Source organism: Marmota flaviventris, chromosome 7, assembly GCF_047511675.1.
Source record: "Marmota flaviventris isolate mMarFla1 chromosome 7, mMarFla1.hap1, whole genome shotgun sequence".
NCBI classification, from domain to species: Eukaryota; Metazoa; Chordata; class Mammalia; order Rodentia; family Sciuridae; genus Marmota; species Marmota flaviventris.
The window spans coordinates 43,569,103-43,713,281 of NC_092504.1; the positions used below are offsets into that span (position 1 = coordinate 43,569,103).

The 144,179-nt window shown below is 41.9% G+C and overlaps 2 protein-coding genes, 1 long non-coding RNA gene and 1 pseudogene across 7 annotated transcripts in view; 2 read left to right on the forward strand and 2 right to left on the reverse strand.

Moving 5' to 3' along the window:
• Positions 1-6,882: 6,882 nt before the first annotated feature.
• Positions 6,883-37,466, reverse strand: Hopx (HOP homeobox). Of its 5 annotated transcripts, none has more exons than XM_071614309.1 (3): positions 37,402-37,466; positions 14,910-15,066; positions 6,883-7,659 (listed from the first exon to the last, which is right to left on the reverse strand). In XM_071614309.1, exons 2-3 carry the CDS (start codon positions 15,051-15,053, stop codon positions 7,582-7,584), a joined length of 222 nt encoding a protein of 73 aa, XP_071470410.1. In that variant the 5' UTR covers positions 15,054-15,066; positions 37,402-37,466; the 3' UTR covers positions 6,883-7,581. The 5 variants fall into 5 exon arrangements, with proteins under 5 accessions (XP_071470410.1, XP_027793852.1, XP_027793861.1 ...); XM_027938051.3 differs by lacking the exon at positions 37,402-37,466 and adding an exon at positions 15,335-15,480; XM_027938060.3 differs by lacking the exon at positions 37,402-37,466 and adding an exon at positions 15,280-15,480.
• LOC114094892 (uncharacterized) lies at positions 9,711-88,466 on the forward strand. Its single transcript, XR_003583157.3, has 3 exons — positions 9,711-10,166; positions 81,755-81,873; positions 87,094-88,466. It is a non-coding gene; the product is annotated as an uncharacterized lncRNA (long non-coding RNA).
• Positions 11,679-11,787, forward strand: LOC114100873 (small nucleolar RNA U13; annotated as a pseudogene).
• A 51,189-nt stretch (positions 88,467-139,655) lies between the features above and the next one.
• Positions 139,656-144,179, reverse strand: part of Spink2 (serine peptidase inhibitor Kazal type 2) — a 5,131-nt gene continuing 607 nt past the window's right edge. The window contains exons 2-4 of the mRNA XM_027939400.1: positions 143,964-143,998; positions 141,708-141,817; positions 139,656-139,953 (exon numbers count right to left, since the gene is read on the reverse strand). Coding sequence (XP_027795201.1) covers positions 139,908-139,953; positions 141,708-141,817; positions 143,964-143,998 — 191 coding nt within the window. The 3' untranslated portion in view covers positions 139,656-139,907. The remainder of the gene's footprint in view (positions 139,954-141,707; positions 141,818-143,963; positions 143,999-144,179) is intronic.

Below are 144,179 nucleotides of genomic sequence, written 5' to 3' on the forward strand. Positions count from 1 at the left end.
ATTATTTGTCCTCTCTGGAACTCATGTTGAAATTGGACTGCCATTATGGTGGTGTTGGAGGTGGGGGTCTTTAAGAGGGGATTAGGTTGTTAAGAGGGATTAATAACTTTCTTGTGGGACTGGGGTAATTCTGGTGGGACTGCGTGGGTTGCTGTGTGAGCAGGCAGTTATAAAGCAGGTCAACTCCTCAGGTTTCACTTCTGCACACGCTGGCTTGCCCCTTCTGACTTCCGCCAGGTTGTAAAGCAGCCTTCTCTAGATGTGGCTGCCCAATCTGGGACTTTCCAGTATCCAGAAACGTGAGCCTAAATAAACTTCTTTTCTTTATAAATTACTCCATCTCAGGCATTCTGTACAGCAACACAAAATGGATCAAGACACAGACTAAGCCTGGTGTGGGGTAGGAAGGAACTATGCAAAGCTGTGAATACCAGGAGGCAGAGATCCTTGGGGGCATCTTGGAAGCTGGCTAAAAACCTAATGACAAAGAAAAGTGAAAAAACTTAGTCTTTAGTTGGGTCACCATCTCCCAGATGAAACTCAAGAAGGGGAGAGGGCTAAGGGGACAAACAAAACTCTGCCTCAGCTGTCCCCCATGGCCATGCAAATATACATGTGCATTCTTATAAATCTACCCACGTTCTGTATCCTGACCATATTCTGTGCTTTGGGTTGGTAGTTCTTATGCCCCTGAGGATTCTTATTCTTAGGGTTACTATCTCCAGAAATTTGCATTCTTCACTCCCAGACGATGCCAAATTCCCATTTAGAAAGCTTTTAAAAACAGGAGTGGGAAGAAGAAGAAAGAAAATCCTTCTGTATTGCTAATCTGGAATTCTCAGGATGATTCATACAAACTCTGAGTCAGCTCATCACTGTATTTAAGTAATTGGATGAGTTACCTAAGTTGAGATTCAAACCAACATTTCTTATGTTTTTCTAAGTTTAGGGAGAAAACTCTTATAAGAAGCCACATTGATATTTGTTAACAGGAACACATTCCTCATGAGGGTTTGTAATAGTACAACTGGAATAGTGCAGGGACGTGAAGTTGTAGGAAAAGGACTCTAGGAACCTTGGCTTCCATTCTTATACTTGTGTATAAAGGGCACAACAGCACAGCACCAGCCTACCTACATAAAAAGAACACACACACAAATCTCATTATTTCATACTCCTGCTTTGCCAACATAAGCAGTGGCAGGTGTCCTACGTCCTTGCCTGACTATTGAGTGATACCTTTCAGCAGTGTCATCATGGGAAAAGAATGCACCTTCAAATTATTTTTATTATTATCATTATTGTTAGTCACTTTGGCACTGAGTGTAGGGACACATCTCAAACAGTTGGCATGAGGTTTTTAAATGACAGTAAAATATGTGGGACAAGATTTATATGTGGAAGGCAAGGGTTGAGAGAGTGAGTAGCAAAATGTGCCCAAGAAGATAACAAAAGCTTATCTACCACACATTTGCATCTACTTCAAAACAGAACATAACTTGGATGTCTGCAAATATTCTATTTATCTTTTCCTTTAATATGCAAAAATATTTTTTCTCAATTTCCTTTTGACTAAGAAAAGTCTGCTACTCTGCCCAATTATTTTCAAGATTTGTTGAACTGCTTCTTCTGGGTTCTAAATTATCCTAGTGGCTGATACTCATCTTTCCATGTACTACTCTCTTCCTTTCTTCATCCTGCCATTAGTCAGGACTCCTTTTATGATGCATCACAGATATACACTATGAAGGGAATTCACAAGTTCATAGAGATAGTAAGGCTTAGGTAGACCACGGGGAGAATGATGATCAGAGTTGCAGGACTCTCTCTCTCTCTCTATCACTCTAACTCCCATCTCTGCTAGCTCCATCCTTTCCCATTACAGAGTGGCTGAAAAATGGATTCCTGCAACCAGTCCATCCTCAGAACTTTCCATGTAAGATCAATTGGGAAATCATCTCCAGATCAATTGGGAAAATTCTGGTAAAGGTCTTTTGATCACTTTGATTGCCTTAACTTACATTAGGAGCCTCTACATTGCTTCAGGGCCTGGAATTGTGATTGGCAATACTGGTCATGTGTCCACCTATCATGGGGTGGGTGGGGCATTTAGGACACCGGAATTAAGTGTTCTACCAGGATTGTGTGAAGTGGGAGGAGTTTCTGAAATGTACAGATAGCAGAAGAGGAGAGAAAGGAACAGCATAAAGTTCCTAAGCCAAGCCCACTATCCTCTCAAAGGTCCTCTTCTGGGTCAACTGACATTATATTTTCCTCAGTCTCTTCCTTGTTCAAATGCCAAAAGTTCCTAAATATTCTCCTACCAGAGTTTCCATGGGACAAAGCACTAAATTTACACTTTTTTAAAAAATTGAGCATAGTCACTGAATTTTTTCCCCTCTTCTCCTTCTAGATCTATATTTTGGACAGTCCCCCAAATATATCAAGATCTTTTTCTAAACAAAAAGCCAAGTTTTTTTCCTTAGGGATAATCTTTTCGTTCTCTCAGGGCAATAGTTCAAACTGCAACTAACTTCTAAATATCAAGTATTTTTTTCCTTGATCTCTGATTATGCACAGAAAGTAGTCCTTCCCTTCAATATGGTAGTCCATAATACTAAGATTAACAAGTGGTTACCTCTGGGTGGTGTGATCCTGAGTAATTTTTATGAATTTTGTTTGTTATGTTGTATGTTTCCTTTTTGGATTATTTCTACAGTTAACAAATGAATCTAGTTCAAGTCAAAACAGGAGAAAAGGATAGCAGCCTGCTGTGTTACCTTTTATCAAGAAATGCAAAAATTACACAACCGAGTGTTACTCAGCAATAAAAGAGAATTAAATCATGGCATTTGCAGGTAATGGATGGAGTTGGTGTTATCATGCTAAGCGAAGTAAGCCAATCCCAAAAAACCAAAGGCTGAATGTTTTCTTTGATGAGTGGATGCCAATCCAATCAGGTGGGGCATGGGATGAGTGGAAAACTTTGGATGGGGCAAAGGGGAAGGGGGAAGGGGGCGCATAGGGGTAGGAAAGATGGTGACATGAGATGGGCATCATTACCCTAGGTACACGTATGATTGCATGAATGGTGTGACCCTACTTTGGGTACAATCAGAGAAGTCAAAAATTGTGCTCCATTTGTGTATAATGAATAGAAGAGCATTCTGCTATCATGTATAACTGATTAGAACACATAAATAAATTTTAAAAAAACCCCAGAAATATTATATCTATAAGGAATATGCGTCAACACAATAAAGGCTATATATTACAAACCCACAATAGCCAACATCATGCTGATTGAAGGAAACACTGAAAACCCTTTTTTTCTAACACCAGGAACAACACAAGGGTATAGTGGCAGTTACCAGAGAGTAAGGTTAAGAGGAGTGGGGAAAGATTGATAAGGGGTAGTGAGTTACAGTGAGATAGGAGCAAGACGTTCTGTTGTGTTATTGAACAGTAGTATGACTCTATAGATAACAAAAATGTACTCTACGCTTCAAAAATAAATTACTTTGAAAGTTTTACTATGAAGAAATGATAAATGAGAATATAGATACCTTTACCATGAGTTAAAAATTACACAATGTCTGTATGTATCAAACCATCCTATGGTACCCCTCTTAATATGTACTATATGTAAGTTTTTATGTATCAGAGAAAATAAATTTAATTAAAAATCTCAAAAAAAAAAAAAAAAAAACAAAAATGTGAACTGGAGACTATCATGCTAAGTGAAATAAGCCAATCCAAAAGTTCTTTCCGATATATGGATACTAACACACAATAAGGGTGGGGGAGGAAGCATAGAAGTTCATTAGATTAGGCAAAGGGGAATGAAGAGAAGGGAGGGGGGATGGGAATGGGAAAGACAGTAGAATGAATCAGACCCTACTTTCCTACGCTCATATATGAATACACCACCAGTGTAACTCCACATCAAGTACAACCACAAGAATGGAAAGTTATACTCTATGTATGTGTGATATGTCAAAATATACTCTATTGTCATGTAAATCTAAAAAGAGACAAAAAAAAAAAAAAAGAAATGCAAAAATGCAGCCAAGCATGCCCTGACCCCTGGGTTCAATTCCCAGCATTTCAAAAAATAAAATAAGAAATGCAAAAATGCTCCTTCAAGCCCCACCCCCAGTCTTCAATTTAAGTCTCATTAGGTAGACAGTGTCACATCACCACAACCACTTCAAGAGTGAGTAGAAAAGGGAGTATTTCATTTTTCCAGCTTCTATAGCCTGAATGGCCACAGTGAGGGACTTTGAGGATGATCTGTGCTGTGTCTGCAGTAGTGGAGCTAGGACACAAGGTGAGGAGAGAGAGCTTGGGCAATTTCTCTCAGTCTAGGGTGGATATTATCAGTTAGGGGCCTGACCCTGGGTGTCCAGCAGAGACTCTAGGATAACACTTGGAGCTCTGTTTTCTCATAAAGGCTTATGGATCAAAATAAGCCTGCCCTATGTACTTTAGTACTTTGTAGCAATGGTAATTATTACGTATTTACAAGAGGCTCTTTTTTAATAAAGTGTTACAATCTTTGTTTTATGGTTTAAAAAAAGCAAACTCAAGAATATTAGTCTTGGGAACAAATTCACATCTTAAAGAACACTGAATCCTCCCCTCCTTCCTTCCCACTAGGGCGCTCAAGGACTCTATACTCCCTCAAGGGAAGTGAGACTTCTGCCCACAGGTTAACTCTTCTTGTCCTGGATTGTTCTTGAATCATGGCTCAGATGGGCTGGAAAGACTTCCCCCCTAGGTCTTAGACCTGGTTCAGCTTCTCTCTCTCATTACTATATGAGCAGATCTGTGCTCTGTGTCACTGGCCCACGGTCCTCTCAATGTGTATCCAGTATCTGTGAGAATGCTTAGAAAAGTTTAAAAATGCTCTCTATGATCAAGTGTTAATATATAGACATACTTCCGCCTCATCCCTACAAGGAATATGCCTCAACACAATAAAGGCTGCATATTACAAACCCTGCCTTCACCCTTCTTTTTTTCCAGAAAAAAAGTCAGCATCCAACCCTGTGGCTGGCAGATGCTTAGACCATCACTAATTAGGTTGAGGGGAGGATGCCAAGATGAGGCTATTCTGTTCAAGCCCTGGCTCACTATTTGTTTACAGAAGAAATGTTTTAAGGTGGGGGAGAGGAAGCTTGCCAAGGATGTTTAACAGGATCTTGTAAACAGTTGTATTCAGAACAATCGTTAGTGTTTTTACTCTTGGGCTCTTTATTTTAAAGAACTGGAAAACTGAGCTGGAATTGTAGGTAAGAGTTCAGAAGTGTTCACCAGCATCATTCCTGGCTGCATTGATAGATATTATTAGTGGCCTTTCCAATATCCATCCTTTCCATGTGTGTGTGTGTGTGTGTGTGTGTGTGTGTTTTACTAGGGATCAAATGCTGGTTGCTGGTGCACTTGAATCACTGAGCACATCCCAGCCTTTTTAATTTTTTAATTTTGAGACAGAGTGTTGTTAAGTTGCCCAGCCTTGCCTCAAGTTTGCAATCCTCCTGCTTCAGCCTCCCAAATTGCTGGGATTACAAATGTGTTCCAACATGCCTGGCTCTTTCCTTCTTGCTTTTTTTTTTTTGGTTGGTTGGTTTTTGCAGTGCTGGGGTTAAACCCAGTAGGCAAGCACCCTATCACCCAGCTACACCCTCCAGGCTTTCCTTCTTAGCAACTGTACCCCATGCCCAATCACAAATGGACACTTTCCCAGATTCCCAGATTCACTTAGTGTTGGCCTTGTGACCCATTCTGGCCAGTGAGATGTAGATGAAAGCTGCTAGTGGGGACTTCCAGGCAGTGTGTGTGTGTGTGTGTGTGTGTGTGTGTGTGTGTGACCCCCCCCCCCTTTTTTTTTTTTGTATTTTATTTAGAGACAGGGCCTGAATTGCTTAGTGCCTCTCTTTTGCTGAGGCTGGCTTTGAACTCGTGATCCTCCTGCCTCAGCCTCTTGAGCCGCTGGGATTATAGGCCTACACCACCTTGCCTGGCAAGTGTGCGTAAACCTTTTTTAAAAATATTTTTTCAAGTTGTAGATGGATACAATACCTTTATTTAATATATTTTTTTAAATTATTTTTAGTTGTAGTTGGACACAATACCTTTATTGTATTTATTTATTTTTATGCTGTGAACCCAGCACCTCACATGTGCTAGACAAGAGCTCTACCACTGAGCCACAGCCTCAGCCCCATGTGCAAACCTTTTTAAAAGGAAAGTCTGAGCTGGCATTTGCCTTTGGCTTGAGCACTTGCTCTAGCTGCCTCCCTCCCACCTCCTTTCCCCCACTACCATTGAAATGCAGATTCAGTCCCAGAATTGTCTCCTGTCTCTGGAGCCAAGTGCTAAAGATAGCAAAGTTGAGAATACAGAGGGACCCTAAATCCTTAACAGCATTAGGGAACTACTTGAATAGCCCAGGATTACCCACCTTTGTCTATTTGGTTCATCTGTTACCAAGTTACTATTCCATGCAATCTGACACCATCTTAACTGAGAGACCATTAAGACATTTATGAGCTACCTTAGCAAATGGATGTGAATTGATGTAAACTGACGGGTAGTGTCCTTTGAAACAGTGCTGCTCAAAGTTTCCTATGCATTAAAACCGTTTGGGGACCTCAGTAGGAATGTAGAATCTGATTCCATAGGTCTGGATTGGAGTCTGAGATTCTGGGAGTCTCCCACTACCAGGCTTCACTGCTAATGCTAATGACTGGTCTTGGACCACACTTGGAAAAGCAAGGATTTGGAAAATGACAACTCTCAGTTCCTAGGAAGAACTGTTCTGTTTCTCTTTGATATGTTTCTTATTAGGTTAAAAAAATGTGTAAAGGACTCAATGCATTTTCAACAAAAAGTTAAGGTTTTATTTAGAATACCATTTCGGAGACAAAAAGCAGTTCATTTTATTTAGCAAAATAAATTTAACAAATGCATTAAATAAGGTAAATTCAAGACTTTTTGAATCTCTGGAGTTGCATTTTGGTTGACGTCTCTTCTAATCCATCGGGGTTCTTTCCCAATTAATGCAGCTATATGCCAAGGAACTGTTTTATAAAATCTGAACGACTCAAATACACCTCTGTATTCTCACCCAACCAAAAATGTATCAAAATGAAACATAAGGAGAAAAACTTAGGTAAGGAGATTCAGAAGGAAATGCCTTCCCTGCTCCATCATGTTATCTTTTCAACAGAGGCCTTGCTTGTTTTGAAATGGATGGTAAAAGCAAATTGTCATTGGGAGGTGAGGGTCCAAAGCAAACTTAGATGGCTTTCACACCATCTGTCATTCCAACCCAGAGGGAAACCAAGCCACACTGAGTTCCCAGCCAAGCCACTGCTTTATATGGAAGTTGAGGTTAGCTTCCGGTTGTTATTTTCTAGTTATATACAGCTAAAAAAAACCACAACACTGTGTTAAATCCAGGACAGCTAACAATGGAACATACATCATTACACTGAAAAGTTGAATCGGCGTGGTGAAGTTGAGGAGAATCAGCAGATGGACCTCACGGAGGGGAGCTGCTGGTGCGGGGCCTCCTTAGTCTGTGACAGATCTGCACTCTGAGGGCAGGCCTTCCGACTGCCGCCACTGGGCCAGGCGCTGTTTAAACCATTTCTGGAAGAGAGAAGTGGGCAAGATTATCTGTCACATACTGAGAAACTGAAATGCCTGTTTACTTTCTAAAACATAGCCTCTGTGGCCCAGTTGGGAAGGAGGGAAGCAAGGGATGGGTTCATGGTGAAACGTTTCTCACATTTCACCCAACTTTTCTGTCTCAGGACATTTGCACAGTCATTTCCTATGCTTAGAATGGGCTATATTCTTTATCTGAGGGTCTTTCTGTGATCTACAGTTTTCAGCTTGAATAGAACCGTCTTGATGAAGTCTTCCTGACCACTCTTATCAAAAGTAGGTTCTCCTTATAGCTTTTAGTACCTTGTTGCCTTCTTAGAACTTTTAATATATTTAAAAAAATTATTTGCTTATGCATTCACTTTTCTTTTTGTTTTGTTTTTGGTACTCAGGAGTGAACCAGTGGAGTATTCTACCATTGAATTACATCCCCAGCTCTTTTTATTTTTATTTTGAGACAGGGTTCTCACAAGTTGCTGAAGCTGACTTTGAACTTGCCATCCTCCTGCCTTGGCCTCCTGAGTCACTGAGATTATGATTGTATGCCACAGTTCCTGGACTATTCACTTTTTAAAAAATCTATCCATCCTTCTAGAAACAGAAACTGTTTTCATATCATCACCATTGCATCAAGAGTTAGAGATTAATCAATATTTGTTGAATGAATAAAAGGAATTAAAGACATTGCTTGATGCTCAGATAGATCTCTATGGCTGATCTACTGTGGGCTTTGCTCATTGACAGCTAATTAGTAAGAATTTGATGAATAAAATGAATGGTAACTGAGCACTAGACAACCTGGCAGCACTCAGGGATCTGTGGAGTGGGCCAGCCCCCTCTCTCCTGCTCCAGGGCCACTGAGCAGTGAGAGAAGATGGAGAGGACCTAAGTTTATTAGAATCTTCCAGCTCTGTATGACTCACATAGTCACATCTCATAGTGATCATGTGCCGGGCGAGGTGGCACAGATCTGCAACCCAGCAGCTCAGGAGGCCAAGGCAGGAGGATTGTGAGTTCAAAGCCAGCCTCAGCAAAAGCGAGGCACTAAGCAACTCAGTGTCTCTAAAGAAAATACAAAATAGGGCTGGGGATGTGGCTCAGTGATTGAGTGCCCCTGAGTTCAATCCCCAGTACTGCCCCAAAAAAAGAAGTGGCCATAATTTGGGGAATCTCCCGGATGGCATGCTTCTAGACCTGGTACCATAGGAAGACTAAAACATTTTGATGTGTTGTGATAATGCAGTATGTTACTCTCCTAGTCCCTGGCTGTCTTTGTTATGCTATGGAGTGGGTGAGAGTTCAGGAGAAGCATGCTGGGAATAGGGCTGGGGTCTGGACCAGGTTGATCAGGATTTAAGAAGTTGGGATTTAAGAAAACAAATTGGTAGGGTGTGGTGGTTCATGTCTGTAATCCCAGATACTCAGGGCTGACGCAGGAGGATTGTAAGTTTGAGGCCAGCCTCAAATTTAGTGAGATCCTATCTCAAATAAAAAGTAAAAAGGGTTGGGAGTATAGCTCAGTGGTAGAGCCCTTGCCTAGCATGCATGAATCCCTGGGTTCCATCCCTAGTACTGCCAAGGAACCCCCCCCCCAACAAAACAAACAAACAAAAAACCCCAAACAAAACCCCCAAACAAACAAAACTTTGAAGAGGGAGTAGTGAGGAAACAGAGCAGCAAGCTTGATCCCCACCAGAGAACAGGTTAGCTTGACAAGGAAGTCGGGATCCCCAAGCTCTGTCCACCTCTGTGCTTCCCAGCGGCTCACATGTCCTGGTACACATTGGGAATGATGGTAGTGCCTGTCACTCAGTGTAAACAGGCAAGCTGCTTGGGGAGGTGGCCCAGGGCTCTGCAGCACTGGGCCCTTCCACCAGAAAGCTATATTGTAACTATTAGTTATGAAAACTTGAAAAAAAGTCCCTAAAAATAGAGCATCACTCAGCTCTTCTATAAATGAAGTAAGCTTGGTGGTGGGGGATGTTTCTACTCTCCCTTCTGAGCTTTCTGAAACTCACTCCTTCTAGGGGCAAGGGAATGAGGGGACAGAAAGGAAACAACAGAAACAGCCCAGCTCTGAGACACCAGACCTGGGATGTGCTGATGGAGGCGGTGCAGAGGGAAGCATCTAGAGTGGCTCCATGCTTAGCATGACCTGATGGCTGCTCAGATGCAGTTTCAACCTCAGAATAGTGGGCCAGGCTCTAGGGCCATACTGGGGAAGATCTCATCTCTGTAGAGATCTAGAGATCTGAAAGGGAGTTTTAGTGTCAGCTCAAGATCAGAAGAAAGTGGGAAAAGCACAGGAGCAGAAGTGCCTGTAAGGACAAGTGCTGGAGGACAGGCTGTGGCGCTAGAAAGGGTGTGAGGCTCGAGGATGGCTTGGGGCTCCGTGTCAGTGCTAGGCTGGATGAACATCACAGGGCCACACCACAACGCCCTGATTGGTACAGCAGAGGTGTACCTCACGGCCACACACAGCTGTCAAGGTCAGTTGTCTATCCTCCTTTATACTGGGGGGTGGCAGCAGAGAAAAGGAATCTAAAGCCAGAGCAGAGGCCAGCAAGATGGGAAGGGAAGCCCTTTCTTTGGGGGTTGCTCTCTGGATGCCATATTTTACTCCTGGGGATCACTAATCTTTGAGAAGAGAAAGCTCCCATAACTTTGGTGGCTTCAACCCAAGTTCTGTGAAAGTTGGGCACATTTTCTTCTAGAATCCATATGTGTGTTCAGCTAACTCTGGGTTCTGGCCTGAGCACAGCGTGACACCAGCTTCCTTAATGAGGTAGCCCTGTGGGGGTTTCGAGGCCTCAAGTGCTGATTAAATAGGATTTCCAGTGACCAGAGCCCAATAAATGACAGCATTTTAAAGACTGACTAATTAAAACCTAGAGGAGGAAAATCTCACTTTCTATCAGAACTCATTTAAGACAAAATGGTTGAGCTGGCCCCATTCAAAAGAACCACCCACATCTTTACACTATGGAGTGAGGTAGAATATTGATGGCATTACCGAAAATTGCTTCAGCCTGGAACACGTTTGCGAATTTGCAAGTTGGCATCCAAATGTTTAACCAGTTGAGTTCTAGCACTGGGGGATGGGAGTAGGTGCCAGAAAAGCTCAACTTTTTTCCAAATATATATATATATATATATATATTTTTTTTTTTTTAAATCAAATACATACATAATAATTTAACAAACCAGTTGCTATCCAACAAAAACCATTAAATCCCTCACTTGCGCCACCCCCCAACACAGTGGAATCTTATATGTCTCAGTTACATCTATGCTGATTTTCCACCTGGCTTTGTCCTTCCCTCCGTTTGTTTCTGTCATCCCCTGGGAAAGATATTCATCCCTAGCTTGCTTATAAATGCGTGCCCTCATTACCCTCACCCTCTGATGGAGATTTATTTACTCTGATTGAACAGATGATAATGAGACACTGGGATGGGAGGAGTTAGTGCAAAATAACATTGTTCGTATCCTTTTCTCTAGCAACTAACATTTCATTCTTTTCACGGGGAGACCTTTAGAGGTCTTTATTCCACAGATAAAACATCCAACAACTAAAAACCACTGGGTTCTGGGAACAAGCCCAAAACATCAAGAGGAGATAAAAAAAAAAATACTGGAAACTTCTCCAAGAACCAATGCCAACTACACTGCACTTCAATTGTGTGTGTGTGTGTGTGTGTGTTTGTAAAATAGAGAACACTAGATCATCCTAGGCTCCCAAAGGGCTGATGAAAGAGCTTTCCCAGCCCCTTCTAACACTGACTTCAAAATGATAAAAAGAAGCATTCTAAATGGGTTCAACTAACTTAAATGTAGGTGATGTTTAGGTTACTATCTAGAGAGGGAAAAATCATTCTAGGACCCTAATACAACTTAAAAAAATTAGAACATCCTTCATGTCACTCTGAATATCTGCCTGCCCACCCCCCCATAGCAGAGAGTTTTGTCCTACAGTGGGATAGCTATAAAGAGAGCTGCAGATTCTTTTGTGGTTGGTTCATAAGTGTAATGACTAGGTTTTTTCACGCCATCATGAGAGATGTGTCTTCCTCAAACTTGTTAGGATGTCAGTACATTACTCAACTGATGTAAGGAGGGTTGGAGGAAAAAAAAGAGGTCCACAACCCCCACCCCCCAGTCAGAGAATGTGTCTACCTTTTGGCTCCTCTTGCCCCTGTCAAATCATCAGTAGTGAGTCGTTGCAGGAACTGCCTCATATGAATACCTCATGCTTATTTTTCTTGTTGTAAAGTATTATTTGTTGTAGGAAAATTAAGTGTGATGCTATCTGGAGGTGGCTGGTGTTAGGGTAGGGTGAAGATTCGGGTCTATGTGATGAATATTATTTTGGCTTTGAACCTTGCTGTGTGAAAAGAGCCACACTGGTGAAGAACAGAGACAGGGATGTGTTGATACAGATCCTGCTTATATGTGGGCCCAGCGGGCCTTGGCCCCCATGGAGCTATTCCAAGGTCCCCAAAAGAACTGCTACAAATAAAAATGATTTCATGAATGCTTGAAAGTTCATCATTGGACACTATATCTCCAAAAGATGCTTTTCTTTTTTGTAGAAGACACTTTTTAAAAAAATGTATAAGTTGTTTGAAGAGATTAGAGAACCATTCCCATCTCCTAGTACAGATGAAGATGGCAGGAGTGGGGGGCAGAAAGATTGGGGAGATGAGACCCAGTCTAGTAAGAAGTGACCAAGGACAGGCTGTCCGAGGAACCTAGGGGTCTTCTTTCCTGAAACTTGCTAAGCTGTTTCTCTTTGAAGCTCTGTGTTCCAGATGCCTCCCTGCAGGTCTAGGCAGGAAGACAGAGGCAGGCTGAGCTGTGGTAGCCGCAGGGAGGAAGAAGGTGTTGGCCCCATGGCAGGAAGAGGAAGCCAAGGGGCCCCTGCTATGAGGCTGACTCACCCACACCCACTGCTGTCAGGGCTGGGTCTACCATTTGTTTATTTGAGGATGGCAGAAGAGAGGGAATGGAGGGAGGGCTGCCTGAGAGGGGCAGGTGGATCTGATGTGTAGGTGTCTGTGCTGCAGACCTCAACCACAGAAAGAAGCAGGTGCCTTTCTTTCTGTGCCTACCCCAATTTAGTTTTAATTCTCTAATATCAGGTAGCTCTCGAGGAACGGTTGACTATGGCCTGGAGTGATCATTGTTTAATGCATGGAATTTTTTTTTTTTCAGAACGAAATATGAGTTTTCAGTCCTTTCCTCCTACCCACCCCGTTGTTTCCGTCCTTCCTCTATCCTATAGAGGTCAAGAGTCTGGAATGTGAAACCAAACTTCCCAGGTTCAAGTCCTAGCTTGGCTGCCCCCTAACTGTGATCTTGGGCAAGTTACTTAACCTTTCTAAGCCTCAGTCTCTTATCTAGACAATTGGGCTAATGCCGCAGTCGGCGGGTAATGCATCTTGACTTGTTTACAGACCCTAACAGGCTAACAGTACCTACCCTCATGCTATGGTGGCAAATAAATAACAATACTTAGAGGATTCCTTGAACAACACATGGCATGTATTATCCATTCCAAAGATCCACACAGGGCTGGGGGTGTAGTTCAGTGGTAGAATAGAGTGTAAGTTTAACATGCTTGAGGGCTTGGGTTTGATGCCTAGCATCCATCTAACTTTCTCTTTTTCTCTCTCTCATACACACACAATATACACAGACACAAAACAGTGAACAACAAATATCAACATAATTACTCGGCTTTACAAGTAAAGGGATTAATGCTAACTTGCCATGGGACAATCAGACACTGAGAAGGGGTTACCATCCCTTGTTGGTACTGTCCCTACAGTATCCTACAGCCTTAAAATGATGAGCTGTCTCTATAATCATTCCTCTTTCCTAAATATAGCATGGGGTTTAAAATGCTCAAACTTCAGTAGGCTGCCTCCTCAGGGGGTTCCAATAAACATGAGCTGTTAGACTTGGGTTACAATAAATCACCTCCCGTTTAGTTCTGGTTCTGGTTAATCAGACAGTTGTTCCATTTCCTAGAAACAGATATGTTTGCCTTTCTACTTGATCTGTGAAGAAGAAGATTATCCATGGGCAGGTTTTCCAAAATGCCTCTGGCTTAATTAGCAGAAATTATTTTGGGTTTGGGTCCAGGGTCTTGGTTCTAGGATCCTAGGGAGTATGGATTACAAGGTTTTAAGCTTCAAATGAGCATGGTGAGGAGAGGACAGAGTCCCTGGTGCTCTAGAAAATGGGAATAGTAACAATGTCCTTTGCTTTAGCTTTGAGATTAGAGGTGTGAAGTGCTTTGGGTTCCCACAAGAAATGCTAGTTCAGTTCCAAGTAGTTTATCACTGATAACAAATTGTCTTTTCATGATGGAAGGAAAAACAGAAGCCAGAGTTTGGACAGGGTTTATTAAAAAAAAAAAAAAAAAGTCAGCTAAAGACTCCAACATTGCACATAGGCAAGTGCTGCATTCTCTAAGCAATGTGGGGGATTAATAAGAGAGTTCTTAAAAAAAATCAGAGCACTTAAGGGGTATGTGCTGCCAATTCCCCTCCAGCTGTGATGTCAAATGTCTTCATTGTTGAAAAACTCCAGAAAAAGACTCTAAACCTTAAAACTAGGGAATTAAAAAAAAAAAAAAAATCTGAGCCAAATTGGCCTGGCTAGGTACAATTTCAGTTTTGCAGCTAAGAGGGGCATGCTGTGGTGAAGAAAACACCCTTAAGGACCCTTGCCATCCTAACAACTCCCTCCCTCTGGGCCTTAGTTGCCTCATTTGCCAAATCTGAGGACTGAATTTGTTGCTAAATTCTAAGGTCCCTTCCAACTGTGACATCCCCTTTGAGAATAGATGCTCCTGAAGGTCTCCCGCCACAGCCCGGAGGGGATACCAAGCTGCCAGGGAAATCGAAACAAGAGCAGGCGACCGACGCGGCTCCCAGACCAGAGGGAGGACAGAATTTATCCCAGGCTGTGAGAGAGAGAGAGTGGAAAAGCGGGGGACATAAAGGTGACCATGGTGCCTTCGCAGATCCTGGGGCAACCACCGCAGGCTGAGGGTAGAGGGCAGACGGGGCGCCCTTGGGAACCAGGGAGCTGGGCTTGCGGGGGTGGCAGCGATACAGGGTCCGGGCTCTAAACCGCCGGCGATCAGGCGAGGGCGCGAGGCGGGAGGCGACCGGGACTCCTCCGCCCTAGCAGGTCCGGCCCCGGGCACGTGCGGCACTCACCTGGGTCTCCTCCTCCGAAAGGCCGGCCTCGGCCGCGATGAGGCACAGCGTGGTGGGGTCCGGGTGCTTGTTGACCTTGTTGAAGTTGTACTCCAGGATCTCCACCTGGTCCTCCGTGGGGCCGCTCGCCGTCTCCGCTGACATGGTCCTGGCGCGGCTGCAGGGAAGCGAGAAGCGGCTGCCGTGAGCGAGGCCGCGGGCGGGGAGCACCGGAGGGACCCAACTTCTTCGGGACGCGGCTGGACCACTGTGCTCGGCTGTCCCCTCCCGCTGCCCAGCTGCGCGAGTCCCCGGTGGCCGCAGGCAGCGGCGGGAGCTCGCGAGCGCCCTCCCCGGGGCCGACCTTCCCGGGTTGCACAAGGGGTCGCACAGCGGAGCGGCGCGTCCTCCTGCCTCGCAGGACTGGTCCCCGCGACTTCCCCGACCTAGTCTAGGCTGGTGCAGAGGAAGATGGCACCGCGCCCTCGCCTCCCGCCCTCTCCGAGAGGTGCTTTTGAAAACTCGACTTAAAAGCTATCTCCCCGGACCGGGAGCTCCCAGGGTGAGGACGACAGATGGGAGGGTGGGTTCCCTGAAGTCCGCTGCGGCCACGCCTCCCCCGCGCGTTCTTGGCAGCCTGCGCCAGGGAGGGCTGAGCACCCACACTTCCTCCGGAAAAACTTCCCACCAGGGCAGGCTACCTCTGAAAGTTGGAGAAGTGGTGATGCGCTTTTAAGATCTTTCTGTTTTACAGAGATGAAGACAGGTTTACAGAGCATAGGGGATTTAGGATGGGAGACTGAGTCACCTGCAGGGCTTGCGTGGGCCACTCTGCACCCTGTAACCTCCTCCTCCAACTGTCCTGCCTACTCTCTCTAATGCAATCCCTGAGTCCTCAAGACTGCAGCCTCTGGGCCAGTATTTCACAGTAAATGGTAAAGAGCCCACTTCATTAAGTGCCCCCCCCCAAAGTAATCACTTCCAAGATGAAGCCCACACTCAGGAGGATCAAAGTCAACTGTCATTTAAAACCTCAGACTTCCCCTGTGATGGTAGTATAGACTTCCTATAAAGTCACGTCCACCATAAATGACATTAATCCTTTCTTTTAGAGCCAAACATTGCCCAGATTTGGGACAACATGACTGCCTGCTACTCCGTCTTTCCATACCTAGGCAGCCTTCAAATTGGGGCAAAAAAAAAATTGGCAGATGTGCCCCCTCTCCCAATTTAAGTTGTATCCAGGTGTAGAAAGTGAGCCTACAAGATATTCTTGACTGTGGATTTGGTACAGACCTGTCAGGACTTGACTGTTACTGACAGTAAAATAAAAAACAAGTGTAGGAATTATGAAATCACATTGGTTTGTTGTTTTAACAAACAATTGCAAAATCATCCAGCACAATCCTGAGTAGGTTTTGATGTGGTTTGTGCCTGGGGATGAGCCACACTCCCCTAATCTCCCTGTATCATGTACCCAATGCTGTTACAACCTTTTCTTCTGTGACCTGAATCGTCTTCTCCCTAAATAAATGTCTTTGCCTTTCTACTAGGTCACCTTAAGGAACTTCAGGCAAGACAAGAAGCTGCAATACTGTGAGCCAGTCATGTTCAAATCGCTTGCCAGCTGTGAAATCATGTGTTTTGAGGGAACTGTGCTTCCCCACCACCATCACCTAAAAATCAGTAGCAACAATTCCTGTCTCAACACTGAGGCAGGAGGGGGGTCAAGCCACCTCTGAAACAGCTCCTCCCCTGTTTGCACCCATGTCTCAGCTGTCTTTGACACACAACTCCAGAGTTGGAAAGAGCCTTCCAAATTACCTCCTGCAGTCTCTTCTGTCACAGTCCAGGGAAATGGCTAACTTTCCCAATGCTTCCCAGTTAGTGACCAGCATCCTAGAATGGAAAGCCTTAGCTTTGGATTCAGCCCGTGTTTGGCTTACCCCTTCTCAGCAGGCCAGTCTGTCTTCAGTTCAGTAGTGGGGAGGGAAATAAAGAGACCAACAGTCTAAATGCAGGTGGGGGCTTGTCATTTTGAATGGGCACGAACTATCCTAGTGGTGACACCACTTCAGGCCACAGCTGCCCACTGAAACCACCTACCACTACTTATTTTGCCTAGAAGAGACCAGGACAGGGAGACTACTGCTTCTAATTTTATTTCTTGCTCTAGAAAGTTTTCGTCTAATTCCACTTGATACTGTCGTGCTGGCTATGCCTTGAGGATCTCTGCTGCTGCTTTGTAGAATCCTCAGTCCTTCAGAAATGTTAGATTTCTAAACTAGATTCAAGATTGAAAGGCTGTTCTGTATATATTTCTTCCTTTCTTTTTGTTACCACTGTTATATAACTCAAGGGCTGCTTATGTTCTTACGTGGGTCAGGTGCGTTCTATTTTATTAGATTTCTGTGGCTTACTGTTAGAGGACTTTGTTTGAGGTTTCATAGGGAGGTTGACTTTAAAGTACTCCTTGGATTAGTTGGCAGAAAGCCATTGGTTTTGGTTGGCAGTTAAGAAGATCTGTGGGAGGGCCATTTGACAGCACCTACTTCTCCAAGGTACACCCAAATAAACTTGCTTGGTTTCTAGAAACATAGGCAAAAGATCTCTACTGTCAGATATATTTGTTATTTCTCTACAAAGCTCAATCTCTGTTATTTCAGCCCTTGGTGGTTGACAAATGTTTGCTGTTGCTTCGTTTCTTCTCTCTTTCCCTCTTACTGTATAAACCAAACTGCCCTGCTAACCTTGGCCTTAGAAAGCGTCTCAACAGTTTCTAATAAGGAAATGATTAAGAAGTTTCTCTGAAGGTAGTCTAAACAATTTCAGATAAAGAGAACTAAAAATATTTTAAAGCTACTTAAACTTTAATCTTAGCACAGGTTTTGTTTTTGTGGTTATTCACATCTTATGAAACATTCAAAGAGTAATGTGTCCTGTGATTGTATTTTTCTTTCATGGTTTGGTCAAGTCATTGCATAAATATTTTCAAGAGGTTAAGTGAACACTGGGCAAAGTAGTGTACGCCTGTAATCTCAGTGACTTGGGAGATTGAAGCAGGAGGATGGTGAGTTCAAAGCCAGCCTTAGCAATTTAGCGAGGCCCTAAGAAACTCAGCAAGACCCTGTCTCTAAATTAAACAAAAAAAGGGCGGGGCTAGGGATGAGGCTCAGTGGTAAAGCACCTCTGGGTTGAATCCCTAGTACCAACAACAACAACAAAAAAAGAGGTTAAGTAAAAACTGCTGGTTTTTCCTAAATTAATTCTAATGACAGAGTAGACAGTTGTGTCAATCTGACAACTTTACTTCTACCTTTATAAACTAGCTCACGGAAAGTGCTACCAACTGGTAATCTGTAGTTACCGTTTTTTTGGCATCTTTTCCTTCCTCTCCCAGCTAATCTGACCTCTTTGTAATGCCACCAATATGAAACCAAGAAACAGAGATTATCAACAGCAGATCCTCTCCCAAACTGGCCAAAAGGGAAACAAGCAGGTGGATGTTTCTTTAGGACCTTCTTTATATTCAGAACAACAAAACTCTGGCCCAGCCTTTGCACTGGCCTGGAGAGGCAGATCAATATTCCACCCCTTTTTGTAAAGAATTTTTTCTTTTCTTTCACCTATGTTTCTTTTATGTCTCTGTGAACTTCCTGTGAACAATGGGCTCTTGAAACATATTATATTTTGCTAAGTGAGAAAATTGATGTGTGGCTACTTCCCTAGTCAAATGGTGGGAAAAGCACTTCCCACTCATCACTGATTGAGCTGATCTGGAGCAACTAGGAGGGGGCTCACCCAGGCTGTCGGTGTCTCTCAGAAATTGATAAAAAGAAGGACTGGGGCTGCAGCTCAGTGATAGAACCTTGCCCAGCATGCTACACCTTGTGTTCCATCCCCAGCCCTGCCAAAAAAGGAAAGAAAAAAAAATTGACAAAAAGGGGTGGAATATTGATCTGCCTCTCCAGGCCAGTGCAAAGGGTTGGGACAGAGTTTTGTTGTTTTGAATATAAAACTGGTGGTTAGTGTCCTTAAGGTACTAAGAGCAGGAGATGTCCAGCCTGGTTAGGCTTCAGAATCACCTGCAGAAATGTCCAAGCCCACCAAAGACCTTCTGAATCAGAACCACACTTTAGGAACCCAGCATGGGAGAGATGAAAAGTATTCCAGTTCTTACAAGATTTTGCAATTTAATCATTAAAATCAACTATGAATGTTTAGAAATTCTTATGCCTGATACCTGGCTCTGATGTTGCATATATCATTAATATATGAGTAGATGTTGAGGTATTTTTAAAGGAATTTTTTTTTTGAGAGAGAGAGAGAGAGAGAGAATTTTTTTAATATTTATTTTTTTGGTTTTTGGTGGACACAACATCTTTATTTTATTTTTATGCGGTGCTGAGGATTGAATCCAGCACCCCGTGCATCCCAGGTGAGCACGCTACCGCTTGAGCCACATCCCCAGCCCAGGAATAAATTTTTAAAGTACATATAAGAATGAACAATTTAATCTTTTGTATATATGGTAAGAAATGGGAAAAGGCCTTTAAACTTATGTTAGCCAGAGAGATGCTGAGCTTTCAAAAATTCAGAAATAACATGTAACAACAAATCCCATCATTAGGTACAGCTGTAATGTACCAATAAAAATGTAGAAAAAAAAGAAAACAATTTCAAAAATAAAACAAGTCTTTAAAAAATATTATATTGAGATCAGAGGTTTTAAAAGCATATCATCAAAAGAAAAACCCTGTCCCATCACATTTATTTATTCTAATTGACTTAGAAGCTAAATATTACATAGAAAATATTTGGCAACCTTTGGTTTGATTGTCCTCTTTTAATTCCTTAAAATTTCCAGTGAGGAAATGCTAAAATTTAAGTTATACTTTATGTAGATAATATAGTTAATATAACTTAAAACTGAACATTCGACTCAAGATGCTTTATGTACATATAAGCATCATTGCTGCCTTCAGGGAAGCAAGATTCCAAATCTAAGCAGGAAAATATATTTTGAATTGTTCTATTGAAGATAGGAGTAGTGACGTTTGCCTGTAATTACAGCAACTTGTGAGGCTGAGGCAGGAGAATAGCAAGTTTGAGGCCAGCCTGGGTAACTTACTGGGACCCTGTCTCAAAATAATAATAATAATAATAATAATAATAATAATAATAATAATAGAGATGTATCTTAGTGGGAGAGTGTTCGCTAACACGTGTGAGGACCTGAGCTCAATCCCTAGTACTAAAAAAAATTTTTAAAAAATGCTATATTGATTCCATCTTTTTACATATGAAAAAAAGAGGAAAATACAATAAATGTTAACAATGGTTATATTGTACAACTATGAATGGCCCAAAGAGTTTTCTTCTTTATGCTTTTCTGCTTTTCCAAACTTTGTATAATAAGCTCTCATCACTTTAAAATTTAAAAAATAGTTTTATTCTTTAAAAAACAAAACATTCTTGATTAGACCAGAGACCTACCTTGCGCTGAGTTTTATTATTGGTACAAAGTTACATTTCCAGAAAGAATGTGGGAATTGTTTCTCAAATCTAGTTAGAGATATAGACATTTTCATTTTCCACTCAAACATTATTAGTATTCAAAAGGACATATGTTGCCGGGCACAGTGGTATACACTTCTAATCCTAGCTTCTCAGGAGGCTGAGGTAGGAGGATACAAGTTTGAGGCGAACCTAAGCAACTTAGAATATATCTCAAAAAATAAAATAGGTTTGGGGGTGTTTTTTGGTGGTAGAGCACCCCTAGGTTCAACCTCCTGTACCACAAAAAAAAAAGATAGTATATATATATTATGCACATAAAAATTATGAAACATAAATTAAGAAAACACTAGTTTTATGAACCCCACCTGGTTTAAGAATTAAAGCATCACTGAACTTCTGGAAGCTACCTGTATTTCTCCCTCAACTCCCTTTTGTTGGCCTGTCCCCAGAGGAAACCATGATTCTTAATTTTGTGTTACTTATTGTTTTGTTTTTAAGATTAGTTCTAGCACATGTGTATGGATCTCTAAATTTTTTTTAAGTTTTATATGTTATTAAATTGTATAAAAATCGTATTATACCTTTTATTTATTTCTCTTGCCCAATTGCTCTAAAATTTCTAGAATTATATTGAATAAAATTGGTGAGAGAAAAGAAAAAAGAGTGGTGAGAATGGACACACTTGTCTTGTGCCTTTGCTTAGAAGAAACCCTTTTTTAGTTTTTCCTCATCTAATATGATGTTGGCTATAGGTTTGTCATATATAGCCTTTATGATATTGAGGTATGATCCTTCCATATCTTATTTATTCAGGGCTTTTATCATGAAGGGTGTTTAATTTTATCAAACTTTTTCTTTTCATCTATTGAGATGATCATGTGATTTTTATCCTTGATTTTATTTATGTGATATATTCTGTTTATTAATTTGTGTATATTAAACTATCCTTGCATCCTTGATTGAAACTAACTTGATCATGGTATGTGATATTTTTAATGTGCTATTGAATTTGATTTGCAAGTATTTTGTTGAGGATTAATTTGTATAATTAATATGCATTTAGAATTATAATTAAAATAGTATCATAATATATATAATTCTTTGGGAAATTACTTCTTTCACCCAGCATTTTTTTCAAGATCCATCCATATTTCTGCATTTAGAGAAGTTCATTCATGTTCACTGTTGATTCCATTGTATAAATATATTTTGACTGATTGACATCTCCTCATACGTGGGTTGTTTCTTGTTTTGCTGTTATCAACACTGTGTCCCTGAATAATTTTTTTTGAAATGTTGGAGCTCAAACCCAGAGCCTCCCACATGCTAATCAAGCACTCTACCATGGAGCTATATCTCCAGTCCTTTTAAATTTTATTTCGAGGCAGAGTGTAAGTTGCCCAGGCAACTTACAAAACTCCTGCCTCAGTCTCCAGAGTCTTCTGGAATTACAGGTATGTGCTACTGTGCCTGACTCCTTGAACATTCTTCTCTTTTCCCCACCATTAGGAGTTCTCTGGAATCTTGCCAGGTCTGGAACTGCAGGCTTACATTAAGTGGGGTGTGACTATTTAACTTTACAACATATTATAAACTTATTTTCCAAAGTTGTTGAACAAAACTACCCTTTTACCTGCAGTATATAGCATTTCCTTTTCTCCACATCCTCATCAATAATTGTATTGTCAATCTTAGTTTTTGCCAAAGTTGATGTGTATTCTTTTTATACACGAACACTATCTAAACCTTGTTGAAGCTATTTATGTTTTCAGCTTGCATGACCGCTTGGGGTTAAAAGGTTCCATATGTTTACTATTTACTCTGCAAAAGTATTTCCTGTTCCAGGCCAGAAGGGGATTTGAGGTTTGTTTTTTTTGTTTTTTGAGAGTCAGGACTTGGTCTCCAGGCTAGCTCAGTTATTTCCATTGGTGACCATGAACAATACCAAAATAATAATAATAATAATAATAATAATAATAATAATAATAATAATGGAAAACTAATTACTAAGACTTTTCATCTGGATCAGGATAGAAGTGTTACTCATTTTGCTGGGCATGGTAGTGTATGCCTGTAAATTCTAGCAACCCAGGAGGTTGAGGCAGGAGGATCACAAGTTCAAGGCCAGCCTCAGAAATTTAATGAGGCCCTAGGCTACCTAGAGAGACCCTGTATCAAAATTTAAAAAAAAAAAAAAAGAGTGCTGGGGATGTGGTTCAGTGGTTAAGTGCCTCTGGGTTCAATCCCTGGTACCAAAAGTGTTACTGGTTTTGCTTCCATAGAGCTCAGGGAGTCAGGACTTGATTATGTACTTTAAAAATGTGTTAACCTATTAGTTCCCCCCAAAGTAAATATCAAAGTCATCAAGTGAAAATCACAGAGATAGGTTTAAAATGACTGAGTAAAGAAGAAATGATACGAGATGGACAGACAGTGCAAAAAAGAGACATGATTAGGCTATGAGTTTAAAATAGCGTGTCCATGTGCACTCAGCGTGCTCAAATGTTTGAATGCAGTGCACAGAGCTCCAGGCCACCAGCAGGTTGATATTAGTCATTTCAGTTTCTCTCACATTCTTCTCTTAGAAATGAAAATGAAATTAGTCCTGTTTTGCAGTCAAGAGAGGTTAACTAACTTTTCTACATATCAGGGGGAGACTAAGGATTCTACCTTTTTTTCTGGCTATGGCAATAATGTAAATCAAGGCTTTGTTATCATCAGAATTTATTTACGCCCCCACAGACATTCTCTGTATGCTCTACTGATGTCAGAAATCCTAAGCTATCGCTGAATCTATTGGGATCTTTGAGCTTTAACATGGTCATCCTCTATCATTTTATTATTAGTAGTAGTAGTAGTAGTACTGGGGGTTAAACTCAGGGACATTTAACCACTGAGCTACATCCCCAATTCTTTTTATTTTTTATTTTGAGGGAAGGTCTCACTAAATTGCTAAGGCTGGTCTTGAACTTGTGATCCTCCTGCCTTAACCTCTGGAGTTGCTGGGATTACAGGTGACCACCACTTCATCCAGCTTCCTCTGTCATTTTAGTAAAGAATTGGATGCAGGTGGTGCCAGTGTGGGTGGGGCAGTTGCTGGCTGGCTGTGGCCTCTCCAGCCTCTCTCTCCAGCTTCTCAGCAAGCAGTCTTGCCGACTTCCACGCATCTCTTGACATCAGACAACTGAGGTCATGGAATCTCCCTCTCAAGGTTTGTTCTTACTCCATTTTATGGATGAGGAAATGGAGGTACAGATAACTTGGGGAGATTGTTCAAGTTTGTCCTGGAGTGTCCGTACTCTTAACTTTAAGCCTGTGAAGCGGGTACAGGCACAGGCAGAACCATGAGAATTCCGAAGTGGAGCATCTGTCCTCCTGGGACATTCTGGGCTTGACCATGAGGCAGGAAGACTGAAATGCTTGCTAAAATTCAAACCTCTCCAATGGGTCACCAGTGACCAGACCCTCCCAAGTACCTTATTCCTGCAAGGTTTGTCAGGCAAGGGTAGTTTTAGCCCTGCTGTGGATTGTATATTTTAGTTGTTAATTCATATCTTAAAAACATAAAGTACTGCCTTTTAAAAATTTTTCACTTCTGCATTTATGATGCTTTTTTTAATATTTATTTTTTAGTTGTAGTTGGACACAATACCTCTATTTTATTTATTTTTATGTGATGCTGAGGATTGAACCCAGGGCCTCGAACATGCTAAGCAGGTGCTCTACCGCTGAGCCACAACCCCAGCCCTCTGATGCTTTTTTAAATGTGTCCTGCAGAGTTGTTAATTATTCACCTTGCTATTTTCCTGTCCTCCTCCTCTTTAAGTTAGCTTTCCTCTTGCCTTGGAGACCCCCTGGCTCTAAGAAACATAGTAGAATTAAGAACAACATGAAATGTGAGTTAATATAGTATTTTTACCATACTGACCTTTTAGTTGAATATTTAGAAGAACCAAGTACTAATCACTTGAAATATCATTTGTGAGCTCCCATTTCTCTCAAGTAAAGAAGGGCTATAATAACACACACCTTTGCCCAGCTTACAACTTTGTTGTAGAGTTCACATAGTATTACAGGGGCATTTCTGTAAAGTGTAAAGCGCTTGCTTATGGAATAGATTATTGTCCCCTGCACCCCTCAGGACCAAGGACAGAACTCAGGGCCTTGCATGTGCTAGGCAAGTGCCCTGCCACTGAGCTAAATCCCCAACCCCAGATTATTACTCTTTAAATGGCTGTGAGCTACTGTCAAATGAAGCATCTCCAGGTTGGGAAACTGGTAAGAACTGTTTCTAAATTTCACTTATGATATCTTTTTTTAATCTTTCCAGAATGGTAAAGTACAATGATTGAAATTAGAACCTGTTTTTAAAAAAACCAAATGCTGCATATGTTGCTTCCTTATAAAATGCATGCCTGGAGGAAGATCTCCAGACTGAGGTGGGTGCGGGGGACTCAGCATCTCTTCTCTGCGTGGTGCACTGGTTGTATTTCATTATTGTTGGCATTTTCACTGAAATAGTGATTTCTTTGCCTATTCTTCACCACCACTTCATAATTTCTCCATTTATTTAATCTATTAACAAGGAAGTATTACTAAGACAGGAGTAGTAAAAAAAGATAATAATAATAAGAGGGAACAAATATTCTATGAATTAGTGAGTTGAGAAGTTTTTTGAAGTTCTCTTGGCCTTTGAGAATAATGACCACACTGAAATTGTTTAGAAATAACTTGTTCATGGGCCTGTTTTCCCCACCAAATTTTATACTCTTCTGTGGAGGCTGTGTTCACTTTTATACATTTGTGTCTCCTCAACATTCATGAGTATCTGGCGGGGCATGGTGGTACATACCTATAATTCCAGCCACTCAGGAGGCTGAAACAGAAGGATTGTGAGTTCAAAGTCAGCCTCAGCAATTTAGGGAGGCCCTTAGCAACATAGTGAGACCCTGTCTCTAAGTAAAATACAAAAAAGGGCTGGTGATATGACTCAGTGGTTAAGTGCCCCTGGGTTCAATCTCTGGTACAAAAAAAAAAAGTATATTTGGCATTTAATAGGTGCTCTTTTGGTGTCTGCTGAACAGAGCTTAAACAATGGCATCTGATGTGACTTGGATGGTATATAACTTAGGAAAAGACTGCTCTGTGTTTTTAACAATCAAGACTAGCCAAAGGATAAACATAGAAAGAACTTTATAGTTTTTGATATCTTTCCATCCTCAGTACCCCCAACAACATAGAGTTGATTCCTGTTGTTTAATTACATACAGAAATATCACCCGTCTTAATAGCAATAGTATTATTTAATAGCAAAAGTTATTCATTACCATGTGCTAGGCACTGTCCCAAGTGCCTTCGCTGAACTAATTCATTTAATCATCAGAGGAATGGCAACTCTGTGACAGGCATGCCCCTCTGCATCTCACACCCGTGAAAACTGGCACAGATGGAAATTATACACCTTAGCCAAGGAGATGGATACAACTTCCCCCAAATCACAAATCTCATAAGTGAAAAATGGAGATTCAAACTCAGTCTGACTTCTGCATCTACTTTCTTAAACACTATACTGTATTTCCTCTTTGTACTGAGCAGCTATGTAGATGAAGATCCTTGTTGGGTGGTTGTGGTTAGAGGGACAGCAGAGCTGGGTGGTGCCACCAGGGTCAGGAGCAGGGCAGTGCCCTGGCTCTCATGGGAGCCACACTTCCTTTCTGTGGCATATTTCTCAATTTTGGTGACCCAGCTCAAAGGCTCAGCTAGTAATTTCCATTAATATCACCAGCACCACCTGCTTGGCTGGCTTTCCTTCCCCTCACACTCTTCTTTCAGTGGTATAGACAGAGTTGAAAGAGGACATTAGTAAATAATGTATAAATGAGAAAAAGTTACAGCAGCCACTGGAATGGAATAGAAAGGTTAATAACTTCCACCGCACCACAGTAGGAGCTTAGTGACCATTGCTACCCCTTAATACTTAGATGGGCAGAATTTTATTGAATTAAGGATCCTCCTAAAACAAAATTCTCAGTGATATAGACTTTCTAGATCCCTTCAGAAAATAAGAAGATACTATTAAAAAAAAAAAGAAGTTATTGGAGGGGAGGGCATCTGTGAATGACTTCCAACCATGAATCATTGATTAACTGTGGATTCCTTGCATACACACTGAGTTCTTCTCACTGAGAACCCAACTCCTGTTTTAATCTTGTATGTGACAACATGAGAAAATGGTGACAGAGAGTAACAAAGTTTTAGTTTCTTCTTTGAGCATGTTGTGAAATAAGTGGAGACTCTAGCCTACCTTTTTAGAAATAAATGGGCGCATGAAGGAGGGCAATGCCGTTTCCATAATTCCCTTGGAGGAGGATCTCCGTTTTGAAAACTGGCTGCTTTTTCCAAAGTCCATGAATTCAGAAAAAGTTTTCTTTGTAAAGAACATTTTAAATGTAGATAGAATTCCAGGGTAACACCCACAGAGACCAGAGATGGGGGTTACTACGTATTTGTAACTATAAAAGAAAATAATCCTATCAAAATATCCTAGTGACATTGAATAAGAAGTTATTTATTTGGAAGATGCTTATGAAAAAGCTGTTTTAGTTGAAACCTGTCTTAGGGAAAGGAGGTTTGGATGCAGGTATGGACGGGACTTTCAGGGGATTTTTGAAGATACTAGACTCTTGCAGCACAATTCTGTTGTGTGTCAAGTTTCCACAAGAGTCCATCAAACATAGATTACTAAGTACTTATTGAATTCATGCTGATTAGAGCTTATTTTCACTTCAAGAAGTAGGTTTTTCTTTATCTTGATAATATAAAAGCATAATAATTAGAGCTGTGCTTGTGTCAGAGAGGGAAGGATGAGGGAGAGACAGGACAGTGATCGGGACTGTGGAGTGTTGATGTGAGACTTCCATTGTCTAAGATCTGATTAATGATGCTCACTGTGGGCAATAAAGAAAACACCAGTTACTTTGCATTTTGTCCTGCTGCTCATTCTTCCATTCAAAATGCCTCAAGGAAGAGAATAGGAAAGATTTTGTGGGTCACGTTCCCTGAGCCAGACACCAAGGGGCACTGTCACACGAGGACAGTTTAGTTGCTGACCACAGCTCAAGGCAGCTGGCAATTAGGGGCTTTTGGGTATGTGGCACTAGTCACAGAGGGGGTGTTTGTGTGTCTGCAATGGATAGTTTCACAGGAATAGCAGGGGATACTTTTTAAATTCTCTCTAGTGAGTGAGACCGTTAAACTGTGGGAGGAATGGGGGCACTGGGTGAGGACTCAGCTGAGTTTCAATTTTAACTCCTCTACTTAGTCATCACACGACCTTGGCTGTGTCATTTGGCTTATTTAAACATAGTTCTCCAGTCTGTAAAATGTGGCTAGGAATTTCCTTTCTTGCCTGTTTACTCCAGTAGTGATCCAGTGGTGGATGCTCATGAAACACAAATCAGAAAAGTGTACAATGACGTACACATTTCTATAAGTGTTATAATCACTTTTTTTTTTTTTTGTATCAGGGTTTGAGTTCTTTTTATTCTTTATTTAGAGACAGGATCTCACTAAGTTGCTTAGGGCCTTGCTAAGTTGCTGAGGATGGCTTTGAACCTGTGATCCTCCTGCATCAGCCTCCCACATTTCTGGTAACACAAATGTGTGCAACAGTGTCCAGCAATTTACTTAATACAGAGAAGCAATGGTGTTGGGCAATGTGACAGTGATATCATTCCTCTCCTAAAATTCTGAGGATTGGTGTGGCCTGGGTTCTAAATTATCATGTTCTTCCTTATCAACAGTTTACCGATGTCATTGACCTGAGAAAGGGAGTAGACAGGCCTATTCTGAGCTCTGTCCTTGGTATGCTGAACACTTTGTGCCCAGTTCCTTCTTCAAAGGACAACTGAGAAGACTGAAAAATTTGGAACCCCTGTGCTTTTTAATATTCAGCCTGTCTGTTAAATTAAGGTGGCCGTATAATTTGTCATCTAACCCAGAACATTTAAGAATAAATGGAATGTTCTGAATACATACACCACTATAACAGGCAGACACCAGGAGCATTCGGGGCCAGCCTGGACATTGAGTCCCCTTATTATATGTAAGATTCTAAATTCCTCACTTCAGTTTGAGATGGTGAAGATTCCTGTTGAACTTGGACATTTTTGCTGCTGTTATGGATCAGCAAAATTTAGACCTGTGAGGCCCTTAGAGAACAGAATAACATAGATGAAGAAGAAGCTGTTTTTCAGTCTTAAGGAAAGACGACACTGCAGCTCTGTTGTTAAAGGTAAGAGGATACACGATAGCTTCAAATTTCCTGACCTTTCATTTTTTTTGCAATGTAGGGTAGAAATTGCCTGGCAGGATGGATAATGCTTGGGCCTCTGCCTGCTGTGGGATTGTTGGTGTGTCCTGCTGATGCTTAATAGGCATGAATATCCATTACACCTCAAACAGAGTTCAGTCCTATGATCAAATATAAACAGGAACAAAAACGGTGTGTCCTGGAGATTTCTATGGGGCCCTGCCACGCACGCAGGGCTTTTCAAACCAGATCATACAGAAGGGATGAGGTTTGGGAAGCAAACTGAATGATCAAATAGCCTCTCTGAAAATGTCTGATGACCCAATGCACCAAGAAATCAGACAAATAGATTTCTGCCCTGGGGGAAAATTCTCAATATTTGCTAAAGAGAACCATTAAAGCCAAAGAGAAACTTGCATGACTAAGTGTGGAAGCAAATAACCAAAAGATCAACTTTTTAAATAGTTTGGGGAGAGGAAAAATGGCCCAAATAATTAAAAATGGTAGCTAATAAATATACTTTTATTGTTTTGGAGGATATTATTAACTTTTGGTTATCCTTTGACTTCCTTGTCATGTTTTGTTCAGAAGAGTGTTAGCTTAATTAGACCAACAGACTGCAAGGTAGGGAGACGTATTTGTTGCATACTGAGAAACATAAATGCCGATGATAGAAATCAGTCTGGCGTTCCAAAAACATCTAATAAAGATAAGTCACTCACAGATAATTGAGAATCAAGTAGATAAACTTGTCTGATTGCCCTGTCACCATCCAGTCACCTTAGAATGTTAAAAACTTAGAGCTTCTTTCCCAAAATATTCTCATTCCCACTGCCTGGCTTTGTAAAGGGATATTCATTTGTAATTCTGGGAATGTGAAACCATGATTTATTTGTTTGCGAATCTATGCTGGGTTCTACAGTATTTTTGCCCTAGCCCAAATTCCATGGTAAGAAATTTAGGGACCTGTGTGATATCGTGAACAATAGGCTCTTATACTGCCAGGGTGTGCCCTTTCTTAGGCTATTGTACTCTGCCTAAAGCAAGCAGGCATAGCTTCCTTGGATGCTTTGTGAATTCTGAGAAGTCCAGAAGAGATTCTTTGAAAGACTGGACTGGTAAATTTGTACAAAAATTCTTTAATCAATGATTTTTTTATGATCCAACGACCATTCTTATTTTATTGACTACAATTAAGTAACGGATAAAGTGACACACAGCAGTACCTGATAGAATTCCAAATTGTGCCAAAGTCCAAACACCCATACTACTTTTTGCTGCAATACATAGTTATATGGGTGAACAAACAGAGGTGCATAGCTTTAACTTACTTGTTAACATCACAAAATGATTGAAAGGGACAGATACACTAGAAGACCTGCTTAGGGCATAACTCTGAATTTATAATAGATCACCCTCTAAACATTAGACATGTTTCAGAAAGAGACTAGATGGAGCTTCAGGAAACCCGAAACTGCCTTCCAGCTTTTTTGCTTTCTTTTCCAAGCGACTTTGGACAGCTCACAATTGCTTTGGAACTTCATTTCTTCATCTCCCATTGTTATCATCCTACCCCACCTGTCTCACAGCATAGGATTCATTGAGATGGATTAAGTTTATGAATGGAAGTATCAATTATAAAACTATATAAATACAATGTACTACTCCAGCTTTCCCAGTGACCTGGGATAGGATGTAATAATATTGGGCAACCTGAATGACATCAAATTTGCGATCGTTAAAATGGCAAAACATTTTAGAAACTTTGCCTAACCTCAGAAGAAGTCATATGATTTCTTAGAACATTTCATTTGCTTTGCTCAAGATCATCTATGACCTATGTGGGAAAAATGAAATGCTTCTAGGATAGATGAATCCAAGTTTAAGAAAATGAGATCAAAAAAGGAAAATGGGGCTGGGGTACAGCTTAGTGGCAGAGCACTGGCCTACTATGTGCAAGGCCCTGGGTTCAATCCCTAGGACCAACCAACAAACAAATAAAATGGAGGAGGGGGACAGCTAAATATCTCTAAGTTCCATAAAATTACTTTTGCCACTCTGTCTCTTATTAAAATGTTAAGGAATCCAGAGCAGTTCCTAAATGTTTAAAAAAGGACTTGCGATGTCATATCTCTCCTTCATTGCTAAAGGACACACAGGCCACTTATCCTGCACCTTTCCCTCCCAACAGCCAGATCTGAAGGGCAGGGAGCATATGTTTGAGGATATGCATCACAGCATCATTTGTGGGAGTCAGGGGCAGGAGAGATGGCCAACACCAGAGGATAAGTTCTATTTACTTACCTATTCCATAAATGACAGACTAATAATAAGTAGTGTAAAACAATATATTAGAATTATCAGTGACATACATGGCTCTCTCAAAAAAAAAAAAAACAGCATGAAGCTCAACAGAGAGATGAAGGAGAAAGCAAGGGAGGAGGAGGAAACAAGAATGAGGTACAAAACCTTAGATATAATCTGAATTAAGAAATGTGTTAATGTAAGCCTAGAGGCCAAAGCAAAGAGTAAACAAACAAAAAACACTTAATAATTAAAAGGCGAATGGATTGCCCCATCTTCCAGAGAGACCTGTGTAATTCTTCCCAAAATATTTTTTTCACAACGAGGGGCTACTTTGTGGCTTGCTCAATGTCCCTCGTGCTGTAGCACACACCCATCCCTGGGCTTGGTTTTTACCCTCAGAGGACAAGATGAAGAGCTGGCCATTGACTTCCATGCTTTTCAACATCACCATTAAAAGGCCCTTTAGCTTTCTCTTGTCCAAGCTGAATCACACCAGGGCCTCTCGCTGCTCTTTCTAGATGTGCTTTTATTGCGTTTAGTCATGGAGGAGCTCTTTTGAACTAGTTCCAAGGACTCTCCTCCCTTTTCAATTGTGGAGCCCAGAACTAGGTGGATGACCTAATCCAAGGGGGAGTGACCTCCTACTGTTTTCCCTGCTTCTTTATAAACCCCAGTTGTAGCCAGCTCCAAAGGGTGAGAAGACTTGATAAAGTTACGATACTTCCAGCATTCATTATGGAAGGTTTTTATAAAACCGATTTCTCCTAGCACTAGTAGACTAGAAATTTAGAAAGGGCTGAGGGGATACAAGCACTAAGGAAGACTGTTTATGTAAATTTCCTTAGGGAGACGCCACACAGGAAGGAAAGGGAAAAACATCAGTAGAGACTTACTATGTAAGCAGATCTGTCAGGACTGAAGAATTCCAGGAAATTTCCATCTTGATCCCTCTAGATCCAATGGCTAGAATGACTGTCATTAGCTTCCTGCTCAGTATATACTAAGATCAGAATGGATCACCATCTGTCTCAGGTTTTTTTTTCTTTCTTTCCTTTTAATATACAAGGGCAGAACAGTTATTTGGAAATGACCTGGCAGGGTTTTCATGTTGGATCACATTTTATCAACACCACCGAAAGCACATTATAACAAATTATGGTGGCATAGATAAAAACTGACTTCCCTATTTTTAATCGAGCTTCTATTGCTACCCAAACATGACTATGAGCTCATAAGAGCCTAAAGCAAACAGAGTAACTTGACCATGTGATGAATAATTCCTTGAGCCCCCACATAGACTCTGAACTTCTTGATGATGAGCCAACATAAATAACCAGTTCTCAGTCTGGGCAGTATGGGTACAAGGCTTCCCATAGGGAACCTGAGCATAGCGGGAGTCAATGACTTGTCACAGAGGCCAGATTGAGGTGTGGGGCGGCCTGGGTCCCAGAGCCAGGTCAGCTAAATCCAGGCAAGCGAGCGTGCTCTCTCGTACCTTCATTGGCTGTTCTCGTGGGTGATCAGATAGATTATGGGTCAGGCCAGGTGTTTTGAGAGTGAAAGGGGGTACTATTAATAATCCCACTTGGGTGATTAATCTTTTGGGCTTCTTCCTGTTTTAAAATTCTATTACAGATGAGAAAATAGGGTTCAGGCTGCTCCTGAGCACCAGGCCAGTGCTTTGCTCCCTGAGCTGGACTATCTTCCGCCAGGACTAGCTAATGCTGCAGTTATGTGGAGGATTGGGACTGAAAGATTGATATAGGCATTTCCCAGCAACTGGAAGGCACAGCCTATCCCGCTCCTGCTTGGTTGCACACTCACACACCTCAAATCCCACATGTGTTCAGCATCTACACCACTGGAATGCCAAATCCACACCAGGGCCACTGAAAGCCAGGGCAGCCTGGTGATCAGGGCCAGGGGGCAGCAGATGCACCCCCTTCCGTAGGACACAGCCTCCTGCCACCTGCAGTGTGGGACTCACCCGCATCCCCACCAGCATGCTTCAGGTAATCAGGAGGGGTGAATGGAAACCAGGAGGACAGGCATTGCCCTCAGGGCCCTCAGGGGTCAGGTTTTAACTGGCAGGTTGGTGCTTTATCCATCCCTCCAGGCCACAGGTCACCTTTCTGCTGTCCACCACTCCCATTTACTTGATATTTTAGAAGCCTGAGGAAACCATCAACAACATTCAACACTTAATTCAGGTTAGATCATAGCACAGCCTGTTAAAAAAAATGTTCAAGTGACCCTTTGAACTAAGCCATTCCACACTGAAAGAATCTAAAAATAAAGGAGAAGGGGAAATGTTCAAAGAAAAGTTATCCAAGGAGGACATTCTCCTTGGATACAAACCTATTTTTTCAGCAGTATAAACCTATCACTTGTTTAAAAATTATTATTATTTTTATTTTTGGTGAAACTCTGAACGACAGGAAGTAGCGTTTGACTTTCCAACAGTAGCATTAAACCAGGGTTGGCTATCACCCCAAAGCCAATGGAAATTAGTCCTCTTTTACCAGAGCACAGTATCCAGTCCCCAGGGCTGAGGATGGAGCTCACCTCCGCCCTCTCTTCCCCAGGACAGCTCTTACTGCTGATCCTCTGGTTCCACCACACTCCTCTTCCAGGGAAAAGCACGTCAAATGCAGCTGCCACTTGCTGTCCCAAGCTGAAGTAATCTGGGACAAAAGGGCTGACATGGGCAGAGAGCCACAGGGACTGGGGTGGGTGGGATGCACAGGTTGACTGGCCTACAAAAATGGGTCCTCAAGGAAGAAGGCTCCTGGTCACTAAAGTTGGCCAAGCTCCTCTGCTGGTGCTTACCTTCTGCTCCAGAGAGGAAATAGCTCATGTTTTTAAAACTCTATGAGCATGCTGGGTCTGGTCACATGCCTGTAATCCCAGTGGCTTGGGAGGCAGAAATGGGAGAATTGCAAGTTCAAAGCCAGTCTCAGCAATTTTGCAAGGCCCTAAGCAACTTAGCAAGACCCTGTCTCAAAATAAAAAAAAATAAAAAGGGCTGGGGATGTGGCTCAGTGATTAAGCACCCCTGGGTTTAATTCTCAGTATATATAAAAAGAGAGAGTGCAGAATTTCTTGACATTTTGTCTCTAGAGATCTTAGGAGGGCTCTTCATTTTTTTCAGAAACACAAGTGAAATGTAGCTTCCTCCAACGAGTATAAATACATTTAACAAAGAGTGGTCTAATTCAGAAAAAGAAATCTATCCAACCAAGTCCACGGTCTGGAGATGGTTGCATACAAGATTCTACTGAAAACCCACAATCTGGGTATATTGTCTACCAACAAGTTGTTTGAAAATTCTGACCAGTAGGGTTTATATATTTTACCTAAAACTGATTCTCCCGATTGCCCCATTTTAGAATTCAGATGGCAATTATGTTTACATAACAGTCCAAAGAACTCCCAGATATGTTATTTGGGTGGAACTTACTTAATATCCCAGGGAGGGATATCACTCGTTAAGCAATTATTGTCCATTAACAGTATGACTTTAATTAGTTTCCCAACGCTGGGTAGGCAAAGCCCTGGGAGAATGAGACCCCAGAAATGGCACACTGTGGTGAAAGGAGAGATGGGAACCCACCAGAACATGGCAGCTGGCCAGGGCAGTGCGGTGAGGTACTGTGGTCCCATGCCCCAGTACCCACACAGGTGGTGAGGGATAGGCAGGAAGGGTATAAGTCACAAAGACAGAGGTCACTCACTCAGGCTTTTGCCCAGGGCTGCTCTGGATATCCTAATGAAAGACCCTGGGCTAGACAGACTCACCCCAATGCTGAGAACTCATGCCATTTCCTGAACCAGCAACGGAACGTGGCTGGGCACCAGAGCAGAGCGCCCTGTGCTTCCACAGAGATATCTTTCAATAAGTATTATCCTCTTGCTTAGACCAGATATTATGTAGGGAACAAAAGGAGGCTATAGTTTTGAAACATCCCTTCTTACCCTCCTTTTTGACTCATAGCACAATCCTTAAATAATGCACCTCTGAGGCTCAGAGTAATTCCTGCCGCTTGCTGCCTGGAGCACTTCTGGGTTCCAAGAATTCTCTTGGAAGCTGTTGGATACCTTAGCCAGAGCTGGAAGTGTGACTTTGAGGACCCAGAGCAGCCTCTTCCTCATCCTGTAAGCTCCCATTACTGTGCTCCCCAGGCTTCCCAGCCTCTCTTACCCTGGGACACACTGGTCATAGGGCTGGGGGACCATCCCCACCCCTTGTCTGGGCCTTACTATCCTCTCAAAAATACAATAAAAGAGCTGGTGACATGGCTGAGTGGTAAAGGGCTTGCCTAGCATGTGTGATGCCCTGGTTTCCGTCCCTGGTACTACAAACAAAAACCAAGAAAATAACCAAGGTCAGAGTTGCCCACCAAAGAGCCGCTGATTTAATTGCACTGGGGTGGGGCTGAGTCCTGATGTTTTTAAAAAGATTCTCCAGGTCCAATAACCTTTGAGTTAGATGATCTCTACAGACCTTTCTAGTCCTAAAAGGTCTATATCCTGACTCTCTCATTCCTCCACTTTATGTCTTTAGTTTCTCCAAAATTACTCATAGTTTATTTTCATGTTACATTGGCTGATTTAATTGTAAAAAAGAACTATATTGTACAGTACTGCCACAGTATTGTTGAGCTGTAATTGACATCTAATAATGTAAGTGTTCATAGTATACAAAGTGATAAGTTTTCACAATAAGAAATGGTCACTGTAGTCACAATGGCAAACATATCTGTCAGCCTCCCAAATTTCCTGTGCCTTTGGCAATCCCTGATCTGTCTTCCTCTACTACAGATGAGTTTGTGTCTTCTACAAATTGAATCATAAGTAAATACTGTTGCTTCTTATGATTACATCCTTGGACTTTACATTTCAAGACCAGGGTCTTTTTTATTTCTTTTTTCCTCCTCCCAGCCCCCAGTTGATCTTTGCTCAGAGAAACCGCTTAATCGTTATTTGTTGGATTGAAAAAAAGGCCTTTGTAAAATTATAATAGCTTCAGTTTGGTGAACAAGAAGTGCCCATCGAGTTAAGGTTTTAACTTTCCACTTCTTCCCAGTTAAAAAAATAAAGCATGATTTAAAACCAAGGTATCTTAATTTAGGGTCTGTGGACTTCCAGGGGTCTAGACAGTGAGCTTCTAGATATGTGTTGAGGACAGGGGAAGCGGCTGGGGGCTGAATACCTGGGAAAGATCCTTGGCTTCTGCCAGTCTCTTAATCCCTAGATTCTAGACCCAAATGGCTGAGCTATGGAATGAATGCCACACTGTCTTCCTTTAATATCCTACATGCATTTTATAAATATGATGTCTAGTTATAAATCCTCTGTAATCTACTCCCTCCTTCTCTCCCTCCCTGCCTCCCTGGTACCTGTATTTTGTTCTCTGCCCCCCGGCCCTGGTTGGTTATGCCTACACAGGGTTAACCTCAGGGTGTGATAAACACTCCAGGCGCTGTCTACTGCCTGGGAACGTTTGGCATTCTTCTCTTCCACATCTTCTCATCTAAGCTGTGTGGCATGAGTCCTTTTATTCAAGGGCTCTTCCTCCAGCTTAATACCAGAGTTAAAAAATCACAAACCTCCATTTCCTGAAAATTCCAGAGTTTAGGATTTCTATTAATCTTTTTTTTTAAAGAGAGAGAGAGAGCGAGAGAGAGAATTTTTTTTAATATTTATTTTTTAGTTTTCGGTGGACACAACATCTTTGTTTGTATGTGGTGCTGAGGATCGAACCCTGGCCACACGCATGCCAGGCGAGCGCGCTACCGCTTGAGCCACATCCCCAGCCCTCTTAATCTTAAACAAGATCAATACTTTCATTGTTATTTATAAGCATAATGAGAACAAAAAATATACTAAGTAACACTGCAAATTCATCATTAAGCCATCTCTACTCAATCCAGAGATGCCCCCTCTTATACATCCCACATACAAAAAAAATTTTTAAACTGATCTTAGAAAAGGCTGAAATATACAGTAGCAATTATCAGCTTCTAAATAACAAAACTACGCATCTGGCAGTTACACAAATGCAGGTTTCAAAGTGTCTTAATAGGGGGAGAGCAAAAAGAAAACACCTCACCTGCTGGCCAAAAGACCAACAGGACTCCCCCCCTTGCTTCATCCAAAGTCAGCTCAACCCCATGTTTGTTGGCAGGGGGTCTGGTGTTTTACTTCCAGCAGCATTCTCTGGCTCCCTGCTGGGGGTAGGCATTACATTTTTATTCTCCCTTTCACATCCACCCTTTTCCAACAGAAAAGCTATCATGGTAACTATAGCATTTTGGTCTAGTTTCTATGCAAGTTCATTCTCTGCATTAAAGGCAGAGAATGAAAGTTACTTACGTGCAAGTGGCCAAGGGGAGCCCTGGATTTGGAAGCTGCGTTTGCTGATGCCTGCCTGCTTAAATAGCTTGGCTGGCTGACGCAAGCTGCTGATAGCACTTTTGTTTACGCCCAGTGAATGCACGCTCAAGCAAGGACCTGAAAAACCTGCAGCGTGGGCAGGAGGGAAACAGTCTGCCCGGGGAGGGTACGTCTCTCCTGGTTATTCAGGTTTGATACCCAGACGGTGACTTCTGAGAGTCCCATGGAACTCTCCCCTCCTCCCATCCTCCTCATCCCTGTCCTCTTACTTATCCAAATAAGACTCTTCAAGATTGGATGGAAGATGCGGCTGCAGGAAGAAGGGGAAGAGAAATAGGACCCTGGACCCTTTCCCTCAACTTCCCTATTTGGAATGTGCTTCCTGTTAGATGTCACTTCATTTCAAAGCTTAGGACTGATGTGGCTCTGCAGGCGGGATGCCCAGCTCAGTGCCTGGACAATTGCCCAATTAATGAAAAGCGGTTTTCCCTCTGGACACCGCATGTACAAATAAAGGAACAATTAAAGGAGAGGGCAGCCAGTATGAAACAACTTTAGGTCCCCTTCAAACCCTGTTTTCACCCACTCCCGGTCCGCATCTATGCTGTCCTCCTCCTTTCCCCTGCCCTTCCTTTGCTAATGAAATTCCTATCTAAGAGTTGAAAGATTCTCCACGGGATTGCCAATCAAAAGGCAGTGTGTGAGCAAGGCTATGGGAAGATGCACACCAAAGGTGAACGAATGAGCTCAGGGTCTCCTGTGACTATCCCTGGAACTGTTTCTAAAAATGAGGGTGTGTGGGGGTGTGAGGACCCAGCTGGTCGATGTTTATCTTTTCTTTTAGCTAGATACAGCAGTTAACAGTCAATTGCAGCACACTGAACACATGAAGTGGGCATGATATGGAGAAGAGGAGGGAAAGGGGCAGGCTTTGGTGAGATCATTTGTGGGGGTATCTGTGTGTATTTGCTGATATGAAGCACAAACCCTTAAATGGCAACCCTTATGTACCCCCCACTTGATTCTCTTGGGAAAGTAGCCGTATTATGAAAGAAGAGCGGCAATCATTCAGAATATTTCTTTCCCTCTTGCAAAAGAGGGTAGGTTATGGTTATAATATGTGTATGGAGAAAAGCACCCTACCTGGTCACCAGGAGATTCTTTGGTTCTCCCTGTTAGTTGTGTAACTGCCAACTGTTCTATGGACAGATCTGGATTCTTGCCCCCAGATTTCTTGAGAGCAGGGTATATGTATTTTCATCTCTTGACACCCACAATGCCTTGCATTAGTTATTATGATGATGATGATGACACTCTAAAATCTAGAAGGACAATTGTGACAGGTTCTTTGTGGAACACTTCACAGAGAGTCTTTGCTCGCTGATTCCCTACAAGTCTGTGAATTAGTGTCTTGGTGATCAACATCTTGCCCATAAGAAACTGATACCCAGAAAGATTAAATAACTTTCCCAAGGTCAGAGTAAATGGTGAAGGTGGGATTTGAATGCAGATCTCTCTGATTTCAGAGTCTGGGTTTATATTGAGAACTATTTTAAGCCAATATTTAGAAAGTTGGCTATGAATGTTTCCTCTTATCCTTAATTTTCTGCTTGTTTATCACCCGTCTTCCAGAACATGATTTCCAGGATCACAATGACTCTGTCTGCTCTGTCCACTCTTGTAACCCAGCATCCAGCACAGTGCTTGGCATATAGAAGATGCTCAATAAATATGTGCTATTTGCTCAGCTTCTAAATTCCTTTGGAATTTGGCAACAATAGAGTCTCATCTTGGTTCAGTCAGATACATTTCTTTTGCTCCTACATGATGTGTTGGCTTCAAGCTATTTTCCTTTTCCAGCATATCACTGAGATGAAACCAAAAAGCAGTTTGTATGTCACCAAGATTGTTCTCTTTTATATTGTGGACCTCAATGAAGCAGCATTGTCTCCCCTCATGGTGACATGTGATGCAGTAGATACGTGCATCACATCCTTAAGCAAAAACATCCAAAGACAAGTAGGAAAGTGCCTGGGATTTCTCCTAAGTATCTTTTTTTTTTTTTTACTTGTTAAGAGTAGAAAATCTTTTCAGAAGCCATGTGCAGACTTCCACTTACATGTCCTTGCTGAGAACAGGGTAAATGGCCACTACATTGACTAAGTCCATCATTTGCAAAAAGGAAATGAATCAGGCTGATGATATAGTTTCTTCACTGGGCACAAGGGAAGGATTTACCTTCCTTAGACAAATAGCTTAGGATGCAGTTAATAGGGGAGATGTAGAAAAGTGCTACCAACAGTTCTGCCAATCCAGGAAGTCATTTAAATGATAACCAAAACTGCTTTAGTTTAGTTCGGAGCATGGTAATTTGGTTTCACCATATCAGCTTGATTTTTATTTGTTTGTTTTTAACAAGGAAAGCTTGCCCTGCCTTTCAGCAAAATTAAAAGTATTTGAATGACTCACAAACAAGGGAAGTAACTGGCTTCAGTGACATTTTTGTTGTTGTTTTGGGTTTTCCTTATAGGTTTTGAACATTATGTCACTACTGATTTCTAGAGACCAGCACACAGTCCGTCAGCCTCTTGTTTTGGTACCACGAGGGATCGGTGATGTTGTTGGTTTCTTAGAAACGTTGGTTCCAATACTGCAAATACTTATAAAAAGATAGCATCACAGTCTTTAATGCTTTAACACTCATTTGCCCTACTCCTCCTCTTGCCTATTATACTTCAGTGGGATTTCCTAATCCACGTTTGCATCTATCTCAGCCACTGCCTGGAATACGCCAACTAGAAACACCTTTCTCACAGTTCCTCTCTCTGCCGTCAACAAACTTCAAATGAACACAGGCAAATAGTTCGTTCTTACCCTTCTATTTGCTGTTCTAGACTTTTTCTTGGGAATTCTAGAACAGACCTTGGGCATTCTTTTCTACATGGTCAAAGATCAAAAGAAATGCGAGAAAAGATAAGCTAGTTGTTCAGCTGCACAGGGGAGGAGCCTGTCTGGGAAATGGCAGATGCTCAACATATGTCTGGTGAGTGAGTGGGAGAATGGTGGACAGGAAAGAGTGAAGGCTTTTGAATCATGCGGATTCACTTGTGTTCACCACCTATGTGATCCAGGGCAACTTCTCTCAGCCTCAGTTTCCTTATGTGTAAAATGAGAGTAGTGATATTTTTTCAGAGATGTGTTGTAAACATTAATGATAATATATGCAAAGCACTTAGCATTAATGCCTCAAACATAATATATGCCCAATAAAATGGTAGCTACTGCTAATGATTACAACCAAGCCCATCCCTAGTCATCTTTGTGAAATCCACAAAAAATTGGTAAAATTTAGCCGGGGCAGGCCTGTAATCCCAACGGCTTGGGAGGCTGAGTCAGGAAGATCACGAGTTCAAAGCCAGCCTCAGCAATGGCGAGGCCCTAAGCATTCAGTGAGACCCTGTCTCTAAATAAAATACAAAATAGGGCTGGGGATGTGGCTCAGTGGTTGAGTGCCCCTGGGTTTAATCCCCAGTACCAAAATAAATAAATAAATAAAAATTAGTGAAATCTAAAACTCCTCATTGCTATAGCGAACCAGGGCATTGGTAGAGCCACATAGAAGGGAGTGATAGCTGGTTAGTAGGAGCAGCTAATCTTTTCCTACCCAAAATAGAGATTATGGTGCAGGAAGCTAATTTATAGTAGGGGGAATGTGGAACTAACAATGGTGGAAAGAGACAGAAGCCATTCCTCAAGAGACAGAAAATTACTGACATTTCAGCAAGTTCACAATGTACAAATCTCCCAAGGACCAAAATCTGAGCTGTAGGAAAGCAAATGAGGAAGAGGTGCGGTCAGAAGATAGGAGCATCCCTGCCCCAAATTCTGCCCCTAGAATATGAACTTGCAGACCCAGAGACTGAATCTGCAGACCTCTGGAAGTTCTAACTGACTTAGGGCCCTTCTTGGCCTAACCTGGCTGGGACCAATGAAGTGGAAGAAGCAGAGGGGGGAGTGGCAGATGACAGAGAAGCTGCACAAAGAAAAATTTGAATGCCAACCCACTGATAGAGACAGTTCCCCTGGCTTCTCCTGGTAGAGGAGTTCTCATGATCCCTGGTGAGCGGGGAGTGAAAGTCAAGACGTAATTACACTAGGTATTCTTGGTAGTTGGTTGTTGACATGGTAATGATGCCGTCATCCTTTCAATGAACTGTATAGGCTTTATTCAAGGTGTGGATTCCATCATTTCATCTGACCCACTGTGTCCTCATGGAGCCCTAGTCAGTCGATGCCTGGTGGATAGATGGGGTGGCCCATGAGCAGTGCCTGTTACAGAGGGGCGCCTGGACAGAGCTGTTCCATTTGGGGTGACCCTAATTGTGTTCACCTTTCTGCTTAAGAACCAAAGTTTCTTCAGCTTCCTCATCCAGGGTCTAATGCATGAGCAGGTTCCAGGCTCATAATGAATGAGCTCATTTCCTTGTCATCTCATTCAGGTGATTGGCTGGAGGAGGGCAGCCTTGGATAACGGGGGAACGGACATCACCCCCATCCATGGATTGAGGGAGGGAGGAGGTCTCTTTCTTCACCTACGAATCCTGGCTCCTTTCCTGAACACCAGGGCTTCGCTGCTGCTGGCAGAAGCTGCCAAGAAGCACAGGGCATCATTCTCGAGGGGGCGGGGGCGGTGCCTCACCTAAGAGGCGGTCCCCTGGGTGAAGGACGGGAAGACGCTGTGGGTTGAGGCCACCCACCCAACGGCAATCCCCTGTGTGGAGGAGGAGAGTCCCCACACCCCTCCTGAAATTCCAGGGATGGTCTCTGTGCTTTGAGAAAGCAGCCAGCCAGGAGCTGGGGCGGAGAACAACAGAATCCTATGGAAAAAGGCTCCTTGGCCGGGCAGGAGACCTGGCCCGTCTGCCCCCTGGTCCCTTGGGCTCCTGGTCTGCACTCCTAACCTCTGTGCAGCACAGCCTTTGCAGCCACTTCCGACGCGTCTCACCGGAGCCCCAGGTGGCAGATGAAGAGCAGGCGTTGCCTCAGCCACACTGGGTGCTCCTGACCCCAAGTTCCACCAAAGTCGCTTGAATTCTACTCATGGTTTTACTTGGCCACAGAGAGGACAGGGAAAGGAAGACTGAGCGGACAAAAAAATGAAGTTGAGAGACAAAGACAAGGCAAAATCTAAGTACATGTTTGACACAGTAGAGAAAGAAAGGGTTGAAACTGATGTAGGCTAGTCAGGTGCCTCAAACCTGGAATCCCAGCAACTAGCTGGGGGCTCAGGCAGGAGGATTGCAAGTTCAAGGTTAGCCTCCACAATTTAGCAAGACCCTCAGCAACTTCAGGAGACCCTGACTCAAAATAAAAAATAAAAAGGACTGGGGATATAGCTTCACATCCTTTGGTTTAATCCCCAATACCAAACTCTTTTTTTTTTTTTTTTTTTTTTAAGATTTAAGTTAAATCATGGAGCAGCAGGCCAGAGAGGGGGAAGATTTTTCAAAATTTAATGTATGTGTGTATGTACATATGTATTTATACTAGGAATTAAACCCAGGGGCACTGTACCACTGAGTTACATCTCCAGTTCCTTTTTATCTATCTATCTATTTATTTATTTATTTAAAAATTTTAAGAGCATGTCTTTTTTTTTTTAATATTTATTTATTTTTTGGCGGACACAACATCTTTGTTTGTATGTGGTGCTGAGGATCGAACCTGGGCTGCACGCATGCCAGGCGAGCACGCTACCGCTTGAGCCACATCTCCAGCCCTCCTTTTTATTTTTATTTGGAGACACATGATCTCCTTAAGTGGATGAGGTTGGCTTCAAACTTGGAATCCTCCTGCTTCTGCCTCTGGAATCTCTGGCATTAAAGGCATGCACCGCCAACAGAGGAGAGCTTTGACTAGAAGCCACAAGACCCTTTTCTTCCTCCCTCCTTCTCTGCCCCAGAGGCACCAAGATGGAGAGGCAGATGTCACTTTGAGAAGTTCATACCTTCATCCTCTCCTCCTTGTGTTAAGGAGGAAGCAAACCTGATACGTTCTCTGAGGTCCTTTCTGTTTTAACCTCCTGTCCTCCAAGAGAAGCATTTCTGGGGCAGGTGAATGGGGAGGAGGCCCCAGAGCAGTTCAGTAAAAATCTGCCTCCTCTGTGGCCCTCTCTGAGGTTTCTGCAACCAGGCCTGGCAGGTCTGCTGTCGATGATTTATAGCTGCTTCTGGAACACCTTCTGATGTGGCATGTTACATAAATAATGGTGCACACTCACGCATCTAGCTTTTACCTCTCTAGAGAGTCAGCTTCCCGACTAGACTTTCCAGTGGGTTCTGAATAACCTGTGTGAGGACCTGGTGTCCCAGTTTGACACACCTGACTTTGTCCTCTGACTCTGCCTTCTTCATGGTACTGCCAGTAGATGCCCTGATGTCCCAGAGCCCAATCTCAGGCTGAGAACAATTGAGGGTTGTGTCGGGTTTCAGAGGAGAGGCTTTGGAGACAGATTGGACTTGGTTCAAACCTGTGGTGTCCACCTTTCTAGTTTTCCATAATTGTCCTAATTTTAGAACTGCAAGTCCTGTATCCCGGAAAACCACTCAGTCCCGGGGAAGCCAGGATGGTTGGCCAGTCTCCTTCAGCTCTCTCGTTCCCAAGACATTAACTTCTTTGAGACTTAGTTTCATTCAGTGTGAAATAAGGATAATAATAATAGCAATCTCATAGAGTGTGTTTGAGGACCAGAGTTGAACTGCATCTAAAGGTTCAGGAAAGAAGTGGAAGACTAGGTGACAAAAATCCTATCTTTCTGCCCCCTGTCTGAAGGAGTAAATGTCTCCTCCCCCACAATGTGCTTTGACTTTTCCAAGTGTACTTATGAGGGCAGCTCTTGAGGATTCCAGAACACTCTTCAGAAAGCCTCCCCGGCTCTAGCTAATGCAGAAGGGTGGATTAAGCGCTCTCCCAGCCCTGTGATTATCCGATAAAGAGTAAATGACTGTTTGCAGAAGTCACTTTTAGCAGCTACCATTTGGGAGTCACAAATAAGGGATTATGAAGCTTTTTCTTTTCAGCCTCTTTGTTGCTACTCAGCTATTGTCTACAGAGATTCTAACCACGTTCTGAATGACTGTTTTCCAGTAACTACTGTTTCATGGCTCAATAAGGAAAAGAAGTCAATGTTTTCTAAGGACTCCCTTGCAAGGCATTTGCAGTGCAAGGGTGGATTTCACAGGCATCTTAATTCCTGGCACTAAACGCTGGGAGCTGTCTTGGAGACCAGAAGCAGCAGGCAAGAACTCCATTAACAAAAGAGAGGCAAGGGATTATTAATGCAAATGCCCTGATAGAAGGAGGCCTAATCAAAGACACCATAGAAAACAAGCTGCAGGCAGAGAGGGAGGATTTAGAACACGAGAGTGTCAAAGGGACCAGGCTTCTCTGACCGGAAGGAAATGATTGGGGAATGATCTTTCATAATTGAGCTGAGTTGAGTCAGAACTATATGCCAAGGGCTGGGATTATTCCATGTGTAAAGACCTTTACCAACCTGGCCCTCCCACCCCACCTCAAATGAAGCAAAGATCATTAAATTAGTGCCAGATTCTGATTGAAAATAAGGGTCTGCCAAAGCTGGAAAATTCAACATGCAAGACTCTGGCGCCAGTGATAATGAACTTGTTCGAGTCCATGGCAGTTGGGGACACAATTTTGCATAATTAGAATACCTTTGGAAATAGAAAGAAAAAAGGGTCTCTGCAATTTATGTAAATTCACTGATTTACATAATGAGTGTGGTTAGTGGTTTCAACTCCTAAGGTACCTCCTTGACATCTACATTCTAAGTTAACCAAGGGGCAGAATGTCAAAGAGAGCAATATTGACTGCTTTTAGTGGCTCAGAGAATTACCCCCAGACTTTGGGGTAATTCTACAAAAGTAGATGTTTCTAGGTTACCACCTCATTCTTTCTCCTATGCTTCCCATCCTTTCCTGAAGAAAATGAAATTCTGAAATACTTGATTTAAATGTTAAGAAATTTAATTATTAGAGTAATGCAATAAGGCATGTCCATTATCCACTTCAACATAATCAGTCATCCCAAAACCCACTGGCTTAAATGAGCAAGAGTCATTTTGTTACCTTTCCTGGTTTCTGTGGATCAGGAATTCAGAGAGGGCTCTGTGGGGAAATTTGGCTTGGGGTCAGATAAAGCTGGAGCCACAATAGAAGAGGGGCTGGAGTCCCTGCGGCCTCCCTGGGCATCTCTGTCTTTAGAGTCTCAGCAATTTCTTTCCACATGGTCTCTCTCTAAGAGTCAGGTTGAGCTTCCTTACAATATGGTGACATCAAGGCAACTAAATGCTCCAGTGCAAGACCCTACTCCCAAGACAGCAGCTCCATCAACTTTTATGACTGACCTTAGAAATGTACCCTCCCTTCTATAACATTCTGTTGGTTACAAGTGAGTCACAGCCCATCTACATTCAGAGGGAGGAAAATCAGGACATTACCTTCTAATAGAGAAACGGCAAGTTTCTAAAAGGGCAATGTAAGATGAGAGCTAGTGTGGCCATCTCTGGAAAAGACAACATAACATCAGTCATAAATAACTAATGACCATCGCCTTTTAGGAAAATATTTGTATTTTAAGAAAATAACATATTAACCCAGATAAATTTTTAATGAATAGAAAAAGTATTGAAGAACTTGTGTCAATTGCCTTCAATCCCTTATTCTCCAAGTTATCCTCTGATTCTTCACCATAAAGCAGTTGAGTGTGTTTGTTCTATTAGTTTCCTGAGCTGCCATAGCAAAGTACTACATGCCTTGCGTGTGTGTGTGTAATGTGTGTGTGTGTGTGTGTGTGTGTGGTGGGGGGTGGGGGTTGCTTACCATTAGGATGTACGGTCTCACAGTTCTGGGGGCTAGAAATCTGAGATTGTAGTGTTGAAGGTGGATTCTTTCTGAAGTCTGTAGGAGAGGATCTGTCCCACACCTCTCCTTTGTATCTGGTGCTTGGCTGGTGGTCACCCGTGTTCCTTGATTGTAGATGAATCAGCTGGCCTCTGCCTTCATCTGCACCTGGCCAATGGTGAGTGTGTCTGCATCCAAATTTCCCCCAAGTCCAGTAATAACAGATATGGTGCCTAGCCTACTCCAATGTGATCTCCTCTCTTACCTAATTACATCTGCAATGATCCCATTTCCAAATAAGAACACATTCTGAGTTATTGAGAGTTATGGCTTCAACATATGAATTTGCCCAACTCAACCCATAAGGTGTCTCCTATTTTCTGATATGGTCTCTGAGATTATGTCTGGAGCTGTTTCTATGTTCTCCTAATACCTTTCATTATATAGCTTCAAGGTACATAGGATTTGTCAAGAATGTATTGCCCTTGTAACCTGGGGCTCACCTATGCAACAATTTAGTTGCAGGCTTAGGAGCATTTTATTGATTTGGGGACTTAATATTATTCTCTCTCTCTCTTTCTCTCTCAGTACTAGGCAGACATTTAAAAATTTATTTCCTTTTGATGTTTAAAGTGAAAAGAAAAAAAGGCAAGCATATCCAATGACTTCATCAGGAAAGCCACAAATCTCTGGTTTTCCTGTCCTGGCGCTTATTTTATACTTGATGCTTTCAAAATACCATCTAATCGTTAAATAGCCAGTTCCCACTACATCTTTGTGAGATGTAAGAACTCTTGACATTTTTAGTAAAGGAAATTAAAACAAAAAGCACCAAGGTGACCTGCACAAGGTGATATCACAAATACCAGAGCCAGGTGATTGCCATTTCATGAACTGAATCTTTGTCCTGTGCAAGCCCAGGAATAGTCATGGCCTGGTCTTTTCTTCCTAGAAGCTAAATGCCCACTTTCACTTTTGTCCTATGGTCACCGGGGAAAGGAGGGTAGGGGGTTTGCAGATGCCAGCGCACCAGGACATTGCCCAGCAGACACCCAGTGGGAGAAAGCTTATTAGAATCTTAAGGGGAACCCCTGGGATGTGAAACTCCAAGTCTGCAGGTGTGGGCACCATGGTGCACTCCCTTTTGAACCTACAATGTGCTGACATCTGGGAAATTTTAGATCACATGGACAGCAATGAAAATGATGTGGAAATCATGCCTTTTAGTCCTAAGACACTGTAAGCTTCTTACGATTTGTTTGTTTTGCTCTAGGGATTCAACCCAGGGGCACATAACCCCTGAGCCACATCCCCAGCCCTTTTTATTTTTTATTTTGAGATGGGGGTCTCACTAAGTTGCTTAGGGCCTCACTAAGTTGTTGAGGCTGGCTTTGAACTTGCAATCCTTCTGCCTCAGACTCCTGAGTCACTGGGATTAAAGGCATGAGCCACCGCGCCCTTTGAGCATCAGTTCTTAATAAATATCATAGCGAACCTTATGGGCTTTCCTTCATGCTAGCAAGGTGCTGCAGGACAGAATCAGAGACAACTCTGTGCTGTCAGGCAGAGACAACTCTATGTGGCCTGGAAGACAACACAACACCTCTAAAACTTAGGAAATTCTCTAATCTGCTCCTCCTGCCTATGCCTGCATAGAGAGAAATCAAATTATCTTACTTAAAGTGCTCACTTGGACCACTGTTCTACTCTGAGGCCATGGAAGCAAAAGGCATGATGGAAATCCCATTCGCCTTTCCTGATGCCCAGCAGGCCTTTCTGGGCGTTTCTCCAGAGTCAGTCACCCACTTCAAAGCCGACTAGGGGCTTTTCACTGGGCCTTTTTCTGGATAAGAATTTTGGTTTTCACATCAAAATGCCATCTTGACCCTCACACTTAAATTCTAAGCATAGGGTTCTCAGAATTCAGGTGTGTTTTCATAATCTGTAGGAAACTCATCCTATTTCTCATTTTATCTTAGCCACTAGGAATCTCAGAGTCAAATTTAGACCTCATTTTCACTGTGTGTTCTTAATTTAGGTTCTTAGGTATAAAACTGCCTTACTCAGTTCAAGTCTTCATAGTTGAATTACAGACTGAGTGATTCAAATAACAAAATCTTGTTTCTCTCTCTAATATTTTGGTCTAAGGACCAGACTATGTAGGAAGGGCAGTTTCCTGGTTCATAGATAGCTGTCTTCTACTGTGTTCTCAGATGTCAAGAAGAGGGCGGGAAAGCTCACTGGGATGCCTTTTAGAAGGACACTAATCCCCTTTGTGAGATCACTCCCCTTATGACTTCATTACCTTCCAGAGCCCCATCCCCTGATACCATCCCTTTAGAGGACATTCATTTCAACATAGGTATTTTGCACAGACACAGACATTCAGAGCATAACAAAAAACCTTAACACACATAACTTATTAGTTCCATATTTTAATGATTTTATTTTAGAGGATTTTTTTTTTTACTACAAGCTACCTCAGATCTCTTATAAGAAATAACATAAGCATGGGATTCACAATAAAGACATATATCCATATAATATTCAACCTTGAGAATATCCTTAAACATCATAGTTTTGTCCACAGGTTGATCCGAGGACCCTGATAAATGACAACTACTTCTGGTATTTAGCTGGGACACACCCACACTGCCATACTAAAGTTAATGTGCCACAGCCCCGCTGGCTGGGCAAAATAACGGGGTGGGGGTGGGGGTGGGGGGGGTGACGAACAACTTGTGTATGTTGATACAGCAGGAGTGGGAGCCGTTTACTGTAGGACAGGAGCGATATTTATACATTCCACACAGCTTATCTAATTAGCATAAACTAGATACATCAGTCAACCAATAAGGAATCTCCACACTTAATGGCTCGCTTTTGTTACTTCTCAAACCACTCCCTCTGGCATTTTGCCAGGCGTCATCCAGACTTGTTTACAGACTCTAACATTTTCCAGGCGCCATCCTGACTCTAACATTAATGAACCCTTTCTATATGAATTGTTGAAAGCCATGGCCCTGAGCATCCTGAGTCTCTTCTCCAACCCTCTAACTCCACTCTCCCCTGGGACCACTCCCTCCTGCACCTGCCCCAGGGTCCAGCAACCAAAAGAGACCTAAAGGATCAGCTCCTGGATGTGATCAGAGGCCAATCTCACAGATGGGTGCTTTTGCCACTCTGGTTGTTAATTTTTAAAAATTTTTTTGGGGGATTAGGGGTACCGGGGATTGAACTCAGGGGCTCTCAACCACTGAGCCATATCTCCAGCCTATTTTGTATTTTATTTAGAGACAAAAATCTCACTGAGTTGCTTAGTGCCTCACTTTTGCTGAGGATGACTTTGAACTTGTGATCCTCTTGCCTCAGCCTCCCAAGCCGCTGGGATCACAGGCGTGTGCCAGCGCACCTGGCTGGTTGTTAATTATTTTAATATCCCCTTCACAGAGAACATTTTGCTCTTCTTACTTCCTGCTGGTGTGAGCATGAGCTTTGCTTTTTATATATATATATTTTAGTTGTAGACAGACATAATATCTTTATTTATTTATTTTTATGTGGTGCTGAGGATTAAACCCAGTGCCTCACCCATGCAAGGTAAGCGCTCTACCACTGAGCCCCAGCCCCAGCCTGAGCTTTTTCAAGTTCTGGGTAGAGTGCAGAGCCTGGAGCTGGACAGCCCTGGTTCAGCCTCACCTAGTCCCTGTGACCTCAGCAGTTTCTGTGCCTTCCTTGTGCTTCATTCCTTTACCTGGAGGTCAGAGTAGCAGCCACTGCTTGGGATTGTTGTGTGAAATAAACAAGTGTATACAGTCAGCCTTCCATATCCTTAGGTTCTATATGTGCAGATTCAACAAACCACGGATTGAAGATATTTTTAAAGTTGCTTCTGAACACGAACAGACTTTTTCTTATTATTCCCTAAGCAATACAGTTGAACAACTGTGTACAAAGGATTTAAATTGCATTAGGTATCATAAGTCATCTGGAGGTAATTTAAAGTGTACAGGAAGATGTTCTTATAGGTTATATGCAAATACTGTAACTGTTCTATGCAAAGGACTTGAGTGTCCATGGTTTTTGGTACCCGTGAGAGTTCTGGAACCCAGCCCGTACAGATGCCGAGGAGGGCTGTATTCGTAAGCAGTTAGACCAGTGCGCAGAGCAAGCACATTTTTATTGACCGTTATTATTGAGCATCTAGTGTGTGCCAGACAGTGCTAAATGTTTGGTGTTTGTGCCTCATCGAGTAGATATTATCAACCCTAAAGAGAAACGTGGAAATGAAGAAATGTGCCCACAGCTACAGAGCTAGTAACAGGCTGAGCAGATTTCAATTCCTCGCTCTTCCACCCAAAGCCCATGCTTTGCCCTCTGCCTCTGATTCTTTGGTGGAGGCAGCAAGAGGGTAGAGAAGACGGCCAGGAGCTCGCAGGCACCTTTGGTGAATGCTGAGCCGGTGAAGGTGCTCAGTGGGAACAGAGATCTCGAGGAGGATGGGGGCACACGGGCTTCCCGGGGAGTGGGATATTCTCAGTCACTCAGGCTTGAGTCCTGGTGTCATCCCTGTCCCTCTGGTGCCCTCCTCCCAGCTCCAGTCACTCAGCTCTGCTGCAGTGGCGTCTCTCACACCCCTCCCATTCCTTCCCGCCTTGTGCTAGCACTCGCTCCAGGTGCTCATGACCCCATGTCTAGATCATGGCAAACGCCTCTTACCTGCTCTCCCAGCCTCTCGCCCGTCATCTCTCCTGCCACATTATTCCTGAAGAAACTGCCTCTGCCAGTGATCTCACTCAAAACCCTCCAGTGACCACCCAGTGTCAACCAGCTGAGAAGTGCAGCTCCTCAGACCAGCATTTGAGCTCCTTCTTCATTAAATTCCAATCTGCATTTCCCAACTGCTCTCTTTTGTGAGAATTCTATGGTTTAGCCAGCAAGTTGACTTGCAATTTCTTTCTTCCTTTTTTTTTTTTTTTTATGTAATGAAGATGGAACCCAGGAGTGCTTAACCACTGAGCCAATCTCCAGCCCCTTTGTTTTTTTCTATTTTTTTTTTTTTTTTTAGTTGTAGATGGACACAATACCTTTATTTTCTTTATTCATTTTTATGTTGGGCTGAGGATCGAACCCAGTGCCTCACACGTGCTAGGTAAGCACTCTACCACTGAGCCACAAACCCAGCCCTCCAGCCCTTTTTTATATTTTATTTTGAGACAGTCTCCCTAAGTTGCTTAGGGCCTCACTAAGTTGCTGAGGCTGGTTTTGAACTCACGCTCCTCCTGCCTTAGCCTCATGAGCCTCTGGGGTTACAGGCATGTGCTACTGCGCCTAGCCACTTGCTATTTCTTAAACACATTCTTTCTTTTCCTGCCTCCCAGCCTTGACCCACTCCATTCCCCATGCCTGGCACCCTGTCTCCAGCCTTCTAAACCCTGCACACCCACCACAACCCCACTTGGCCCATCCCTGCTGTGACACCTTCTCTGCCCACTCCAGGGCAGGGGGACCTGTGATACCACTCTCTTGACCACCACCCTGCAGCCTTGTATTACCTATTAGCCTTTGATTTGCGGATGCTCTACTTTTCCAGTTACTCGGGGAATGTCTTGTAGCCAGAGGAGCAAAGACACAGATGGCTGGAGGGTGCTGACGTGGGGAGGTGGTGGACAGCCTGCTGGTCACGCTCCTGGGCTAGGAAATCAGACAGACCAGGCTGGGCCACACCTCCGCACTAACCAATGAGGTACTCTTTGCCAAGATACCCAATCTCTCTCTATCTTCATCTGAAAATGCAGATATGACCATGCCTCCCTTGTAGGGTGGCTGTGAGGATTCAGTAAATTGGTGCACACAGAGGGAGCCTTTACCCAGGGCCTGGCACATAGATCAAGTTCAATTAATAGTTGTTTTTAGGGGCTGGGGATGTGGCTCAAGCGGTAGCGCGCTCGCCTGGCATGCATGCAGCCCGGGTTCGATCCTCAGCACCACATACAAACAAAGATGTTGTGTCGGCCGAAAACTAAAAAATAAATATTAAAATTCTCTCTCTCTAAAAAAAAAAAAAAATTGTTGTTTTTAGGACCGGGCATGTAGCTCAGTGGTAGAGCACTAGCCTAGCATGCACAGGGCCCTGTGTTCAACCTCCAGCACTGAAAACAACAACAACAACAAAACCAATGAAGCAATAATAAGATCATGCTCATTATGGAGTGTTTCTTTGTTTTTCTTCAGTCCTCGGGATTGAACTCAAGGCCGTAAGTGTGCTAGGCGAGCACTGTACCACATTTCATGGCCCTGCCCAGCTGACATTAAGGAGCTACACCCCTTGCCCCATGCTCATTTTAGAGAGGAGAAAACTGATGCTCTGAAAAGTTTGGTCCTGTGGCTGATGAATCAACCTCGATTCAGCCCTGAGTCCAGAGATCATTTCTCTCCACTAAACTTAATCCAGTAAGTTCCTGAAAGCCGACAAAAAGACTTGGACTTCCTTACGATTCTGTCAGTACATCACAGATTGTTTGACAACATGTTATTGCTGGGCAACTGGGAGGTTTCTTAGAACACCTCGGCAGCCAGTTCTGTGGGCTGAGATTGCTATTTGCCTCCTACTATTTCCTCTGCCCACCCCACCTGCCTTCAGACTCCTGGTATTTAACTGGGCATAAGGTCACCTGAAACAGAAGTCAGCCAACGTTTCTTGCAAAGGGTGGAATATAGTATATAGTTTAGGTTTTACTTGTGGTCTCATTTCAGTTACTCAACCCTGTCTTTGTATACCACAACAGCAGGCATTGACACTATGTACAGAAGGGAGTGTGGCTGTGTCTGTCCCTACAGCCTTTGTTTACATACACAGGAGGAGGGCCAGATCTGTCCTGTGGATGCAGTTCGCTGACACTTGACACAGTTGACCTAAAGTGAAGATGCCATTGACTAACTAAGATAGAGATACCTATGATGGTTAACTATGTGTGATAGCTTGGTAGGCCCACAGTGGGCTCAGATATTTGGCCAAACGTTATTCTGGGTTTTTCTGTGAGGGTATTCTCTGAGATTAACATTTAAGTCAGTGAACTTTGAATGAAATAAATTGCCTTCCATCACATGGGTGGGCCTCATCTAATCAGTCTAAAGCTTGATTGACCAAAACGACAGCCCTGAGCAAGCCCCTATGAAGAGGGAATTCTCCAGTGGACTGCTTTGGACTTCATCTGCAACCTTGACTTTTCCTGGCTCTCCAGCGCTGCCTTTGGACTAGACCCAGAACACCAGCTGTCCTGGGTCTCCTTCTGCCTAATCCACCCTGAGGTTTGGGTCTTGCCAGCTTCTGTAATCAGATGAGCCAATGTCTATATAGACACATCCATGGCTTCTACTTCTTGAGACAACCCTGCCTAATACAATGCCATTTCCCAGCTGCCCTTGTGGCAAGAGGTCTCCACGTGTCCAAGTTAACACCAATGGAATATAAAGAAGCAATGCTGTGCTGAGGATATTTATATCCAGGAAATTCATTTAAATATATCATATTTACAACCAGGAAATTTTCTTGAATGGCAGAAGGCCCATGCCCCGGGGCGGTCACTCCTCCTTGGCTGTCCTGCTATTGGAAGGCAGATAGGATGGCCCCAGGGCCTCCGTGGACTGTTAAAGCAGCAAAACAGAAAACAAGAGTAGCCGGGGTTCAAGGACCGAGGGTCCCTCTAACCAGACCTGAAGGGTCTGGACTCCTATATGAGAGAAAAATAGAGCCCAGGCTTGTTTAAACCACACTTCAAGACCCGGTCCTGCTGACATGGACTCCAACAAGCACAATTTCTGTCATCCTGGTGCAGGGAATTGGCAGCACTTCTCTTTGGTGGCCACGAGGAAATTTATTTATAATATTTTACAAAAACTCTACTAAGAGGGTATGACCCCATTTAAATCTTTCCTACACTAGGAAATTTCTCTCTTTAGAGGGAGCAGGAGGAAATGAGATTGAAGAGAGGAAAACAGAAATGGATTCTTAGTTTTCGGCGGACACAACATCTTTGTTTGTATGTGGTGCTGAGGATCGAACCTGGGCCGCACGCATGCCAGGCGAGTGCGCTACCGCTTGAGCCACATCCCCAGCCCCAGAAATGGATTCTTTCAAAGTGGTAGGTGGGGAGAGCAGAGCTGAACCAAGCTCAGGGACTTGGAAGCTGATACCAGATAGCACCAGGGAATCCAGCAGCCAGCAGCAGGAATGGTTGTCTCCAGCTCTGTAGATCTTAAGCCCAGCCTCAGGGCACAGGCACGCCTGGAGCTGGCTCTGGATTTTTGGGCCGTGGTTCACCAGTTTGCACTAAGTTGTGACCTTGTTTTATTCTCTCTCTGGGTCTTCAACTTAGAGATAAACAAAAAGGGGGGAAATACCAGTAAATAGGTAATCAAATCAGTGGCATGACATCCCATGTTGTAACTCCTTCTGGTTTAGTGAAGAAGCTTGTCCTTTCACAGAGCTGAGAATTTCAGCTATTCATGTTTGAGAGTCCCTAAAAGCTAGGGCATAAATATGATACCTGATTGGTCCAATTACTTGCAAAATCTGCTGAGTCTTTTATAAGAAATACCTTAACTTCATCTAATCTTTTTGACCTGTGATGCCTGGAGCTGCTGCAGCCGTCTTGCTAGTGTGAGGGAGACATGGTTGATACACTGAGGAAGGCAGAGTCAAAAAAAAGCAAAACATAACACAACACAAAACAAAACAAACAACTAGATGCTTGCTGACATCACCGGCAAAAACTTTTAAAGTTGAACGGCACCCAAATTTATTCCTATAAAAATAACAAGAGTTTATTATTTAACAATTTGTGGTTAGATAGGCTGTTATGTACAGCCAAAAGCATCCTTACTGATATAGTGGCCAAAAGCATTCTAGCATTCTAAGTTCTAGTGCTCTGTCGTTATCAGCCACTTTAGTTCAAACAAATACAGTTCACCTTTGCTAGCATGTTACTGCCCCATTTTCTAATTGGAGACAGATAGGAAAAGTTTACCATATCCACTCAATGGAAAATTTATGCAGTTAGACAGTCTATTTGAACTTGGGAATACTACTTACCTCTTCTGTGTCTCAGCTTCTTCATCTATTAAATGCAAAAATAATTGTCCTATCTCATAGGATGGTACTGAGGTTTAAATGCACTCATACATGTAGGATACACAGGACTGTGCCTGCCATAGTATAATAACCAGTAAACACACATTTGCTTCATTACCATCCTCCCCAGCAGCTCACTCTTCTCCAAGTTTCCAAGGCAATTTGCTGTCATGCTTCCCGCCCACACTTTCCTTTGCCAGGTACTTGTGGGAATAGTTGAAATAGGGGAAGGACATGCCCCTGCCCCCATGCAGGCTTCTTGGTAGCATGCAAACCACGAGATCATCAGAAAAGAAGTTTAACTATCAGAATGTAACAAATATTTTTTGCCCGGAGACACATACTGTTGTCCCCCTTTTTTGCATGAGAGATGTGTTCCAATCTCAGGGGATGACAGAAACCACAGAAAAGACCGAGCCCCACATATACTATGTTTTTTTTTTTCCTTTCTACACATACCTAAGAAAAGTGTAATTTATAAATTAGGCACAATAAGAGATTACCAATAAAAACCTAACCTAGATTTTAGCAACCTTATGATTTTTTTCCCTTTCATTTTTCCAATTAAAAGAAGCACTTCATTGGATGTCTTTCACCGCATGCTTGAAGACAAAAGACAGCAAGTATTCCTCTGGGTCAGTTTTCCCATAGGCCTCTGGGGTGTGCACACCCTCCCACAAGACCTCAACCCTGAGGGGTCCCTTGTACATTAACAGGCCTAGTAAACAGCAGGGGAACCCCACACACCCTCTGACCCCACTATCACTTTCAACTTTGCTACCTGAAATTTCTCCATCCCTTTAGCTTTTTCTCTGAGCCAAGAATGCCTTCTTACCTTCTCCACTGGGAGGCCCCTCTTCTCATCTCCCCCTACTACATACCCCTTGTCTGCCTCCCACCCCCAGGGACTGCAGAGCTGTCTCAGCTTTTTCACCTGCCATGCACGAGTGGCTCTGAATTGGCTTACAGCCAATATTTCTGTCCATTTCAGCTGTAGAAGCTGTTGGCAGCTTCCAAAATACTTTGGCTCAAATTATTTAATCCAAAGATCTTGTGTGATGCATGTTATTATTCCACAGCAGAATCCCCAGGGCTTTTTCTTTTCCTGTAGAGGTCAAGGGCAGAAGGAGGTGGGACCAAAACAAAAACTAACAAAAACAAAACAAACAAACAAACAAACAGAACCTCATTTTCTTTGCAGTTCTAAAGGCACTAAAGACCTTCTGTACTCTCACCTCCACTGTGGGTATTTTGGGGGAGAGAAAGTAAAGCTCCTACAGAAATCACCTGAAGTCCAGCTGAAACTTGAAGACTTGGCTTTTGAAGAAAGAACCACCATCAGCTTCGTCTCTGGACAAAACAGTGTGGTTGTGACTTCTGGTCGACCATCCAATCTAGAATCGAGGGAGGAGGAGAAAGAAGTCTCTAGAAATTAGCCCCACCTGGGCTGGGGACCTAAATCTGTGGTAGAACATATGCCTAGATTGTGTGAGGCCCTGGATTCAATCCTCAGCACTGAGAAAGAAAGAAAGAAAGGAAGGAAGGAAGGAAGGAAGGAAGGAAGGAAGGAAGGAAGGAAGGAAGGAAGGAATTTTTAAAACAAAACAAAAAAACCAAAGGAGTACCTTTTAGTATGAAATTTAAAAACTTTAGAATTTTAATGCTTTTTAAAATTTATATGAAAACATAAAATTGTACATATTACTGGGATACCGTGGCAAGTTTTGATACATATATACATTGCATAATATTTAAATGGGCTCAAGCTTATTTATCTCTTCAAACATTTACCATTTCTATATGGTGGGAAATTTCAAAACCCTTTCTGCTAGCGTTTTGATATGTACATCCCTCTTATCAGTAGCCACCCCTCTGTGCAATGGCCCACGGTGACTTCTTGTTCCCAACCATAACTCAGTACACATTGATCCACATTTCCCCATCCCTCTTCTTTCTGATGTGGAAGTTTTGCCATTTCGTAGTGAGCAGGATATTGGCTCTCTTCCCATCAAAGAGGCCCTATTGATTTGCTCCTAGTGAGCCTCAATGTCAGGTCGAAACTAAGGCTGTGCCCTGTTCTCTGCCGGAGCAGAGGAATCCGTGAGGAGCTGGCTTTGGGCTGTCTCTCTGCAGGCCCCAGGAGCTCTGCTTGCTGGGGGCTGGAAGGGAGGAGGTGGGACTGGTACCAAATAGCCTGCCACCTGGTGTCTGTCAGAGCTGCCAGACTCACAGAAAATTTTCTTCTATTTCTTAAATATTCAGTGCCAGGTTGGGTCAGAGGCCCAACTACCTCACTAATCAGAACAGTATAAGTGACAGACACTATTTTTTTTTTTCTTTTCTACCTTCCAGGAAGATTTAAACAAGGACAACAGAAAATCAAACCCCTCATTTTTTACTTTCAAGTACAGCCCATTCCGTCACCAGACAGCGGCAGCCCACAGAGCAACATTTATTCATAAAGTCTCTATTCAGCTCTTCTTGCTTGTTCTTGGCTCAGAGTTCAGCTAACTGGTTCCCACAGAGCGCAGACCAGCAGGGGATGTGGGACTCACAGCAGAGCACAGCTCAGCTCTCGCTTTCCTGTGGATTCCAGAATGCAATGGAAAACCACAATATTTCCGGATGAGTGCCTTGGAGCACAGTGGTCACTTTATCCCCTACTTTCTGCCCTGGGTGGGGCTCACCTGCTCCAGGCCAGCCAGGCTCAGCCTCCCTCTGCAAGGGGCCTGTTGGGGAAAGGGGGTATCTTCCTTCCCTGTCACTCCAAAGGCTCTCTCAGGCACCTTTGTGTGAGTGATTCTTCCCTCAGGAGGCCAAGGAACCATCCTGCTGGCTGCTCAGGGTAAAGACAGGATCATCCTTGACTCCTTCCTTCCCCACATCCCACTTCCAGTCCTCTAGCTTAATACTGTTGGCTCTGTGTACAAAACCTGCTCAGGGTCTGGATCAGTCAGGGTTCAACCAGAGAAACAGAACTGGTCAGAGGTATTTGTTAAGCGATGTATTGAAAGGAAGTGGCTCATGTAATGGCAGGGGCTGATTGGGTGAGCCCACAATCCATAGGGCAAGCTTCAGGAAGGGCAGGCTGGAGCTCTTGGGCATGAGCAGAAGTTGCTGTCCACAGGCAACCTTTCTTCTCATCAGGATGCTGGCTCTGCTCTTAAGGCCTTTCAACTGATCGAAATAGGCCCACCCTACGTTTATGATAATCCCTTTGCTACGAATCAGTTGATTAGGGACTTTCCCCCTGACCCCAGGACTGTGTTCTACACAGCTACATCTACAGCCCACAGTGGTATTCTGCACAGCTACATCTACAGCCCACTTTAATATATATATAATATTTATATTATATTATATATAATATTTATATTATATTATATATTATATATAATATTTATATTATATTATATATTATATATTATATTTGTATAACATGGATTATTTTGCATTAATTTTGATGTGACATTAAAATGTTATTCATCCTGAATACTGAGATTTTTGGTCTTTGGAGGCTAGAAAAATAAAATAATTTTTATTTTTTAGTTGTAGTTAGACACAATACCTTTGCTTTATTTATTTATTTATTAATTATTTTAAATACATGACAACAGTGGAAGGTATTACAATTCTTATTATACATATAGAGCACAATTTTTCATATCTCTGTATATAAAGTATGTTCATGCCAATTTATGCCATTATACATGTACTTTGTTTTGTTTTTGTTTTTTGCATTACCATTCTTAATACACAAAATACCACAATTTTTCTTATCGCTGTTTGTAGATAAGGTATGTTGACATCCAATTCAAGTCTTCAAACATGTACTTTGTATCATGATGACCATCACATTCCACCATTATTTATTTATTTTTATGTGGCGCTGAGGATCAAACCCAGGGCCTCGCACACGCTAGGCAAGCGTTCTACTGCTGAGCCACAACTCCAGCCCCCATCTACAGCCCACTTTTAAAACTTATTTATTTATTTAGAGACAGGGTCTCATTAAATTGCCCAGGCTGGCCTTGAACTTTTCTCAGCCTCCTGAGTAGCTGAGATTACAGACTTGCACCACTGTGTCTGGCTGATTCCTGACTTCAATCACATACGTAAAATATCTTTACTACAACACCCAGATTGGGGTTTGATTGAACAACTGGGACTGTTGACAGTTAGTTTGATACATAAAACCCCAGCCACATTATCCAGCCTCAACTCTGTCCTCCATAGTTACCTCCTTCCCTCCCTCAGTCCAAACCTTCATCATTTCCCCCTGAGTTTTCACCTTAGCCTCTTTACCTGTTCCCTGTTTTTCTTCTGTCCTCCCTGTCCCCCACCGACTTCCCTCAACTATTTCCACTGAGGCAGATAGAGTGATCGGTTTTCGAGTTGAGTAAGCTATTGCTCCTTGACGCAGAGCCCTGTGGTGGGCAGAATAACTATTCCCTGGAGATGTCCACGTCCTAATGCCTCGGCCTGTGGATGTGTCACCTCACCTTGCCAAAGGGACTTTGCAGATGTTCCTAGGGGACTTGAGGATGAGGAGAGTATCTGGAATATCCAGGGGGCCTGATCTAATTGCATGAGTCCTCAAAAGCCAAGAGTGAGGTCTGATGGGAGAAGAGCTAGAGCTTGGTCCTCCACTGACTGCTGGTTGAGGTAGAGGAGGCTCCCCTGCCCCCAGCCAAAGGAAAAGAAGTCTCAGCCCTGTGGCCTCCAGGCACCAAACTCTGCTGACCACAGGATGTGCGGGAGTCAGATTCTGTCCTCGAGCATCCAGTGAGGAATGCAGTCTGGCCCTGGCAGCTTGGTGTTAGCCTGGTGAGACCCTGGACCACCCATCTGTATGGCTTACAGTAACCTGACTGGTTTTTTTTTTTTTTTCAACCACTGACTTTTCGGTGGTTTATTATGGCAGCAATAGAAAATGAAGCAAAAGCCAAGCTCCTCGGAGCCCCTACCCATCTCTGACTTGTTTCCTACCAGCCTCCCCGTCACCCCCCACTCTGCTTCATCTCCAGAGCCTGGCCTAGAGAGAGCTGGTGAGCTCTAGCCTCCAAAGGCCAAAAGTCTCAGTAATCAGGATGAATAATATTTTAATGTCACATCAAAATTAACGCAAAATAATCCATGTTATACAAAGTGTAAAAGTTTGGAAGCCAGACACGGTCTTGCTCATCTCACCTCCTCTGCTTTTCAGTCCCAGCCCTGATCCTTGTGCTCTCAAACTCCATCTGCAACCCTCCCAGCTGCTTTGCCTGCATGGATTCCTCCCTGGCTCGCAGCAGCGTTGGCTCCAAGGTCACCTTCTTACTGGGTCTTTCTTGGCCATTTATTTATAAGGCCCCCCTACCAGGACTCCCTGACTCCTCCCTTACTTGGTATTTCCCCAAAGTGCTTAACGTATATAACATACTATCTCATTTATTCTCTACCTTTGTTCACTGCTATATCATCTCTAGCAGTATGTGGCATGAAGCAGGGAGGGGTTCAGTAAGTATTTGTGGTGGGAATGAAGGAAGTCAGGAGGGAGGGAGAGAGGAAGGGAGGCCCTTTTAAGGGAAACTATGGCTGGGTGCAGTGGGGCGTTGTCTGTTATCCCAGTGGCTTGGGAGGCTGAGGCAGGAGGATCGTGAGTTCAAAGCCAACCTCAGCAATTTAGCAAGGCCCTAAGCAACTTAGGAGGCACTGTCTCTAAATAAACTATAAAAAGGGCTGGAGGTGGCTCAGTGGTTAAGTGGGTTCAATCCCCAGTACCAAAAGAAAAAATAAAGGGGGTGGGGTGGGGGGAGACTATGTCCATGCAGGGAAGGACTCCTTTCCGTGTACTAGAGGTGAAAATCCCAGAAGACTGCAGTAAATTTTAGACCATGTGTTTAAGGAAATATTTATTTATAAGCAGGGTTATTTTTTCTTCTCCCCAAGGAGGAATAACCGCCAAGAGCCAGTGTGTTCTATGAGATTAATTAGCAGATTTGGATGAGCTATGTGCTTTCTTTTCTAGAAATTTAGCTAAATGCTTTTCTACTGAAACTCTGGGAGAAATTTGAATCCCTCGAAGTTTGTCCCAGATCCTTTAAGGTAGAGTCTTTGAAGCCCCGTGTTGAATAATGCCTAGAGGTTTTATTCCCTTCAAGAACCCTCTTGACAATTAAAAATTCAATTCTGATGATTCTCTTTAAGTTTTTTTTTTTCTAATGAGGGAAGTCTAACAAAGTCAATAATAGCTTGTAGAAAAATAGATTTTTCTGCCTTAATAACAAAATCAAATTATCTAATACACTATTTCAGTGTTGATGCAGATGGAAATGAGACCCAAGTTTTCCCACCACTGATCTGGGCTGGGCTTGAACACCTGAGCTGGGATTTGAGCAGAGTGGAGTTGCAGAGGGTGGTGTGAGGTTGTGGGCCAGGCTGGTATGTGCAGGAGAATTAAGCAGTGGATCCAGGTCAGGAGAGAGAAGAGAGAAAAGGAGAAGAGGAAGCAGAACAGAACCCAACCACGAGGGACCCTTGAGAGAATGCAAGAAAATCACCTCCTCCTTCCTGAAAGTTCTTACAGTTCCTTCCTTGTGCTGCTAGTCCATGGATTCCCACAGACTCTCTCCACAGCCCTGCTTTGCAGTAGTTTGCTCTTTGTACTCAAAAGAGCTGACTACACTATGTATTCCTGAGGGTGGTTATTGAAAAAGCAAAAAATTCTCCAAGCATATTTGGAAAACCAGTGCCATGATTTGCAGTGTGTGCCACAGGTATTGAAGAGTGGGTTTCGAAGTCTTTGGTAACATGGAAGAAAGGTGAATTTTAACTAATAACAATGGGTACCTGGGATTGGATCCTGGAATAGAAGAGTGATATTGGTGGTGGAATTTGAATGACTGAAGTTTGGTGAATAGTAACAATAGCAATATTAATTTCTTAATCTTGATAAATGTGCCATAGTGACAAAGATGTTAATGTTAAGGGAAACTGGGTGGAAGGTGCTCGGAGCTCTCTATACCATCTTTGAAATTTTTCTGTAGACCCTGTGCAGCTTTGGCCAGGATGCTTCACTTCTCTGATTCTCAGTTCCCTCATGAAAGTCGTGAATATGTTCATTGTGTATTTGCCAGTATAACAAAGTAGTTAAGACCATGGCTATGGAGTCATGTCTGGGTTTGAATCCTAACCCCACCATTTACTATTTTAATACAGGTTGAACATTTCTAAACTGAAATACAAAAATGTTTCAAAATCCAAAACCTTTTGAATGCCAATAAAACACCACCACAAGTGGTAGATTCCACGTCATGAAATTTGGTTTAATGCACAAAATTACTTAAACCACTGTATAAAATTACCTTTAGTTTATGTATAGAAGATGCATATGACTCAAAAATGGTCCCCAGCATATCTCATTATATACATGCAAATGTTCTGAAATTTTAAAAAATCCAACATTTGAAACACTCTGGTCCCACACATTTCAGCATGGAATCCTTGGTCTTAATCTCACATTCCTTACATAGGGAAAATGATAAAACTTGTTCCCAAAGATGCTTCAGATAGCTAATGAGGTGATGCATGCAAAGAACAGAGTGGTATCTGACAGCGGACTCTCCATCCAGTATGGGCTCTTACTATCACAAAGCTTGTAACAGTGTGTAATAACCTGAACATTATAAAAATGTATAAATTCTCCACAATTCCACCCACACTGCCCAAGACACTCAATATGACAGTGTAGTGGGTATTTCTCCTCTCTGCTACCTCTCCAATTTTATTTTTATACATTTACCAGCATAGTATCTTTCTCTTGTTTTTTAAACCAAAAAAAAAAGCACATGGATTTTATACACCTCACCTGTCCTGACTTGTTATTTTCAGGGCAATGTTTATAAAATCTTTCTTTTCAGTAGTTGCAAGAAATTGCTTTATACATGCAGAGGTGACTCATTTAACTACTCCTGTGTTGAAAGACACTGGTTTATTTGCATTTTTTCACTATCAGAAAAGTACTATAAAGGATATAAACTATATTAAAATAAATTATGTTCCAGGTATGAATGTCAAAATATACTCTACTGTCATGTACATCTAAAAAGAACAAAAAAGAATATATAGTATTTATATTACCATTTATTTTTTATTCTTATTATTTCTATTTTTTTGGTACCAAGGATAGAACTCAGGGGCACTTAACCAGACCTTTTTTATATTTTATTTCCAGACAGGGTCTCACTCATTTGCTTAGCGCCTTACTTTTGCTGAGGCTGGCTTTGAATTTGTGGTCCTCCTGCCTCAGCCTCCCAAGCCACTGAGATTACAGGTGTGTGCCGCTGCACCTGGTTTGATTTATGAAAGTAATTTTTGTAGAATGGAAATGGAAACAATGTGACAAAGGATATAAATATTTAACATTTTAATATATATATATATATCAGAATTCCCTCTGAAAACCTAAAAAAGTTTTTAAATTTTCATCAACCTTGTATATTAATCAATTAAAACTTTTTTAAGCTTTGCCAACGATGAGCTAACAGTATTTAGTTTAAATTTTCTTTCTTTCTTTTTTTTTTTTTTTAGGTAGGGTCTCACTGTGTTTTCTAGGTTGACTCCAAACTCCTGCTGTCAAGTGATCTGTCTGTCTCAGCCTCCTGAATAACTGAAACTACAGACACGTGGCACTATGTCTGGCTTTATTTGTTTAATTATAAGCAAAGTAGATTATTATTATTAATTATTACTATTATTGGGTTTTGCATTTCTTTTCCTAACTATCACTGTATTAATCTTCCCCATTAAGTTATTTATGTTTTTGCTCATTGATTTTGTGTTCTTTATACTATAGCTATGACCCTTTTGAAATTTTTAAAATATTTCATTCCATTTTTCCTAAACATGTTTATGTCTTCTTAAATGGAATTGATGTTTCCATTTTTTATATGGTTAAATGTATCAATTCTTTTCTTTGTGGGGTCCTAGTTTTGTGGTTCAGTTTAAAATGGCTTCTTGCGTCAATAGTATTTGAGTAATAATTTATGTTTTTTTTAATTAAATATTTAAACTGTCTGGAATTTTGTATATAATATAAAATTGAGATCTAAGCTTTTTCCCCCGGGGCTAAACATTGTCCTTAATGACCACATAGGACTTGGTAACCTCGTCCTAGCTGGCAACCTTCAGTTGTCACCATCATAGAGACCCTCCCCACCTCCTTGATGGACTTTTTCTTGTGGTGACACTTTCTGAACACATACAGGTGGAACCAAGTGCCTGCCCGTACGCTCCTCCAGGATCTAAACCCCTTTTCGGGTCTCTGAGTTTCTGTTTCTTATCCAAAAGGGGGTCCTCTTCTCTGAATGACTGACACTGGGAACCTCTGTGTCCTGGATGTGATGTCAGTCCAGTCAGGTCACCTGTACCTGACCATCAACGTCCCAATTGAGCACACAAGTTCCAATCACAGAAGAGATAGAGTCATGCACAGGTAGAGGTTGGGAGACCCTCTGACCAAGAGAATAGGAACATTTTAATGATCCCTTGAAACACACCACTCAATCACTTTCCCTAAGGTTGTGGTTACAACTGTAAAGTCCCTGGTTAGACTTGAGAGTGCTCGTTTCTTCCAACCCCTGTCAGTATCCATGTCACTAGCTGGCTGTCTCTCCATCTGGAGGTGGCTGGCATTCTCCCTTGAGTCCGTATTCCTTGCTTTACTCCAAAGGTCTCTCTCTTGAGATGGTCCCCTTCTCCCTAAATGTGTGTCTACTTTTCTAAATAAACCTCTGTCAATGCATTAAAAAGAACAACAACAAACTTTTTTTTTGTTCACGAGATGAACGTGATTTTTAAAATTGTATCTGTGTTATTTATGAAACAAGCATTATTTTGCACACTTATTCCATGATGGTATTTGTTCTTTTGTGATCTTTATTTCTATCCTCAGTCAGTTTATATTTGTGGTCTTGGGGTTTTTCTCGCCCGTCTGTATGGACTTTTCTCATATTAAAAATAGTAAACCTTGGGGCTGGGGTGGTGGCTCAGTGGTAGAGCGCTTGCTTAGCATGTGTGAGGCACTGGGTTTGATCCTCAGCACCATGTATACATAAATAAAAATAAAGTTCTATCAATAACTAAAAAAATTAATTAAAAAAATAGTAAACCTTTATTTCACATTTGCTGAACATGTTCCTCAATCCATAATTTATTTAATGACTTTTATTATTGGTTGGTAGGTCCCACGGAGGTCTGGTAAACATGATTTCATGGTCTCTGTGAATATGGTCAGAATGTTTTCCCAATTTCCACCCATCTCAAGGTTTCTAGTCCCATTTCTTTGTTGTGATGAAACTTGGGGTGGGGCGCGCCCAGTATCAAGGCTTTGAAGGAGGGGTGTTGGGGTTGGTGCTTAGAGTCACCAACTTGGGGTTGGTGTTTAGCGTCCGTCACCCATTGGGGTGACACGCTTGCACCCTCTGTTTTCAGTGGCTCCACGTGGGTCATGGCCCACAGGTTCCTCATCCCAGCCCTGAGGCCTCTCAGGCCCACACTCCACAGGTGGCTTCTGTGTGGTTCTGACAGAATTGTGTGGTTCTTGGGCCTTCTCCGCCCACATAAGCCACACACCTTTTCTCCTCTACTCCCCTCACGAGGCTGAGCTGCGGGATCTCCAGGGACCTACCTGGGTAGCTTCCCTTCTCAGTTCTCAGATATATCTTCCCAAAAGGTGGCAGGGCCCCACCTGGGTGACTGTTTTAGGCAGATGAATATTGGTGTGGGGGAAGTGGGTGGGTGAGACAGTGCAGATAGAGCAATTGAATGGGGTGCAGCCCCAGCAAAGGCCACCCCCACTTTCTTGCAAAGCTCTGAGGCTGGATGACCCCTCACAGTTATCCCAAGTGGAGGCCAGGAGGCTGGACCTTGGTTCTCCCAACTGGGAAAGAATTATTATTATTATTATTTTCTCCAGAGAGGAGCATAGTTTTGGGAGAGGCCTCCTGGTAGGGACTCTTTCAGAAGAGGACACTCTCAGATGATCAGTTAAGGTGAGGACCTGGGCCTCTTCTAGAGCATTTGCTACTGTGGTCCACTTGCCTTTGACGGTTCTTTGTGTCCCCTAACCCCTCTAATTCTCTTTTAACTCTCAGGCCATGGGCTCTTTATTCTGGAAGGACACCCTGGCATTTTTATATCCTTCCTAATTCATTGTGTTTGCCCTGAGGCCTGGGATTTTGAAGCTCCAAATCCAAAAATTAGCCTCCTTTGTTATCTACATTCTGCTATGTCATCCCCTCCCTGAAACAATAGAACAAAATGCCTAGCTGCCTAAATGTGGGCCAGAGAAAGGGGAACAGGAAACACCAGAACAAAGGTTCAATATGTTATATCCTGCCTCACACAGTAATACACACAATGGATAATGTCGACGTGATGCAAACTATCCAAAGTGATGCTCCACAGATTCTTTGTGCCTGGTGAGGACACAGAGAAGAGAGAGGGATTCTCAAAAGGATATCAAATCACACATTGCTAGAGGGAAAGTCTTAGAATCTCCAGGAGATGGGTGAGAAGGGAGTTGTGAAGCCTTTATGTATCTCAAAAGAGAACATGGATTTATTTATACATTTGATAATATTTATTTTTTAGCATTTGGCAGACACAACATCTTTGTTTGTATGTGGTGCTGAGGATCGAATCCGGGCCGCACGCATGCCAGGCGAGCGCGCTACCGCTTGAGCCACATCCCCAGCCCCTATTTATACATTTGAGAACATGACATAAGAGTGAGATCTTTCCAGTAGTCCAGAGAACAGATTGATTCTTGACAGGAGGAAAAGCCCTTCTGTTCCAACTAGAGGGGAAGAGGAAAAATGGGAGTTGTATAGAAGAAATGGTAGGACGAATGGTGTCCCCTTCAAATGATATCTTATCCACAGAGGAGTTGGGGGGAAGGTCATTTGATGAGAGTGAAGGTAGAATGATATTTGAAAAGACAAGAGAATTTTGAAACAGTTCTGTCTTAGTTCAGGTTGCAATAATAGAATATCATAGATCGAGTGGCTTAAAGGACAGTTTTTACAGTTCCCAGGGTTGGAAGTCCAAAATCAAGTTGCCATCAGGTTGGGTGTCTGGTGACACCTTGCTTTCTGGTACATAAATGGCTGTCTTCTTCTTGTGTCTCCATGAGATAGAAGGGGTGGAGGGCTCTCTGGGGTCTCTTTTACTAGGGCACTAATCTCATTCATGAGGACTCCACTATCATGACAAGGACCCCACAAAGGTGCCACCTCTTATACCATCACATTGTGGGGTTAGAATTTCAACATGATTCTGGGGGAACCGAGGCATTCAGTTGATTGCAAGCTCCATGGACAGTGAGAGAAAGTCCATCCCAGGACTTTCTCTGAAAGGATTTCTGGGCAGAGAGAGCCCAGCAGAGGTAAATCATTGAGATTAGGGGTTTTCTCCAGCAACCCTGAACATCACAGGTGTGGGCTCAGATAAGGAAGAATGAGGATTTGTGAATTAGTATCATTATTTTACCTTAAAGTATAGCATGCATATACAGGAGTGAGCACATCATGTATAGGGTGGTCGGTTCATATGCTGAGGCACCTGTGTACCCAGCATTCTAGAAGGCCCCATCTTGCCTAGGGCTACAAATTGGATGGCTTGAACCATCGACATTCACTCTCTCATGGTTTGGAAGTTGGGACCAAGGCACTGGCACTTGGGGAGAACATCTCCTGGCCTCTCCCTAGCTTCTCCAGTTGCCTACATCCCTGGAATTCCTTAGCTTATAGCTGCAGCACCCCGATTTCAGCCTCCGCTTTCCCTTGACCTTCTTCCCTTTATGTACGTCCATGTCTCTGTGTCTCTTGTCTTCGCATGGCCTTCTTAATAAAGACACCGACTGCCAATAATGTCATTTAGAAACTATCCTAATCTGGAATGATCTCATCTTAACTAATCACATATGCAAAGGCCCTGCTATTGCCTGAATGTGTCCCCCAGAAGACATATGTTGACAATCTCCAATGTGATACTCTTAAAAGGTGGAAATTTTAGGAAGTGATCAAAGTCATGGGAGTGAAGCCCTCATAAATGGATTTGCTCCCTTCTGCTCTTCTGTAATATAAGGACACAGAGTTTGTCACCTTTGGGGCCTTCTGCACCTTCCAAGTGAAGACACCAAGATGGTGCCATCTGTGAGAAATAGGATTTCACCAGACACTGCACCTGCCAGTGCTTTTAAGTCTTGGACTTCCCAGCTTCCAGAACTGTGAAGTATGTATTTGTCAATTACCCAGTCATCAAACAGACTAGGGTAGGCCCTAATTCCAAATAAGTCTAAGGTTCTGAGGGATATCAATTTGGTGAGGGGGTATTTTTCCATGTGGTGTGATCCCTTTATGGCTCTTTCCAGTCACTAAATCCAAATTGTTTTGATTTATTTTTCTTTTTTGCCATTGACTATAATGGAAGGTGAATGAAGGAAGGACGTTGGAAGTATGAGCAAGGAATTGTTGAGGAGATGGAGTAAGGTTGGGAAGGAGGTGAGCATGGAGATGAATGGGTGGGGGTAGAGAGTGAGAAGCCGAGGGCTCAGGACACAAGGTTTTGATAAGGTTGAAGAAACAGCTGCTCAGCAATGACTGAGGGAGACAGGTGGAAAGAGAGGAGACCTGTTCAATTGTTTCTGTTCTAGATGGTTCCATTGAACCACCCCTTGATGTCAGCATCATTAGCATTGTTGTTGTTATTTTTTTGGTACCAGGAATTGAACCCCAGGGTGTTAACCACTGAGCCAAATCCCCCAGCCGTTTTATATTTTATTTTGAGACAGGGTCTCACTAAGTTGTGTAGGGCCTCACTAAATTGTTCAAGCTGGCTTTGAATTTGTTTGCAATCCTCCTGACTCAGCCTCCCAAGTCACTGGGATTATAGGCATGTGTCACCACTCCCAACTAACATACAATTTTAATCACTGTAACTTTAAAATAGCTCTGCTCTTTGAATTATCCAGCCTTTCAAAAAAAATGTTGTTTTTTTTTTCTTACATTGGTTTTATTTATTTTTATGTGGTGCTGAGAATCAAACCCAATGCCTCATGCATGTCAGGCAGGCACTCTACCTCTGAGCTACAATCCCAGGCCCAAGGTTATCTTTTTACAGAAAAATTTTTTTTAATATTCTAAAATGTTTCTTTCCCATATTAGCTTTAAGATGATGTTAAATTACAAAAAAAATTAATGCTATTGATGAGAAGTCCATTAAACTTATAAATTTAAGAATTATCATCTTTACACTAATATTGCTATATAAGAATAAATTTTATCTTACCATTTATTCAAGCCTTTTACAACCTGCAATAAAACATTGCAGTTTTTTTTTTTTTTTCATTTATTTTTGTAGTGGAACAGAACACCTCCTTCTGTCACAGAGCTTGGACACCAAGGAGTAATTCGATGACTCTGTGTCTAGGAGCAGGGCAGACTGGCTATGTTATACCAAGGTAGTAATTAAGCCCTTTGATCATATTCTCGAAAGGGAATATGTTTCAAATTAATATTTTGAGACTATAGTGGAAATGAGTCAAAGAAAAAACCATGAAAATAAAGCTGTGAACATAAAAAGATATGAAATACTGATGTATACCACACTATGGGTGACCTTGAAAACCTTATCATAAATGAAAGGAGTCAGGCATGAAGGTCACATATTCTGTGAGTCCATTTATAAAAAAAAAAAATGTTCAGGAAAGGACAATCCATAAAAAGAAAACAGTGGTTGCTAGGGACTGGGAGAAGAGGAGAATGGGGAAGGACTTCTTAATGGATACAGGGCTTCCTTTTAGCATGATGGAAATGTTCTGGAACTAGATAGGGGTGATGGTTGTACAACATTGTGAAGGTACTAAGTGCTACTGAATTGTACATTCTCAAGTGGTTAAAATGGTGAATTTTATACTATGTATATTTTATCACACACACATACACAACCACGGGTTTTAAAAAAGCAGAAAAGCCAACACAGGGGATTCCTTCATTATGAGATTGCTTCCTGTCCCACCACCACCACCATCACCACAACCATCATCACCACCAGTACCACCACCATCACCACCACCACCACCACCCGTGCAGAACATAGGCCCAGTCCCTTGTGCGTGGACCTGTTCGCATCTCTGAAGGCAGCATTCATGTGTCATATCCACAGGTGTGGGCAAAGTGACCTCAAAATTCAGTCTATGTTCGTGTTTCATCACTGTGTCAAAATACCTGAGGAAATCAACTTAAAGGAGGAAATATTCATTCTGACTCATAGTTTCAGGGGCTTCCATCCACGGTCGGCTGGCTCCATTGTTTCTGGGCCTGTGGTGAGGCAGAAGGGTGGGGTGGAGCAAGCTGCTCACCCTGTAGTGGCCAGGATACACAAAAGGAGAGAGAAAGAGGGGGCCAGAGACAAGATACACCCTTCCAGGGCACAACCCCAGTGACCTACTTCCTCTAACTAGGTCCCACCTCTTACAGTTTCTACAACCTCCCAATAGTCCATTCAATGATTAACTCCTCAATGGATCAACCCATTGATGAGATCAGAGCCTTCATGATCCAATCACTTCCCAAAGCCCCACCTCTGAACACCACTGCACTGGGGACCCTTCAACACAAGAGCCTTTGGGGGGCATTCAAGATCCAAACCATAAAAACCTCCAACTTTTCTCTGATTTTACAATTCAATTACAGAACACCCTTCCCCATGCTTCCTACAGACTGTCCTTCTCAGATCTCTTCATGCATAACACAGAAGGAGTAAGAACTCTGGAGTCAACTGGAGCCACTTGCTGTCTCCACCTTGTCAGCGCACTTGCTGTGTGATGTTGGACCTGCAATGTCCCGAGCCTCTCTGAGCATCCTGCTTTCTTGGTTGTGAAGGAGAGATCATGAGTGCCTCCTACCCAGGGCATCAGACAGTGGTGATGGAACCCACCCTGAGGAAAAGCTAAGTCCATGTTCTAACATTGCCGTGTTATTAAAGAAACTCTGAACCAAGAGGGAATAGCCACTTAGCTACGGCTACTTAGTGAGATCAAAATTTATAAATGTTAAGTGCTGAAGCCTACAGATGTCTAGGCCCAGTCAGATGCTCATGTGATCTGACCTCTGAGGCATGCTTCTACAAAGTTAGGTAATGCCCAAGTAATTACACTTTATTTGTGTCAACCAGATTCACCAGAGATTGCAGCTGCAATGAGGACATAATCTTGCACCAAAATTCAAAGCCACAGAATCACCTTGTGTTGTCAAAAAAAAAAAAAAAGAAAGAAAGAAAAAAAAAGCAACAATTACAACATGCATTGCTTTTTACACAAAGTCCTCCCACAAAAATCTAACTTATCATAAGCCAATAAAATAATGAATGGGAATCAGAGTGGCCTTGGAGTAAAATCCAAGATTTATCTATGAAGGAGGGAGACAAAGATGATGTTCTGGTACTGATTGCCTCTCCCACAAACTCTGCAAAATCCCTGAGGCCTTAACTTGGAATTCCCCAGTAGATTCTCCCACCTCCAAACCTTTCCTTACCTTAGGTTGACTGATGAAGCCCTCAGTCTGCTGAGAACAGCTAGTGCTCCCAGACTTTCCATGAGCTCCTGTCTTACTTTGAGGGCCCAAAGGCAGAGTCTGAGAGAAGCCCTTGGTGTAGTTGTCTGCTGAGGAATCACCTGGGGCAGGAGTGAGAGATCAGGGAATGCGACCTGAGAGGAAGGGGGTGTTATCACAATGAGGGGTACAGAGTGCTTCCCAGAACTGGTCACCTGAAGGAGAGAGAATTTATCCACTTGCTTCCGTCCTTTACAGGTTGAAAGTTGCTGAGAGGGACATTAACTCCCTTGCACAGCTAAGGGTGCCTACCTGGGGGCTGAACAAGGTCCCGGGGTGCTGGGGAAGTCCTCCAGCCTTGACAAAATCAAGGGCCATATACCAGCACTAAGGGGACATGCTGTATGTGAGAACAGCACCTGGGCTCACAGACGATGACTGTCCACTGTGGGAAGGGTGAAGATCAGAGGTGGGCCAAGGGGTGTGATGTGCTTTTACAGTGCTCCTCCATTGCCCAGCTTCTCTTGCTGTGAGGTTGTGGTCATGCCATCCTGGTGCTAGCATGAGGATGCTGGCCTAGAGAGTCAGTCAATCCTCGTCAGACCTGTGTGAGGAAAGAATAAACCTTGGTTGTATTAAGCAGTGGATATGTTGAGGTTTATTTGTTACTGCAGCACATCCTAGCACTGATTTACTCTTCCTTAAAAAAAAAAAAAGTGTCCAAAACAACCGTGATTGGGAGAGGGGTACACATTACACATTTCATTCATACCATGCAAAAGGGAGTACTGCGAGTCAACTTATCTTACCCCCCCAGGGTAAGTTTCCCATTGAATCTGAGAAGACAAACCCCAACACATGTTGCTGTGCACAAATACTCATTCCTTTTAGTCTCTTTTCCTCAAATTTCACTTTATGTTTTGATCCCAGCTCCTGAAAACAGGATGTACCTTGAGGAAGCAGGTTTCCTGTCCACTTGATGTGACTCCAATTGACAGATCAGGTGACAAGGCCCAAAAATATCAGTTGCAGCTGGTCAGGTGTATTGTTCACCTGGAGGCACTGAACAACCGTAGTGCACATTCTCTCCGTTTGTGGGATGATGTGTGGAGAACTGGCTTGCCAGCAACCCCAGAGAAGATTCTCTCCTGGCACTATCACAATAGAGGTTGCCAGAAGAGTCACTTTTGCTGAAAGCATTTATTGCGTCTGGCATTAAGGGTTCTTGCAGTTGGTTAGTGGGTCCGGTAAGTGGTCTCTTTTCCCTAAACCTGCTGGCACTCCTCACTATACTAAGGCTGGATCCAGGCTCAGTTTGTCCAGAAGCTTGATTTGAGCTGAGCCCTGTGGATAGCCTGGTCCCCACAGAGCAACTTGGCTGGAACTCTGCTCCTGAGCTGCTGATCCACACACCAGTAAATGTGAACCCATCCAACAAGGTATCTCCCCACTACTCCCAGCTGAGATCAGCACACTAGGGAATAAGGGTTTTGTTAAGGAATGAGAAGTGGAGGAGAAAGAAAGGGCTGGGGATCAGAATTGGGTTGTCCTTGGAAGTCCGTATACCGGGAGTCAAGCCCCTCTGGGTCATATATTCACAGAGAAAATATTTCCTTTTCTTTTTTTTCCCATTTTTTAATTTGTTTCAATTAGTTACACATGACAGTACAATGATCTTGACATATCATACATTTGAATCAGATGGGATATAATTTCTCATTTTTCTGAGTGTACAGGTTGCAGAGTTACATTGATCATGAGGTCACGTATATACCCACACCTTTTCTTCTTTCAATAACACTCAGGAGCAAGTGTTACCATTTTCACATGTATACATGATCAATCACAGCCCGAATCAATATTTGAGTATTTCCAGCACCCTTATAGGGACCTTTGTGCTCCTTCCCAATCATAACTCCCAAAAAACATCTACTGTTCTGACAGCTGCCACCTTTGATTTAGTTGATGAGTTTTGTTGGCTTTTGAATCTCATATCCATGGAATCATAGAGTATATGCCTTTTTGTGTTTGGATTTTTCACTTATCACATCATATATATTCATATGAATATATATTATATTCATCCATGTCACAGGTAGTGGTGGCAAGTTCTTTTTCACTGCCATACAATATTCCATTGCACCAAATTCTTCCCAACTTATTATTCAAATAATGCACATTTGAATTATTTCCAGTTTTTTACTCTATGAATGAAGCTGGTTTGAATGTTTATGCATGTCTTTTGGTAAACATCACACTTATTTCTGTTAGGTATCTCTCCAAGAACATAGTTGCTAGGTCACAGGGTATATAACATTTATCTTCAATAGGTAATACCAAACACCTCTCACTCTCATCAGAAGCATCTGAGACATTTGGTTGCTACACAGTATTCCAACATTAGTTTTTTTCAGTCCTTTTAGTTACCTACATGTCCTGATTTGTCAATTACTCTTCTAAAAAGAGATACAGACATTTGTTATTGGACCACAAAACTCCCCCAACAATTAAAGATTTCAAATGTTTGATTCACAACCAGAGGACGATAGGAATGAAGGAATAGAAGCCATTGGTGTGGAAATGGAAAGGTATAAACCTGGCGGCGGGCGGGAGGGGGGGTGTGTTGAAATGTGCTGGAATTTGACCTGTTGGTGGGATTTGAATGGAAGGAGGGGAAGAAGGCACCCTGTCAGAGCACACAGCTGGAGCAGAGTCAGAGAAGTGGGAAAAAGTGTGGAGCAGAGCAGAGAGCGAGCCAGCGTCATGTGGCAGCAGGTGTGCCTCTGGGGAGGAGCAGGGCTTGTGGCTGGATTGGTAAAGAGGGGCTCTGAAGCCAGGAAGGGGGCGTATTGGTTGGATCCTTGGGGCAGAGAGGGTAGCTGGGGGTGGGTGGGGTTGTACCTTAGTGGGAGTGGGATGTCTTAGATGAGAGCTCACTGGCCCCTCCTTTAGTGTTCTCTTATGTCACACAGTATGGGGACCTCAGCATGAGGAATCCCAGGAGCATTCTCCTTCAACAGGGCCACTGCTTACAAACCAACTACCTCATCTGGTTCTCAGCCAAAGAAATAGATCTGTTCTGGAGAGAAAACCAGATGTACCAGATTAACTGAGGAGTAGAATAGCTGCATCTTGTTCTGTGGAGGAATTTTAAGGGATTTTTCAAGGAACAAAGTTTATTTTATGTGATTCATACCTAGGAGCCGACTTCACTAAATTAGGTCCATGGGAGATGTACCTCTGTAAAGGCGTGGGCGCAGGCTGGGCCGCAGGTCCTGAGAGTGGAGAGAAGCATCCCCACTTTCCCGGTCTCCCCCATGCTCCCTATGTCTGAGCCCCTTCATTCTGCACCTGCACATTCATTATTCATTTCCACTATTCATTGCACTGATCATTTGTCTGTTCATTTATTCCTTCACTCACTCATTCATCTAAATAAAATTCCACTGAACACCTAGTGAAGGTCAAGTTCTGGGCTTGAAGATGAAATCGTAGAGTTTCTGCCCTGAAGGAGCTCACATTCTTCCTGTAATAAAGCCAATGCAGAGGATGATAGAAGATATCAGTTCTAACCAAAGAAATGCTTAAATGGGGTCTTGTAGGATGACTTAGAGTTTGCCTGGCAGACAAGGTCAAGGGAAGAAGGCCTTCCAAGTGAAAGAGAGAGAGCCACAGCATGGCAGGAAGGCTGCAGATCATGTGGCCAGAGCATGGAGTCTGTGTGCAGAAATAGCTAGAGATGAGGCTGAGTAGCCAGGGTCAGATCATGAAGGGCCACACCCAGCAAGGTAATGACTGTGGACTTCAGCCTGTGGAAATGAGAGCCATACCTACATAGTTCCACCATTAGAAACATCGCCCTGCACCATTGTGAAGGTCGGAGCAAGGAGTAGGCATGGAGGCAGGAGAATCAGCGTACAGGTCAGGATGCCAGACTTGATTAAAGAAGACCTAAGATGAGCCCCTGGCAGAGAGGGTTAAGAGCAAGAAATGGGTAAATTCTACAAGACTCAGTGAGATTGGAAAAGGCCAAAGAGAAGAATTGAATGACTACCCTATTCTGTCTGAGTGGATGATGGAACTTTTATTTAGGGGAGGAAGTATGGGGAAAGGGAGGTGGGCAGGATAGGAAGGGAAGAGAGGGAAAAATGAATTTAATTTTTGTCATTTTGAAATTGAATGTGGAATGTACAATGGGTGGTTGGTTGTACAGCCTGGCACCCAGATATAGTGCTGAGCTCGAATGTAGATTCTGGATCATCAGCAGTGATGAAAGAGTTGCTGGGCCTGGAATCACTCAGGAGACTATGTCAAGTAAAAAGAAAAGAGGAACAAGGACACTGTCATGAGGAACACCAGGCTTTCAGGGATGTGATGAAAAGCAATCCCAGGGAAGGAGATAGGAGAGCAATTCAAAAGTCAGGAGCAGAGCCAAAGGAACCAGAAAGTATTTGAGGCCCATTTCTTCTTGCTCATGGTGTATTTATTTATATACCACAGGTTTGAGCATGACTAATTTGAAAATCCGAAATCCCAAATGCTCCAAAATCTGAAACTTGTTGAGTGCTCCTATGACACCCCAAGTGGAAAATTCCACACCATGAAACTTTGTTCATTCACCAAATTACTAAAAATATTGTATAAAACTACCTTTGTGGACCTATATGTCCACGGTGTATATGAAGCATAAATGAATTTCATGTGTGGACTTGAGCCTCATTCCCAAGATAATTCTTTGTGTAGTCAAATATTCCAAAATCTGGGGTGGGGGGAGTCAGAAATCCAAGATATTTCTGGTCCCAAACGTTTTGACTAAGGATGTTCAATATATACATAGAAAAGGGTCCAGTTCCTAGTTGTTGCATGAATGAATAAACAAACGAACAGTCTAGTGTGATAAAGATAAGCAGGCATTTCCAGAAGGTACACACTGAAATGCTGTAGGGAGGCTGGTGACGCAAGATCAGGACTAAGTGTTCCCAGGCTGATCTGCACTTGAACAGGAAGCACCAGAACAGCCTCTGTCATCCCACCCTGGAGGGCTCAGCCTGAGTCACTCTCCTCCCCACACATACCTGGGGTGGGGTTTCTCCAGCGCTGACCATAGAATGCTCCTTGTATGGAGGTTCTCAGATGTACTTCCACCCAGATGTCTTAAAGCTGGACCTCTGCCCTTCATTCAGTTCCCAAGTTTCTACTTGGGTCCATGGTTGTATTAGTTACCTATTGCTGTGTAACAAATTACTTCTAAGCACAGTGATTTAAAACACACATTTATTATCACAGTTTCCAAGGTCAGTAACCGGGCTGTGGGTTAGCTGGGGTCTCTGTCTCATGGTCCCTCACGAGGCTGCAGTCAAGTACTGGGACAGGATCCATTTCTAACCCACTCAGTGGTTGTTGGGAGGATTTGGTTTCTCACAGGCTGTTGCATTGAGAGCCTCAATTCCTTGTGGGCTGTTGGCCACAGGCTGCCCTTGGTTCTTGCCATCTGGGCCTCCCCAACATGGGATCTTGTCTTATTGAAGCCAAGAGAGTTGGCTAGCAAGATCAAAGTCATAGCCTTTTGTAACCTAATTATGGTAGCAATATCCTGTCCTAATCACATATTTGTAGAGTTACAGACAAGTCACTATGTCTAACCCACACTCTAGGGGAGTGGATTATCCAAGGGTATGAGTACTCAGAGGTGGGAATCACTGAAGGCCATTTTGGGAGTCTGCCTGTCACAACTGCCTAGAACTTCCATTCTTTACCAGAGCATTAATTAGGCTTGGCTGAAGGTTATTCTTCGTCAGTTGTCTTCGCCATCTTGGTTGGACCAAGGCAGAAAAATATCACGACCTTAAATTTCCCTGTACCCATAACAGTGAATGCTTACATCATGCGAACTACATTCCAGGCATTGCACAAGTTTCACTTGAGCTTTGCAAATATCAACTTAACTAATCCTCGCATCAGTCCAAAGTGGACACTCTTGTGAACTCATTTCGCAGATGAAGCCGCTGAGTCACAGAGCAGCAAGCATTCACCAAAGCTCGCACAGCTCTTCAGTGGTTGACTGGGATTTGAGATCCAAGAGTCTGGTTCTAGAATTCCTGCTGTTAACCATTATACTCTCTCACAACCCAAATATAAGCTGGGGCATAATGTTGTCCAGTCTGGCATGGTGTGACATTTAAATAAACATTGGAAACAAGCTGGGTGTGGTGGCACATGCCTGTTGTCCCAGCTCCTCAGGAGGCTGAGGTGGGCTGCAGTCTGGCTTCTGTCCTCCTATTTCTGTATCATAAGACAAACAGAACCACCAGAGCCAGAGACAGAAAGGAAGAAGGTGAGCAAAATAAAAGCTGGTGGAGGAGTAGATGAGGGGAGAAATGAGAGTCGACTGGGATCACATAAACTAACAATCCATATCTTGTCACATCCCAGGAGACGCATGACTATGGTCCTAGGTCCTTATTATCACAGCCCAGTAACCAACATGGCAGTGCAGCTGTCCCCACAGAGCTGAGGACCTGGGTGTGGCAGGGCAGCTTCCTTCTGATCCAGCTCATCCAGGGGCTTCTTCTGAAGCATGGAATGAGGGTGAAGGCAGATAGCGACCAAGGACAATGAGAGGTGCCCCCAAGTCTGCAAGCCCTGTTACCAACCCACAGACTTGAGGTTCTCCTGGCTTCTAAGCTTGGGATCTGCTTGCAGGAAGCCGTGAGAGCTGATTTGGGAAAGATTAAGTGGCCACATTTCATTTCTCTCAAAGGAGAATAAGAGGATGAACTCTTAGATCCTGTAGTAGCTGCCCAGCAAATCCTCTCACGGGCCCTGCAATCTATTCCTGCTGCCAAAACACTCTTTCATAAATCCTGCCCTAATCCACACAGCTGGCACCTGAGACACCCCCCACTTCCTGTCTCTCCACCTCAATCCATTTCACACACTATTGCATTGATCTTCCAAAACACATTTTCCCTACTTGGGTCCCAGTCCTCCCCTGTCAGTTCCTCCCCAGACCTCAAGGCCTGAAAGCCCTCTTTCCAGACACATTAGTTCTGAAAGTGTCCTGGGATCCATCTCAAGTTGCTGACTCCCTGATTGCCAAGTGCTGTCCACCTTGCTGCCTCCATGTCATTCCTCCTGTCTGTGTCACTTTCCATCTCCCTCTGCTCATCTCCCTCCACCTGCTAAATTCAAAAAGCCTCCACTCTTTAAAAAGCCACCTCCCCAAGACACATCTGCATATAATGGCAGCCAAGATTCCTCCCTTCTTTCATCTCCTGCATTATTCAATCAATCGATCATCTTGGCATGCCATTTTTCTTAACATTCCCATATCCATATACCACCCACTTTATTAGAAAATATGTTCTTTGAGAGAAGAGGTGTCTTCTTGCTCAGGCTTGAATTTCCTACTGTGCTCAGTAAAGAACCTTAAATCAGTGCATGTTAAATGTCTGATCAGTAGTAGTTGATTCAAAATCAAGTTTTCAGGGGCTGGGGATGTGGCTCAAGCGGTAGCACGCTCGCCTGGGCATGCGTGCGGCCCAGGTTCGATCCTCAGCACCACATACAAACAAAGATGTTGTGTCCGCCGAAAACTAAAAAATAAATATTGAAAAAAAAAAAAAAACCAAAATCAAGTTTTCAGGGCTGATATCTCTGTTGTTCATATCATTTCACATCTTTAAAATTTGTGCCTTTATTTTATTAATATAGCATTTTACATTAGTTACTTTAACTGCCTTTTTCTCTTAAAAAAAAAAAAACAACAAAACACTTTAACCAGCTGGATTCAGTGGCACATGCCTGTAATCTCAGCAGCTCTGGAGGCTGAAGCAGGAAGGATTGGGAGTTCAAAGCCAGCCTCAGCAATAGTGAGGCACTAAGCAACTCAGTGAGACCCTGTCTCTAAATAAAATACAAAACAGAGCTAGGGATGTGGCTCAGTGGCTGAGTGACCCTCAATCCCCAGTACCAAAAACAAAACAAACAAACAAAAAAACCAAAAAACAAAAAACCTGATACACAAAAACATAAAAGTTGTGCATATTTATGGGGGACCATGTACTGTTCTGTATATGTTTAGGGCTGGGATGTAGCTCAGTGGTAGAACACTCGCCTAGCATGCATGAGACCATGGGCTCAATCATCAGTACTTCAAGAATAATAAGTACATAATAAATAAATTAATAGACACTGTGTAATGTTTAAATCAGATTAAACATATTTGTCTCCCCAAACATTTATCATTTCCTTCTTATGAAAACTTTGACAATCCTTTTTGTGGTTTTAAAAATTGTATAATATATTATAGACCCCACACTGTGCAATATGAGCACCAGAGATCCTTCTTCCTGTCTCTTACAACCCACTGATCAGCCTTTCCCAGTTCCTCTCCCCTTGTTTCACATCTTTTGCTGAAATAGGTGGGGATGGCAGGAAACATTCCTTTGAAGAGAGAAGACGCGAGGAAGAGCAGGGGAGAGGCCCTTGACCTGGGCAGTCATGGTCAAGTACATTCCACAGCGTGGATTTCATCAGAGCTCATGAACATGTATTCTCTGGGTGTTACCTAGAGAGCAACACCTTCAACCAGCCTGGCCTCGTGCTTTTCAACCTTGTCACCCATCACTGTCAGAGGACAAATAAGACAGACATGGGATGGGCATCTCTGAAACCTAGTTCTAGAAAGAGCAGTTACCAGTACTGAGAGGGTACTACCCCAGGGCTGGGGATGTACACCCTCGAGGCATAATCTCAATCTTCACTCCAATTCCTACCATCATGCTTATTGTATAGATAGGAAAACACAGGCTGAAAGGGGTAGAGTATTAACTGGGTGCAGTGGCACACACCGTAATCCCAGTGGCTCAGGAGGCTGAGATAGAAGGATTGCAATGAGGCCAGCCTCAGCAACTTAGCAAGTCGCTGAGCAACTCAGTGAGAACTTGTCTCTAAATAAGATACAAAAAAAGGACTGGGGATGTAGTTCAACAGTTAAGTGCCCCTGAAGTTCAATCCCCAGTACCAAAAAAAAAAAAAAAAAAAAAAAAAAAAGGTCAAGTATTTGCCTCAAATTAGCAGGTGGTGAAAGAAGGGCTTAAACTGAGGTTTGTGTGACTTGAGTCCATTCTTAGAAGCACTAACTCTGCCTTCTCACATGCTTCTTTTATGCTCAAAATAGAGTCTTGCTCCCTTTATTCTTTGAGTCCTGCAAGGTGGTTGTGGGAAAAGTTATATGTGACATCAACTATTTGGCTTTCTTTGGCTCTGGAGATTCCACACAAGCATAGAGTAAACTACTCCTGGATTTTTCCAACATTCCTTCACCTGCATTACTCCCTGTGGGCGGAGGCAGTATCTACTCATACATCTTAAAGGTATCCCTCCCACCTTCCTCTGCTAAGACACTCTTGACTGTGCTTTATCCTTTATCTGTTGTGTAAGGTTTTGCAAGCCTCTTCAAATCCTCTGTGGAATTCAAAAGTAAATAAAATATGCCTTGAACCTGTTGGTATTCAGCATGGCATGTGAATGTAGAACAGTAGATGCTTAATACGTGAAGGAGACTTGGAGAATATCTTATCTAGGTTTCATGCTGTGTCACGGAGTTGCTTGTTGGGCACTTTGGGCTCCTTGCCCTCTGTCCCTGGAGCTCTCCACTCGAATGTCTTTTGCATCTACAGCATCCTGGAAGCTATCCTCAGAAGAATGGATTCCCTAACTAACAGAAGTTCAGATTCTCACTGGAATCCTTGTGCACGGCTGGTAGAACGTGAAGTGATATAACTACCAGGGAGAAATGGTAAGGCAACTCTTTAACCAATTAAACATAGAATCACCATGTGACCCAGAAATTTTACTTACAGGAATATTAACGGCAGGGACAAAAACTAACTTGCACATGGACATTCATAGCAGCATTACTCATAATAGCCAAAAGGCGGAAGTAACCTAGGTGTCCAGCAACAGAAAAACTGACAAACAATACAAGGGTGTACGTGTGTGTGTCTATATATATATATGCGCAGTGGAATTTTGCTCAGTTTTCAAAAGAAGGAATTCTGGCTGTGTGTGGTGGTGCATGCCAATAAACCCAGATACTTGGAAGCTGAGGAAGGAGGATGGCAAATTCAAGGCCAGCCTCAGCAAAATCAAATAAAAGAGGCTGGGAATGTAACTCAGTGGTAGAGCACTTGCCCAACATAGGCAAGACCCTGGATTCAATCCCCAGTACTGGAAAGAAAAGAAGAAGAAGGAGGAGGAGGAGGAGGAGGAGAAGGAAATTCTGGCATATGCTACAATATGGATGGATCTATTATGCTACGTGAAATAAGCCAGTCACAAAAGGACGATGTTGTAGAGTCCACTTATATGAGCTTCCTAGACAAGTCAGTTCATAGAGACAGAAAATGGAATGGTGGTCCCTGGCAGGAGGGAGGAACTAGGAGTTAGTATTTAATGAAATGGGATTTCAACTTGGAAAGATGATCGAAGTTCTAGATGTGGATGATGGTGATGGTCACACAAGTTTGAATAAACTGCCACCAAACTGTGTACTTAAAATGGCTAGAATGGCAAATTATAAACATTTACCACATTAAGACACATCTAAATTTCATACTGTACGGAAGAGAAATCTGAGATTCAAGGCAAACTGGGCTGTCGAAGATCACTTGGTGAAGTGAGGAGCACAGTTGGGACAAGATCTGAGGACTCCTAGCCATCAGGCTGTGACTTTTCTCATTAAAAGATAGTCCCTCCTTCCTGGGGTGAGGGGCCCAGAGGCTGAGCCTCTAGCATCCAGGAGCAGTTCCACAGCGGCCCTCCTTGTTTGTGACTCTGCTATCTCCATTTCACTCCCCGCCTTCTTTTCTCCCTGAACAGAATGCTCTTGATGGTCAAAGCAGGCAAAGTCCCCAAGGTCAGGCCCTGAAAAACAGACACAGGTGAAATGGACTCCAGTGGAAAATGTCTGTGCGTCTGGGAATTTTTCTGGTTTTTTTCCAGCTCTCTTAGCTCTTACTGTTGGAATTTCATTCAAAGTAGAATTGCTAGCACTAGGTTGGCTCTTATAGGAGAGTGTTGTTTTTCCACGTGCATCTCATCTGCACTTGCTGGTAGTCTCCCATGGGTGCTCTTGGCTGTGGTCCACCCAAGCCTCAGCCCATCCAGCTTGAACAGTGCCTCCATTATTGGAGAAGCATGCCCTGGCAAGCTTGGAAGGCATGTCCTGTCTGACCCAAGACAGGGCACACCCTTGGTTGTTTCACCAGCTGCAAAAATATCTGCACCCTTCATATGCTCTGTGTGCTAGAGGAGAGACCTCAGAGAGACCACACTAAGCTTTTCTTCATTTGGTCTTCTCATCCTGATGCACAGAAGGCTTAACCTGAGTAGGAAAGCAAGGAGAATTTGAAAATTGTTGAGAATTTGAAACCCACTGTGCCGGCTGAGATGAACACTCCACAGTTTGATGGGGTGCCCTGCGAGGAAACTTTAATTTTTTTCAATATTTATTGAGCACCTGCCATAGGGTAGACACTGTGCAAGGATCTGGACTAGTGACCGAGGGTAACGAGCTGTTCATAATCTAGTGAGTTCAGAAGCAAATAATAAGTAAGGAAACAACTAAACAGACAAGAACATTATAAGCAGGACCTGTGGATGAAACAGTGAGATGGCGGCAGGTAACGATGGCAGGGAGAAGGTGGGCTGCTACTTTAGATAAGGTGTAAGAGAAGCCAGGCCAAGAAAGGAAACCTAAGCTAATAGTTGAAAGCTCATAAGAAGGCAAATATGCGAAGGATCAGGAGAATGACATATGCAAAGGCTATAATAAGACAGAAAGAGAGACACATACGTGGGGACCACATGGGGACTACATGGGCCACCAGTGTGGCTGCAGCACAGGAAGTGATAGAAATATAAGAAGCCAGGACATAAGGGGCCTGGTGGGCTATCACAAGGAGTTTGGCTTTTATTTACTGAGGGTTTCACATTCATGGAAATTATTTTGAACCAACTTCACCTCCTTGACTGAGACCTCCCTGCTCAATCCTCTGACCATTTCAATTTGCCAAATTACTGGGCCCCAGTTTTAAATAAGTCCTTCTGTCCTCTCCTGCTATGGGGTAGAAAATGGGCTCAGAAATTCCACAGACGGGGGGGTTGGGGTTGTAGCTCAATGGTCGAGTGCTCACCTAGCACGCTTGAGGCACTGAGTTCAATCCTCAGCACCACATAAATGTAAAATAAAAATATTGTGTCCGATTAAAAAAAAAACTAAAAAATTAAATTAAATTAAAATATTAAAGAAAAAGAAAAAAGAAATCCCACAGACCTTTTGCAAGATTTCATGAGTTTTCATCTCATCTGTTTCTGCGTGTTGGAACTCAGCATTCAGAGCCTGCCCCTGTCTGGGGCCTGACAAAGCAGAAGGGAAATTTGAGAGCATTCCACCCACCCTACTGCATCTGGAATAAAGATCAGGCCAGGGGATCTTTAAATCAGAATCCAGACTTCCTGTCCTGCCTCCTCCCCTCAAACAACTGAGGTTAAATAATTGGCCTTCAATCTGTGAATGGACACTGGTCAGAAATCCACCTAGGCAAGCTTTCCTCATTTACCAAAGCCACAATTAACCACCACCACCACCACAACCACCCCCACGAAAGGCTCATCCATCCACTCCCATGACTCCACCCCCACCGACAGAGGAGAACCCAGCTCATTCCCCAACTGTTACCTAGAAAAATAGAAACAGTTTCATGAGAGCACAAGGACCCAGAGTTTTTTTATGGAGGAAATCACCTGGGTTCTGCTGTCTTTAGCACTGGATCAGGCCACTGGGAAAAGATGACATCTGGAAGAGATGTGGGGAAAGCAGGGTGGGATATGGCCCCTTTTCTTCCTTCCTTCCTTCCTTCCTTCCTTCCTTCCTTCCTTCCTTCCTTCCTTCCTTCCTTCCTTCCTTCCTTCCTTTCTACCAGGAATTGAACTCAGGGGCACTCAACCACTGAACTGAGCCACATCTCCATCCCTATTTTGTATTTTATTTAGAAACAGGGTCTCACGGAGTTGCTTAGCACCTTGCTTTTGCTGAGGCTGGCTTTGAACTCTCGATCCTTCTGTCTCAGCCTCCTGAGCCACTGGATTTACAGGCATGCCCCTCCATGCCCGACTGGCCCTTTTTCTTTCTAACTGAAGGATTGTTTATTCTTGATCACTCAAGAGGGTTCCTGGTTCCTTCCATTTGTTCCATGAATAGTTATTGAGCAGTTAACACATGTGATGTGAAGTTTTCTTGCTTGGTTCTTTCCCAGTGTGGCATAGTAGAAGCAGCATGAATTGTGAGCCACTCCTTTCTGAATCCAAGAAATTTCCTTGGCCTGGTACAAAATATTTTACTTCCTCAAACATTGATATCTGCTTTGGCCACCTATGGGCCCTGAGAATCAAATGCGATCATGAATACCATAGTTCTGAAAACAGTCAAGGACTCCAAAATGATGGCTGTTTTGAGGCTATTGCATTGGTTTTTAGATGGGCCTGCTTGGGTCACTCAGAACTCTTCCACCCCAGGCCTGCAGAGGCCCCAAGCATACTGATCTCAAAGAAAGAATTTGGAGGACTCAATGGAGAAGTTTTAGACATTTTATGACTCACATGTTTCTTGGCAGCAGCAGGCCAGGATATATAATGGAGGGCCACACCATGCCTACAAGCAGGGGAAACATATAGGATAGGTTCCATGCCCACTGAGCAGGTGATTTCTTCAGATGTTTATGAGCACATTCCTTTACTTTATAACCAAGGTCGCTCTGCTTTGATTCTCACCTACAGACTGAAGATAAGTAAAGTGGCCAGCTCCCCCTCTCCATTTCCTTTGCTATCACATTTTTTTTTAAGAGTCCTTCTTATCTCACTGAAAGCTTCCCTAGGCACTGATTAGAGTTTAACCCCAGACACAACCTAAAGCCAGGGGAAGGAGGATGCTGCACTGGTACATGCCCCATCCTGGGCCCTTCCAACAGCCCTCACAATATGTCTTACACACACAATCTTATGAAATTCAGAAAATAAAGGTATCTTTCATAGTAGTTGATGAAGATCACCCTCTTTCCTCTCTGACTTTCTTACCCATAAATTAGTCATAATGAGTTGGTGGTAGACATTTTTGGTGTCTGGCTAAGAAGTTGAGTTGGGGGTACGCTAAGTTTGGATGGAGTGGTACAGATTTTTGTGGTCACTTCCATGTTTACTTAGGTTATTGCTAGGTCTCCTGGTATAGGAATAGCTTCCAAGATTCTCCTAACCCGACAGTGCCAACTCTTCTGGTTTCATAGCATGAAAGTGCAGGACCAAAGGCCAAATTGTCATATGAATAAGTTTCATAATACCCAGCACCAGAAATACGTGGGAGTAAGAGAAATCAGGTTTGCAATGTATGGAGCTAAAACTAGTCTTCAGAAAATTCTTCCAGTCATCAGTTGTTTGTCAATGGAAGAATCAGGTCTCACTGAGACCTAGTTAAAATAGAAGTTTGCTATTATCAAAAATATACTTGAGCTGGGAATGGTGGTACATGCTTATAATCCCAGCAACTTGGGGGACCAAGTCAAGAGGATCACAAGTTTGAGGGAAGCCTCAACAACTTAGCAAAATGCTGTCTTAAAATAAAAAATAAAAGGCTGGGGATATATCTTAGTGGTAAATCACCACTAGGTCCAATCCCTGGTACTACAAAACACACACACACACACACACACATACACTTGATAGTATATAGTATATACCATAATTATATAAATATAATTAACTTAATTATAATATCATAATGGTAACAAGAATATATATATTTCTTTTTTTGATAGGAATCTCACAAAATAGAGTTGATCACAATTCCTCATTTGTAGGGTACCAGCCCACAGCAGTATCACCAATGGCAGGCACAGCTGTGTTTGATATATCCATTCAGATCAGATCAGGTATTATTAACACATGGATGCTCTTATACTGACAGGTCTGACGGATGATAAAAGGCACACGACATTGCCACAGACAAGCAACATGACCTGAAGAAGCAAGTGCTTTTGTGCTTCTTGTGGTGATATGGGTGTTCAGTTCAAGTCGTACCTTGTTGTGAAGCCTCACAGTCCCTTCTGGCATCTACTGGTCTCTGGACAATTCCAGCACTAAATTCTGGACCACAAAGCCTAGCACTCACACTCCTATCTGCTGATCATTTCTACGACATTCTTTGCTTTGTCATGGGAAGACACATCAATGAATTTTTTTTTCCTGACTCACTAATCTTTTATCATACAAAAATGCCTGATGTGTGTGTGTTTTTTTTTAAAGAATGCTAAATCACTACAGCACCCAAACTTTCAAAGTAAGAAATAATTTTGTTAAATGGCATGCAAATGGTATTATGGTCAGGATCTAGGAAAACTGGAATCCTGCGCTGGACTTCCTGGAAAGCTCCCAATGGAGAATACAGATGGTCCTTGATTTAGGGTGATTTGACTCATGATATTTTTTACTTTCCCATGTCGTGACATGATACACATTCAACAGTGAAGCACACCCAACACATTCGTATGCACCAAGGACAATAGTTAAGCAAAATTAAGTAGACTATTCATTGCTGGCTGGGCTTGAGCTGGGAACTCAATAAGAAGAAATTATGAATGGAACTCAACCACATAGATCAGGCTCTTTCTTTATCAATCTAATAAGAACTAAGAAACTTCTGTCCAACAAGCAACCTGACACATGGAGCAGGAGGCATATTGAGAAAGCAGCAGAAAAGCAGCAAGAGAGAGAATGCTTGCTTCCACTGCCTGGTCCTGAGCTGGCCCAGAGAGCTGTGGGAAGTGAGCCCTGTGTGCCTGTGAAAAACCAGAGCAGGAAAGACCAGGCTCTGTTCTTTCCACAACTAAAGGGAGAAGAGAAGCCGGTTGGCTGGACTTGCCTTGGACTGCATTGGGAGAGGCAGGCCCTGTGCCCACTTATTATTTTTCATCATAGAAATAATAGACAGACAGACAGGGCATGAACTAGGAATGATCCTAACACCTTTCAATTCTGCAGCATGGAAAAAGCAGAAAAATGCAGAGAGCGTTTCAGTCAGCCCATCCACAGATGAAGGTTATTTTAATGCATATAGTAACCTTGACCCAAGTAGAATCCCTGACTTGTACACTTCATGCAGAGTTTTCTTCTTGAGGGGAGGATAGGAAGAGAACTGGAGGGGATTAGGAAGCTCTGCCTCTCCTAAAACCTGCAGGGCACCATCCTCGTGATTTGACCTCAATTCATTTAGCAAAGGTTCTCAAAGATTGGAATTAAAAAAAAAGATTTTGGAAAACCTTGAATAAACTAAAAAATTTATCTTGGACTGAAACTGGGCATCAGGTTTCAAAAGTCAGCTTTTATATGTTATTACTTCTTAACCTGTAGATTTGCTTAAATGGTTATTATTTTATTGAAAGAGAAACATAATATGGTTAAAAAAAAGAATTAAACAGTACAACTCTAAGCTGCTAGGATGGGTGAAAAATGACATCTTCCTTTTATTTGCACTTCTTTAGTGATGAATGAAGTTGAGAATCTCTTGCAATTTTTAAGTGTTTTCTGATGTGAAATGCTTTTTCAAATCCTTCATCCATTTTTTATACTTTTTTTTTTTTTTTGGTGTTGCTGGTGGTTGAACCCAGGGCCTTGTGCATACAGTGCTTACAGAGGCAAGCACTGTACTAACTGAGCTTAAGCTGGGAACTCAATGAGGAGAAATTGGATGAATGGAAATATAATATGAAGGATATATCCCCAGCTCTGGTCCTTTTACATTTCTAAAGGCATTTTGTCTGTGCAGAGATTTTTAATCATTTAATATTCTCTTTTATCAATTTAGGGTTTCATGTTCTTTTCCATTGTGAGACCTTAAATAATTTTTCCAATATTTCTTTGTATATTTTCAATTTGTTTTATTTATATTATATACTTTCAATTTGTTTTATTTCTCTATTTGAGATTTGTTTGGTGTAAGGAATTAACTAGAGACCCAACACCATTTATGAACAAATCCTGGTCCTCTGATTGGAAATGCCACCTTTATCATTTATATTTTCGAAGTCTTTAGGTTGATTTCTGGTCCCCTTTTCTGAGTCATTGATTTGACGGTCTACTCATAGTCCACTTCCAACCTATTTTAGTTAGATAGCTGCTATATTAAATTAAAAATACCATATTATTTATCTCCCATCAGATTTGCAAAAAAAAAAAAAAAAAAAAAAAGCTTATATTTATTGGCACTGACATTAAATCCCATGCTATAGCTGATTTTTTAAACTGATTTTGACTCTTAAAATTCTGGGGTTTTGTTGTTGTTTCTTCTTCTTTCTTTCTTTCTTTCTTTTTTTTTTTTTTGTTAGTACTGGGGGTTGAATCCAGAGCCACATTCATGCTATACAAGTGTTCTTCTATCACTGGGCTACATCAAAATTTTTTTTAATTTTGAAAGAGGGTCTTACTAAGTTGCCCACGCTGACCTCAGACTTGTAATCCTCCTGCCATATCCTCCCTAAGTATCAGGGATTGTAGGCATGCACCATAGCACCCAGTTTGACTTTTAAAATTCTTATTTCATATAGTTCAACTTGAGATATTTAGGCACTTTACTAAGTACTTTACAGCTATTAATTCAGAAAAAAATATACAAAAGCCCCAAAGGAAAATATTATCATCCCATTTTACAAACGATGGATCTGAGGCACAGAGAAATCACTCAAGGTCACATGGCTAGAAAGTAACAGAGTTGTGGTTTTAATTCAGATATGAAATTAGATGCCATAGCCTGTGCTTTTAATAATACAGGCTCTACAAAAAAAGAAGAAGGAGGAGGAGGAGGAGGAGGAGGGGAGGAGGAGGAGGAGGAGGAGGAGGAGGAGGAGGAGGAGGAGGAGAAGAAGACAAAAACACAGTCAACGCAACACACTAAAGTCTATGTATGAAAAGCCTATATCATAATGGGGAAAAGTGGAAGCTTTCCTTCTAAGATCTGGGAAAAGGCCAGAATATTTGCTCTCAGCACTTCCATTCAAAATAGTAATGGGAAAGCTAGAGCTATAACTCAGTTGTAGAGTCCTTGCCTACCAAGTATGAAATCCTGGGTTCAATCCCCAGTAACACAAAAATAAAAAACAAAAGAAAGCAAACGCACACAAAACAAAGCAAACAAACAAAGTAGTAATGGAAGTACTAGACAAAGCAATTAGATAAGAAAAAAAAAGAAAGAAAAAGGAAGAAGTGAATTATCTTTACCTGCAGATGACATAATCATGTAGAAAACGCTAAGAGTTCAACAAAAAGAAGATTAGAATCAATAAAAGAATTCAACAAAGTTGGAGGACACAAAGTCAATATACAAATTTTGATTGTGTTTCTGTACACAAACAACAAACTGTATGAAAAGAAGATAAAAAATCCCATTTATAATAGCAATGAAAAGAATAAAATACTTAGGAATAAACTTAACCAAAGAGTTGAGAGACTTATGCACAAAAAATTATAAAACATTGATGAAGGAAATTAAAAAAAACAGATGAAGGAAAAAAATCTGTGCTCATGGATTGGAAAAATTAATATTGTTGAAATAGTCATATAGCACTGAGGTTGTAGCTCAGTGGTAGAGCATTTGCCTAGCTTGTGTGAGGCACTGGATTAAATTCTCAGCACAGCATATAAATAAAGAAATAAAGTCACGTGCACTGTTTATACTAATATGCATATATGAATTTAAAACATACTTTTAACATATGTAATAACAATTACATATAAAAAGAATATTTCAGAATGTTTAATTACATAAATGAGGAAAGAGTGGAAAAAGGGCAAGGAATGTTGAATTCTCACAAGGTTAACTGTGTAGCTCCCACTGAACTTGACATAATTTAGTTTAACATTAAATTAATATTTTGAACAACACTGGAGGATTATCACTATTAGGCTCATTTTGTACAAAAGTAGCTAAGGCTCAGAAAGGTTGACTAATTTTCCCAAAGTCACATGGTAATACACAGGACTGGCACCCACACTTGCCTGGCTCCAAGGTCAATGTTTTCTACTTCACCACAGGGCCGCTCTCCCTGCCCCTTGTCCCCACAAGGGTTGGAAGGCCCTTCAACTTATGAACTTCACAACTTTGACCTAAATGGGCCCTGCTTTTGCCCATAAGAATATTTACTAGGTATTTGAATGATATGTTTAACAGATAACTAGGTGGTGTCATTTATAGGGAGAGAGTGAGAATGGCCTCTCCAACAAATCCAAGTTCACTATCACCTCAAATTTAACATTTACACACAAGGCACAAGCTTTTCTAAAATTGCTTTTTGATTTCACTCTTTCATATCATGTATTTTTCATTCAAAATTATTTTTTATGGATTTTAGGCTTAGATTTGAACCTTAAGAGACTGAGGTAGGAATAGAACACTTGATGGTTTTGCCCATGTGGAACAGGAGAGCTGGAATTTAGACTTTATAAATCTTGGAACATTAAAGGGCTGCTCTGTCCTTAAACCATAACCTAGAAAAACTATTCCCAGTGGCCTGGGGAAGTAGATTTTGCTGATTTCCTCCTGTTTGAGACTTTAGGTTTTAAAAATTACATATCTGATAAGAAATCAAAGCCCAAGGCCTGAGCTTTACATATGTACAGTTACAAATTAAAAATTTAAAAAAACCAAAAAACTGATCAGGACTATTGAAACCTGGAGTCTGGCAGAACTAAATGGAAAACTGCTCAGTAGAGACACTTCTACTACCAGGGCTCATGAGAAATTCACAGCAAAAACAATTTCAACTAAAGATGAGTTTACAAACAAAAATTCAAATCCACAATTTGACATGGTTGCCAACGCACCATTTGATGTGACTGTCACTTAGGAGGAGTTGGCAATCACAACAAAGAGGAGACTTACTATTTTAGAACTAGAGATAGTGTAACAATCCAAATGATAGTATGAATTTATTGCTTTCACATAGCATTTGACATAGCCTCAGTATGGAGCAGTGAATTGGATTTCTGTGACTTATGGAGACAGATTGAGTTTATCGAAGGAGGGAAAGAAATCATCGCTTGTCTTTCATAATAGTAGCACAGCAGCTACAAACCTGATTGGGTCAGGAAAATTTGATTCCCACAATTTGAAGAATTATATTTATTGGTTCTTCCACATCCAGGAATTCTCTTGGAGTCAGAAACATGGGCCTTTGCCATTTGTTACATAATATTTTGAGATGGCAAACAAATATCGGACATTATGATTAGTAATCGATGAGACAGAAATGAGAAATTCTTCTCTTAGGTTTCTACATTCCATCAAGGGGAAGGTGAAAAGTGTTTTTTTCAAATTCGTTCTTTATTTGGTAAAATCAAACAGATATAGAACATTTTTTTCTGCAAACTGGAGAGAGAATCAAAGAGCATTTTAACGAATGACTCATTTTTGTGTGTAAAATAAAGTAGATGAGAAGCACTTGGTTAATTTCAATCATGATCTCAATAAATTTTAAACATGATCCTGTTTATACATGATCTCAAGAAAAAACCTTGGAATGTGATTATTAATGAATCTGAAGAGAAAGTGCTTTGGAGGAAACTGTCAACAAAATTCATATATCCTACAATAATTCTTTCTGTTTAAATGTAAGCTTGATATTAAGTTACTCAACTGTTTCCTACACTGGCATCAAAGGATTAGCATATTTTATCAATGTTACCTGAGACAACGACACTTCCTGTTCTTGCTGAAATGCTTATGACCCAACTGTGGAAGAAGAACTTCAGCTTTTCTTCCTTAGCTGGAGGTAGCATAAATTTCTCTGTTCCTACTTGTTCAGTGACACAGACTTAAAAACCATTAGGCTGAGCAGGCAAAGCAAGTGGCCATGGAATTGGTCCAAGAGAATGGTTCAGTTGTAGGATTAAGAAGTAGTAACTTGTTTTTCAGGCTCCACAGCACCCCTCCTTCCACTCCTTCCCCAGGTCATGTGGGTCATTGTCACTCCTTCCCTGACCTCATGTCCCCATCCTAGGGGGCATTTGGAGGTTTACCGAATCTGATTTCTTTGCAAACTAAATACATTAACTATAAGTAAACACATATTTAAATAAGATATAATTTAAAATAAAAATTTCTTTGGAAAATATTTTACTATTATACTTAGAGCACCATGAAATTAGTTCCTGTTTTGTTGGAAGCTAGAATTAGTTTTAAATATAGGTTGTTGCTAAATATCCATCATAGTGGACATATTAATAAAGAAAAACTTGGGGCTGTGGTTGTGGCTCAGTGGTAGAGCGCTTGCCTAGCATGTGTGAGGCGCTAGGTTCAATCCTCAGCACCACATTAAAAAATCAATAAATAAACAAATGAAATAAAGGTGTTGTGTCCATTTATAACTAAAAAAATTTTAAAAATAGAAAAACTTATGTTTCATCTATATAATGGGATATTAATACTAACACACACAAAAAATAACAATACATTTTTGGTTTTGTTCGGGTACCAGGGATTGAACCCAGGGATGCTTAATCACTGAACCACATCCCTAACCCATTTTATTTTTTATTTTGAGATAGGGTCTCAATAAGTTGCTCAGGGCCTCACTAAGTTGCTGAGGCTGGCCTCAAACTTGAGATCCTCCTACATCAACCTCCCGAGCCACTGGGATTACAGGCATGTGTCACTGTGCTTGGCCTGTTCCTGTTTTTGTACTGGGAATTGAACCCTGGGATACTCTACCACTGACTATATCCCAGTCTGTTTTATTTCTTAGTTTGAGACAGGTTTCATTAAGTTGCCTAGGCTGGGCTTGAACTTGTGATCCTCCTGCCTCAACCTCCTAAGTAGCTTGGATTAGAAGCATGTGCATGATGAACCCCACCTAATTCCATTTTAAGATTGGGAGCCATCTCGTCACAAAGTCATGAAAAGTTAATTTCTGTCTTACTATAAATTATTGCAATTTCTAAACTTGTTTGGAATTCCTTGAACTCACCCATGCCTGGTTTTCCCTGTCCAGATAACAACCCTCTCTGAAACCTCAGCAGTACCTCATAAATTCTGATGTTGGGATCTGAATTTATTCCCTACCTTGAAATATCATGCCATGTAGATCATTAACCTACTCTCTGCCTTTGTATTATGCTTGTCAAAATCCTGTTATCTGTAAATTCTCAAGATACCCCCATTTGCAACTTTTTGTGCTATAAAACCATGTTCCTGGAGGGCTGGGATACTGATCTCTATCCCTGGATTTTGAGAGAAACAATCCTGGCTAGCTCCAGCGTACACAAATACAAGCTTGCTTTAATTTGATTCAAAATTGGAGTTTCAAAATTGGATTGTTTGTGTCGTGCCACCTCACCCAACAAAATGGTTCTTTCAATATGATCATAGCTATATATAAAATAACAGTTTCAAATTATGACTTAAAGTAAGCATGTCAAATGTGAATTGTAATTGTGTTTGGAAGATGGAATTTTGAGCAAACATAGCTTGATCCCTCAGGCTGGTTCTGGATCCCCAAAGTATGTTCCATCAGCTGCCTGGCACCAGTTTCAAAGGTCACCCCTGGGGTATCTCAACCAACTTGGGTTCTGGATGACACAGGATGGAAATAGCCAAAGGCCTAAGACTTACATCAGCCACAGCCAGAATGCTGGCTACTCGGGGGGCATGTGAAGTGAGTGCACCTTGAGGTGCAGTCCAGCAGTCCTATATGAGAGCCTCGAAGGCAGCACCTGCTGTGGGCAGGGGAGGGTGCAGGCAGGGCTGAATGGGGCTTGGACATCAGTGGACAGTTGAATATCTGTAGGTAGATGTCAGGGTCTCTAAGCAGAATTTGAGCTTTGCTTTTTTGCTTTATGCGGGGTTTTTGAAAGAAAGTACAAGCCTGGTACAGTGGTGCACACCCATGATCCCAGTGACCAGAGAGGAGGAGGCAAGAGATTGTGAGTCAGAGGCTTGCCCTCAGCTACTTAATGAGATCCTATATAAAAATTAAAAAATAAAATAACTGGATATATGGGTCAGTGGTAAAGCATCCCTAGGTTCAGTCTCCAGTATTAAAGAAAAGAAAGTACAAATTGTTTTATTGCCTTTTCCCTTTCTGATCTGCCTCACTAATCTACTGCTGGACAGAATCCATTTGTACCTCCCGGAAACACTTATCAAGCAGCTGGGCATCGCCTGCCACCCCAAACTTTCTGGTAGTGTGACTGCCTGCTCATGCCAACTAGAGAGAGGAGGCAGAGGGAAGCTGTGGTTTTGACTTGAGGAGGAGGGGCTAGGGATGGAAACTCTGGGGCTGGGGACAGGGGGTAGACAGGGAGGTGAGCAATTAACTGCAAAGACCTGGGTTGTACTTTCTGTGAGCCCTTTCAGCCCTTTGAGGTCTGCGCCTAAGTACTCTGTTTTTTGTTTTAAACATGGTTATTTGTCTTGGGCTCTAGCTTCCTGCAGTTGCAGTTTCTGTCAAACCAGTTTGTTAAAAATGCACTTGGAATAAATACTAGAGAACAGGGATTTAAAAAAAATAGAGGCACTTTTTTAAAAAGTGCTTTTACATAACTTGAATTTTAGTTCATACTCAGGACTTTAGTTCAAGTCCTATTCAGAATAAAGAATGCTGTTGGATGAGAGAAGGTTTTAAAACTGGAGGAGCTATGGTCCCGGACTTTACCACCTTACCTTATGGCAATGGAGGCATTTAATTGCACCTGTGGGCTTTAAAACACGAAGGGAAAAAAAAAAGTACAGGCACACTGTTAACTTTTGTGCATACCAATTATGTCCCCGAAAAGGTGATATCAAAAAATTTTAACTGACTCCTATTCAAAATGCAATAGGTAAGATCAACAAAGAAAATTTTATAAATCAAGGGCCCTACAGGGCTAGGACCAGGCTGGGTGGAGTAAGAGAATGTCAACATACTCGGTTAGAGTGGCAGTGTAGCTCAGTGATAGAGTGCCTGCCTAGCATGCCTGAGTCCCAGGGTTCAATCCCATGCACTACAAAAACAAACGAACAAAATCACTTAATTTGTAGGATGAATAGTAGTTTAATGCAATATTTCAACAAATCAAAAATCAATGAAAAAAATCCATCATGAACAAATTAACAAATTTTTAAATAAAGACAGAATCCCCCCTGCCCATTCTTTGTGGCAGTTTCAAAGACCTGCAATTGCATTTGGTAGGGGTAAGACCATTTTTCTGAGAGACAGAGAAATTGGCAGGTAACGACTCCCAGAAGGCCTGCTCGGTCGCTGCCTTGCTAAACATGACCTCATCCATTTCCCTGCACCGCAGGGAAATACTTCAATGACTGCTCTATGCTCAGTGACCGTGTGCTGGTTTTCATGGCATGTTCTTAATATCGCTGTCAGTGTCACCTGGTTTAATTCGAAAGCCTCCATGAGATAGGGTTTCAAAGCAACTTTATAGTGGTCCTCACAAATAGGCTTACAGGCTGCTGGCTGGATGATGATCAGAGGTTATCCTCCATGGCCACCAGAAACAGAGTGGACTTGTTTTCATCAAACCTGATCACAGGGCCACTGTGTGGTGAGGCAGTGGGAGGCCCAGGGGGTTCAGAAGCAGAAGGAAGAAATGGAAGGGTAGTTCATTGTGGCCTTGGACTGACGGACTCAAGAAGTAGATAACATATTTACTTTCTTCTTTGTGTCCTTGTGCCCAGTGGGAAGGAAGTCACCCTCACTGGCTGCTCCCCTGGAGGACCACCTATGCAATGTGAGCAAAAGGGTGCTGTGCTGGGAATTGTTCTGCTTTGTCCCAGCAGACCCACTTTCCTCCAGGCTCTGAGCTTTAGTGGGCTGGTCTTTATGAACACCAGCAGCAAGCATCCCTGCAGCTCCATCTTCCAGGTGGGTTAGGAAAAAGGTGGGTAATGGCAGGAGATCACAGTGGGAGGAGAGGAAGTCAGTATTTGGTCCCCTCGCTTCCTTGCGGCTGGGCTGGGGGCTGGCTGTGTATCTCTGCTGACCTGTCCTTCTCAGCTGCTATATCTGAGCTCTGTAACCACTCCCCTCCCTCATCTCTCTAGGCCTTGGGAGTGATATTCTGGCTCCGGATGCTTCAGTATCTCTTATTGGCTTCCCTCAAACCCACCCACACCTTTGTAAATAAAGCCCTTTTCCATTTCTTTTATGAAACCCTTCTCCGTTGCTCTCTTTGGGTGTGGCATGTGTCTCTTGCCAGGGCTCTGATGGCTATGATTTCTAATGTCCATCACTAGGCAAAAGTCGGGCAAAGGCCAGGCCTCATGACCCTTGTCTCTGGCAGTTAGTTGTCTTCTCTTCAGAGAATGAAGCACACCTGCCCCCCCCCCTCCCGCCTTTTCCTGAGTTTAGAGCCTGTGCACAGTCAAGTGCACCTGTGCATGAGCTGCAGGAAGTTTAAACAGATAATTCCCATTCGCATCATCTCCGCTGCTTTGGATTTCAAATATTTATTCAGTAATGAGAAGCTTGATCTCGTTCCCAAGAGCATCCAATCAGCTTGCTGTTGAGAGTGGAAAGCCCCTAGTCAGCATAAACACAGAGCTGAAGATTGTGTTACCGTGACGCTTTCTGCCACGGTCCACAAGAGCAGGGATGTTGGGTCCCAGACCAATGCTCTGTACCTCTGCAGCTGAGAGTGACAGGTGAAGCCAGAAGACTATGGGTCATTGCTGTGGTTGCTGAGGGTCCACCTGCATCTGTCTGCACTGTCACTCGATGTCTTATTCTGTAATGGCTCCCAAGAACACCTGACCCTTTTCTACTGGTTGGGGGATTTTTTAATACTAATATACCAAGGGGGGTGGGGGGGAAAGTGGAGTGATAAGCTAAATGTGGCACAGGAATGGTGGGCACAGGGTAGCACTGGTAAGCAGTGGAATCAGATACTGCATGTGGGAGTCGGGACTGCAGTGTCAGGGTCTGGGGCGCTTCATCCGCAAGAGCGCCACCTGATGGAAGGCAGGCGCTCTGAAGCAGGAAGCAGGGGCCCCAGGCTCCCTCCTGCCTTCCTCCTTTCCTTCCTTCATTTTTCTTTTTTTCTTAACCAGAGTTCTCACAAAGCAACAATATCAATAGACTTCTTTTCCAGGCTATTACTGGAGTTGCAAATGAACATTCCTAAATATGGTAAGCCATTCAACAAGAGTAATATATACAATATAGTCAGAATAAGGGAATCCTTTAGGTGAGAGAGAATAGTGTGGGAAAGGGGAGAGTGTGTGTAAATTCACCAAATTAAACAGTAGATTTTGGGTTTTTTTTTTTTTTTTTGGTATTAGGGATTGAACTCAGGTATAGAGAGAGAGAGAGAGAGAGAGAGAGAGAGAGAGAGATGTGGAGCCATGGTTGAGCACCCCTGAGTTATATATATATATATATATATATATATATATATATATATATAGAGAGAGAGAGAGAGAGAGAGAGAGAGAGAGAGAGAGAGAGAGAGGTCTCACTGAGTTGCTTAGGGCCTCACTAAGTTGCTGAAGCTGGCTTTGAACTAGTGATCTTCTTGCCTCAGCCTCCTGAGCCACTGGGATTACTGGCATGCACCACCTCACCTGGCGTCCCATACTATATTTCTTTTGAAAAAAAAAATGGGTCATAAAAGACAAAGTATCTGTTAGTGATACTGTGAATAGTCTTTCCTTCTCCTCTTGGCTCTGCCTTGAATCTCCCTTTCAAAATGCTAATCACAGGTTGGAACTCCAATTTGTAATCCACTTAGTAGAATTTTTAAAAAATGATTATAGAGTCACAGGAAGTTAAAAAAAAACATTCAGGGAAATCTTATGCACCCCTCCCCTTCCTCAGTGTCAGCATCTTGCGTAACTGTAGCACAATATCGAAACCATGAAATAGACATGGATGTAAGCCATGGAGTTTATTTGGATTTCATCCTTTATACATGCACTAGTGTATGTGTGTGCATGTGTGTGCGTGTGTGTGTGTGTGTGTGTGTGTGTGTCTATGCTGTGACATGTATCGATTCATATAACCACCACCAAAATCAAGATATGGAGCTGTTCCATCAGCACAGCATTTGATAGAATTTTAACAGGAAAAAAAAAAGTAGTATGTGTCATCCTCTCCCAAAAAAAGGAAGAGGGCTCCCCTAGTTTATTCCCTGTTCTTTATTATACTGGGTGGAGTGATGATTAGGAGAACAGGAGGGACCCTGCCTCCCTGATGACAGTCACAGACCCAGAGGCAGCCTGAAACCTGACTGGGCAGTCAGCCCACTCACCAGCAGAGATGAAGAGTCGGGGGCTGGGGAGTATTTTCTCTCCCTCTCTACTCTCTCACACCCCTCTGTTTCTCCACATAAACCTCAACACTGAAATACAACCTCAAGGAAAACCAACCGTAGGATGAAACCAAAGATAGCTGAGAATCTTGGATGGGGGCTGAGCTCTTGATGACGTCACTGAGAAGCAGATCTGCAGTAACTGTCCTAACTCTGGACTCACCCCACAGGAAGATGGTGAAATCTCTTATGGCGTTAGTGTGTTTAAATTGTGTTTAGTTAGGCTTTTATGTTGCTTTCAGTCAGAAGCAAGATAACTAAAAGCTATCTACCAAAAACTACTGCTAACTTCACACTTAATGGTGGAAGACTGATTGCTCTCCCTAAGTCAGGAATAAGAAGGAACTGCTGCTCCTACTGCTTCTAACCAACATCATGCGAGAGGGACTGGCCCAGGCAATTAGGTGACAAGAACAGAGGGTATCCTGATCAGAAAGAAAAAATTTCTCTCTTTCAAAGATAACATGATCTCTTGCATATAGAAAGTCCAAATAGATACACACACACTAATTAAAAAAAGTTAAATAAGATTGGAAGATACAAGATCAATATTTAAAAAATCAATTGTAGCAGGGTGCTGTGGCACATGCCTGTAATCCCAGCAATTTGGGAGGCTGAAGCAGGAGAATCACAAGTTCAATGCCAGCCTCAGCAATTTAGTGAAGCCCTAGCCCTTCTTCATGAAGCCTGTTTCAAAATAAAAAATAAAAAGGGTTGTGGTGTGGTTCAGTGGTTAAGCAATCCTGTGTTTAATCACACACACACACACACACACACACACACAAAAAAAAAATAAAATAAAATCAAAGGGAAAGAGGTGTAGCTAAGAGGTAGAATGTTTGCCTAGCATGTGTGAAGCCCTAAGTTTCATCCCCAGTACCACAAAAATAAATAAATAAATAAATATCAATTGTAAGCCAGAACAGTGGCACATGCCTCTAATTCAGGTGACCATGGAGGCTGAAATAGGAGGATCACAAGTTTGAGGCTAGCCTGGGCAACTTAGGGCAACTGTCTCAGAATTAAATTTTTTTTAAAAAGGTTGAGGATGTAGCTCTGTAGTAGAGCACCCCTGGGTTCAATTTGCCAGTGACACACACATACACACACACACACAAAGAAAGAAGGCCAAGAAAATTCAATAGGGAACAAATAACTTTTTCAGTAGATGGTTCTGGGACCAATGGACATCCACATGCAAAAGGATAGGTTGGATCCCAACATCACACTGTATAAAAGTATTAACTCAAAATTGATGTAAGACCTAAATGGAAGAGCTAAAACTATAAAAATTTTAAAAGAAAGCAGATATAAACCTTCATGACTTTGGGGGGCTGGGGTTGTGGCTCAGAGGTAGAGCGCTTGCCTACCATGTGTGAGGCACTGGGTTCGATCCTCAGCACCACATAAAAATAAAATAAAGATATTGTGTCCACCTAAAACTAAAAAGTAAATATAAAAAAAAAAACCTTCATGACTTTGGTTTTGGCAATGGTTTCTCAGCCGTGATACCAAAATGACAAAAGAAAAACATAGATAAATTGGACTTCATCAAAATTAAAAATATTGTTAAGTCAAAAAACACTACAAAAAAGTGAAAGGAACACCTGCAGAATGGGATGCAACATCTGACAAACATTTATGTGATAAGAGACATGTGCCTAGAAAATATAAAATATTCTTACAACAAAAGACAATTGCCGAATTTAAAAATGGTTAAAGGATTTGAATAGTTACTTTTCCCAAGAATATGCACAAAACACATTAAAAGATGCTCAACACCATTAGTCATTAAAGGAAATACAATCAAAATGACAATCAAATATCTATTAAGATGACCCCTATTTCAAAGATAGACAGAAACAAGTATTGGCCAGGATGTGCCTTCTTCAAAACCTGACCACAAAACTCCAAAAATTCCATTCTTCCTTAGGAAATCTTAGGTTTTATCTACAGAGACAAGTGAGTGACTGTTTCACTGTCTACATGCAATGCCTAAAACTTCCAGTGTAAACATATACCTTGTGAATGGACACGGCAGTATGCCACCAGGTCCCTCCTGGAATGAAGGACTTAATTTCTCAACTGCTGAAAGTGTGGCCAGAAGTCACTCCCAGCTGTCAGCCCCCTTTGAGGTTTGCCTCTGATCACAAAACCTGCCTCATCCAAAGTTGGACCTCTTTCCACATGTAGCCCAATTTAATAACCAAGAAACACAGGGTATGATGGCCCCGGGCCCTCACTACAACATGGGGCAGCCCTGCAGGAGCATTTCTGTTCCAGATCTCCCTGTGGGATTGGCTGAAGCCTTCCCTTGGGTCTGTGTCACAACTCAACCTACCCCTTTGTCTAGTTTTGCTCCCTTTTCTTCCTGTCCACAAGAGTTGGTCCCAAGGGGGCTCTCTCATAAAACACAGGCATGCCACTCTCTGAGGCAGCATCCCGGGGTACCCAGTGTATGACATAGCCTTCCCCTATATGCACGCCCATGTTAGCAGGTGGTCAGTGAGCCTCCTCCATCCTATTGCTGAACAGCAAGGGCATCAAGGGGTAGGGAGCTGGGGCCTCTGTGTCCCAGAGTCAGTGGGATCCATGTTCTTCTTGTAGAAATTTCTCTTGCAGTATTCCACCAGTTTGCCCTGCAGACACACTGGTCCCTTTTCCAGTGAATATATTAAATTAAACCAATAACCTCGCAGCCATACTGGAAAGGAAACACTCCTCTTTAAACAGGTCTCCTTGGCTGGGTGCTCGTTACCAGGGAGGGAAGCACTTGCCTCATTCTTGGGGAAAATAATTCTCTCCTCATTTGTAAGAGGGAGTCATCTCCTCAAAGGTTGTAGCCTCAGTGAGTTTGTATGTGAAAGCACCCAGAGCAAGTGGTAGGTGTGATGCCACCAGAAGAAAAAAGAAATGACAGTGTTTCTGATTCTCAGCTCCCTTTGTTATCCCAGAAGGAACTTTTAGACTCCTCGGTTTCTCCCTGTGGGAGGATGGTGCCAAATCCTTCATCATTCCTTGAGATGGTTACCTGGCTGTGTGGGAGGGGCCTTCTCTTGCACATGCGTCAGCACAGTCTCTGTCTCTGTGATGATGCACATCATGTTCCTCCATGACAGCACCCAGTGTGACCCCACCATGGAGGAATGTGCCTTGTGACCTTGAGCAGAGGGTGGTGGAACACGGTGTTCCTTATGTTCACTGTCTATGAAATCTGCTCCCTGTCTTTGAGTCATACCAAGGATTTCTTTCTTTCTTCTTTTCTTTTTTTTTTTTTTTTTTTTTTGGTATTAGGGATTGAACCTATGGGTGTTTTACCATTGAGCCACATCCTCAGCTCCTTTTCCTTTTTTATTTTGAAACAAGGTCTTGCTAAGTTTCTTAGGGTCTTGCTAATTTGCTGAGGCTAGCTTTGAACTTGTGATCTGCCTGCCTCTGCCTCCTGAGCTTCTGGGATTACAGGTATGTACTAGCACACCCAATCAAAGGAGCTATTTTTTTTTATTTGTTCTTTTTAGTTCTACATGACAGTAGAATGTATTTTGACATATTATACATATATGTTGTATAACTTCCCATATTTTCAGTTGTACATGATGTGAAGTTATACTGGTTGTTTGTTCATATACGAACATAGGAGTGATGTCTAATTCATTCTACTCTTTCCTATTCCCATTCTCCCTCCCTTCCTTTCCTTCACTCCCTTTTGCCTAATCCAATGACCTTCTATTCTCCCCTGCCTCAACCCCTTGTGTATTAGCATCCACATATCAGAGAGAACATTCCACCTTTGGTTTTTGGGGATTGGCCTATTTCACATAGCATGATAGTCTCTAGATCTGTTGGTTTACCAGAAAATGCTATGATTTTATTCTTCTTTATGGCTGAGTAATATCCATTGTGTATATATGCCACATTTTCTTTATAATTAAGGTTCAAGTCAAAGTATTATCATTTCTAATCCCTTTAGCAATCTCATTAAAGTTCAAAGCCTTTATAGTAGAGGTTAGTTTTGAAATTAAGACAATAAGAGTCCTTTCTTCCTTCCGTTTCTAAGTGCAGTGGTCATGATCTTTCTCCATTATGGAAAACAAGTTAGTTAAATTAAATAAACCTTCATATAACATATTGACTTAAAAATTTTCAAGTATAAATAAGAAAGAAATGAAATTTGAGTATATTCACAGATATGAAATTTGAGTATATTAAGCCAAAGATAAAGGTATGGAATAATATGTAAATGTAGTGAGATGGAGTATACTGTGCACTTAGATTTAAACTTCAATTTTTGTCCTAACCTGACCTTGTAACAGGCATTCAGTATGAGGGGAGCCCAGCTTGACCAATGCCTGAGGAAAGCAATTGCTGGGGCAATGTTACGACGTTATGTGGTGTGTCATCTGAAATTGATTCTTGCAACACAGAGCAAGGTATTTTATCTTCACTCACCCAAATGAACACTGGACAGACAACTCTTAATTACCCAAAAGCCATAGCAAGTGTATGTCATAAAGCTGACAAAGTGTCCTCTACCAAAAGCTCCTTCCCACCATGCCCAGACCCATGATCTTGGTCTTCATAATGACCTTCACTTTTGGACCACAATTTATAAGATCTATAGACAGATAACTTACATCTACTCATTTATTCATCTATTCATTAAATAAACATTCAGTAAGCACCTACCATAGGATAGATACTCTTTTAAAAAATATTTTTTTAGTTGTAGATGGACACAATACCTTTATTTCATTTATGTATTTATTTATTATTTTTATGTGGTGCTGACGATCGAGCCCAGTGCACCACATGTGTGAGGCAGGCATTCTACCACTGAGCCACAACCCCAGCCCTGGGATAGATCTCTTCAGAACACTCAAGTTCAAGCTGCCCTGTCATGGCTGCAACAAGTTCAGAGCATTTTGTATCCTACAAAGGATGCTCCCTCAGATAACCTCCTCTAGTGTGTTCATGGGTCACGAAAAATCTGAAATTCTCCAAGAAGATAAGACTCTTTCCACCCAGACATTTCTAGATTGGTAGGATTTGTTTTCATAACTTTAGTACCATTTAACGATTTCCACAGTTTGGAATTATTCCAAACATAAAAAATGATAGTGACATCTCAGCAAAGAGAGAGAAGAAGTTTCTTATCGATAAGTGGTTGTGAATGTAGGTGATGATGCCATTGCAGAAACACTATTTATAAATAATACAACATACTTGAACACTAAGTGCCTCTCTCACTAATAGCAACAAATGAAAGCTGGCATATACAAATAACCAACCAGAGTGTAACAATAACAAGAGGTTTATAAATGCCTATTTACACAACATTAATCGTGAATGGAAAATGGGGTGGAGGGGTTACATGCACATGTGTCCTATAGTTTTTGAGCACTTCTCAGAATTTTTCTCACAAGGTAGTCAGACAGTGTAAGCTCCAAGCTTTAGGACCTTGTGAAAATTTCCTTAGGTTGACCTGCTAAATTATTAAATAGGCCCAGGCAAATAATAATATTAAATATTTTAGTAGTACTGAGAAAAGCATTTTGAATCCATGGCAATATTTTCTAAAAATAAGTGAATTCTAGAAGCTGCATGGCAAAAAAAAAAAAAAAACAGAAAACATTCAAAGGGTAGTGTAAATTTCTTACATTTATAATATGGGCATTAGCATTGTATTTGCTAAAATATAACCATCTCTTTTCCTATGTGCAGAATAATGGGAATGTACTTGATAGGGGTGGCTACATGATAGTGGGCATTGAAACTTTTTCCTTAGAAGCTACATCTAAAGGTCAAGAAACTTGAGATCTAGTTTTGTTTTTCAGTCCAGAGTAAAATTAACCCATGTTGAAAGCTATGAATTTTAGAGATGATGGGAAAATGTTGAGAAAGAAAACAAAAATGCCCAATTTCTCTGTGACTTCAAAGAATCCTACTGACATAACTTCATTTATCTAAGGAAACAATCCTGCTAATTACATTATACATATTATATATAATTACATTATTATATATAATAAACTAATTTCTTAGTTACCTGTTTTATGGAAAGGGAATTCAGGCCTTGGGAAAAGAGTTATGCAAAAGTGGAAAAACCAGAAAGAACTCTTAGTTCTTTTAACTCTTTGGCTCAGATGATACCTTCCTTGGAATCTGAGATACATTTTCTCCTGGTCAATAATTAGTTTGGTGGCTTGAGAGCTCCTAGATAAGGGGAATGTGTCTTTTTCTGCAGTCATGCGTCACTCTTTTTGGGTAGGGGGCAGGGGAGGGGTAACTGGGGATTGAACCCAGGATACTCAACCACTGAGCTGCATCACTGGCCCTTTGTATTTTTTATTTTGATATTTTGAGACAGGTCTTGCTAAGTTGTTGGCCTCAAACTTGGAATCCTCCTGACTTGGCCTCCCTAGTTGCTGGGATTACAGGCAGGTGTCACCTCATCTCTCTTCATGCAAGCTTCTCTTCTACTAGATACCTCCTACATTGAGCAGTTATTGTCCCCGCCCCCACCACCACCACCTTGGCACTTTTTTCTTTTGATGCTATTTATTTCCCCTGGGTAAATTTTTCTTTCTTGTGTCTTCATCTACTAACCATACGCGGATGAACTCTTAATCTCTAATGCCAGCCTTTCTCTTGAACTCCAAGCCCATGTCGCCAACTGCCTATTGGATGTTTCTAAACAGATGTTCTGGAAGTACCTTGAATTGCTATGTCCAAATCTGAGCTCCTCATCCTCCCTTGAAGACCCAGTTTTATTCACCCTTCCCCTGTCTCAATGAACATCATATCCATCTACTCAAATGTTGAGACCAGAAAATTGAGAATCATCCAAAATTCCTCAGACCCCATATTCCAATAATCAATTCCTCTCCATCAGCCCTGAAAACACTTCTCAGATCTGCCTTTGCCTTTTCTTCCCTACCATTGTGGTCTTCTTTTTTCAGAGTTTGAATCTATTCTCTCGTGGCAAACATCAGCCTCCTCTACTGGTCTCCCTCATTTCACTCCCAGCCCATGGCCACCCATCCACTGCAGAGCTCCAAAACACTTCTCTCAGACAATCCTCTGCTCATTTCAGTAACTTCCTGTTCAGGGCAACATATATTCCCACTCCACCTAAATGTTCTTTTCTTATACCAGTCTCAGATGCCTATAAATCCCTCCTTGCTGCAAAAAAAAATGTATGCTCCAGAAATACCGAATTTTTTGTAACTTCCCCAAATATGTTAGGCCTCCCTACATTTGCATGTGCTGTCCTCTCTGCCCTGCTCAATGCCCTTTCCTTTTAGTATCAGAATCTGGTTTTTGAGTAGCAGAAGCTAAAATCACACACACAAAACAGGTCATGAAGATATTTCCATCATCAGTGAATTTAGAACAATGCATGCTTATATAGGAGTGAGTTTTCCCTACTCTAAAAGAAGTAAAACTTCCCCAGACAGGAGTGAGAAACAAAAACAATTCTGAGCAGGGCACAGTGGCGCACGCCTGTAATCCCAGTAGCTCGGGAGGCTGAGGCAGGAGGATCTCAAGTTCAAAGCCAGCCTCAGCAAAAGTGAGGCACTAAGCAATTCAATGAGATCCTGTCTCTAAATAAAATGCAAAATAGGACTGGGGGTGTGGCTCAGTGGTTGAGTGCCCCTGAGTTCAATTCCTGATACACCCCCCCAAAATAAAATATATAAAAGGGCTGGGGATGTGGCTCAGTGGTTAAGCACCTCTGGGTTCAATCTGGGTAGCAAAAAAAAAAAAAAAAGAAAAGAAAAGAACAATTCTGATAGGTACTCTGCCCCAGACCAAGTCTGGAGGTGGAGTGAGGGGAATATAACAGTAACTGCATGCTGGCTGAGGTCGCTTAGAGTGCAGAAAGTCTGATCCTAAACACCAGTCTCCCGTATCTGTCATGGAATGGGCAACGAGTAGCAGTTGAAGGTGAGTTGAAGCCACAAGCACCCGTGACAGTCCCACTGCCTCTTCTGCAGTCTTAGGGTCAGTAAACACGGAGCCAAATAGTTCCCACGCCCTGGAGAGTGGAAGTACCTGAGAGAGCAGGTGAGCTTGAGGAAGACTTATGATTAGGAAGGAAGATCACTAGGCAGCAGATAATCACGTGGATCCTCTAGCAAATGAACGCCTTGAGTGATTCCAGTGGGAAAGACAAAGAAAAACCAAGGTTCAGATAGACTGTGGCCATTGAGCCCTGAACACCAACTACTCTGTCCTCTCCTCAGAATGGACTGACAGCTCTCTGAATTGAGAGGCAACCCTAGGGTGGAGAGGAGAGACAAGAGTTTGACTGGCTGAGAAAGCCCTGTTGGCTAAGATTACATGTCTGCCACCCAGGTGGGATGGGGGCCCAAGTGAAAAGAAATCAAGCTTACGGGCCTGGGGGTGAAGTTCAATGGTAGAGTGTGTGCTTAGCATGTGCAAGGCCCTAGGGTCAATGACCATCTCAAAATAAATAAATAAGTTTCCTTAACAGCATAAAATATAAAAACTTTGTTTCTTACCAAGTATGTATATTAAAATTTGTTGGGCTACAATAGTTGTTACCTAGGCACCTGACTATCTACCACTAGACTATACACTCTTCATGGTAGGGACCGGGTCTTTTCATTCACACACCTCAGCACCTATCATAAGGCCTGAAATACAGAGGGCCACAATATACGATTCATCCGTTTAATGTCTATTCAAGCAGAATAAATCCAACATTGACAAGCAACCTGGGTGAAGCAAGCTGATATATGGGCACAATCTTTTTAGTCAGGGCTTCATATATGTTTTAGACAGAGAAGAGGAGATAGTGTGTTTTGTAGGGAGGTAGCCTGTGGAAAATTCCAGTGGATACCTGTGTTAGTCCACTTTGCATTGCTGTGACAAAAAGCCTGAGAAAATCAACTTGGAAAAAAGATCTATTTTGACTCACGATTTCAGAAGTTTCGGTGTATTGATTTGAGACCTGTGATAAAGCAGAACATTATGGCAGGAAGCAAGAGGATGTGGTGGAACAAAGTTGCTCATCTCATTGGGGCCAGAAAGCATGGAGAAGAGGGGTGGGCACTGGGGGAGGGTCCAGGAACAAAAATATACCTTTCAAAATTATGCCCCCAGTGACCCACCTTTTCCAACTAAGCCCCGCCTCCTACACTTTCCACCACCTCCCTATAGTGCCATTGCCGCAGTCTGGCTGGGCACAATCAGGAGCCACTTGTCAAAAGAAACTAACTTTATTTTTAGAACCACACACGCCAAACAAAACAGCCTCTCAGGAAAAACCCTCAGAGCCTCAACTGCCACCACCGGCTTTCCACAAGCCTCTCTCTCCCACACAAGCTTCTCCCCACCTCCCACAATCCTCCTGCTCTTGAGGCCGATTGGCTGGGTCACGTGGGCAGAGCCAAAAAAGTCCCCCAATGAGCAGCTCCATGGTCTGAAAGGGCAGGGAAACAGTCCAATGAGCATCACCGCAGAGGAGCCAATCAGCTAGATGTTGCTGGGGCCGCTGTGAGCCAATCATCAGCCGGCAGCTGGAAGTTTGCTGGGGCCCCTTCGGCTGTGGCTCTCAACATCTCCCCCTCTCTGTTTAAACAACAAGCATGTGGCTTAGGGACCGTGTCTGTTAGGCAGTCCAATTCAACATATGGTCCTTACCCGTCATCGGATGAACTGACCTCTAGGCGTCAGCCTCCTGTCTTAGGTTGGTACCACTGCAATTGGATCATACCCGTCACTGACTACCGATCCAGCATACAGCTATACTTGTGGATAGGCCTTTGCACCAGTGGGGGGGTGAGGTTCTTTGCCTCACCTCTGTTGGCCCCCAAATTTTAGACCATCACTAGTAGAGGAGGATGCAAAATGCCATGACATTAAGCCAATTGAGGGCTCCTTTGAAAAATTGTACCACCGGTGACATCATCAGCAAAAATACCCCAACACTACCACAAGTCGCTGCACCAACAGATAGTTCACAATGCATACAGGTGAGCTCACAATGTGTCCAGGCAAGTTCTGCAAGCAGTTCAGTGATGGCTATTGTAGAAGCTGTAGATTGGTTTTATCTTTGACTTCACCAGCACTGGGATGAAGATAGGAATTCTGGCAATAATGGCTAAAGAAAAAATTATGTAACATTACAGAAGGCACTAAAAGAAAACAATTTTCTTAACAATTTACATTGTCTTCACCGGCACTGGGATGAGGATAGGAATTCTGGAAATAATGGCTAAAGAAAAAATTATGTAACATTACAGAAGGCACTAAAAGAAAACAATTTTCTTAACAATTTACATTATCTTTAAGAGAATTATTAAATATAATGAAAAGGAAAGGTGAAAGTAAACAAACAGATCTGTTAACCTTCTTTTTTGTTTACATATTAAAACAATCCTCAACAGTTGTTTACCCAATTTAAATTAAACCATATAAATCACGTGAAAAAAAAAATATTTGGATCCATTTTATCATGAGCGCTCATCATATATGATATATGGACATACATACATTCAAACATATAACACAAAACACAAGTGTGCACACATAATATAATACATACAACACATAACATTATAGTAAAGGCCTTATAACTTTTTACAGGTGAAATCTCCATTGCAATGTTTAAAAACTCTATAGTCAAAAAATAGAACTGATCAGCAAAACATTAACCTAGGTCTGTATGAGCTCAAAAAACAAAATAGAACTTCATGATATGGCAAAGGGCAATAATAAAATAGATATTAAAAAAAGCATCCTGGTTCTGTTGCAGATGTAAGAATAGCCAAACTGGAGTTTTGGATATCAGTTGTTATGGATTTGAGCCAAATCATCTTCTTTTTGGTCTGTAGAAATCGCTTTAGTTAATCTTTCTGGAATCCAAATCGGCTGCTGTTCTCCCTGTGGAAACACATAAACAGACCCCCGACTCCAGACAATCACTGGGTCAGGACCTTGGTTAATCTCTCTGGAATCCAAATCGGCTGCTGTTCTCCCTGTGGAAACACACAAACAGACCCTCGACTCCAGACAATTACTGGGTCAGGACCTTTCCATTGTCCTGTTAGAATATCCTTCCAAAGTACCTTGGGCTTATGCACATTTTTTGGACACATATGCCTTTCCGCAGCACTAAGTCCTGATGAATCCAAATTCAAAAAGTTTAGAGTAAAAAGGGTTATTTTAAGTTTATCTTTGGGGAATATATACCCCTTCCCAATTCCTTCTTTTTGCTTTAATAAGTACATTTTAATAGTTTGATGAGCTCTTTCAACTATGCCTTGTCCCTGTGGATTGTATGGGATTCCTGTTATATGAGTAATGCCAAATGTTGAGCAAAATTGTTTAAAAGAGGTAGAAGTATAACCAGGGGCATTATCTGTTTTTAACTGTTTTGGAACACCCACAGTGGCAAAATTTTGTAAGCAATGAGCTATAACATCTTTAGTTTTTTCTCCGGCATGAAGGGAGCCCATCAAAAATCCAGAAGAAGTATCAACTGTAACATGCAAATATTTTAATTTTCCAAATTCTGGCAAGTGTGTGACGTCCATCTGCCAAATATGGTTAGGTATCAATCCTCTAGGATTGACTCCAAGATTAACTTGTGGTAAAAAGGTCACACAATTTTGACATTGTTTTATTATTTGTCTAGCTTGTTCCTTAGTTATTTTAAAGCGCTTTTGTAAAGTATTAGCATTGACATGGAACTTTTTATGAAAATTTATAGCTTCTTCTAGTGTAGAGAAAATATGTATGTCATGTGTAGTTTTATCTGCTAAATCATTGCCCAAACTAAGGGCTCCAGGCAATCCTGTATGTGCCCTGATATGTCCTATAAAGAATGGATCTTTTCTGTCCCAGATTAGACTTTGTATAGTGGAAAGCAAAGAGAAAACAGTAGAAGAAGGGGAAATCCTACCAGCATCTTCAAGAGATACTATAGCATTAACTACATACTGACTATCAGAAAATAAATTAAATACAGAATCTTTAAACATCACAAAAGCTTGTAAAACTGCATTAAGCTCTACCTTTTGAGCTGATTGTTTGGGTACTAAAAATGTAAAAGTTTGATCAGGGGTAACTACTGCTGCTGTACCATTATTTGACCCATCAGTGAATATATTTGGAGCATTCATGATAGGTGTTTTTCTTGTCATTTTTGGAAAAATTATAGGATGCAATGACCAAAAAGACAATAAAGGATTAGATGGTAAGTGGTTATCAAATGAAACATTAGATTTGCACATGATTATTGCCCAAGTATTTAACTCATTAGCTAACTCATCAATTTGATTCATAGTATATGGAGTAATAATTTTATTGGGAGAAATTCCAAACACTCCCTTTGCTGCTTTTATTCCTTTGAGTATTAATTGTCCTACAGCCTCAGGATACCTAGTAAGAATAGTGTTAGGAGAATAAGATAAATGTATCCATAATAATGGACCTTCTTGCCAAAATACTCCTGTAGGAATATTTTTTGTTGGTAGTACAATAAATAATAAAGGCAAACTTATATCAATTCTATCCAAATGCATATTTTCCATATATGTTTCAATGATTTTTAATGCCTTTCTTGCTTCAGGCGTTAACATTCGGGGTGAATTTGGATCTGATGGACCTTTTAGGATATCAAATAAAGGTCCCAACTCTCCTGTTGGTATACCTAAATAAGGCCTTATCCAATTTATGTCTCCTAATAACTTTTGAAAGTCATTAAGTGATTTGAGTTGATCTACTCGTATTTGAATTTTTGGTGGACGGACCATGGTTGAGAATAATAGAACTCCTAAATAATTAATTGGAAAATTTAATTGTACTTTATCTATTGCTATCTCTAGATTATAATTTTTTAATAAGTTTGTAAGTGTGGCATAACATTCTAGCAATGTGTTTTTATCTTTGTGTGCTAATAATACATCATCCATATAGTGAAATATTTGTAGTTCAGGATTTTGATTTCTAAGTGGCTGGATTGCTTTGTTAACATAAATTTGACACATAGTTGGACTGTTAGCCATCCCTTGAGGGAGTACTTTCCATTCATATCTCTGATCAGGACCTTCATGATTCAGTGCAGGGATAGTAAATGCAAAACGTGGACTATCCTCAGGATGAATTGGAATTGAAAAAAAACAATCTTTAATATCTATAACTAAAACATACCAGGTTTTTGGCAAAGCAGACAACTGAGGAATCCCTGATTGAGCAGGTCCCATAATAACCATCTCATTATTAATGGCTCTTAAATCTTGCAATAATCTCCATTTACCAGATTTCTTTTTGATGACAAAAATGGGAGTATTATGGGGAGATACAGAAGGTTGTATATGTCCTTCCGCTAATTGTTGTTTGACCAGGTCATGGGCTACATTTTTGTATTGTATCAACGTATGCCCTGATTGTTCTTGATTTTACTGAGATGCCTCCTTCCTCTAACAATTTACTTAACACTCTTTCAGTTTGTTTTTTACTAATTTCTGATCCCGTATTTCTACTATAATACAACCCAACAAGATAACACCTAACAAAACTGAAACTGAGTGAAACAAAATTGGAACAACACAAAATCATTATAATAGCCTCCTGAAATGTCCATCTGTCCTTTCTCCCTATCTGTTCCTCAGATGTGAGCGGTTTTTCTTCCATCTTACACATCTCCAGGGACAGGCAACTTAAAACAAAAGTGAAACAAAATAACAAAAGAAGAATCTTAAAATGGCTACCCATCCTCTCGCCCTGCCCTCAGGGGCGAGCAGTTCACTTACCCTCAGTCGCTCCCCGTGCGAGCCACCAAATGCCGCAGTCTGGCTGGGCACAATCAGGAGCCACTTGTCAAAAGAAACTAACTTTATTTTTAGAACCACACACGCCAAACAAAACAGCCTCTCAGGAAAAACCCTCAGAGCCTCAACTGCCACCACCGGCTTTCCACAAGCCTCTCTCTCCCACACAAGCTTCTCCCCACCTCCCACAATCCTCCTGCTCTTGAGGCCGATTGGCTGGGTCACGTGGGCGGAGCCAAAAAAGTCCCCCAATGAGCAGCTCCGTGGTCTGAAAGGGCAGGGAAACAGTCCAATGAGCATCACCGCAGAGGAGCCAATCAGCTAGATGTTGCTGGGGCCGCTGTGAGCCAATCATCAGCCGGCAGCTGGAAGTTTGCTGGCAGCTGGAAGTTTGCTGGCAGCTGGAAGTTTGCTGGGGCCCCTTCGGCTGTGGCTCTCAACATGCCATAGCTTGGAGACCAAGCTTTAGCCATGAACTTTGGGGGACATTATAGATTCGAGCCATAACAACATTTTTGTTTAATCATCACTGAAAATTATAAAGTTAGAAGATCACAGATAACTCCTCCCAGTGCTGAAGAATCAGTGCAGAATTTAAACCAAAATCAAATCAGACATTGTTTTCCTCAAGCCTGCAGACAGGACTAATTTGAATGCAGTTGGATTTTTCCTCTGCCTCCATGGTGTGATTTTAGAGACCCAAGCAGCTCCCTGCAAATCTTACCCATCCGCTGTTGCTGGAGATATCTGATATTCCACAGTCAACCCATCTTCTGTTCCTTTAACTTATGATTTTATTCCTTGCTAAAATAGAAGCATATTTAGGTAAAGAAATGCTTTGTGTTGCTATTAGCCTACTCCCCTTGTAGTGACCAAAAGAGGAATTTTTTTTTTTTTAAATAAGTAGTTGTTTAAAGGAGAAGTCAATAGCAACAGGTACCTAGAGGTTGGGAAAGGGGATTCCTTAAGTTGGTAAAAGAGATAGAATGGAGAGCAGATTCTTTGGGGACTTTGCAGTTCTTCCCAGGGCCCACTGTATCTGTTCAAGAACAGGATGTGGAACAGGACGTGGGAGGAATTTGGAAAAGAGAACAGAGATGCTTCCCCTCCCCCATCCCTCCCTCACATTAGTCACTGGTGTCGTGGGAATTGTCCTGGCCTGCTTAGCAGCAGCCAGAAAATGTGTCCCAGAATTTTCTGTCTTGGAAGATGTGAAGCTTTTTTGAAGGAAGAATAAAGTTGAGATGAACAGCAGCAGAAGTAAATCCTGGGGCATGCACCAGCTCACCAACTTGTTTCCTGGGCATGTGATGCGGAGAAACTATAATTGTGGGACCATCATGCATATAAGCAATAAGGTACATAAACCCAATTGCCAGGAGCAATGGGATAAGGCAGAGTCCTTAGAATGGAATGTGTGGAGGCAAGCAACTTGGAGACTTGGATTTTCTGTTGAGAAAACACCACTGAACTGGGCACAGTGGCACATGCCTGTAATTTCAGCGGCTCAGGAGACTGAGGCAGGAAGATCTCAAGTTCAAAGCCATTCTCAGCAATTTAGTGAGGCCCTGTGAAATTTAGCAAAATTCCAATCTCAAAATAAAATATAAAAAGGGCTGGGAATGTGGCTCATTGGTTAAGCACCCCTGGGTTCAATCCCTGGGACCCCCCCAAAAAAGACACGGCTGAACTAAATCCAGTCACTGGGGGAAACAGCTCTCACTCTCCAAGGCAAAGCAACTCATGGTTCTGCAAAGCTGAGAGAGGCAGAATCTGAAAATGTGTCCTAGAATTTTCCAGAAAGATGGACTCCCAAGTAGCCCTTCATCTCCTTGTTTAGTCAAGTCTTCTCAAGCAGGAGGAAGAGAATCTACTTTTCTTCATGGGCTCCATTGACAAGTCATGGGCTTGTTTTCTCTGTTCTTTGCCCTGTGAGTACCCAAGAAGGTAGCAAACCAGGAAGCGGGCCCTCACCAGACACCAGCTCTGCCCTGGCCTTGATCTTAGAATTCTCAGCCACCTAGTGAATGCTAATTTAGTATAGCAGCCTGAATTGACAAAGACTTCTCTTCTTTCTTACTAATAAAACCCTTACTTTACTGTAAATATCAGTGTGTTCTGCTCTAAAATATGACTTTTCCCAGCCTCTTAGGTGGATACGAGTAGGCAAGTAGCAAACTTTTGGCTGACAAGATGGAAGCAGAAGTTGTTGAACAGAACATCTCTAAAGCTCTCTAAAAGGGGGAAATGACCTGGCAGTCCCCATAGTACTGTCCCTTTCCCATTTCTCCCTTAGTATGTGAAGCACACACAGCATCACTCTATATATTAGAGGAATATGTGCCCAGTCAGTCATCCCTCACTTCATGATAGGAATACATTCTGAGAAATGTGTCATTGTGCAAATACCATGGATGGTACTTACACAAGCTAAGATGACTATGATATCATTAAGTGATAGAATCTTATGGGACCTCCATTACATATGTGGTCTGTCATTGACCCAATAGTCATTATGTGGCACATGACTATTAAAGAACACATATCCACAACCAAAGATTAGGATGTCTGCAGGAGGCAGGCAGTGGGAGTGGGTGCCTGGTATGGACAGGGAAAAGTAATTTTTTTTTTTCAAATTTTGGAGTGTTTTATTCATTCTCAGGAGTTCACTGCAGTTTAAAGATTTGACTGTTATAACCCTGTGTGCTCAAAACTGCACTATCAGTCTGATAGCTATTTACCATAGAAAAGTAAATTTTTAAAAAGAGGAGGACCCTGCACAGAGGGTTGATATGGGATTCTGAAATTCGTATTGTGTTTAAATCAATTCTCTGCACTTTATGTCATGAAGAAAAGGGCAGCAAGGGAGAGACAAAGAATCATGCAAAGTTGTTGCCAATAGTCACATGAAACTCTTAGTATCACACGTGGTAAAAATTCATCTGGCATCAGCTAACTCAGGAAACCATGATGACGCTCCAAACCTCAAATCTTCCCAATCTTGCTGGGTCTGACTTCACTCCTGGGAGTTCTCAAATGTCCAGTGGTGCAGCAGCCAGCACCGTGGATGATGAAGAGGCCAGTTCTCTGTTTCCAGTGCTCTCCAGGAAGATGTGAGCAACAGCCCTGGGCTGTCCTGCAGGACAGTCACAGCCGCTCTTATATCCAAATCCAAACACCACATTCCCTTTCCAAATAACTCTGTGCTAGCTTGGGGCCCCACTCGGTTTCAGGGCCTTGATCTGTGTGTACACAGATGTCCCTTTTAGGACTCAGTAGACCTAACTTCCTGTTCAGGTTCTGTTTTCCAACAGGGGAGATTGCTGGCTGCCCTTTCCTTCTAAGCAGAGGTGTATAAAGTTAAATGTTGCCTAAAATCTCTGTGTTCTGAAAGAAGCTTTTGACTGAAGAAACTGGCAATCAAAGCCTAAAGAAGCAATATGATAGGCTGTCACTTTAGTGACTCCTGAAAAGCCACACTGCACTATGTAGTCTCCTCCCTTTGAATCTCCATGGCCCTGTATCCTGCTTTAATTAGTCGAATGAGGCAGAATGGGGGATACTGTGCCAGTCAGGCACTAGGACTTCAGAAGGCCTGGAAGCTTTGCTTTGGCACTGTGGAGGGAATTAGTGGCTATATGGGACAGTGACTACCCTGAGGTCACCCTGCTGCAAGAAAGCCCACAGTAAGGGCTGGGGGTGTGGCTCAGTGGTTGAGCACTTGCTTGGCATCCTTGCAGCCCTGAAAAAAAAAATAAAAATAAATAAAAGAAAGCCACATTGAGTTTTATGATGGTTTATTATACAAATAAAAAACCAAAACAGAGTTAGATTTGGATTAGTAAATAGAGGGAAATGTGTTTCTTCACACAAGACAGAGTAGTTGTTAGATGTCTGTCAACCCATACTTTAAAGAATGCGTTGCTGGGCATAATGGCACATGCCTGTAATCCCAGCGGCTCAGGAGGCTGAGGCAGAAGGATCACGAGTTCAAAGCCAGCGTCAGCAAAAGTGAGGTGCTAAGCAACTCAGTGAGACCCCATCGCTAAATAAAATACAAAAAATATGGCTGGAGATGTGGCTCAGTGGTCGAGGGCCCCTGAGTTCAATCCCCAGTACCCGCCCCCAAAAAAAGAATGTATGGTCCTGCAGAGCACCAGATGAACATGCACTTCATCTACTGCATTTCTGTTCTCCCTCCACCACCTCCTGCTGCAGAGCCCTGTCCTGTCCCTGTGTTTGCCCTCTGCTTCTCCTCCCTCCTGTGGGTCTGCCCAGCCTGCAGAATCCACCTAGAATGCTCACCTCCCTTCATCCATCCATCAAAACCCCTCAGTTTTTCTGGACAGTTGGAAGGTGCAGCCATTTCGTTAAGTTTTCCATGAATACCCCAGTCCCAGTGAGAGCACTTCCTTTCCTCTGAACTCCATTCCCATAGCATTTCCAGAGTGGAAAATTGGTTTGGCCAGTGGTCACTTTGGAACAGTGTTTCTCTTATTGCCTTGAACTAATATGTGATATAAGTGTGTACCAGTTTTTTCCTCCATTTACTTGTTCCCCCAATCAGATCATAGCTTATCAAGGACATGAACATGAGGGCCCACTTAATCGAAAGGCAGAAAACATCCATTGATCTTAACTCTGCTTGTGCTCTTGAAATGAAGCAGCCTAATTAATAGCTATGTTTTCTTTTTAAGCTTCCATTTCTTATCAAAACGGTTGTAACAAGTTTAAACTATTGCCTGAGACTGAGGAGTGCTCTCAGAATGTAGGCCTCCAGTTTTAAAAGTGAGAAAGCCTCATGCCAATGGGAGTCTGCCACCTGCATATGCGGGCACTGCCGTTTGTGATTCACATGGTGCCCCACCCAGGGTTTCCAACAGTGGGACAGTTGCCCAATCCTATCTTCACATAAATTGCTTCCTGTACCCTATAAAGTTCAAACAGGTGGCCCCTAAACAAGTTTCACTATCATTTAAACTTGGTAGAAAGGTTTTTGAAAACCATTTGCGGTAATTATATGTTACCATAATGGAGTTTGTTTTCCTAGGAGCAGTTATAAAAAGGAAGGATAGAAACTTGCTGGATTTTTTCCAGCGTGGTTCTAGAGGGAAACTGTACATGGCAAACACAAGTTGTCCAACCCCCAGAGAGGCTACTGTGTTTCCCCTGCAGCAAGGAAGTCCAGCATTTCACTCATGCCGTCATTAGAACATTCCCTACTCTATATCGCTTTGAAATTTACTTCTTTATGTGTCTGTCTACCTCCCAGTACTGTAAGCTTCTGCAAGACAAGGGCTGGCATATTTAGATGACAACATAAATAAAACATTTACGATGTGTCAGACTGTGTTCTCTGCTTTCTCACCAAGGTTAATCCTTATGTGTCCTTTATCAGATAGCTGCAATTATTACTCCCCTTTTAGAGGTGAGGAAACTGAGGCACAAGGTAATTAAGCAACTTGCTAAATTAATAAATGGCAGAGTTGGAATTTGAAGCCAGACACTCTGACTCCAGAATGTGTCTTAATCACTACATAATCCTGTCTGGTCTTTATTTATCATATTCACAGCACCTAGCCCCATCCCCATGAAATGGATGCTGCATAAATAAATGAATGATCACCATTGTACAACACTCATATTCCAGAACATTCATGGGGAGTTCAAATTTAAAACATTCTTTACATTTTTAAAACATGCATCAGTGGCTCCCACAATGTGTCCCATGATCATCAACCTGTCCAAGGAATTTGTTAAAAATATACATTATCAAGACAGGTGTGGTAGCCCATATCTGTAATCCCAGCTACTTGGGAGGCTGAGGCAAGAGGATCACAAGTTCAAGGCCAGCTTCAGCAACTTAGTGAGCCCCTGTCTCCAAAAAGTAGTTCACATGAGATGATGTATCCCACTAGATGCAGTGCAGTGCCTATGATCCCTTCTACTAAGGAAGCTAAGGCAGGAAGATTGAAAATTTGAGGTCAACCTGGGCAACCAAGGGATACTCTGTCTCAAAATAAAACAGAAAGGGCTGGGGGTGTAGCTCAGTGGTGGAGTGCTTGCTTAGCATGTGTGTGGCCTTGGATTCAATCCCCAGTACTGAAGAAAGAAAGACAGAGGGATAGAGGGAGATAAGATAGAGAAAGAGAGAGAGGAAGGAAGAAAGGAAGGAAAGAAAGAAGGAAGGCAGGCAGATGCACCTGGATTTGGGGGTCAGAAACTGTGGCACTGTTCCCATGAGATTATTAGCTCCATATAATCTATGTTCAACAAGTGCTGTGGCTTGCATGTGTCTCACAAATTTCATGTGCTGGAAACCTAATCCCTGAATTCACATATTAATTGCATTTGCAGGTAGGATCTTTGGAAGATGATTTGGTCATAAGGGCTCTACCCACATGAATGGATTAATCCATTCATGGGTTATTGGATTAATGGGTTGTCTAGAGAATGGCTTTGTTGTAAAGTTGAGCTCTCTGCTGTACTCACTCTGTTATGCTACGGGATGCCGTCCACATGTAATAATGCAGCAGGAAGCCTCATGGGATGCCAGAGCCATGCTATTGAATTTTCCAGCCTCTAGAACAGTGAGGAGAAAAATCTATATAAGTTTTTCTATAAGTAAATCTGTAAGTTACCCACTGTCAGATGTTTTAGTTCTGAAAATAAGCTAAGACAAGCAGCCACCATCAAATGAAAAATTTTTCATCCAATAGATCTTAATAGAAATAATGGGATGCCCTAGACAGTGCCAAATGCCAAGCACAGAGATGTCACAGAGCTTTTAGATATTATGTGATGCAATCAAGTTTGAAGCTGGAATAGTCTTAAAAATATATATTTGCAAAGTTTAAGTCAATCAAAAGATTTAAGTGGGGGCTTAGGGTGGAATCTTCTTTTTTTAATATTTATTTTTTTACTTGTAGTTGGAAACAATACCTTTATTTTACTAATTTATTTTTATGTGGTGTTGAGGATCCAACCCAAGGCCTCACACATGCCAGGTGAGCGCTCTACCACTGAGCCACAACCCCAGACCGAAATCTTCTTAAATATGTTTTTATTAAAGGTGAAAGACCTTGGAAAAACTTTGAAGAGTTGTATGTGGGGGGGCCTCTAATGGGCTTTATCGTGCCAACCCCCCCCCCCATTCTTTGGTTAAAGTCTTTATTCTCAGTTCCTCACAATGTGACTTACTATATTTGGAGATAGAGTCTTTAAAGAGCTTTTAATGAAATTAAAATGAAGTCGTTAGGATGGGTCCTAATTGAACATGACTGGCATTCTCACAAGAAGAAGAAATTTGGTACAGAAAGGAACAGAGGAGAGACCATGTGACGACACAGGGGGGCACTGACCATCCACAGGCCAAGAGAGGCCTCAGAAGACACCGGCCCTATGGACAGATGTCTGGATGCTAGCACTGTGAGAAAGCACATTTCTGTTGATTAAGCCCCTCAGTCTGTGGTCTCCTTTGTTATGGCAGCCGTAGTGAACCCACACAGGGCCCTATTCAGGAAGGCTTCTTGTTAGGAAGCTGTTTCATGGAGGGACTGCTTACCTTGTGCTGTAATCTGGTCTCCCAACTTTTCAACCTTGGACTCCAAGGACAACTTTCTACAGCAGTGGCTCCCACAGTGTGTCCTTTGATCAGCAGCATCAACCTGTCCAAGGAATTTATTAAAAATATACATTATCAAGACAGGTGTGGTAGCCCATTCCTGTAATCTCAGCTACTTGGGAGGCTGAGGCAAGAGGACCACAAATTCAAGGCCAGCCTCAGCAATTTAGTGAGCCCCTGTCTCCAAAAAGTAGTTCAGTGATAAAGTGCTCCTGGGCTCAACTCCCAGTATTATAATAATAATAATAATAATAATAATAATAATAATGTATAAATGTGTCTGAGTATTACAAAACCAAAAATACCATAAATTCTGAATAGTACCCCATTCCATCCTCATTAAGGAATAGGAAAAACTTTAAAGACATGAAGCTAATGTAAATATTTCTGCCTTGGCCCAATATGGACCCACTCCTCTTTCTGTCAACCTAGTATGCATTTTTTATAATGCTCTTTCATGTCTACATCAGTCTTTTGGGGAAAGAATAATTCAAAATGTATACTCTGCTCTGAAAGTGTTGTCTTGCTATAATAGGTTAAATACTAGACCAAGAATAGAACCGACTCACTCCAGTCTAGAGGTGCTGCTGGTACCTCCCAACTCTCCCTCTGCAGGAGGGTACCAAGTCACTGCATCCAGAGGGGATCAGAAGAGAAAGAGGCATTGCCTCTTTTTTTATGGTTTTGGTGTGAGGTGTTCCCCCAAAGCTCCTGTGTTAATGTGGCAATATGCAGAGGTGAAGGGATTGCATTATGAAAGCGGTAACCTAATCAGTCCATCCTGTGCCACAGTCTGGCTGGGCACAAAATCACGAGCCACTCACAGCCTTGTAGATTCAAACAGCAATTCTTTATTCCCAAACTCATACCGGCACTCTACACACGTTCTGGGGGGATCCAGGTTCTGGGCAAAATCCCAAATACTCTCTCAATCCCGCGAGAACTCAACGGGAACTCAAGGAGCAGGCACGCCTAAGGCAGCAGGATACGCCCTATTCCCAGCAGGGTACACCTTAAACCTGGAACCGCCCTAAACCCGGATTGTCCTAAACTGGGAACGCCCTAAACCCCCAATCCGCCCTAAACCCGGATCCGCCCTGGTCCTTGAGCAAGGTCACCTTACATGCAATGTCACTGCAAATGACCTGGGTCATGCCATGCGTCATTCTTACTTAACAATGGCCCTCAGCATCTCCCCCCTTCTGATTAATTAAACAACAAGCAATGTGGCTTAAGGACCGTGCCTGGTAGGTTGTCCAATTCAACATATGGTTCTTACCCATCATGGGAAAAACTGACCTCTAGGCATTAGCCTCCTGTCTTAGGTTGATACCACTGCAATTGGATCATACCCATCACTGACTACCGGTCCAGCATACAGCCATACTTGTGGATAGGCCTATGCACCAGTGGGGGGGTGAGGTTCTTGCCTCACCTCTGTTGGCCCCCAATTTTGGCCTTGGTGCCAGTGGGGGGGGTGAGGTTCTTTGCCTCACCTCTGTTGGCCCCCAAATTTTAGACCATCACTAGCAGAAGGAAGGAGGATACAGAAATGCCACGACACCAAGCCAATTGACGGCTCCTTAGGAAAAATTGCATCACTGGTGACATCATCAGCAAAGATATGCCAGCACTACCACAATTCGCTGCACCAAACGATAGTTACATAGTCCAGGCAAGTTCTGCAAGCAGTTCAAAGCGGAGGAATCTATCAATATGTCCGTTTACTCCCAAAGTAAGTCGACTCCTTGATTGAGCATTACTTGTTGAGTTATATTTATTGATGCATCAGTTTATACAGTTTACTGTGATAGCTATCATAGAAGCTGTAGTCTGGTTTTATCTTTGTCTTCACCGGCACTGGGATGGAGATAGGAATTCTGGCAATGATGCTAAAGAGACATTATCCTGAACAGAATTATTAAATATGATGAAAAGGAAAGGTGAAAGTAAACAAACAGATCTGTTAACCTCCTTTAAAAACAATCCTTAACAGTTGTTTACCTAATTTAAATTAGTAAACAAACAGATCTGTTAACCACCTTTAAAAACAATCCTTAACAGCTGTTTACCTAATTTAAATTAAACCATTTAAATCACGTGAATAAAAATAAATAAATAATTCGGATCCATTTTTTCATGAGCGCTCCTCATATAAGATCTATGGACATACGCACACACAGACATACAACACAAAACACAAATGTGCACACAAACGTACAACACATAAGACAATAGTAAAGGCCTTGTAGCTTTACCTAGGTGAAATCTCCATTGCAATGTTTAAAAACTCCACAGTCAAAAAATAAAACTGATCAGAAAAACATTAACCTAGGTTTGTATGAGCTCAAAAAATAAAATAGAACTTTATGATGTGGGAAAAAACAATAATAAAATAGATATTGAAAAAAAGCACCCTGGTTAATCACTGTCGTAGATGTAAGAATAGCCAAGCTGGAGCCCTGTTATGGATTTGAGTCAAAGCATCTTCTTTTTGGTCTGTAGAAATTGTTTTAGTTAATCTCTCTGGAATCCAAATTGGCTGCTGTTCTCCCTGTGGAAACACACAAACAGAACCCTGACTCCAGACAATCACTGGGTCAGGACCTTTCCATTGTCCTGTTAGAATATCTTTCCAAAGTACCTTAGGCTTATGTACATTTTTTGGATACATATGTCTTTCCGGAGCACTAAGTCCTGATGAATCCAAATTTTAAAAGTTTAGAGTAAAAAGGGTTATTTTAAGTTTATCTTTGGGGGATATATACCCCTTAAAGATCCTTTTAAATTTAAGTCTTTCAAAAGCATTCTGCCTTAGTTTTTAGAATTATTTTAGTCCTTTTAATTTTTTGATGTGGTTTTAAACCAATTTCCTTCTAGTTTAACGTTTTCTAAATTGGCTCTTGTCTATAAATTTTAACACCCTCATCTGAGACTTCTAATTTCTGCACCACCAGAAATTAAAGTTGATGGGCTTTTTGAAAAAATTACTAATAATCTCCTTGTTCTTCTATTTTATCCAATATTTGACTTTAAACTTCTCTCTTCTACCTTTTTCTATCTTGAATGTTTGTATCTAATAGTTGTCTTAGCTTTTTGTATTTTCTATCTGAAATACCTTTACTTGACATTTTCAACCATTTTCTATCTTATTTCTATCTTCTAGTTTTTTTTCTAAGGTTTGTATATTTACCCTTAGTTGCTTATTTTCCTCCTAGTTTTTTTTTTCTTCCTATTTTGTGGGTTTAAAATTCTTGTCTTCCTACATACTCTCTATCCTCCTATATCTTTTTTTATCTATTTTTGTTTTTAACTTTCTATACTTCTGTCTTTAAAGTTTTTCACTTCAAATTTTTAATTCTTCTTTATCTAAATATCTTTTATCCTATTATCTTCCCATTTTCATGGGTTTTATTTTTTTTTTTAAGTAATGTTTTTAAGATTAACTAGGCTTCAAATGATGCAATCTTTCCTCCTCCATGAAGGCATCTTAACCACCTTTAATTTAACCTTTTAAAGCCTTCCAATTATCATCTATACTGTACTTTTAAATGTACTTTTTCACCACCTACAGCTTCACTCTTTTAAACAAGGCTTAGATTTTGTTTAAATTGCTTCAATGTTAGTTTACATGGCTGCCCTTCAACCAAAGGCTTTTTTTTTAACTCCATTAAAAAGCTTTGTCTCAATCTGCCATGTACAAATATCTTTTTCTTCTTTCTTCCTTTCTCAAGCTTTTAAAGTAAATCTAGTTTCCTCAAAATCTTTTTAAATGGCATTTTACAACTTTTTACTTTACCACACAGAGATTATCTCATCTAGAAACATTTCTTTCTCTTTTTCTTTTAACCTTTATATTAAAATATATTTCCACATCTTGAATCTTTTTATATCTCTTTTGTAGCCGTTTACCCTTTTTATAAATTCACATTCTGAAACAACTCTTATAAAATTTTTGAATTTAGACAAATTACTCCACTTTAATAAGATGAAATACTTTCATGTTTTTATGGTACTATAATAATATAATTGAAACCCAACTGAAACTTCTTATACTCTTTGTATATAAATTACACATGATAGAATCTTAACACTTAGTAACCTTTGTTTCAGCAAAGACACAGACCAAAGCAATATTAAACCTTTTTTCCATTCACCAATTTATGAAAACACACATAATTTTTAAATATATTACCTTATGTAACTTAATAAGTAAAGAGTACTTAATTTTATATTTAGTGATTGATATTTTAACACTTTAGCTTTGTAAATTAATCAGATGTCTGTAAAAACCAAGATCTTAGACAAATGTAGTAAACAGAACTAGCCATCTCTTCCTTGTTGAAGAAAAATCCTTCTACAGGATACCATGATGGTCCCATTAATATACTTAACAACTCATCTTTAAAAAGCCATGGGCTACATTTTTGTATTGTATCAACATATGTCCTAACTGTTCTTGGTATTCCTGGGGTGCCTCTTTCCTCTAACAATTTCTCTTCCTCGGGGGTGAACAACTTCAAACTTTGAGCCAACCATTTTTCCCAGTTTGCCTGAGAAATTTCTAGGGATAGGCAGCTTGAAACAAAAACAAAATAAATCAAAACAAGAACACATTGTTTTTTGAAATGGTCACCCATTCTCTCGCCTTCCCTCAGGGGCAAGCAATTTCACTTACCTCCAAGCTTTAGAAGTTCCCCGTACGGGCCACCAAATGCCGCAGTCTGGCTGGGCACAAAATCACGAGCCCTCAGCAATCCTGGGTTGAATAGACTGACTGGGGAGTAACTGTAGGCAGGTGGGGTGTGGCTGGAGAAGGTGGTCACTGGGGGTGTACCACATCTTCCCTGGGGCCCTCTCTGCTTCTCAGCAACCATGAGCTGACAGCTGTCCTCTGCAGTGCTTTTCTGCCCTGATGTTTTAGGCCCAGAGCAATGGAGTCAACCAACCATGGATTGAATCTCTGAAATCATGAGCCAAAATAAACTTTCCCTCCTTTAAGTTGTTCTTAAAGGTGGGGAATTTCGGTTCCAGCAATGAAAACCTGACTAATACACCCATCATGCAGTGCATTAGGCTTGTGATAGTGGGTGAGGGGTTGTGGGACAGACATGCCCATCCTCTACCACACAACCAACATCTTCCCCAAGGAGTACATCCCTACGGTGTCCAATAATCATGGCACCCAGAGTACAACTAAAGGAGCACAGTGCACCTGAACCTGCGGGCAGGAAGGTTTGGACACCTCCACACACTCTTCTACCCCCAGACCTACATCTTCATCATCCCTTTCTCCAATGCTATTACACCCTTCAATGAGAATGTGTAGTACAAATAGCATCCAGAATGCATCACCACAGTTCCGATGCACCCATCCTCCTGTAGATACCAAGAAGGACCTGAAACCCTAGTCTGACATTTTGAGAGGTTGGCCAAGTTCCCATCACATTGTGGCAGAATAAGCACCGGCCAAGCACATACACCCTGCTCTACCTAGACCGCTGACCCACGGGGGAAGACGTCCAGGAAATGTCAGCTGAGGCTGTCCTGGCTATCCTCAATGCCCCATCCCCAGTGAAGCATGGGTGGTCCTAGGTCTTCCTGTGATCCTGGAGCTCATGTTGGAGTGTGTCCCTGCCCCCACCTAGTTGTCCTTGGCACCTTGTAGGTCACCAACTGTGCCTTATGGACTAGTTCTGCCACTCCCTTGCCAGGGGTATCTCTGAAGGCCTTCTCTGAATACCTGTTTCTCCTATGGGAGGAAAAAAAAGTGAAAGTTGTCAGAATCAAAATGGAGTCACTTGTGTCAACCTTAACATGCATAAAAAAATAAATAAAATGGAGAGGTTATGAAGGAATGGTTCTCATGGATGATTGCCTGATACTATCACAAAAGACTCTGCCAGAACCACAAGCTTGCAGAGAGGCCACATCAACCTTGTACAAATAGCACTATTACAAGGACATCTGCCCAGCAACTGTCAATTCAACCTTGGACTGATGCCACTCTTGTGATTAATCACTGTGGCCAAGGATTATTGTTTCCAAATATCTGATGTAATTCTCCTCATTTTCCTCATTAAAAACTTCCTCTTGCTGGGTTCAGTGGTGCATGCCTATAATCTCAGCAACTCCAGAGCTTGAGACAGGAGGATCCTAAGTTTGAGGCCAGCCTTGGTGATTTTTTTTTTTTAAGATTTATTTATTTATTTATTTTGAGAATTTTAATATTTTTTAGTTATTGGCAGACACAACATCTTTGTATGTGGTGCTGAGGATCGAACCCGGGCCACACGCATGCCAGGTGAGCGCGCTACCGCTTGAACCACATCCCCAGCCCCAGCCTTGGTGATTTAGCAAGACTTTATCTCAAAATAAAATAGAAAAAAGGACTGTGGATATAGCTCAGTGGTAAAGTGTCCCTGGGTTTAACCCCGAGTACTGTAAAAAAACAAAACCAAAAACTTGCAATGCTAGGCAATTCCCAAATAAATATCATTATTCTTTGGGAAAACTCTCTGATTGATTGATACTCCTTAAGCAGGCTTGCAGGGAAAGGACCCTGCTCTTCTTGGAAAGACCAGGTATTCTCTTGAGTTCATCAAGGACAAGGTTGGACCCCACCCCAAGACACAAGACCAGTGCCTCCCTCCCAGTTTCCCACTACTGGCAAGTTCATCTAGCTTTCCACAAGGATGTTGCTGCCCACTGTGGTGCCTCCTCTCAGATGGGGGGACTCTCAGCCACCTCTAACCTCTGCCTCATTGTTCTTGGGATCTTTCCATTTCCCAAGGAAGGAGTCACAGAATCCTGGAAAAAAAAATAGTGAATCTGCTCCCCATGTGCACTGACTGACCCAGTCTCCCTGTTCTGGGGCCTTTCCTAACCCACCCTCATCAGCATCAATAAAATCTCCTATGGGGGGGGGGGAGTACGAATAGAATCAATGCCATCTTCATAGTAGCTGCCATTCTTTTTAAAGGACTTTCATTCTGCATGATTCCTGTTCTTTTCTATCAGGGAGGTTATGCTGACTTTCATGTAGGAAGAGATCAAATTATAGGTAATTCTCCAAGCAATATCAAAGTACCTAGAAAGTCTCCCTTAATGTTTAGGAAACATTGATTTAATAGTTATTTTCTGAATGGCATATCAAAGTCCTCTTGGAAGTGGCCTCTCAATGTTTTTCCATCTAACACTTCCATGTCCACTGTGTAGGCTTTGCTTGGCCTGGGGATAGGAGACTATCTGTGAATGAAGGCCTGACAGTATTCCTCTATTTTAGATAAATGCTCCTAGAGTTATTAGTTCATAGTTCAGCCATTATGATTTCTTACTTCTGTGATTAAAATGATACGAGGCAAAAAGCCTAGGGTGAAATTGTGATGTAGAGCTAACTGGGCCTTATGAGCTCCTCTCCTTGTGCCTTTGTCATGCATAGCTTTCTGGCTTCTGAAACCCCAGCTGAGGGAATGCCATATTGTCAACTCATCTGAGTTATGCTGCTGAGGTAGGGAAGCCCAGTAGGCCTCCACTCGTGTCCCGATACCATGAACCTGTGTAGACTGCCAGCCATGCTGTGTTGAGAATCCTAAGGCCACTCCAGGCTCTTGGAAGATGTGTCATGATAAATTAGTAACAATCCCCTTAGATTGGGAGTCTTCGTGGGAACTTACCTAGAATTTACCATCTCTGTCTTATTACATTACCTTTCTATGAAATATCCACATGATAAACGAAGAACATGTAGAAACAATAGTTTATTTAAAGACTGATGGGAAGTGGGGTGCTGGGGTGTACCTTAGTGGTAGAGCACTTGCCTAGCATGTACTAGGCCCTGAGCTCAATCTTCTAGCGCGCCTGCACATACACACACACACACACACACACACAAAAGACTGATGAAGCCAGGCCTGGTAGCACACCTGTAATCCCAGCCTCGTGAGACCTCTCAGTGAGACCTCATCTCTAAATAAAATACAAAATGGGGCTGGGGATGTGGCTCAGTGGTCGCGTGCCCCTGAGTTCAATCCCCAGTGCCCAAAACAAAAACAAAACATCAAGGTGCTGTGATTCCATTTTCTGATGACATGATTTCTACTTAACAGCAACTCTGCATGCCTCACACACACCCCTTGGTCAGTTGTTTATTTATTCTCTTTTGTCTGTGCTATAAGCCAAGAAGACTGAGAAGGGGCCTGTATAATGCACCGTGTGCTGTTTTCCTAATGTCCACAGCTTTTTGTTGCTGATTTGATGGGCATGGATGCCTCTGAAGGCCTTGAGTGGGGGATGCTTGTATGCTGCCTCTTTGTTTTTCCTTTTCAAAAGGAATTTGTTGCCAAACTCTATAAACGAGATTCTAACCTTCCCACTCTGCCCCACCAGGACCTTGTGCCAGGGCCTGGTCTGGGTCACCAGGCCAATGTGAAGTCATTAGCACCTGATCCCAGTCAGTCAGGGTTTTTTTTTGTTGTTGTTGTTTTTTGTTTTTAATATTAGCTTTAGTGACTAATAGTGGAGCTTTTATTGCTCATAATAAATATCATTAAAGCAGAGTAAAAATTCAACCCATTTTAAATCATGAACAAAAAAAAAAACATAGATGAAAGTGCTTTATAAAATATAAGAGCTTTAGTAAACGGTACAACTAAACAAATACTAGATCTCATTATGCATTGTCTAAAGTAATACATGGGCAGAAGTACCCATCAGGATGAGAGTCCATGAACCAGAGGGGGACTGTAAGCAGAAGTGCAAGAGAACAAAGGCTGCAAACCTTCATAAACTCATATTATGCACAGAAGCATCAGAGTTATCTTCACTCTGGTCAACTGACCTTGAACCCTCCCCTGGCAGCTTTTCAAATCCCAGCTTTTCCAGCCACCATCTGAGACCTTTCCTTAATCCTACCCAATTTGTCTTTTTTTTCCCCATCTTTTTACCCAGGTCCCTAACCCCCATGTTTACCTCAATTAACCATTATTCAGCTTTATTCACAGAAATGGTATCTTCAAAGAACCAAAGCATAAGAGCCTTAAGAAACTGTTTACAGCCTTCTACAGTGGTGCAGCCCTGTAATTACAGCTACATGGGAGGCTGAGACAAGAGGATCACAAGTTTGAGGCTAGACTCAGCACTTTAGTGAGACCCTGGGTTCAATCCCCAGTACTGCCAAAAAAAAAAAAAGGAGGAGGAGGAGAAAGAGGAGGAAGAGGAGGAGGAGAAGAAGAAGGAAAAGAAGAAGGAAGGAAGGAAGGAAGGAAGGAAGGAAGGAAGGAAGGAAGGAAGGAAGGAAGGAAGGAAGGGTTTACAAGTGAAATGTAAAATGTAACTCCCAACTAGAAGCCTCACCTAACTGCCGGCTGCCTGAGACAGTGAGAGCTGGTTCTCAGGGAGCCACTGCCCTCTTGTGTCCCAGTGCTGGCCGGGAAGGATTCCACAAAGGAACCATATTTGGTTCTTTCTGCAAAAAATTATTAGTGGACAATTTCTGGCTTTTGAGTTTGGTGGTTCAAATAAGATTTCCTCCATCTGTGGCTTTAAAACTCGTGATCTTTCTTCTTACTCTCCCCTCCATCCCGATTTTTAGAAAGGCATATTTTATTATAATTAGCAAAGCAGCATATACTCCTTGAAGAAATTTTGTGTACATTTATTTAATTTTGTTAATGTTCTGATGTGTTTCCTCCCCAAATATTCTTTCTATATATAAGGAAATCTAATTTTACTTGGAAACAAACAACAACAACAACAAAAAAGCCACAAGAACTATGAAAACCTAATTATCTAATTTTATCATAAATGTCATATCAACACGATCCTCTTCACAAGAAGAAAATCAACTATTTGTAGCTGCCAGAATACTAAGAGAGTTTAAAAAAAAAAGCAATTCTTTAAATCATAGGATCCCATAAAATTTGCCTGTGACTTCAATGCTACAGTTTAGTATACTATAATGAATGTGACTATTAGACATATCACGTTGAATCTTATCTCACTTTTAACATAGAAAAAGAAAACTGTGATCTAAACATGATACATGAGAATTATGTAATTTTTCTAATACATCCAATTATTGTTAACTGCTTTCAAATGCAATTAATCATATGTCTAAATATCATGTAGGTACATTGCTTCCCCACACCAAGGAGAATGTGAAAACAGAGACTTAGGTCTGGGTATAATAAGAGGAACTGAGGACAGGTCGTTTCTTTCCCAAGTTCCTTTTCTTCAGTCTCATTCATTGTGTGGGTCATCTAGATGTGTATGCAATAAGTTTAAACACGGCTGTACCAAGTCAGAGAGCAACTATGGATGAGAACTGGAGGAAGCTTAGTTAGGCACAGTGGCACACACCTCTAATCTCAGTGACTCAGGGAGTCTGAGGCAGGAGGGCCCCAAGTTCAAGACCAGCCTTGATTACTTATCAAGACCCTGACTCAAAAAGTAAAAAATAAATAAAGGACTAGGGTTGAAACTCAGTGGTAAAGTGCCCCTGGATTCATTTCTCAGCACAGAAAAAAAAAAAAAAAAGGACAATAATAAAGAAAGAACTAAAGGAAGGTTAACATAGATTTTGATAGTTTGATAATTTATATAATTATTTATTTTCTTTGAAGAATCTGTGACTAAGAGAATACTTGACTACTGGCCAAGAATTGATACTAACTGTGTGTTTGGAGAGCATGTGAAAGGAATAGATTCTCAATCTTTTTGATCCTGAGATAATTTAAATTCTATAGGAAGAAAGTTCATGGGCCACCTATTTCTGCTTATCGCTTTAAAAAGCCATATATGGACATTTTCCCATTTTCAACACAGGAAAATGAAACTTCCTTTTCTAAAAACTGGTTTTGGAGGCAAAAACCAAGACTGCTTATAGGAAGTAGGTAATATGGCAATTTAAATGACCCAGCTATTGGTGATTGCAAAGAGTCAGTATTATACATACCATTATCATATGTTCAAAATAATGTTGTGTAAGCTTAAACAACTTTGCCCCCAGATTTACTGAGTATTCTACTATTAATACAAGTCTAGTTATCTGAGCATTGTTATTTCACTGTAACATATGATACATGTGCCGGAGTCCGCTGCAGCAAAATGACCGAGGGGGGGACGAGCAACTTCTGTAGACTGATACAGCAGGAGTAGGAGCCGTTTATTGTAGGACAGGAGCGGTATTTATACATTCCACACAGCTTATCTTAATTAACATAAACTAGTTACAGCAGTCAACCAATAAGGAATCTCCACACTTAATGGCTCGCTGGCGTTACTTCACAAACCACTCCCTCTGGCAAAATGCCAGGCGCCATCCTGACTTGTTTACAGACCTTAACAACATGGATATTCAAACCATGGCATTCTGCCCCTTGAAGTTCCTCATGCGCAAATACATTCATTTTATTCCCATAGCCCCCAAAGTTTTAAGTCATTCCAGCAGCAACTTGAAGTCCAAAGTTTTATCTGCATCAGAGATGAATGAGATTCAAGGCATGATTCATCCCCAGGGAAATTTCCCTCCGGCTGTGAGCCTACGAAATCAAACAAGTTATGTGCTTCCAAAACACAACGATGGGATTGGGGTAGGATAGACATTCCATCAGAGCGGGTGGGAGGAATGGGAGAGAAGAAAGGAATGATAGGTCCTGACCAATTCCAAAATCTAGCACATCAAATGTTAAATCTTAATGCTCCAGGACAAACTGCTGGGACTCCACAGCCTCTGGACACACTGATAGATAACATGATGGTTATTAATTTCTGGTTTGGGCCCTTCAGACTCTGGGCAGCCTAGTCTCCGTGGCTTTGCTGGGTACAATCCGCACAGCTGCTCTCACATTTGGTGTCAGGTGCCTGTAACTCCCCAGGGCTGGGACTGCATGCTGATGGCTCTTCCAGCCCAAGTTCTCAGAGCCGGCATGATTCCCCTCAGGCCTACCCTAATGGGGGCTCTCTGCCATGACCCCTGGCGTCCACTGGGCAGTGCCCTTGAAGGGTCCCTCTGAAGAAGTTCTCCTTTCCTGAAGACCTCACCTCTTAATCCTGGGCATTAAGATTCAATGTGAACTTTGGAGGGACTCAAACTTTCAAACCTTAGCACCTTAGCCTCTTTCTTAGGCTCTATTTTTTAAATCCATTTTTATTCTTTGAAATAGTAGCTTCAAGTCTATGTCATGGTGAAAAATATGTATCTGTCCTAGTCCATTTGGGTTGCCATAGCATAATACCTTTGGCTGGGTAATTTATAAACTATGGAAATGTATAGTTCTAGAAACTGAGAAATCCAAGACAAAGGATTGGATTCTGTCTGGGTGCAGGACCACTTTTTAGTTCATAGACAGCAGCTTCTAGCCATACCCTCACATGATGACAGAAGCAAATGAGCTCCCTCAGGACTCTTACAGGGGCACTAATGCCATTCATGAGGGTCACTTACCAAAGGGCCCTACCTCTTGAGGTTGAGGATGAGGTTTCAACATAAAAATGTTAAAGGACACAAACATTCAGACCAATGCAATATCTCATATATTTTAGTGGAATTTGCATTTTACATATGTCTTTTTTTTATACTAGGGATTGAACCTAATTTAACCACTGACACACAGTCACAACTATTATTTATTTATTTATTTATTTATTTATTTATTTATTTATTTATTTATTTATTTATTCATTCATTCATTCATTCATAGTTGAAGTTGGAAAGAATAACTTTATTTTATTTATTTAACCCTAACCCTTATCAGGTTCTCTTTCCATCTCAGTTGAGGACTTTCACTCTGATAGGCTGTTGGAAAAAAATGTCTCACACCCCAAGGAACTCGGGCAGTGATAGTCCCATCTCTTCTCTAGTTCTCTGCCACCTTTGACCACTTCTAAAGGAAGAAGGGGCAATCACAAAGCTGAAAACTAATGCCAAGCCAGTCACAAACTGCAAACATCGTCTTGGTCTCTACTACCCAGATGGACAATGTTGTTTTGGGCAAATCTCTTAATTCATCTGCTCCTTGGTTTTCTCATTTGTAAAATGAGGAAGTTGAATCATTTATATCTAAGTCTGTCCTAGTTCAAACAGTCTTTTGATCTATGCTTGGGGCTCTCAAGAGAGAAAAAAAAAATATGTTTGGTTATCAAAAAAAATCTTTCAATGTGTCAAAATAACTTTATATTAAAAAAAAATAAAAACAAGTAAGACAAAACAAAGTTCTTCCTTAAAAACATATATTTCTCCCCAGGTGCAGTGGCACATGCTTGTAATTCCAGAGGCTCAGGAGGCTGAGGCAGGAGGATGGCAAGTTCAAAGCCAGCCTCAACAACTTAGCAAGGCCCTAAACAACTTAGTGAGACCCTGTCTTAAAATAAAAAATAAAAAGGGCTAGGGATGTGGCTCAGTGGTTAAGTGCCCCTGGGGTCAACCTCCAGTACCAAAAAAAAAAAAAAAAAAAAAAGAAAAGAAAGAAGGAAGAAAAACTTCAAACCAAGTTCAAGGTATGCTCTTAGAACCATTGGTGATCGTCTGGGTATTCAGTGCTGTTCTTCTTTTAAGAATAACAGTGGGTATATGAAATTCACCACCAGGCAAGAGTCAAAACCTAGTTTCCCTTGTGGTGTGTTGGTTCCTGGTTTGAAATTAACTTGCTTGTTCTTGGGAAAGGAAAGAAATCTGTGGAGGTTGGTGTTTTATTGATGATATTTTGTGAGCCCCATAGGCTATTGTTTCATTTCTTCAGTCAACAAATACACACTATGCTAGGCTTATCGGGCACTGAAGATATAATGATAAGCAAGATGGGCAGGATCTCTGTGGGTTTTTGTTGTTGTTTTTCTTTGGTTTTGTTTTGTTTTGTTTTTGGTACTAGAGATTGATCCAAGGGGAACTTAGCCACTGATCCCCAGCCCCTCTCTTTTTTTTAATATTTTATTTAGAGACAAGGTCTTGCTGACTTGTTTAGGGCCTCACTAAATTGCTAAGGTTGGCTTTCAATTCATGATCCTCTTGCCTCAGCCTCCCAAGCCACTGGGATTACAGGCATGCACCACCTTGCCTGGCCAAGATCTCTTGTCTTCAGGGGACTTCTATTCTAGAACTCCCCATGGACTGCTGAACTATATTTCTCATGATTTACTTTAGGTAACTATGATTAGCATATATCACTTTTATAATGTGAACATTCTTAATGGAAAAAGAAATCCCTCAATAAAGGATGGATACAAATCTGGGTTTTACAGTACAACTCTGACTAAGCAAGTGACAGGTAGTACTGCTTCTATTAAATAATAATAGTGGAAAGAAGAAACAGACACTCATTTGCAATGTCCTCCAATGTTTTAAACCTAAGTTCTAATTAACTAATTCCAATCTTATGAATTTATCCTGCAGAATATTTGCACAAATAAAGGAGGATATGTGTACAAAGCTGTTATTGCAACATTATTTGTGATGGTAAAAATGAGAAATGCCGTACAGGATTAAATAAATAAGTAATAATATGTCTATATATTATAGATAGCATGTGAGTTTTTTTTTAATAAAGTACAGCTATGTGTTCTGACTTGAAAAAATTTCCATAAAGCATTGTTGACAAAAAGCAAATTAAGGCCAGGCACAGTAGTGCAAGCCTGTAATCCCAGCAACTGGGGTGGCTGAGGCAAGAAGATCTCAAGTTCAAAGTCAGCCTCCGCAATTTAGCAAGGCCCTAAGCAACTTAATGAGACCCTGTCTCAAAATAAAAAATAAAAAGATACAGGAAAAAAAAAAAAAAGAAAGAAAGAAAAATAAGAACTGGGAGTATAGCTCAGTGGTAGAGTGGTTGCTTTGCATGCATGAGGCCCTGGGTTCAATCGCCAAAATTGAGGGAAAAAAAATTTTTTTTAAAGGACAGTTTTCTGTAATATAACCAACATTTCAAGTGTAAGTGTTTCAAGCACGTCACATGTGTTGTCATATTAAATCCTCACAACAACCTTATTGTTATGGGCCAAACTATATGTACCTTGACCAGACAAACTCCTTTTACCCTGAGACTCCATTTCATATAAGAAATGCTTCTCCCATGTTAAAACCCTGCCTCTGCCGCCTCCTGCTAAGCACACACTATTTGTCAATGCATGGCAGTTGAAAAATGTTCCTGTTATTCTTATACAATGTATTCCTAAGAAATGCATTTGTAAGATGTTCTCATTTTAATTCCCATTTTTCTTGGTCAGTGTACTGTACCCTGAACTGGGTCATTCTGACCCACTTCCTGTGTGCTATGATTTTGACTTGCTGGTAGCTATAGGTTTAGGGCTATAAAAAGATACCCCACCTTCTTCAAGGGGTCAAGATGTGCCGAGGCAACTTGATCACTGCCCCTTGATGTGCCAGGGAAAAAAAGCTCCATGTCTTGCTTCAAGACTGACCTGGTGATTTATTTCTAACATTCAACAACATTACAAGGTAAACACCATTGTCTTCCTCACTCTACAGATGAGCAAACTGGGTCAAAAAGCAACTTGGCCAGTGAGTGCACACCTCTGACTTCAAGTCCATGCCCTTAGTTATTCTGCTTCATCGGGGCTAATTAAGTCCATCTTCAATTCAACCTAATTTGAGTTGGGATTTTCACACTTCCAACCAAGTGAATCTTATTGAACCACTTAAATATGTACAGATCAAGAGATATTAGATAAAGTATGTCACAATAATAAAATAATGGGTAGCTGACAAAAAGAAGAAACTAGGTTGAGGTATGGCTCAGTGATAGAGTGAATACTCAGCATATGCAAGGCCACATGGAAGCCACAGAAATGGAAGCTTCTGCTGTTTTAAGAATCCCTCTTAGAGCCTAGCATAGTGGCCCACGCCTGTAAACCCAGCTGCTCTGGGGGCTGAGGCAGGAGGGTCACAAATTCAAAGCCAGCCTCAGCAACTTGGTAAGGCCCTAAGCAACTCAGCAAGCAACTCAACTCAATCCTCAAATCCCCAGAACCAATAAATAAATAAAAACAAAAAAGCAATGACACATGTTGATAAGAAAATAAACCCAATATTTAAGGGGAAAAGCAAGTTTACAGGACAAGTTTTTGTGCATGTGTGTGATTTTTTTATACACATACACTGGGAGAGATTAACAACTCTCTCATTTTTAGTTTTTAAACTACTATTCACTTCATTTTATGTTACTCTTTCATTTTTAATTTTAATAATTTTGAATTCTATAAATTTTTAAGGTTTCCAGAAAGCTTGTAAGCCAGAAATTAAAGGCCATTCCTTTTGGCACTTTTATGCTGTATAATTTCCCACTTCATTGTCTCTGGTGTATATGAAAACAGAGGATTGGAAATCTGAAGAACCAGGTTTCTAATCCAGACTGTTTTCATTATGTTCATTCTTGGTCAAATTTCTTTGCCATTGTGTACCGGTTTCTTCTTCTCTAAGAGGGATTTATTTATTTGTTTGTTCATTGGTACCAGGGATTGAACCCAGAGGCACTTAACCACTGAGCCACATCCCCAGCCAGTTTTTATATTTTTTAGAGAAAAGGGTTCTTGCTGAGTTGCTTAGGGCCTTACCAAGCTGCTGAGGCTGGCTTTGAATTTGTGACCCTCCTGCCTCAACCCCCAGAGCAGCTGGGTTTACAGGCGTGGGCCACGACGCTAGGCTCTAAGATGGATTCTTAAAACAGCAGAAGCTCCCATTTCTGTGGCTTCCATGTGCCAAGCACTATGCAGTTTCCTCACAACAATTCCATGAGCTAAGCATCATCCCCATTTTCCAGATAAGAAAACTGAAGCTAGGGTATTGGAATCAGAATGATTTTGAAGTTAGCTGACCACTTCCCCAAAAGTCTTGATGTTGTGCTATGTTGCCCTCCCAGCTACCTCTTGCTTCATGTCTCACCATTCCTGGTGTTATAATGCACTACCCAAAAAACACTATCATTCTAAATTAACCCCTGGCCACTTTTATTGTTGTTATAAAACATTTATTGTGGGATAGGGTTGTGGCTCAGCAATAGAGTGCTCACTTAGCACCTGCAAGGTCCTGGATTCGATCTTCAGCACCACATAAAAATAAAATAAAAGTATTGTGTCCAACTACAATTAAATATTAAAAAGAAAAAGTTCATTGTTTATCAGTGCCAAACTCTAAAACAGGTGTCTCAGCCTCAGCACTGCTAACATTTAGTTGTTAGTGGGGGCAGTGCTGTGCATTGTAAGATGTGTAGAAGCACCCTGTCCTCTACCCAGGAGATGTTGGCACCCATACCTCAAATGTGACACCACAAATGTTCTCTGGATGAAAAATTACCCTGGATTGAGATCCAATGCTCCAAAAAGAGGAAAAGGCCAAATTCTTATATCATCCTAGAAGAAAATTGAATTGAGGGGAGATTTTGAAACTAATAAAAATTTTCACTTCAATGATTTTTTACTTTACCAGCTTAAGATAACGTCAGCTCCAAGTGTCTCATGGTTTCTTGCCACGTGCGGAACACTAGACCAGTTACATACAAACTAGTTATCCAGGAATCAGGGAAAGGAACAAGGGGATCAATCTTGTCCTCTCAGCAATGACCCTACTTGTCATGTAGTGAAATTCACGTTTGCCTGGGATGAAAAGACCACCGTGAGGTGGCTGAGTGATAGAGGTGAGGACATGCCACCCCAAAGGTGCTGCTCTGGCATATTAGCTGTTCTGAATTAAAGACACTTTAGAGACAGCAGGTGCCAGAGGGTCGGTCGGACCTTCCTTCTGTCTCTCAAAAGCAGATGAAATTCCCATATGAAACATGATCTGTTCCAAAAGGAAAGTAATGTTCTTATCAAGGACAAGAATTTGAGGCCAGGGGAAATCTATACAAACAAACCTTGTTAGACTAATCCTTATCTTCCTAGGTATTTTGCCACTCAATTAACTAACTATCCCAGCCCAGGTCCCCTTAACCTTGTCCTAGTCTCATAATTCATTACTGTTTGTCTACTTTAGTATGTAAGTGTTCAGTACCACATCTTTGGGTCATTTCCATATAAAGGTTCTCATGCCACAAAAAAGTTCATATTAAATATGTTTTTCTCCTGTTGATTGGTCTTATGTTTAATTCTCAGGCCCAATGGAAAAACCCTAATAGAGTGGAGATAAAATTTTGCCTCCCCTACACTGGGGAAGCATTTTTAATAGTGTTATGGTTTGGATGTGAGGTGTCCCCCCAAACCTGCTCTGTTAATGCAGGAATATTCAGAGGTGAAATGACTGAATTTTGAGAGCTGTAACCTGATCAGTCCATCCTAGTTTGAATGGATTGGTTGGGTGGTGACTGTAGGCAGGAGCCTGGCTGGAGGAGATGGGTCACTGGGAGTGTGCTCTCAGAGGGTGTACCTGCAGCCCCTGAACACTCTCTTCTCGGCTTCTTGACCCTGCTGAGCTCAGCAACTTTCCTCCATGATGCTGGGCTTCACCTCAAGCCCAAAGCATGGAATTGGCTGAGATGGACTAACATCTCTGAAACCATAAGCTAAAATAAACTTTTCTTCTTTTTTTGTTTGTTTGTTTTTTAGTTGTAAATGGACACAATATCTTAATTTTATTTATTTATTTTTATGTGGTGCTGTGGATTGAACCCCAGTGCCTCACACATGCTAGGCAAGTGCTCCCCCACTGAGCCACAACCCCCACCTCAACTTTTCATCTTCAATATTGTTCTCATCAAGTATTTTGGTCGCAGCGACACAAAGCTGATGAACACAAATGCAAAACAGCAGTCGTTGAATTCAATGCTGATTTATTCCAATTAAAGGAAGCAATGCACAAGTCACCTGGGCAGTCGGCTGAGCTGAAGGGCAAAAGCCAAGAACAAGACATTCTTACAATTAGCCATCAATACACATAGCTCTTCTTCCACACCTCCTCTCAGAAAAGGTGAGGTAATGAAGCATAGGAAAAGAGAAAAGGGGGGGATGGGATTTATTCGTGGAGGAAGGCGGTCTCATGCATCCTCTCTTCTGAAGACCGACCCATCAGCACGCCTCACTTCGGATGATCTTGATATCATGACCATCCTCCCTGCAAATTGAACAATATCATTACCTATCATGCTAAATTCTTTGTGCTAAAAAGACCCATATCATCATATATTATGTTCTTTCCAGAGCTATATTTGCTATATTTATAGTTTTAAGATAAATCTAGGAAACAGAAGGTGAAAGTCTCTACCATCTACACTTTGCCATTTCCCCCCTAACACTAGAGCACAGAGCACTAGCCCCTAGGAACACTCTGAGAAGACGGAGATTACTTGGTGAAGCCTGAGATCACAAAATGTACCTTTGCTATACAAACAAGCATACCAAAAGGATGGGTAGAGGTGGGTGGTCAGATGTGTTACATGGAGGACATCAAGTATCATGTTTTTTTTTTCATATTAATTTTTTAGTTTTAGGTGGACATAATATCTTTATTTTATTTTTATGTGGTGCTGAGGGTCGAACCCAGTGCCTCATGCATGCTAGGCGAGCACTCTACCGCTGAGCCACAACTCCAGCCACAAGTATCATATTCTTAACATTCTACCAAGTAGTTAGTAAATCCTATTTCCCAACTAGTAGTACAGATGTGCAGGTCACCTGTGCCTCTCCTCTAAATTTAAAAGAAAATATAATATTCCAACTATTATATATTTTTGTTTATGTGTGTATGCAGTGCTGGGGATCAAGCCCAGAGCCTCGAGAATGCTAGGCAAGTGCTTTACCACTGAGCTACAGCCCCCCAAATATATTCTTTTTTTTTTTTTTTTTTTTTTTAAGAGAGAGAGAGAAAGAGAGAATTTTAATATTTATTTTTTAGTTTTCGGCGGACACAACATCTTTGTTTGTATGTGGTGCTGAGGATCGAACCTGGGCCGCACGCATTCCAGGCGAGAGCGCTACGGCTTGAGCCACATCCCCAGCCCCCCCAAATATATTCTTTGTGTGTGTGTGTGTGTGTGTGTACACGCGCGCACGCCTGTGTGTGTGCATGCGCACCAGGGATTGAACCCAGGGGCACTAATTCGTTGAGCCAAATTCCCAGCCTCCCCGCTCCATTTTTTTTTTCTCCACAGATAGAGACTCACTATGTTGCTTAGGGCCTTGATAAGTTGCCAAGGCTGGCCTTGCACTTGTGATCCTCCTGCCTCAGGAGATTACAGGCATGCACCAAAACTGCTGAGATTACAGGCATGCACCACAGTGCCTGGCTCTTAAATATATTCTTAATTTGGGAAAATTGTGCATCCATGATAACTTGAATATCTGATGTTCAGTTGATTAATCATGAACCTCATTCTCTAACTTTGACCTAGAAAATGCACTGATGATTTTACATCTTCTTAAATGTCACTCTGAAGACTGAGGATTACTTATGTCACATTTGACTCTTACATCCAAGGAAAGAGTCACTACCTTCAAGGAATCAAAATTAAAGAAAAGAAATAGGCAGGGCATGGTGGCACATGCCTGTAATCCCAGGGATTTAGGAGACCAACACAGGAGGATCAAAAGTTCAAGACTAGTCTCAACAATTTAGCAAGAACCTCAGCAACTTAGCAAGAGCCTATCTTAAAATAAAAATGATAAAAATATAAAATAAAAATTGAAATAAAAAGGGCTGGGGATATAACTCAGTGGTAGAGTACTTGCATATCATGTGCAAAGTCCTGTGTTCAATTCTCAGCACTGCAAACACACACACACACACACACACACACACACACACCAAATTAAAAAGAAAGAAAGAAATGAAGAAAACTTGGCTAGTCTACAGTTTTAAAATCATGTTACCTGATTTTCATGCACAGAGTACATTCATTGGGATAAGTGGTCATGTCACTTCCACACACAGGGTTAAAGTCCCTAGGACATCCTGGTAACCTATATCGATCACAGTCTGGCTAAAAAAAAAAGAAAAAGAAATTAGAGAATGATTAGAGACACACTTATTACAAATATAGCTAAGGGGGGACAATGTCCCAAGTCTCCCTAGATTTCTTAGAAACATCCTACACACAACTACTAGAGAAACTGAGGCATGGGATTGCAAGTTTGATTGTCCCTCAGCCCTCAGAAGGAACCAGCCCTGCCTGCACCTGTTTTAAACTCTAAGCAACCAAAACAATGAGACAATTTCTGGTAAGCCACCTAGTTTGTGACACTTTGTTAAAGAGCCCTAATATGGGGTACTGGAACTCATCCTTCTTATGTGATGGAATTGAAGCAAGAGAGGTCATTTGTCTTACTCATAGCTACTAGTCATGAGCTAGGTCAGGACTAGAACTGGTCACAGTGATCAGACTATGGTGAACATTCTTACTTTAACAAAAGGTTAACTATAGGACCAGTTTTATATATATGCCAGGGCAGTAGGAATGCAGTGGGCCAATAAGTGAAGTGCTAAGCAGAGAATGAAGCTCTACTTCAGAGCCTGGCCAATGGCCAGCCCTGCTTAGATCTTTAGAAATCCAGATAATGTCAATAGAAAGTTATATTCCATTTATTCAATGCAAAGGCAGAGTAACTTCTTTTACTCCAAAGCAAAATAAGAGATCACCATTTACTTAGAGAGAGAGAGAGAGAGAGAAGGAAAACTAGGATATATATATATATATATATATATATATATATATATATATATATATATATATTACATCCTCAGGCCTTTTTTAAAATTTTATTTTGAGATAGAGTCTTGTTAAATTGCCTAGGCAGGCCTCAAACTTTTGATCCTTCTATCCCAGCTTCCTGAATATCTGGGATTACGGGAAGGCACCACCACACCAGTGATAAAGTAGCCTTGGGTTCAATCTCCAGTAAATAAAATACAACTCTGCTGGGATATAGCTCAGTGGTAGAGCACTTGTCTAGCCTGTGCTGGGTTTAATTCCCAGCACTATCAAAAAAAATAAATAACTCTGCCAACTACAGAGTTGAATGTCTACTGGCAGAACTGAGCAGAGTGGCACACGCCTATAATCCCAGAGATTTGGGAGGCTGAGGCAAGAGGATAGCAAGATCAAAGCCAGCCTCAGCAATTTAGCAAAGTCACAAACAACTTAGCAAGATTTTGTCTCAAAATAAAAAAGGCTGAGCATATGACTCAGTTAAGAACCCTTGGGTTCAATCCTTAGTACCAAAAAAAAAAAAAAAAGGAGTGTCTGCTGGCAGGCATCAGAATAGTCTACAACTAGTAAGTGATCAATATGCTGTAGGAATTTGTTAGAGAGAAAGGAGAAAGGCATTTGTTTGTAAATAGCTTAAGTATGAGGTGGTTGTGTGAGTTTTGCTGTTAACAAACTATCCGTAGGAGGCCAGCCTGCTTAACTCAGGTAATAAATCAGACTGCTACCTCTAGTGACAATCCAGAAACCAAACAATAAGCCCTTTAACAATCAGCCCCAAATAGCCAGGACTTGATTAATAACTGACAGTTTCCCTAACGTTGATCCTCAATTCCAACTCAGGACCAACAACGGAAAACATAATGTGCACCCCTAGCCAATCCCATAGGATGCCCTGCTCCCTGTTGCTCCACACCAAAGCTTCTCTAGGACAACTATTATAGCAAGCTCTGGACAGCCTTGGCTTGTTCTCATTTGGTCATCATTTACATTCACAGAATTTAATTTGATAAAGTACACAAAATGTAGCTGGGCACAGTGGTGCACGACTGCAATCCCAGCAACTTAGGAGGCTGGAGCAGGAAAATTCCAAATTCAAGCCTAGACTGGGCAACTTAGTGAGGCCTCCTCCCAAAATAAAAAATAAAAAAGGGCTCAGGATGTAGCTCAATGGTAAAGCACCCCATTACCAAAAAAAGGGGGTAGATCACCATTATAGAAGAAGAAGAGGAGGAGGAGAGGGGAAGGGGAAGGGGAGTGGGGGATATAGCTCAGTTGGTAGAGTGCTTGCCTCAAATGGACAAGACCCTGGGTTCAATCCCCAGCACCACAAAAGAAAAAAAAAAGTTTGTTTTTTTTTCCAACAGTTTCTGAAAATGGCTTTGAGGGTTTCCCTGTACACGTGGAAACAATGTGTACTTACTGTTTTATACTCTGAAGGCTCAGCATCCGAAGAGGCTGCAAGAAGAAAACATAATTTACCATATATGATTAAAGTTCATAAAGGTTTTTTTTTTTTAACCCATTTTGTGACTTATTCACACTTTCTTCCATTGCCTCTGATGTCTAAGGCATCTTGGAACCACCCTGCTCCGTACCCTCTAAAGAAGAAAGACAATTTTCAGCCCTTGGCACTTAT

Excerpts from the sequence above, each read along its gene's own strand:
- Hopx (XM_071614309.1), bottom strand. The coding sequence starts at position 15,053 with ATGTCAGCGGAGACGGCGAGCGGCCCCACGGAGGACCAGGTGGAGATC. Across the intron at positions 7,660-14,909 it reads TTTCGGAGGAGGAGACCCAG|AAATGGTTTAAACAGCGCCT; the intron begins GTGAGTGCCGCA and ends TCTCTCTTCCAG.